Raw genomic sequence first — 144,179 nt, 5'->3', positions numbered from 1 at the left:
CCATGTGACTACCAAAATTGGTTTTTGCTTTTTTCTATTGGACACCTCTAGAGGTGGCAGGGGAGTGGGCAGTGGTCTCACAAAACCCCATGGGGGGGGGGGGGTGTCTTTTAAATGTTGTGCGAGGCTCTTTTGGGCCATGATATCTCTTTAAGATTAAAGGCACTGGTAAGGTCTAGTAAACCTAAACCCACCGTTTCTCCTCTATATAAATTCTCCCCAATCATGTCATTGAATGCTACCAGCACAGTTTCTGTATTTTAACCAGGGTGAAACCCTGATTGATGCTCATCCAGCAGATGTCTAGTTAACTGAACAGTTACCATCTTTTCTAAAGCTTTTGCTAAAAAAAGGGTCATTTGTTACCAAACTGTAATTACCCATCACCTTATTATCAGCCCCTATCTTTTTCAGGAGGGGACGAATTATAATCTTTTTTTGTAAATATCCCTATTCAGGGATTCATTTACAATTAAAACCAGCCTAGTTAATAACACAACTGGTATATTCCGAGCCAAAAAAGGGCAAGGGTCCATATAACATGTGGTGGGATTACAGTCCTTAAAGTTTTACACAATTCCAGCCTTCCCCTTCTTCAAATAATCCAATACCTTCCCTCCTAAACACCTGCTCTGCCTCCAGAGTAAAAGGTCCAACCAATTCCCCTTCATCAACTAACTTATCACATAATCCATCCACCTTCTGTCTCCAATGACAGCTTAAACCCTCTGGAATGATTGTAGTAGGGAGGGAATCTGTTCCCAACTTCTCCTGAGTAACCCAAAAAGTCTCCCTTGGGTTACTTCCCAAAGAATTTATCCAATCTTCATAGTATTTTAGCCAACCAGATAGTACCTCAGTATTTATTCAAGCAATTCCTCCAGTCCAGTGTATCATGCCACACCTGGGTTCTAACCCATTTACTTTCTTTCCTCCTCACCTCCTTCTGTAAATCTTTCAGTTCTGAAGTGAACCGTGGTAAAGAGTGAAGTGTCTCAGGGATCTTTACTTGGACTGGTTTTTTAAAATATTTTTATAAATGATCTGGAAAAGGGAACAATGAGTGAGGTGATCTGCAAACTCAATTTTAGCTTGTTCACTCTCCTTCAGTTCTAGCTTCAGCATTTCCAGCTGCTGATTAAGGTTTTTATTTTATTTATTTAAATTTCTAACATGCACATTTCAATTTCGTACATGGAGGTTTACAAGGTCATACACATAATCATAATTACTTACATACATAAAAACATATAAAAATTGTATAGCACATATTTCAAAACAAACAAAAAACAAGGATATCAAGTTGGACTTACATTAATTTGATATGTTGCATGAAAAGATGAGTTTTTAATGCTGTCATGAAAGTTTTGTATGTTGAGGCTGTGCGAATGGGCTCACGTAATGCAGTCCAAAGAGCGGGTCCTGCCACTGAGAAAGCTCTGTTTTGTTTATTTCGAGACGTGCCAGCTTTAGTGTTGGAACTTCCAGATCATTTTCTTCTGCTGATCTCAATTGGCAAGCAGATTGTATAATTGCAGAGTTGATGCAAGCAGACTAGTCCTCATTCAGAAGTTTATAGATGAGATTGAGAACTTTAAATTGTGATCTCCATGTCCTTGGCAAGCAATGCAGCTCCACGAGGGTTGATGTTATATGATCTTTAATTTTTGTTCCACGTAACAATCTTGCAGCAGCATTTTGTATAATTTGTAATGGCCATGTTGCATTTATTGGCAAGTTGAGATATAAAGAGTTACAATAGTCCAAGGCATTTAAAATTTATGCTTGCATAATGATTTGAAAATCACAAGGTTCGAGTAATAGTTTCATGTTTCTTAGTAAGTATAATTTGTAACAAGAAGGTTTGACAATTACTAGAGATGTGTATCGTGTGATCGATCGTCTTAACGATCAATTTCGGCTGGGGGGGGAGGGAATCGGATCGTCGCGGTTTTGTTTTTTAAAATATCGTGTAAATCATAAATCGGGGGAGGGCACATCCCTAAAACCCACCCCGACCCTTTAAAATAAATCCCCCACCCTCCCGAACCCCACCAAAATGTCTTAAATTACCTGGGGTCCAGTGGGGGGGTCTCGTTGTGATCTTCCACTCTCGGGCCACGAGTGCGTTGATAGAAAATGACAGGGCAAAGGTAGCACCGGCGCCATTTTTGTTCCTGTCCCCGACGTCACGAGCGTAGAAGATCGCTCCCGGATCCCCGCTGGACCCCCAGGGACTTTTGGCCAGCTTGGGGGGGCCTCCTGACCCCCCCAAGACTTGCCAAAAGTCCAGCGGGGGTCCGGGAACGACCTCCTGCACTCGAATCGTGTTGCCGTAATGAAAAATGGCACCAGCCATACGGCAATATGGCCATATGGCCGGCGCCATTTTGCAAAATGCCATATTGCCGTACGGCCGGCGCCATTTTTCATTACGGCAACACGATTCGAGTGCAGGAGGTCGTTCCCGGACCCCCACTGGACTTTTGGCAAGTCTTGTGGGGGTCAGGAGGCCCCCCCAAGCTGGCCAAAAGTCCCTGGGGGTCCAGCAGGGGTCCAGGAGCGATCTTCTATGCTCGTGATGTCAGACTCCCGTTCCTTCTGCCAGCTAGGCTTGTGCTCGTTGCTGGACGTGTATTCGTCCTCCTAAGGGAAGAACTGAGCCACTTTCCTTTCTTATTCTAGCATTTGATTCTCAAGGAAAAGAATAGCTTTAGGAGCAGCTTTGAATGTGACTTCAGCTTATTCGCTTCTTTGGCACCTCTTTTTCTGGAAAGGATCAACACGGTCTGCAAAATCTTAGTTTAAAATCCAAACAGAAGTCAAAATCCTTAAAAAAAAAAACAGAGACAGAGAGAGTCAAAAGTGTTAGGAATCACATCAGGGGCGGTTCAAGACGATCTGCTGCCTGAGGCTAGGAAAGGGAGTGCCCCCCCTCCCCCAGTGTGGCCTGGCACAGGTCAAATCAGTGAGAAAGCAAAAGAGGAGGGGATCCCCCTTGGGGTATAGCCCTTTTGGCTTTTTGAAATGCTAGGGAAAGGGAGGATGTGGGGTCAGGATTCCCAGAGGACAGAATACTAATGATATTTCTAGGAAGTTGGCAGTAACCCTACCACCTGCCTCCCAACCTTCCCCAGCATTTGGCCCCTAGGGAAGTTGGAGATAGCTGAATGAATGTGTGAATCTCAAGACTGGTGCAAGGGTATTAGGTGCCCTAAGTGAAGCTTTCAGCCTTATGCACAACTCCTGTCCCCAGCCCTCGGCCCTCTCCATACACAATTAAAATTATGCATTTATAATAACAAATTTTACATGAAACAGGACAAAGTACAATCTCTGAGGTAAAAACATCACTTATAAGATATAAATTATATTTACATGCACTGTTGTGGGGCCAACCAGAAAACCCTGCACAAAAAGACACTTGGAACCCATGTGGTATTGGGTCTATTGTGAAGTGCGTTAGTTGTGGGTTTGGCCCTCAGAAAACCATGAGTAAACTGAATTACAAGTTACAATATAGTAAACCTTCCATACCAAAACAGTTTCAACTGCCAGCACTCAAAACAGTAACAACCCTGCCTATGAAAAAGCAATACTGTATTTATTTATTTATTTATTTATTTATTTAAAATTTTTATATACCGACGTTCATCCGGGATATCACATCGGTTTACAGTGTAACTGAAACAGGCGCCTGGGATGGCGGTTTACATCGAACAGATATAACGAATTTAACATATGAACAAATGAGGAGGGGGAAAAGAGGAGGGAAATAATTAAACAAAACTTATGAGCAAAATTTACAAATATATATAGAGTATCACTATGTACAAAGTATTCATAAATACAGCAATACCATGGAAATACAATTGTGTAGAGTTATACGGGAGGAGGGGGGATGGGGAGGGGGGTGTAGGAGGGGAGGAGGGGTGGATGGGGTAAAAGGAGAAGAATACTGTAAATATTACACGAAGCCCTATATACCCATATATCAATATTGGGAAAATAGAACAAGCCAGGCTGTTATAGATGCCTACACAGAAATAGCCAGACCAGAATATTCATGTGTGTATTTTAACCGAATTGAATGGATGGAATGGGGTTTACAGCTTTGTTTACTCACTGCAGGTCTAGAGTATGCTCTATTTCATAGTTATTTAGGGAAAAAAATGTGACATTATTTTGGAGATATTTAGGCTTAATTCTGTGGAAGTGCATGCCGGAAGCTGGCTGGCGCATGGAAACCACTTCTGCTCCAGGGGAGCAGTAAGTAATGAAATAAAAAAATTTGGGGTAGGTAGGTAGAGGTTAGGGGCTGGTGTCAGTCTCACTCTGCCCTGCCCCTCCCTGCACAGACCCCACCCTCAGCCCATCCCTTTTTTAGGGCCCGGCACTTGTGTACATCCTGGGGTTTACATGCATTTTAAAATGCACGCAGTGCGTGCAAGGCTCAGTCACGCGCGTAAACCCCAATTTTTACATGCACGGCTCTTTGAAAATGTGGGCATTAGTATGTAGACAGCTATTCTTAACACTGTTTATCCAACTTAAAAAAAATAACAAAATCAGTGTTGTGGTTTACTAAGGGCTACACTAGTTTCTGTGCAAAAGTCAGGAATTAAAAACTATAAAGCAGGACTGTATGAGAGCAAATGAGGCAGAAAACTAAGATGACTGTTCTTTGGAACTACATTTCCCAGTTTTCCTAGAGCTAGAGTCTGTCAAAATCCCTGCAAGGAGGGACTAAGACAGGAGGAGAGGAACTCTTAGCAGAGGAAGAAGGTGGGAAAAGGAGAACAGCAGGAGAAAGTCACAGCATCACAGAGCAGCTCACCAACCATGGCCAGGGAGGAGATCTTTGAGAAGGAGGACCCAGAGCCTGACCTAGAAACAGCCTCAATCTGTCAAACTTTACATTTTCCTTAACAACAGCGGTTACAAAGTGAAAATACACAATAAGGAATCCTCCCGTTTTCATGCCCACATAGGAGTACCACAGGGATCCTCATTATCACCTCCTTATTCAATATTTACTTACGCCCATTGTGCCTACTTCTAACGGATCTAAATCTCAAACACTTTATCTACGCAGATGATGTGCAGATAGTAATTCCCATTAAAGAATCATTAGTCAAAACACTTGAATACTGGAATTCGTGCCAATCAAAAATCAATGACCTTCTCTCTAGCTTGAACCTCATACTAAACACCTCCAAAACAGAACTTATTCTCATTACTCCTGAAAACAACAATCAACATACCTTCATACCAAACATCCCCTTATCTTCTCAAGTCAGGAACCTAGGAGCCATTATTGACAACAATTTGAACCTAAAAGCTTATATAAACCGCACCACTAAAGACTGCTTTTACAAAATACAAGTATTAAAAAGAATTAAACCTCTCTTCCACTTCCAAGATTTTAGAACCATACTTCAAGCAATAATTTTTGCCAAATTAGATTATTGCAACGCCATACTTCTGGGCCTTCCATCTTCATACACGAAACCGCTACAGATGGTACAGAACACAGCGGCTAGAATCCTCACAAACTCCAAAAGAAGAGACCACATCTCACCCATCTCACCCATCTTAAAAAATCTTCATTGGCTCCCTATCCAGGCCAGAATCCTCTACAAATCTATTACAATCATATACAAATCAATCCATCATCTCACATCCCTGGATCTTCAATACCCGCTAAGCCTTCACACTTCTCAAAGACCAATCAGAGAAGTCCATCGAGGATCCCTCCAGGTTCCGAACACAAAATCAACCCGTCACACTACAGCAAGAGACCGGGCATTCTCGACAGCTGGACCTGCACTTGGAACTCAATCCAACATAGCTATGTTGAATACGTTGGAAATCGCGAGTGTTGATCTAAATAAAAATTTTAACCCCTCACCCTCCTTAATCCCCCCCCCAAGACTTTCCAAAGCTGGCCAAAAGTTCCGTGAGGGTCCGGGAGCGGACGCGTGGGGAATCATGTGACGTCCGCGTCACGTCGGAGTGACGCGGCGTCACGTGATTCCCCTCGGGTTCGCTCCCGGACCCCTCGTTGGGCCCAAAAGGCACTTTTGGCCAGCTTGGGGGGGCCTCCTGACCCCCCCAAGCTGGCCAAAAGTGCAGAGGTAAAAGTGTAGAGGTAAATTAAGTAGCCATCACTTGGGAGAACCATCACCAATGAACTCTCTAGAAATAGAATTGTGAGCTGAGATACAACAAGGTAATATATCTCAATTGCTTAAGTAGGCCATAACTTTTGATGAGCATAAAAAATAATCAGTATGACTATGTGAGCCATGTCAAAGCATAATCCCTACTAGAGGGATGCAAACCTCTCTGTACATCTCTAAAATTCTTAAATTTGAACAAGCTGCCAAGAACTGGAAACTACAACTGCAGAGGACCTATCTTTTAAGATATCCATGCATAGTCTTCCCCCAATCCCCTCCCCCCCAAAAAAAAAAATAGACCTGGGAGAATGTTGGGCTCAAAAGGAACTTTTGGCCAGCTTGGGGGGGCCTCCTGACCCCCCCAAGCTGGCCAAAAGTGCCTTTTGAGCCCAACGAGGGGTCCGGGAGCGAACCCGAGGGGAATCACGTGGCACCGCGTCACTCCAACGTGACGCCGACGTCACGTGCTCCTTGCAAAGGAGTTCAGGAATGGCGTCCTGACCCCGCTGGACCACCAGGGAGTTGTGGTAAGTCTTGGGGGGGGGGATTAAGGCGGGTGAGGGGTTTAAATTTTTATTTGCACATATGGACATAGACTCAACTTATGGAATTCTCCATATGTCCATATTGACCGCAAATGGGACCCCCTTTCGACTTATGGACTTATGAACTTAAACTTTTGGTCTGCACATCCCTACTGGTTAGTAAACAGTCAAATTAATTCACCAGCAGCTTCAAAAGCTGGAAGAATGGTGAAGAAGATTTCCAGAGAAAAAAATAGTCTGTCTCACCATGTGCAATGATTGTGTTGATTTCACTGTGGCAGCAAAGAGTATGTTGATTATAAACAAGTAACGTAGTATGAAGATGAGTGTTCTTACTGGTGTAAGTTCTTGAAATGCACAGTGAGTGTTATATGCCTACTTGCAGAGAGGCTTTTCGAGGGTCTGATCAACCAATTGGTTCGCCATTAAATGGGAATTACCTTGGAATCCTTGAACTTCTATCTGAAATCTCTGGTGATTCTCCTGGAAGAAATGCAGGGTCAATTCAATGAGTTTGAAAAGAGAGTTATTGAATGAGTTAGACACAACAATTTCAAAGCAGTGATTCACAATATCCACAAGTAAAACTGGGCATACAACGATGGTACCAGTTCAAAAACAAAGCTTGATCCTAGAGAGTGCTTTAAGGTTGAGGTTTTCCTGGTAATTGTTGACCATTTGTTTGCAGCACTGAATGGATGACTAAGTGTGTGTCAGGTGGTAAGTGACATGTTCAGTTTCCTGGGAAGACTGCAAGAGATGCCTCCAGCTGAGGTAGTGACAACTGCTGAGGGTCTCGTCAAGAAGAATCCAGAGGACTTGGAAAGTGAGCTTTCTGCTGAGCTGACACACTTTACCAAGCTTCTCAATGCCAGCTGTGCACAGAAGGCACAGAAGCTGCAGGATGGCCAAGCTGGAAACACTGGTGTGAAATCACCTGCATGACTGGCAGCTAATGCAGACATTCCCTAATGTTAAGATCATGCTGCATATCTATCTGTCAATGAGGGTGAGCAACTGTACTGAGGAACGAACATTCTCCAAGATGGGTATCATTAAGAGTGTGCTTCACTCAGTGATGGGTCAGGGAGGCCTGAATATGCTGTCATTGATGAGCACTAAATGTGAATTACTGCATGCAATCGACTTTGATGACATAACTGATGACTTTACTCGAATGAAGACTTGCAAGGCTTTGCTGCAGGTGCAGCCTGCAATCTAGCTCGTGACTTAGGTCAATTGTATAACAGTAGTTAACAACCTCAGATTTGAGTAGACCTATGCTCTTATTTTGACTACACTGATTTGATTTATTGATTTCAAGCTGTTTTTTCGTATCTGCCTGCAAATGTCATTCATAGTGTCACTGTGTGTAGTTTTAAAGGAATCACAGAATGCATTATTAAGCAGTTAGCAGGTTATACAATTGCTAGGGGTCCACTTTTTTGTCTATAGCATCCGGGCCTGCACTAGCCTTATTGTGGCCCTGGCCTATTGTTGCGTCCATAGGTCGCAGATGGCTGCTCACCTCCTTTTCCCCTGCACCAGCGATTCTTGGAAGGATGGCAATCTCTGCCTGCAAATGCCGCCTTCCCCAGTGTCCCCAGAATGGTGTGGGTGATTCTGTCCGCCATCTTGAATCAGGGATTACCTAGGGCATGCGCGTGCACACCAGGCCCTCTCTTAAACACGTCATGGCAGGAACTTCGAGGGCGTCCCCTCCGCATGACGTCACCCGCCAGTGTATTTAAGCTATTCGGACTTTGCTTCCTACGAGTTAGCAAGGACTTCCTTCCTGCTGAATTCCACTCCTCTTGGAGATGCTTCGCCACTCTGAACTCGTTCCTGCAATCCGGGTCTTTGAACGCTTTAGGTACCTGCTCCTCAGGGGCCTTATCGCATTCTGGCTATCCACTCCTCGGAGGGCCTTCCTGCCTGGTGAATCCATCTACTTATATTGGGACACAGCCTTGTTCAGCCTTGTGAGTACGATACTCATTTGCTACTATCTTGCTGACGGAACCTCCGGTGTACCCCGTGCCTCGGGCCACTACCATTCTCACCTCAGCATACCTGCTTCTACACTTCTGAGTGAGTACCCTCATCTATTCTGCTCTGCTGACCTCCTGCACTTCTCTGACCAACATCAGTGCTGATTCTCGGCGTACCCCGCGCTGCGGGCCACTACCGGATCTACCCATGAGAAGTGTTCATCTGGAGGAGGAGATCCCTGGCATACCCCGCTCTGCGGGCCACTACCGAGGATATCATCACTGAGCCATCTTACTACTCTGGACTATGTCTTTCATCCCACTCGGTGGGTACTTCACCTACGTTCCAGTCTAATAAAGTCTCATTACTAACTGTGTCCGTTTTAGCTGAGGTCACACCTATCGTGGTGAGTCCCCACAGGGCTCCTCCCTGTGGGTGGAGTCAGCTCCCACTATGATCCAGGGTCCTCAACCATACCAGAACATAACAGATTGCTAACTCCATGGACCTGACTCAGGTCTCAGCCCTGCAGGCCATCCCTGGCCTGGCCCAATCTATTACTGAACAACAGAGGACCTTAGAGACATTGGCTAATGCTATTAATGAGTTGAATTCCCGACTGAACATTTCTAAATCACCTGATAAATATACTTCATCGCAAGTGGCTTCTGTATGAACTGCAGTACCTTTACCAGCCCCCTCCCGCTTCTCAGGAGATTCCCTGTTGTGTAGGGGTTTTCTCAACCAGTGCTGTATGCACTTCTCGTTACAACCGACCTACTTTCCTAATGTAGTAGCCAAGACTACATATATCCTGTCTCTTTTAGATGGGAAAGCCCTAGCCTGGGCTTCACCTCTCTGGGAACGCAATGATCCAATCCACAGCGACTTGCCAGGTTTTCTTGCTCTCTTCAAATCAGTATTTGATGACCCAGCTTGCAAGACAGTCGCTGGATCTGCTCTTTTACACCTCCACAAGGAGCTAAGCCACTTCCGGTCTATGTTATTGAATTTAAGACCCTATCTTCAGAGCTTTACTGGGACTTGGGGTGCCTACGTTTGATTTTCCTAGAGGGCCTTAACTCCCGCATCAAGGATGAATTAGCAGCCCTTGAATTACCTGACCCTTTGAACCTTGCAGGGAGAATTGATCGCCGCCTGCATGAACATTCACAAGAGGTAAAGAGTTCCAGGAAACATCCATCAGGGAGTATGCGCTCCCTAGCAACACCAGCAACCCAGACCCTGCCTTCACCTATCACTGAAGAAGATGAACCCATTTAATTAGGCCGCAGCTACCTAACCACCATGGAGAGGCGCTACCATAAGAGATTAGGTCTCTGTATGTACTGCGGACAACCTGGCCATGCGGTTCAATCCTGTCCCATCTGTCCAGGAAACAAGCAGACCTAGGATCCACTGGAGGTCTCTTCCTAGGTCTTACTACTCCATCTCCTAGTCTTAATCATTTCCAAGACACTTGAATTCCAGATTCTAGCACTTGTAGAATCCGGAGCCAGTGATAATTTTATACTTAAAAGGCTGGCGGAATACCTACGGATTCCTATTGTTCCGACACCTACTCTGCTGCTTCTCTCCTCTACACACAGCGAGCCACTACCTGGAGAAGTTTCCTACACCATGCAACCAATTTGCCTGCACACTGGTTCTCTTCATACCGAGACCATCTCATTTTTGGTTCTTGACAAAGCCATTCATCCAGTAGTACTTGGCCTACCATGGCTGCAAGACCACACACCCCAGTTTGATTGGGGTACCATAGAACTATCACAATGGGGAGTGGCTTGTCTCAACAGGTGCTTGAAGAAAGTAACACCTATGTCCTGCATGACTACTACTATTTCCCTCCCAGGTTTGCCGCCACAATACTCGTCCTTTCAAGACGTGTTTTCAAAAAAAGCAGCTGATGTATTACCACCACACCGGTCCTTCGACTGTGCTATTAAATTAAAGCCTGACTCGGAACCCCCTAGAGGAAGTCACCTACGAGAGCCAGATTCTTTTTTGTCGGCAAGAAGGATGGATCCTTTTGCCCATGTATAGACTATAGAGGACTTAACCTCTGATTTCAGAGTTATTCAACAGACTACAGGGAGCCAAGATTTTCACAAAGCTGGACCTAAAAGGGGTATACAATCTGATCCGCATTCGTCAAGGTGGCGAGTGGAAGACAACCTTTAATACTTGCGATGGCCATTTTGAGTACTTGGTCATGCCCTTTGGTCTGTTCCAAAATATGATGAATGAGATCCTGCAAGATATGCTGTACCAATGCGTGGTTTTGTATTTAGACGACATACTAATTTTCTCCCAAGTTCTACAAAGCCACCAAGTCGATGTTGCCAGAGTCCCGCAGAGACTTCGGGACAACTGTCTATGCTAAGCTTGAAACGTGTGCCTTCCATCAGGAGTCTGTTCCATTTTTGGGCTACGTGGTATCCAGCAGGGGCTTTCAAATGGATCCACAAAAGATCAAAAGCATACAGTACTGGCCTCAACCCACTGGTCTCAAAGCTCTCTGCCGATTCCTTGGCTTCACCAATTATTATCGCATATTCATCCACTACTACTCGACCTTGACTGCACCACTTACTGCCATGACAAAGAAGGGAGCCAACCCTTCACAGTGGTCTCCAGAAGATCTTGCTGCCTTCCAAACCCTCAAGGAGGCTTTTCCCAAAAAACCTTTCCTTCGCCACCCAGACCCTCGACGACCATTTGTAGTCGAGGTTGATACCTCCGATGTTGGAGTAGGAGCCATGCTGAGTCAGAACAGTGACACCCATACACTGCACCCTTGCTCTTTTTTCTCCTGGCGTTTTTCTCCAGCCAAGAGAAATTATGGTATAGGAGATAAAGAGCTGTTGGCTATCAAGCTAGCATTCAAAGAGTGGCGCTCATGGCTCAAGTGGGCACAACATCAGATAACTGTATACACATACCACAAAAATTTGAAATATCTGCATCATGTGCAGCAACTGAATCATAGATAAGTCCGATGGTCTTTGTTTTTTAATCGGTTTGACTTTCTGCTTAAGTACCATCCTACTGACAAAAATACCTGTGCAGACGCCCTCTCATGCTCCTTCACTTCAAAGGATGTCCCGGATGCACCTGGCCATATTATCAGCTCCGATAAGGTGATTCTGGCTGCTACCCATTCCGTTCTAGCTGGGAAGATGGTGGTACCTTGGACCCTGAGAAAGAAACTTCTTAAGCGGGCTCATGATTCCCGATTAGCCAGTCACCCTGGGCAATCCCGTACACTATCCACCTTACAGAGGTATTATTGGTGGCCGTCAATGAAGGAGGATGTTTGAGCGTACGTTGAATCTTGCGCCACCTGCGCAAAACATAAGCCTCCAGCTGTTCACCCTTGGGGTCTTCTCCAGCCCTTGCCAGTTCCAGAGGAACCTTGGACACACATTGTTACGGATTTCGTTGTTGACCTGCCAGTGTCCAGCAGAAAAACACCATATGAGTCACAGTAGACTGCTTCTCGAAAATGGCGCACTGCGTGGCATTACCCGGGCTACCATCTGCCCCAGAATTGGTAAGGTTGTTTATACGGCATATATTTCACCTGCACGGCATACCAAAGCCTATCCTTTCGCATAGAGGTGTACAGTTCACGGCTAAATTCTGGAGAGTCCCTTGTAAGAAATTCGATATTTCTTTAGACCTGATGTCAGCATACCATCCACAATCAAATGGTCAAACTGAAAGAACGAACCGTACACTTAAACAGTTCCTACGCTCCTGTGTCAAAGCCAGACAAAGTGACTGGGCAGAGTTGCTCCCCGGGGCCAAGTTCACCCTGAATTCACACTCATCAGCCACTACTGAATTAACACCTTTCCAAATAGTGTATGGCCATCAGCCATTACCTCCGCTATCAATACCCTTGTCGGATTCATCTCCTGCAGCCTAGGCTTCAGCTGAAGAACTCCATCAGCTTTGGGAACAAACCAAAGGCCTTTTACAAAAGGCAGGACAACTGGCCAAGAAATGTAATGACACTCATCAGAGAGCAACACCCCAGTTCCAACCAGGAGACAAGGTATGGCTCAGTACCAAGTTCATCCATCTCAAGCTGCCATCTGTTCGATTCACTCCACGCTACATTGGGCCTTTTCCCATTCTTCGCCGTCTGGGACTGGTAACTAACAGCTTACAACTACCTACTTTCATGAAGATACACAATGCCATCCACGTATCTCTCTTGAAGCCACTCATCCTTTCCAAGTTTTCAAATAAGACTCCAGACACGCTACCTCTTACTGCCAAAGAGAACATCACGTACCAAGTGGATGACATTCTTGACGTACGTAAACTTGGAAAGAATGGGAGTACCTCATATCCTGGGAAGGGAAGGGCCGGAAGAAAATAGTTGGGAACCTGCTAATAACATCATTGACAAGGATTTAATTTGTAAATTTCATCTAACTCATCCAAGGAAGCCTAAACCTCCGGGGAGGGGCCCTAAGAAAGGAGGTACTGTTGTGCCTGTCAGTCGCAGATGGCTGCAACCTCTGATGCTCACCTCCTTTTTCCCTGCACCAGCGATTCTTGGAAGGATGGCAGTCTCAGACTGCAAACGCTGCCTTCCCTGGCGTCCCCAGGACGGCGTGGGTGATCCTGTCCGCCATCTTGAATCGGGGATTACATAGGACAAACGTGCGCGTGCCAGGCCCCCTCTTAAACACGTCATGGCAGGAATCTTGGGGGCGTCCCCTCTGCATGACATTACCCACCAGTGTATTTAAGCTATTCGGACTGGAGGAAGGAGAGGAGAAAAGACCTGCCTGAGTGGGGTGAGGTTTCCCGGCCCTACGATACCCTCCTCCGCCCATCTGACGTCATTTTGCCGCGACCTGCTTGCTACAAAGCCGCCGCTCTTGCGGCATTGAACTGAGGAAGGAGAGGAGAAAAGACCTGCCTGAGTGGGGTGAGGTTTCCCGGCCCTACGATACCCTCCTCCGCCCATCTGACGTCATTTTGCCGCGACCTGCTTGCTACAAAGCCGCCGCTCTTGCGGCATTGAACTGAGGAAGGAGAGGAGAAAAGACCTGCCTGAGTGGGGTGAGGTTTCCCGGCCCTACGATACCCTCCTCCGCCCATCTGACGTCATTTTGCCGCGACCTGCTTGCTACAAAGCCGCCGCTCTTGCGGCATTGAACTGAGGAAGGAGAGGAGAAAAGACCTGCCTGAGTGGGGTGAGGTTTCCCGGCCCTACGATACCCTCCTCCGCCCATCTGACGTCATTTTGCCGCGACCTGCTTGCTACAAAGCCGCCGCTCTTGTGGCATTGAACTGAGGAAGGAGAGGAGAAAAGACCTGCCTGAGTGGGGTGAGGTTTCCCGGCCCTACGATACCCTCCTCCGCCCATCTGACGTCATTTTGCCGCGACCTGCTTGCTACAAAGCCGCCGCTCTTGCGGCATTGAACTGAGGAAGGAGAGGAGAAAAGACCTGCCTGAGTGGGGTGAGGTTTCCCGGCCCTACGATACCCTCCTCCGCCCATCTGACGTCATTTTGCCGCGACCTGCTTGCTACAAAGCCGCCGCTCTTGCGGCATTGAACTGAGGAAGGAGAGGAGAAAAGACCTGCCTGAGTGGGGTGAGGTTTCCCGGCCCTACGATACCCTCCTCCGCCCATCTGACGTCATTTTGCCGCGACCTGCTTGCTACAAAGCCGCCGCTCTTGCGGCGCGTTGCGTCCGCCGGCGCGTCGTCTAAGCCGCGCGCCGTCGAAGGGGCGCGCGACTTATTTTGCGACTTGCTTTCGACGGCTGGAGATGCTGTAAGTACAATTATTTGTTCTATAAAATCTTGGGACTCTCCTATCCCTCCTGAGGATCGAGAATTCGTGGGAAGGAAATCGGTGTGGTAGGAACATTTATATTCTGTCTACCTTATTATGCCTCACACTAAACGTAAGGGCCGAGTGCGCATGGAACCCTCTGTACCTGCGCAAACCACCCATACGCAGCAAGTAATAGATGGTTTCTTCACACCTGTAGCAGTTTCAACACCGGGTGCTGAGCCCGCTGAAGGTATAGGTTTAGAGCAAAACCTTGCCTTCTTGGACATTCACACCTCTTTAAGCCCCGGAGCACCTCAAACTCCTTCACATCCGACCCCGGGACCCTTCCTAAATTCGGACCATGGGATTCAGCAAAAAGCTTGTATACCTATGGTCTCAGAGGAGGAATTGGAAGGTAGACCTATAGGGGCAAGTATAACAGCAGAAAGATGTGAAGTAACCTTGGCTACAGAAATCCAAAAGATTTCAGAGGTAAGCCAGGAAGGAGAGTTGCTGCCCAACCTCAATATTCAGAAAATAGTACAGCCTGAGGTTATCACATTGGATTCAATCTGGAAAGCCTTAATGACTCTAGATAACTCAATATCATCATTAACTAAATCTATAAATGTATCTCATAACAAAGTGAATGAAATTGAACCTGTGGTAAAATCACATGAAGTTAAGATTAATGAGATCTCTGCACAATTATCATCTATGAAAGAAGTACAAGTAAATCTGATTAAATCAGATGAACTGATGAGAAGAAATTATGAAAAACTTGAAAATAAGATGAGATATTTAAACCTGAGAATATTAAATTTCCCAGGTGTTAAATTGATCTCACCAAAAGAGCAATTTAAAAAGTATTTAAAGAATGTCTTATTAATAACACAAGATAAAATGCCAGAAATCTCAAAAATCTATTTTGTACCCAATTTGGGAGCTAAGAATGAACCCAGGATATTAGAGGTTAATTTAGAATCAGAGTTGACAGCATTCCTTGAAACATCCACTGAGGAACAAATTGAATTTAGAGGGACACTGTTAGTGACCTTTGTAAATGAAAGGGATAGAGACATGATTTTAAAAATATTTCTTCAGAATCGTGATAAGAAATTTTTAGGTCAAAAAATATGGATCTATCCCGATCTTACAAAGGACACTCAAACTAGAAGGAAAAAATTTGTAGAAATATTACCAGAAATTAAGACTTTAGGAATCCAAGCAGTTATTAAGTATCCATGTAAATGTACATTTATGTATAAGAACAATAAGTATGTTTATTATGAGCCAGTACATTTAAGAGCTTTTTTAGATAACTGTAAAAGGGAGGTAGGTGACACTCATCCAGAGTGATGCACATATAAAGAAAATCTGTAAATTTCCTTATTAAACTAGAAATTACTTCTTTTCTTTGTTTGCTCCAATGAAACTATAACGATCCTTAAATGATTCTTAACAATATTACAGAAGAATGGTTTGTACTGGAATGAAAGATTTCATGTTAGAAACTATTTTTGATGTTTGTAATGATTGAAAATGTATAAATAAAAAAAATAATTTAAGCTATTCGGACTTTTCTTTCTACGAGTTAGCAAGAATTTCCTTCCTGCTGAATTCCACTCCTCTTGGAGACACTTCGCTACTCTGAACTCGTTCCTGCACTCCAGATCTTTGAACACTTTAGGTACCCACTCCTCAGGGTCCTTCTCGCATTCTGGCTATCCGCTCCTTGGAGTGCCTTCCTGCCTGGAGAATCCATCTACTCATATTGGGACCCAGCCATGTGAGTACACTACTCGTTTGCTACTATCTTGCTGACGGAACCTCCGGTGTACCCCGTGCCTCGGGCCACTACCGTGCTTACCTCAGCATATCTGCTTCTACACTTCTGAGTGAGTACCCTCATCTGTTCTGCTCTGCTGACCTCCTGCACTTCTCTGACCAATATCAGTGCTGATTCTCGGCGTACCCCACGCTGCGGGCCACTGCAGGATCTACCCCTGAGAAGTGTTCATCTGGAGGAGGAGTTCCCTGGCGTACCCCACTCTGCGGGCCACTACCGGGGATATCATCACTGAGCCATCTTACTACTCTGGACTATGTCTTTCATCCCACTCGGTGGGTACTTCACCTACGTTCCAGTCTAATAAAGTTTCGTTACTAACTGTGTCCGTCTCAGCTGAGGCTATGCCTATTGTGCTGAGTCCCCACAGGGCTCCTCTCCGTGGAGTCAGCTCTCACTACGATCCAGGGTCCACAACCATACCAGAACATAACATTTATTATGAGTCAAAATTTTAAAAAGGGTAAAACTTTAAGGTGATAGAACTGAGTAGGGATGTGAATCGTATTTCTGATTATTGAAAATATTGTACGATATTTTCAAAATTGTCAGAAATCGGCGGCTCCCTGAAACCGATAGGAAAACCCCACGATATTGTTTGTGGGGTTCTCTTATTGTTTTGGGGGAGGGCGGGAAAAACGGCACACAAAAATAAACCCTAAACCTACCCCGACCCTTTAAAACTAATCCCTTAGCTTCCCCCACCCTCCCGGCCCCCCAAAAAACTTTTCACAGGTACCTGGTGGTCCAGTGGGGGTCCCGGGAGCGATCTCCCGCTCTCGGGCCGTCGGCTGCCACTAATCAAAATGGCGCCGATGGCCCTTTGCCCTTACCATGTGACAGGGTATCCGTGCCATTGGCCGGCCCCTGTCACATGGAGGGAGCACTGGATAGCCAGCGCCATCTTTAAAAATGGCGTGGGCCATCCAGTGCTCCTACCATGTGACAGGGGCCGGCCAATGGCACGGATACCCTGTCACATGGTAAGGGCAAAGGGCCATCGGCGCCATTTTTATTAGTGGTAGCCGACGGCCTGACAGTGGGAGATCGCTCCCGGGACCCCCACTGGACCACCAGGTACCTGTAAAAGGTTTTGGGGGGGTAGGGGAAGCTAAGGGATTAGTTTTAAAAGGTCGGGGTGGGTTTTTTGTTTATCTGCTCGGGCGCAGCCGATAAAAAAAAAACCCGATCGGGCCGGATGAAAAAAAAATCACGATGTGAATCGGAACCGGAATCGGAACCGATTCCGGTTCCGATTCACATCTCTAGAACTGAGCACATATAACAAAATGTTTGAATATGCAGTATTATGTTTATTTTGATAATTCTTTATGATGTTAGACACTCTTGCTATATAGTACTGTTTTTGATCCTTTTTCCACAGTGCTCTTGATGTAGCAGACTCTGTCCAAAAGAGTTAATTGTTTTATTTTTATTTTACATCTTTCTTCCTACATTTGGGTAAAATACAGCACAAATTGCTAAAGCATCTTATCTAAAATCATGCAGAGATCCAGTGGCAGAGCTAAGACAAGACTCCTTCTGTTACAGTTGTAATCCCCATTCTTATAATGTGAAGAAAAGCGCTCTGACCTTTCAAAACTGTCAGCTGTCTGTCTTCGCTACTCGGTAAGACAAGATTCGAGGCTGCATACTGCCTAATATGATTAGAATACCGTTTATAGCAGCATGGACAAAGTCATCCTGGGAGCTGTACAATCAAACCAAGCAGGCAAGTGCCTGACCTCATCAAAAGTGACAGCCTGACTAAGAGACAGCTACAGTATTATTTTCGTATTTAGGTCATTTGGGCTGGTTAATATTAATTACAGGAAATCAGTCTGAATTAAGGCTTTTAGAACCAGTGGTTGCTGTGCAAGAGTTTGTTTTACACACCTTAAAGCAGCAATGCAAACTAGCGCTGTGTATGTCTAGCAGTGTCATACAAATGATAAGCAGCAGTAATAGAAACAGATTGCTCAAAATATTCGCTTTTCTGCTTTCAGTTCTTTGTCAATATTCCTGTTTTTTATCCTTTTTGTCTAAGCAAATGTTGAGGGGCAATTTTTCACTAAATCACTTAGGTACAAGGCAGGCAGATGCTTTTGTACCTATGTACTATGTAGTTAATTCTCAAAGTGAAGTTACCTGGGTAACTTGTAACCTGCTATTTCTGCTAGCCACTGCATGATGAAAAATACAGGCTTATGTTTGAAAATTATATATATTTCCTTTCCTCTACCTTGACTCAACATACCAAGTTGCCCCTTATTCTTTGTGCATGGATGTAGTTACTTAGTGAAAATTGGTGGCCTGATTTATTTAAAATTTCTTATTAACCAGTTCCACATTTTTAACTCACTCAGCAGGAGGACAATTTGAAGGTCTGCAGATCTAGCCAAGTAAGTGGTTATCAGTTACCTCCTGCTGGAAAAATTGACCTCTTTTCATTGTAACGGTAACCTTAATTTGAGTGTGCATGTGCCCACATAATTTCATATGTGAGTGTGAGTACACATACGCTATAATTTTTAATCGTCCGCACAAGTGCATGCAAACTATTTAAAATAATACTAGCACATGTAAGTATGCTCCTAGTTTTAAGCGGTTATGCAAGGAAACAGGTGAATTTTAAAACCCTGGCGAGCCCAAACCAGAAGATAAACGAGTATGTCTGGCCGGCGCTCACAGAGTTAATTTTTAAAGCTATCCATGTACATGTGCATCTCCCAATATGTGCACAAGAGAGAAGGCCCAAAAAAGGAGTGGGGCGTGGTCTGGGCGGGGCAAGGGTGGAACATGGGCATTCCAGGAGTTTAACATGAAACGTGCACATAAGTATTTACGCTTACAAGCACGCGCCGTGATCCCTTGCCGCATAACTTTACTACTGCTATGGATGGCATGCACGTAATAAAACAAAAAACACTAGGCTAGTCAGCGGATTTTAAGGGTTGGGGATAACAGGGGGAAAGGAAGGCTAATAACTTAGGAGGGTTTGGAGGTTTTATCCCTTAACTGAGCGAACTGGGAATGAACTGGGGAAACTAGTAATGGCATTGGCGTGCATCCCTTATAAATTTCTCCCACTTAGGCAGTAGGGTCAGCATTTATGCACACGTGCACTTCCATATAAAACTGTGCATAAATGAACGTATGTTCAACCTATTCTATACCATGTGTGCATATACACACATCTGTTATAAAACCTCCTTTGGTGTGAGCCAGCATATGTGCGTACATGTGCGCCCGCACACAGTTCTCAAAGTTATTGTTATCTGCATGTTTTTCCATAAGACTTGTTGACTTATACACGTGCAAGTGAGCACATTTTCATCAACCTGCACTCCGCCCAGTTTACCCAGATCCCTCACCCAGCCAGTTATTGGCTATAATGATTTTTTTTTTTTTTTGCAGACTTACATCTGCTAAAGAGCAGAAGTAAATATGTGCAGGTAACAATCCTATGCATGCTGCATTTGTCGGATTTAAAATCAGGATTTATGTGTGTAAGCGTTGGCTCCACTCCAGAATTCCTTCGCCCCACCTCAGATCTGCCCCTTTTTTCATGCGTTCTTTTGCACTTGCCTGAGCTTGTACGTGTATAATTTGCCAGTTTTAAACTAAGAGTTGCTCATGCTCGGCCTATAAAACTTGCATCTATGGTTTTTTTTACAATGAGGAACTCACTTTTTTTTTTTTATATATTTCTTTATTAACTTTTTAACATTATTAACAGGAATACCGTATCCAATGACATATGGAGGGCATATAATGAGCAGATGATTATAAAACAGAAAACGTGAACCTACAGTAAACGCTCACTTACAAACAAAGGTGATATTCCCCTTCCCTCCCCCCTTCCCCCACTCTCTCTCCTCTGGACTGGCTCCCTATGTCCTGTATCCTTTGAGACACAATAAAAGGTCGCTTCATCATAGTCCTTTTGCGCTAGTACTTGGAGATCTGGAAGATGCCTCGTAGTGTAGGTCTAAACGTCTGTTAACAAAGTCCTTCTTGGAATCTGGGAGTGACTTTACATATCTGCACCAAATATCCGAGCATTTCTGTTGGGCTTGAATATTTTTGGTCTTAGCAGTCATGTGTTCAAATAAAAACAGCGTGAAGATACGTGCTTTCCAATGTTCAAGTGTCGGTCGATCCGGCGATATCCATTGAGTTGTGATCACTTGAAGCGATACCACCAAGACTTTTTCCAGGAATAACCTGTCTGAGACTGAAACAGGCGTCCGGATGGCGTCTGTATTGCGAAATAGACATAGGGTCGGGTCTCTAGGCAATTTTCTTGTTAATATCTGATCTAAGTCCGACAAAACTTCTTCCCAGTATTGACGTATCTGGGTGCAGTCCCACACACTGTGAAAGAATGTTCCCTTTTCCGTAGAACATTTCAAACAACGATCTGAATCACAGAGTTTAGCAGCATATACACACACACGGGGCATATACATACAGTGAAGCATTTTAAACCCCACTTCCTGTAATAAGACATTTTCCGAAACAGTAATACAACACTTAAGGATACGTGTGATCTCTGCAGAAGATAATTTAATACCTGCCTGCTTGACCCATTTGTTTTGTATAGTAAGCATTACACTGTTATTTGGCAAGCTCTTTAGCTCCACAGAGAACCTAGAACAAGAATTAGATTTAGAACCCTTAGGCTGCAGAACCCCCTTCAATCTGTGAAATTTCTGGCAATCCTGGGCATTGATCAGGATAGATTGAGCATAATGCCTTGCCTGCAGGTAGGCATAGAAATCAGTAACCGGTAATTGATACTGTGTTTGAAGGTCAGCAAAGCTTTTTATGACAGTGGTTCCATCCTCCAGGAACTGTGCCATACATCGTAAGCCCCCTTGGGCCCATCTGGTAAAAATTGGCGAGTCTAGGCCACCTGTAAAACCTGGGTTACCCCTTAGAGATAGGAAAGGTATAAGCATTCCCCTCATCTGTAATTTCCCCTTGCAAAGATAGGACCATGCCAATCTTCCCGAGTTCAATAGAAGGCTCTGTCGTAACTTATATGGGATATCGCCCTTTGGGATTTGCATCAGGTTTTCTGGTCTATAGGGGCGCATCCAGAGGAACTCACTTTAAAATTTACCCCTATGTTTTTACATTTTTTGGGTAGGTACTTGATCGAGCTCACAATAATCTTCAGCTGCATAAATAGGATTGAAAACCTGCTCACAAAGGGGTACATTTCGAAGAGTTGCTCATATAAAAAGGCCATCTATATGGGCCGAGTGCGAGCAACTCTTATTTTAAAACTAGCAAATTATAAGCCTTTATGCACGTGCAACAGGCTGAAGAAACAGAGGGGACTTAGAAATAGACTAGGCAAACTGGTGGACTAATAGATCAAACTGGTTATTTCCTTCAGGTGCACATATTTTAAAATGTGCTCACTTGTGCATGTAAAAGACACCAAGGCCAAAGGAAACATAGACAAATAACATTTCCTTGCATAACTGCTTAAAATTAGGTGCACACTTATGCTTGCTAGGCTTATTTTGTATGTGCATGCTAGCGTGCTCGATTTAAAATTCCAGTTTATGCTTATATAGGCACACGTGTGCTTGTTTTAAAGTTACCGTCATAATTATCAAGATAAATATCAGGGAAGGAAGCTAATACATCAATCTACATCAACTAGCCGAAAAGGTTCGGACCCTCGGAATAATAATGGACACAGAACTGAGTCTAAAACAGCACATATCACTAAAAGTAAAAGAAGGTTATGCAAAACTCATACATTAACCACTCCCCATCTGTCAGGGACTTAGGGGTGCAACTTGACAATCAATTTAACCTTAAATCCTTCGTCCACAACACCACTAAAGAATGTTTTTTCAAACTTCAAGTGCTCAAAAATCTGAAACCGCTTCTTCATTTCAGCAACTTCCGATTAGTAATTCAGTCTATAATTCTGTCAAAATTAGACTACTGCAACTCCCTTCTACTAGGTCTCCCTGCCATATCCACAAAACCGTTACAAATGGTGCAGAATGCTGCAGCGAGGTTACTCACCAACTCAAATAAAAGAACACACATCACACCAATTCTACACGGCCTTCACTGGCTTCCTATAAAATCCAGGATCACCTTCAAGACATTAATGATGATTCACAAGGACATTATGGGCATCGCCCACCTTCATCTAAACACGCAACTCTGCCCTCACACATCACAAAGACCCATCAGATACAATTACAAAGGATCATTATATGCTCCTCCAGTCAAATCCCTATTAAGAAAACGAGCACTCTCTACAGCAGGGCCCACCCTCTGGAACTCATTACCTCCGGAACTTCGCCTAGAAACATGCCATCAAACTTTTAAGAAACACCTAAAAACATGGCTCTTCCGGCAAGCCTTCCCGGAATCGAAGGAACACTCAGACACCGGTCAAAAGGCAAAATAGAACACTACAAATCTCTTGAACACCCCCAAACCCCACTGCGCCTAATCACGCCTTATACGGACAGTCCACAGGTTATGAAAGTCACCACTGTAGATGCTCTAGTTCATTAGCTCTCGTTATGCTCAGGTCTTACCATTCAACTTTGTACACTGTTACCTGCTACACTCAATTTATTTTACTATTTATTGTAGATATTTTTTTACGGCTTTTGAACATTGTTTGACATGTTATTGATATCTATTTAATAGTCACATTCTTATGTTCAGAAACTCTGTTTAATATTTACGTTCTTATGTTCTAAAAAACTCTGTTCAATGTAACGCCTTAACAGCGACTGTTTTGTTCAATGGAAACCGACCTGATTTGATATGTGTATCGAGAATGTCGGTTATAAAAATTCTAAATAAATAAATAAATAAATAAAATTCATGATTCTCAGAAAACTAAAGCCCTTACTAACACCTGCAAATTTTCGAACAGTGCTCTAGGCAGTAATATTCTATAGCACTAACTACTGTAATGCCCTCTTACTAGGATTCCCACATAAACATTAAGACCACTTCAAATTTTCACCTTACCCACCCTCCCTCCCCCCTCTCCCCAGCTTCCTCTCTCCTTCCACTCCTTGCCCCTAGCAAAGTCTCTAAATAAAGGAGTATAATTTCCCCCCTCCCAGTCCCTGCCATCAATGATCTAGTATTTTTCATCTATTTTATATGTATCTATTGTATATATATCCCTTTAGTTAATTCATATGCTTCGAATGTTCGAGTGTTCCTATTCATCTCCTCTCTTTCCCTCTCTTTCCTACTGCTGTCTTCGCTCCTCTTTCTCTCGCTGCTCCCCCTCCCCCCACCCAGTTTATTGTATTTTCACTCTTTTGTTAATCAGTTGCAATGTAAACCGGCATGATGTTCCGACGAATGTCGGTATATAAAATCAATAAATAAATAAATACAAATAAATAAAACATTGCTGCAAGAATATTGACTGGTAAAAGAAGGAGGGACCATATCACTGAAACTCTAGCAGAGTTACACTGGTTACCAATAGAACACAGAATACAATACTAAGAAAAGACCTGGTCTTATAATATGATAAGACCTGGTCTTGAGCATCGGTATATTAAAAGAATTTAAATAAATAAAATAAATAAATACAAAACCCTATGTACAATACATAAATTAATACACGACGAAAAGGCAGACTGGCTGAACACAGCATTACAGGTACATGTCCCACACAGAAACCTGAGATCAGCCAACAAAGCACTCCTAACCATTCCTTCAGTTAGGACAGCAAGACTAACCCAAGTTAGAGAAAGGGCATTATCCTTAGCAGGTCCTACACTGTGGACCACAATGCCACTAGAGATCAGATTACAAAGAGACCTCAAAACCTTTAAAAAGAGTTTAAAAACCTGGCTTTTTAAACAAGCTTTTTACAAAGAGAACGGAGATTAGAAAGTACGCAGGTTCAGGCAGAAGTTCACCAGCACACAGCACTGTTCTCAACATATGCGTTGTAGTAATTTACTAGTTTACCTAACGGCTAACTTAATAGAATTAAACAGAGCATGAGAATTATACCTGTAAATAAGTAACTTACATGTATATATGGTCAAGATTTACCTCACTCAGCAAATAAGATTTATTATGACATGATGTAACCGTACCTTATTGGCACTCATTAGAATGTACTACCATACACATTTACCAACTTTAATTTATGTGCCTATATGTCCAATCCAGTAATGTCCAATCCAGTAATTGCATATTCATCCATGCTCATTCTCCAGTTTTTTCTGTCCTTTATTTCCTGGCTACTCTAGCCTCCAAGTTCATTTTCCCTGTTATTTGTATCTGCGCTTCGGCCTTCTTGTTATATGGTTTTTTGCTAAGTTAACCCCTAAGTTTGATGTAAACCGGCCTGATATGAAGCTTGTCATGAAGTTCGGTATAGAAAAATGTTAAATAAATAAATAAATAAATAAATGTAAACCGTTGTGATGGTATATAACTTAACGACGGTATAGAAAAGATTTTAAATAAATAAATAAATAAAACTAGAAGCTTCCCAATTTCATTATAATAATCAAATAATGAGGAAAAATGTTGTAAATGTTTTTTTTTAATTTTAATTATATTTTTTAATATTCTTTTAAATTGGAGGAAAAGACCTCAAATTTGAGCCTGGTTATTACAGTCTTGACCAAAAATTGATATAAATTAGTGATCTAAAAACCTTTTCTTACGTGTTTAAAGTGAAATTTCTAATAGAAATTTTTTTTTATGAATAAACCTTTCTAAAATTATTCCTTTCACTGTGACTATATACTTGTTAAAAATAAACTGTGTTGCATTTTTGGCCTCATTCGGCCTCGCCTCCATCAGAAGACTCCGGGGAGCCTGGCTCCAAACTGTGCTCTTCTATATGTCCTTGGTTTCATGCCTCAGCCAGACCAACAGCCTCTGTGCCAACAGAGCAGGGGCAGATTGCAGGAAAATATCAGCCCGGGGGATTATTTTTCAAAACCAGACCACGTGGTATCTGTCTGACTCCCTTGTATGCTTTCCCTGCAGAATGTATTTCAACAGTCCCCTAAAGCACACCAAACTGATCCTTCAAGGGTCTATCATGTGACCTGGAACCTGGCAGATTAGAGCCAAAAAATCTGCAACATAAATTTCACATTTTTCTTAAATGACTAAGTAGTAGAACACACCCTAGACCAGGGGTGAGCAAACAGAGCTGTGGGCCCTCTTCAATCCATGCAATCAGTTGCCATCTGACTTGAAGTCTAGTTACATCCCTCATATATATCTTAGATTCATGGACTGGTATTAAAGTCTCTTGCCAACCAATTAGCTCTTGAACCAGTTGCCAATTAATGTAACAATCACATTGCCAGCCAGTGTCAGACACACACTCACAGACACAAACACCCATACACACTCTTTCAGACACCCACTTTGTGTCTTAGAGAGGGTGTGTGTGGGTTTCTCTCTCTCTCTCTCTCTCTCTCTCTCTGACAGCAGCCCACTCCCTTTCTCATTCCCACCTCTCATCCTTCTTGGCACCCTCACTCCAGGAGACTCACTAGTTCCACAGCTAGTTAACTCTTTCAGAAGGAAAGACCAACCTACAAAGCTTCTCCAACATTGTACAGGCATTTCCTCTTGTCTCATCCCATCCCTTTTTGTGACTATAGCTTGCCTCCACTTCTTCATGCCCCTGCTACCATTCCAGCATATTACCATTGACTGAGTGCTACAGAATCTGCTGCTTTTATGGTTCCTCAGGCTCAGCAGTGCCTACCTGTTCCAGCGGAGAGGTGTGGAGACCAGACATTTGACTCTTCCTCCAGGGCTTAAAAAGAAAAATGAAGCCCTGACAGAGACCGGAGAGATCCACATGACCTAAAGCAGTACAGCTCCAGAATCCTGCTTTTCCACATGGATCCAGTGCAGTCAGGGCTGGTGCAAGCGTATTAGGCATCATAGGTAAACCTTATAGCCTTTGTATCCCCAGCCCCTTCCTCCCCACACGCAATTAAAATGTATGCATTTATAATGGTCTTTACATTAAAAAGGAAATTCAAAGGGCAGTCTTATGAAGTATTATGAACATAAGAACATAAGAAATTGCCATGCTGGGTCAGACCAAGGGTCAATCAAGCCCAGCATCCTGTTTCCAACAGAGGCTAAACCAGGCCACAAGAACCTGGCAATTACCCAAACACTAAGAAGCTTCTCTTGCCTGCCTGCATCATGCCCAAACCCCAGTCCTATTAATCCTGACTAGCTTTTGCCTCAAGGCTTTGTCATCAAGTGTTAATCTGCTCTTTGCTCTAGCCATGTCTGCCTTGCAACCGTTCCTGGCCTTTCCTTGTCTGTCTTTGTGGCATCTGGGCCTTCTGATTCCTGTCTTTGTCTTGTGGCTCCTGGCCTTCAGCTCTGTCTAGCCTAACCCTGAGGCCTCCCTAGGTCTCTTCCTGATACTAGGCCTTCTCTGTCTCCTGACCTCTGGCCTAGCCCTGAGGACTCCCTAGCTCTCTTACTGACTCTAAGACTTTTTTTGTCTTGCCCTTTGAGGCCTTTCAACATTATTGGCTTTCAGGCTTTATGTTTCATGTTCTGTGGTATCTTTGTCCTGTTCTGTTTTGTCCTGTCTTAGTCTGTCCATGATCTTGCAGTCTGTTCCTGTGTTCCAGTTCACTCTTACCTCCATGCAGCACAAATTTGTTCCTGTGTTCCAGTTCACTCTTACCTCCAAGCAGCTCCAGTCTGTTCCTGTGTTCCAGTTCACTCTTACCTCCACACAGCTCTAGTATGTTCCTCTCCAGGAACTCCAGGCAATTCCAGTCTGTTCCTGAGTTCTACTCCAGCCTGCACTCTGTTCCTATGTTTCAGTCCAGCCTGCACTCCGTTCCTGAGCTCCAGCCTATTTTGCACAGCCTGCCTTGCTTCAGCCTCACAGGACATCCAAGTCTAACCCTAATCTCATCATGCCATCCTGCGCCACTCTGAAGGTGGTATCCAACCACCATGTTCCTGCAACAATGGTGCAAGAACAAACTGTTTTCTAAAATTGCTCATTTCAATATGACTTATATACTCTTGTATGCACCATATGCTAGAAAGTACTCAAAGGACACCAAAACATTCTCACCTACAATCATTTCTTCTTACAGTGTTTGTTTACATGTGATTGAGAAACCAACATGAATATATAGATTATTTCAATATGGCTTAGATACTCTTGCATATGCTGATACTCTGATAGTACTCAGATTGCAGGTGTACCTTTAGGAACACTAAATTGTTCTCATGAAAAAAGTTATTTTTAAAATAAAATCCTCGTATGCTTCTACATGGTTATCTTTAAATGCCAATATGGAGAAAACCACTGCATTCACTCAAGCTCAAATACTGAAAACATGACAGTTCAGAATTTGAAAAAACACACAGTAAAGCTGAAAACTAATAAACTTAGCTTGAGAATCACTTCATCTCCATGGCATTCTAATTCCTTGTGCACTCAAACTCCAGACTTAAAAGTCACTTGCATCAGTAATGCTCAAATGCCTTTATGCACGCTGACTCCAGACTCAGAGTACTTTAGATGAAAAAACACCAATGTTGCCAATGTTTCACATCAAAATAAATTGAAAGGAATAAGTAACTCTTGTAGGCATTTAAATTGCAACTAATCCCAGCCAAATCAGCTGAGACCAGTCTTTGTGATGTTATGATAGTGTTCCAGTTCCATGTGCTCACTGAAGCCCATATTTTTCAACAAAATAATGTTCCCCAATCTATTAATATTTAAACCTGTCAGCTCAACTGTTCCAATTTTAAACAGTTCTTTTTTCGATTAGTTGTCAAACGATGGCTACAAACAAAACATGGACATGGTATGTATGGTATGACCATGTAATAAAATATATGTTGGCCGTACATCGCATAATATTAAAACAAGATTAATGGAACACAAAAGCTGTATTAATACAGCAAAGATTCAAGCCCCAATGGTGGCCCAATGTTTGGAATATGCGCACAATTTTAAGGATTTGAAATGGGGCATTTTGGAATGTCTTATTGAGTCTCCATTCAAAGGCAATTTCTTGATATTGCTGAATCGCAGAGAACAATTTTGGATTTTCCATTTAAATACAGTTTCCCCTCAAGGGTTGAATTTGGAAGTTGAATGGTACTTGTTAATTTCAATATCTAACTCAGGTATATATACTGGAATTAGGTGTTTCAGTTTCCGGTTTAACCCTGGTGGTAAAAATGAAAGAAACGCTGTATGCAGGTAACACTGAACTGAAGAGTCATCTTTTGTTATGTGCATTTATTTTAGTAGTGAGATTAAGCCAAATTATAACAATGAATTAAACATGAATAGGCCCCCTGAAATGGCACTCGAAACATGGACATGTGACGGGGAATATTTGGACTTCAGTGATCATGCTTGCAAGTTAAGTTTTTAATTGCATATACAAACAAAATCCCCCAAAAATTGCTGACATTAATATGGCTGATGATTAAAGGTAAGGCAAAGCTAGCCTCTTTCTCTCTCTCTCTCTCTCTCTCACTCTCTCTCTCTCTCCTTAAACCTACTAAACATTGTCCCCCCAGTGGTTGTATGTAGGAAATACATCAATTCTGGCACTTATTAGTGCAAAAAAGTTATCACACTTTGTATAGGTATTATTGCAACAAACTGCCTATTACCATAAAACTCATCCCTTTTCCTATCGCATGCAATATTTAGTGCATTTTGATAAATCCAGGCTCTATAATGTAAAACATTTGTGGTATTCTCCTTAATCTATTACTGTAATCATCAAGTTGGATCACTTGATAATAACTTGTAATTAGATTGACCTCTTAACTGTCATATAATCTTATCTACATAATCACATTGGTTCTGTAAAATTATAGCACCCCCCCTTCTGCTGACTTAATAATTATGGAATGATCCTATGTAAGCTGTTTTAATGAAATGCACTCATCTTTGGAGATATTTATCTTAAATTTGTTGCACTGATTTTCCAAATCAGTCAAATCTTTCAATACAAGTTCTTTAAACATATGTAACAGTATATGTAAAGGACCAATGAAGAACAAATTGTAGATGGATGTTCCAAAAAATATGACTTAATTGATAATCACTGAAAATGAATTCAACATTGAAAAGCACAGGGATGGTAACGTTCAAACCAATGTGCGGGCACACATTTCCTCACATATGTCAGCCCATGCTCAGGGAAACAGCTATTTTATAACTTGCATGCCTACATACATGCATGTTATAAAATAGCCTGGCTGCGTGTATGTGTGTTCTGAAACTAACGTGGACGTGCGAATCCCACTTCTAACATGTAAGTCAGGGGATTTTAATAGGGGTGCACACCAACACCATTCTCTGTGTTACCAGTTTGTCCCAAGTTCATCCAGTTAAGAGATAGGTCCTCCAAACACCCCTAGTTTAATAGCCTTCATTCTCCCCACTTAGCCCCAACCCTTAAAGCCCCATATATCTTCCTGGTTTTCCCTATTTCATAACTTATACCTCCTCCATAGTAGAAGTCAATTTACATGACAGGGGTTCTGAGTGTGCACCCAGGTGCATAAGTATTTACATGCACATCTCTGTTTCAAGCCCTGAAATGTCCATGCCCCAGCCCTTTTTGAAAACTTTTGATATGTGCGTGCTACAGGAGATACGCGCATATCTCGTGGTTTTTCAAATCTGCTCACCAGATGCAAGTCCAACTTGTGTAAGCATCCCTTAATTGATGAGCACCTTTATGTGCATTGGTCAGCAAAAATGACAATCCCTTTAAAAGTAATCTTCAAGAGGCTGAAAACATGGACTAACTGATTTATGTTGGCTGATTCTTGTAATTCTGGACTTGAGTACTCAGTCATGTCCAAATCTGAGATGATTGCTGACCACTGTGGTTCTTTCAAATGTTCCTCCTTCCTTTGGCTGTTATGACTGCATCTAAAAACCAATTTTAAGAGATTTATCAAGTTCTTCCCCTTCTGATGACCCTTCAAGAGAGTTATTGAATGTGACTCTCCTCAATGTTTCAATAGCAGTGGTTTGATTTATACAAGGGTAAACACTACTTTTCTTCAAATCTAATTCATCTCTGGTAAATTTAGATAAAACTGACTCAGGTCTTTTTTAAATGTATCCATAGACCTCTGTAAATCAGCATATTGGCTGTCAAAAATTTCAAGTACTGTATTGGTTTTTAATGAAGCAATCTTATCATTTAATTTTTGTCTTAAGCAATTAACTCAATTCTCGAGTTGACTCAATGATCAATACCATTAAGTCAAGCAAACATTTGTTCAGAATAGCATTCCAATGCTGCCATCCCCACACTAAGTAATGCACACCCATGCAAAAAATCAGGAAAGGAAGCTAGTTCATCAATATACATCAACAAGAAGCTTCCCAGTTACATTAGTATATTCAAAAAGTAAAGACAAAGTTGTTTAAAAATTATTTTTAGTTTATATATATAATTGTCTTTTATACTGGAGGAAAAGAAGTCAGATGTGAGCCTGGTTAATACAATAGTGAGGTTATACGTTTGTTCACATGTGAGTTTTGAGAAGCCAAAATGAATCAATTATTTCATTATGGCTTGCATCCTCTTGCATATGGTGTGCTCTGTTAGTACACAGAATACATATGTATTTAAAACTATGTAAAGGTACTTTAAAGTGAACAAATCTTTTTATAACTTATTTAAGCCATTCTTGAAAACAACAAAATCGTTAGTTGTGGCTGACACCATCCAATGTTTCCTAAACTAAAAACACTCTGGTACAGTGCTCTTTATATAAACTGATTTGAGTGACATTCATGGCAATCAATAAAATAAACACTGCTCAGTTCTTAACCAATAAATTGAAGGGAAGGAGTAATGATGTTTTTTCATCTAAATTACTCTGCAGTCAGGGTGCATAAAGTCATTTCTGCACTACTGATACAAGTGACTTTTAAGTCTGGAGTTTGAGTGCACGAGGAATTAGAATGCCATGGAGATGAAGCAATTCTCAAGATAAGTTTTGGTTTTTTTTCAGCTATACATGTGCTTTATGTTTAATCTGAATTGTTCTTATTTTCAGTATTTGAGTTTGAGTGAACGCAGCAGCAGTGAAATTTTCTCAGTATTGGCATTTAAAGATAACATGTAAAGTAACATACAATGATTTTTTTTTTAAGTATCTTTTTTTCATGAGAACAACTTAGTGTTCTTCTGGTACACCTGCAATCTGAGTATTATCAGAGCATCAGTGTATGCAAGATTATGTAAGCCATATTGAAATAATTGATATATTCATGTTGGCTTCTCAATCTCATGTGAACAAATATATGACAACACTGTAAGAAATAATGATTGTAGATGAGAATGATTTGCTGTCCTTTTGCACTTGAAGTTTGAATACTTTCCATCATACGGTGCATACAAGAGTACATAAGTCACATTGAAATGAGTAATTGTAGAGAACAGTTTCATTGTTAAACTAGAAGAAAACATTTCTAGTAGAAATCTCACTTTAAATAAATAAAAAGGATATTTTTCAGACCAGTATTTAATATTGAGCCTTGTTCAAATCTGTAATAACCAGGCTCAAATCTGAGGTGTTTTCTACCAATTTAAAAGTATATTAAAATATTTAAACTACAAAGAATTTTAAAAAATGTTGTCCTCATTATTTGAATATTCTAATGAAATTGGGAAGCTTCTTGTTGATGAAGACTCATAGTTATCAGTCAGTTATTCTAATTATTCGGCCACCTGCTCTCCAATGCCAGCATTCTGAATGATGTCCTTCCTCTGAGGCCACTTTTCAGCTGCTTTTGCTATTTTCATATTTAGCATATACTTTTGGCCTAGCTGCCAGCCTGCCATCATTCCCCTTTTCACTGGCTTTCATCCATCACCTGAGTGTACAGCACAGCCCAAACTGTATCCCCTGCCTCATCCAGCTGCCACCAGTGTGCTATCAGGGAGAGATAGGTGTGGATAGCATGCTGGATGGTCCAAATACTACTCATAAAATGAATGCAACTTCCCTCTGCCTTGGATGGACATCTGTGTCTGCATCCAGGCATAGCAAAGAGTGCAGAGGGTAAAAATCAACCAACCTACTAAATGTTGTCCTGGAATGAACTTTGAAATTTAGGGCTAAAACGTGCAGTAGCCATTCCATGTTGTCAATCAAGTGCAGGGCCTGGTCATCCCAAGCAGTGTCACCACCTTTGATGCTGCTTTCCTCTTTCCCTGGGACAGTGACAGGGAACACCACTCCATATGCTCCAAGATGGCTTGCTGCAGATGTGAGGGTGGGGGCTGCTAGATTGTTGCTTCACTGGAGAAAGGGGCTAGAAGATCAGCTTGGGAAGCTTCCCCTTTGCTGTGGCTTTCCTGCTCCTGCAACTTTTTGAGGACTAGTACTGGTCTCCCCTGAATACCTGACACTAATGGGAGTTGATTTTGCAGATGGAGCATCCACATTTGAAAAAATGTCTCATTATGTTTCCTCTACTTGGGTCATTTGACAGTACAAAGTGATGGAGGGGCACACATAGTCTCTGGAGCCACTCCTATATCCAGACCTCTGCTTCTCTCCACCCACTCTCAACACAGATTTCCTCTGGACACCAGGGTGCTGGGGTCTATTCCATTGAGGAGGAGAATAAACCTCTGGAGCCTGTGCTCGTGGGATGGGGATCCTCACACAGTCTCTTAGTTTTTTCATACTCTCTAGGTCCACAGTACTCCCAGAGGTGAGTGCTAACCCACTGCCTCTCAAGCTCTCTTTGGTTGCAGTTTCCATTGTACTCATGCTTCGCATGTCCTTACTCTTGAAGAAAGATGCTGGACACTCTGGCTGGGTGTGCAACAAAAGATTTACTGCAACCAAAAATATTTTAAAGCCCAATTCACAAAAATAATTCCTCAGATAATCTTCATATAAAAACAAAGAATCCAAATTACCAATATTTTCTCAGTGATCTTAACTGATTCAGAGTCCCTTTGGATGGTACACTAGGGAAACGTGAGTGGTAAGAATTTGGGGTCCCAGTGGGGCTAAAATAAGAACATAAGAACATAAGAAATTTCCATGCTGGGTCAGACCAAGGGTCCATCAAGCCCAGCATCTTGTTTCCAACAGAGGCCAAGCCAGTCACAAGAACCTGGCAATTACCCAAACACTAAGAAGATCCCATGCTACTGATGCAATTAATAGCAGTGGCTAGTAAACTTGATTAATAGCCATTAATGGACTTCTCCTCCAAGAATTTATCCAAACCTTTTTTGAACCCAGCCTCACTAACTGCACTAACCACATCCTCTGGCAACAAATTCTAGAGCTTTATTGTGCGTTGAGTGAAAAAGAATTTTCTCTGATTACTCTTAAATGTACTACTTGCTAACTTCATAGAATGCCACCTAGTCCTTCTATTATTTGAAAGTGTAAATAACCGATTCACACCTACTCGTTCAAGGCCTCTCATGATCTTAAAGACCTCTATCATATCCCCCCTCAGCTGTCTCTTCTCTAAGCTGAACAGCCCTAACCTCTTCAGCCTTTCCTCATAGGGGAGCTGTTCCATCCCCCTTTATCATTTTGGTCGCCCTTCTCTGTACCTTCTCCATCACAACTATATCTTTTTTGAGATGCGGCGACCAGAATTGTACACAGTATTCAAGATGCAGTCACACCATGGAGTGATATAGAGACATTATGACATTTTCCGTTTTATTAACCATTCCCTTCCTAATAATTCCTAACATTCTGTTTGCTTTTTTGATTGCTGCAGCATACTGAGCCGACAATTTTAAAGTATTATCCACTATGATGCCTAGATCTTTTTCCTGGGTAGTAGCTCCAAATATGAAACCTAATATCGTGTAACTACAGCAAGGGTTATTTTTCCCTATATGCAACACCTTGCACTTGTACACATTAAATTTCATCTGCCATTTGGATGTCCAATCTTCCAGTCTTGCAAGGTCCTCCTGTAATGTATCAGAATCCACTTGTGATTTAACTACTCTGAATAATTTTGTATCATCCGCAAATTTGATAACCTCACTCGTCGTATTCCTTTCCAGATCATTTATATATATATTGAAAAGCACTGGTCTAAGTACAGATCCCTGAGGCACTCCACTGTTTGCCCTTTTCCACTGAGAAAATTGACCATTTAATCCTACTCTCTTGTTTCCTGTCTTTTAACCAGTTTGTAATCCATGAAAAGACATCGCCTCCTATCCCATGACTTTTTAGTTTTCTTAGAAGCCTCTCATGAGGGACTTTGTCAAATGCCTTCTGAAAATCCAAATACACTACATCTACCGGTTCACCTTTATCCACATGTTTATTAACCCCTTCAAAAAAATGAAGCAGATTTGTTAGGCAAGTCTTCCTTTGGGTAAATCCATGTTGACTGTGTTCCATTAAACCATGTCTTTCTATATGTTCTATGATTTTGATTTTGAGAATAGTTTTCACTATTTTTCCCGGCACTGAAGTCAGGCTCACTGGTCTATAGTTACCCGGATCACCTCTGGAGCCTTTTTTAAATATTGGGGTTACATTGGCCACTCTCCAGTATTCAGGTACAATGGATGATTTTAATGATAGGTTACAAATTTTAACTAATGGATCAGAAATTTCATTTTTTAGTTCCTTCAGTACCCTAGGAACCCTAGCAGCAAATCATCTGGTCCAGGTGATTTGCTGCTCTTTAGTTTATCAATCTGGCCTACTACATCTTCCAGGTTCACAGTGATTTCGTTCAGTTCATCTGACTCATCACCCCTGAAAACCATCTCCGGAACTGGTATCTCCCCAACATCCTCATTAGTAAACACGGAGGCAAAGAATTTATTTAGTCTTTCTGTAATAGCCTTATCTTCCCTAATAGCCCCTTTAACCCCTCGGTCATCTAATGGTCCAACCGACCCCCTCACAGGTTTTTGGTTTGGATATATTTTAAAAAGTTTTTATTATGACTTTTTGCCTCCTTTTTCTGATGGTGAAACTCCTTTGTTGGAATTCTGATGGAAAAGTCCGAAAAGGATGTTCAAAATACACAAAACATTATCTCTCCTTCTCAGCAGGCAGGAGCTGATGGCAAAACCTCCTCCCAAAACAAACTGGAACACAACTCAAAAGTATGTCTCTTCTTTCTCAATACACACGCAGGTCACTGCTGTCCCTCTTTTAAGTGGACAGGGGGAGTCACAGCATCTTCCTGATCTCCAAAGGCAGGGCAGCAGTAGTAGCGTCCTGAGGCAGGAGCAGATCTCAAAAACAAAAATCTCAGCAAATCATACAGCTCACTCAAAAAACTCTTCTTCCTAACTCTTCTCTACTTCAAACAAACATTGCCTTCCAGATCCATGAGTGCGCTGGCAATGGCAAAGTCCTCTCCATGGTACCAGGCAGGGTGCCCAGAAATGGGAAATGCCATCAAAAATCTCTTTTCTGCTCTCAGCACTCCAAAACACACCCACACAAAAAATTTAAAAAATCCCACTTCCTCTGGGAGGCCCAAAGGTGGGGAGAACTCAAAAAGCACTCTCAAACTGCAGATCAAAAGTAACATCCCTTCTCTTTTCTGCTTGCAGGGAAATGGTTAGATGGAGGGATCAGGTTGCTTTTAAAATTGTTAGATGGATCACAGCTCCTGAAATAAAAACAACACAAGATTAAACATACTTTACATGCATTAAAAGGATTAATATCTCGAATTTAGCAGAGCTATGTACTACAATAAAAGTGCCACATCAGGATGGGACCCTGGAGACAGGAGTGGTGCCACAAGACACAAGAAGATCAGTATGGCTAAAAGAATGTATAACAGTTAAGAGCTTACAAGAGAAATATGTTTCGATGATCCTTCGTCGAACATCATGCCCCCGTGCAGTGTTGTCCGCTTCAGCTGCCGGTTCCACAGGTGGATCTGGTGGCAAGTTTTCTGCTACCTCTGCATCCACATCAAATCGCAGACAAATGTTGTGTAGCATGCAGCAGGCAACAATTATGTTCACCACTTTTTCTGCATTGTACTGCAGGGCTCCCCCAGAGTGATCCAGACATTGGAAACATCCCTTCAGAATTCCAAAAGTCCTCTCAATCACCTTTCTGGTGCTGCCATGAGCCTCATTGTAGCGTTTTTCGGCCGCAGTGCGCGGAGACTGGAGTGGAGTTAGCAACCAGGGCTTACAGCCATAGCTGCCATCAGCTATAGGGGGAATAATCAGGAATGCATCAAAAACATCAAAAACAACTTCACAGTGCTTAACATCATAAACACTATCGTATACCTTACATCCTAGACCTGCACACATGACACATGACATAGAATCACAGGCCGTAGCCGTTGTCACTTACCAAGGAGCCAGCCTTCACCGTACTTCCCCTCAGGGAAATGGGTCCCCAGAGATGAATATGCCAGAATGTAAGCATCTTGGCAGCTCCCAGGAAACTCCGCTACAACATTTAGAATTCGAAGGTGTGCATCACAAACGACTTGAACATTCATTGAATGAAAGTGCTTGTAATTCCGGAACGAACTCTCTTCTTCCATCCTTGGGGTTAACGCAATATGGGGCGGATTTTCAGAGCCCTGCTCGCGTAAATCCGCCCAAAACCGGGCGGATTTACGCGAGCAGGGCCCTGCGCGCCGGTGAGCCTATTTTACATAGGCTCACCGGCGCGCGCAGAACCCCGGGACTCGCGTAAGTCCCGGGGTTTTTGGAGTGGGCGTGTCGGGAGGCGTGTCGGGGGCGGGGCCGGAGCGCGCGGTGTTGCGGGGGCGTGTCGGCAGCGTTTTGGGGGCGGGTACGGGGGCGTGGCTACGGCCCGGGGCGGTCCGGGGGCGTGGCCGCGCCCTCCGTACCCGCCCCCAGGTCGCGGCCCGGCGCGCAGGAGTCCCGCTCGCGCGCGGGGATTTACGCCTCCCTCCGGGACAGGTAGGATGGGGGTTTAGACAGGGCCGGGCGGGTGGGTTAGGTAGGGGAAGGGAGGGGAAGGTGAGGGGAGGGCAAAGGAAAGTTCCCTTCTAGGCCGCTCCGATTTCGGAGCGGCCTAGGAGGGAACGGGGGTAGGCTGCGCGGCTCGGCGCGCGCAGGCTATACGAAATCGATAGCCTTGCGCGCGCCGATCCAGGATTTTAGCCGATACGCGCGACTACGCGCGTATCTATTAAAATCCAGCGTACTTTTGTTTGCGCCTGGAGCGCAAACAAAAGTAGGCTATTCGCGCTCGTCTGAAAATCTACCCCTATGGGTGCAGTCTATACCACCCAACACATTCAGGATCCCATCAATACCCATGAACCCACTGCATATCTGTTGCAGCTCCACTGGATCCATAGGATACATGATGTACCTCCTCATCTGTTTCATAATGGCCTTCGATCTGTGCCAGATGGCGTGAAATGGAGACCTGTGTCATACCTGCAATGCCACTCACAAGGTTTTGAAAACTTCCAGTATCAAAAAAATTTAAGGCACCAAGAAGTTTCGTCAACCCTGGCACAGCATAGTGGCGATTGGCCAGTAGGTCAAGGTCACAGCGCAGATCTTCATAGAGGAACAGGATTGCCCGTGAGCTCAGCCAGTAGGTTCGGAATACATCTCGCTCAGACATGCCAAAGAGAGTTGTCCGTGGGCGAATGATACGTCCTGGTCTACCAATGACCTGGTCCTGTGCCTGTATGAAAAACACAAGAAAATCCAATTTATATAGGCACAAGGTCAGGACATATAAATTGTTTCACTTAGTACTTTAATGGATATGCTCCAGTGTGGATTCTCTGGTGGACGTAGTTTTAATAAAGTATGGATTCTCAGATGAGCTATGCGTTCTTATTAAAGCTTTTACTACATTCAGTACAAATATATAGAAGCGGAGCCTCAGGGATGCCTAGTTCTAGATACGGCGGCTTCCTTCTCTCCATAGAGGCGTCCATGTCTCTGCTGGACCTTCGGAGCCTCAAGACGCCTAGTTCTAGATGCCGGAGCTGGACCCACAGAGCCTCAGAGATGCCCAGAGTACCGTTGGATACTCACAAAAAAGAACACAAACATACCTGCTCCAGTTTTGCTGCTGGGTTCTCCTGTTGGCTGTTGTCTCTAATCGGTCGTCTACAATTCCCTCGCTGAGCATTTTTTATTCTGGTTCTCATCTGAATGAAAAAGATCACCAAAGCCAATATATACATGTCGTCCATGACACTGTCCGGTCCGATGCTGACTGTCACAGAGCACAACACCACACTAGTGCCAGGGTCAGGGTAGGCAGTAAATATAAAGGTTAAAGATGCGGTAAATATACAGGTTAAAGACGCGCTACTTTAGGCGCGTGTTACTGTATCGGGGGAATAGCTAATCCGATCATTAACATACCATATACATGCGGCAGGCGCTAATGGCAACGCATCTTTTTTGGCATGCGGTAAGGATGCGTAAAGCTGATATTGAATCGCGCATCCGGCTTACGAGCTTAAAACGTACATCTAATGCGGGTTAAAAGACGCACGAGTGCGGCCGCGCTTTACTGTACCGGCCTGTATGTTGGCATTCTACTTTCCTTGCCGACACATCCTGGCAATCTGTGAGATTATACGGGTCACAGGCAACCTCTGGTGGTTGTTATGGAGGCTCCCACATGGCTAGCAACAGACAGCTCCATAAAGTTGAATGGATCCATTCAATTTAATGGAGCTATTTATGTCTATGGAAGCTAAATTAATGAAACAAATGACATATGTTTCATTCAAGGGATGTGACCCATTTGTTTTTTGAGCCACAAATTAAATGAAAGGGGGTCTTTCATTTTGGATTTAAAATTCATCTTAAATGAATGCACATCCATATTGTAAAGCACTCTGAATTAGAGGGCTTTGTAAATGTTGAAATATTAAGAACCTACCTGGTCTACTTTTTCCCATGATTATCTGAACAACCTATCTCAGGAGTAATTTTCAAGACTGGCATAGTACAACTAACAGTATGTTCAACTTACTGCTGAACTAATTTTCATGAGACTTCTCTCTTCCCCTAACCCCAAGTAGGTCTGAAGATCAGTTTTTGAGAATGTTAATTTGTAGTGTCGAAGATGCTGTTTTAGCCAAATTTTGTCAGAACTATTTAAATGTTGCACAGTGGAAACATACCTTTGTGACAGTTTGTTATGGCTCAGATTTAGCTTCTTTACGGAATCTGTAGTTTACGTTACACTGAATTCCTCAGTTCACTTCTGGCTTTGAGATATGTTATACTACCATGAAACAAAGGAACAGAGTCATCTCACTGTATTCTCATATTCATGAAATGCTGGGGCTTAACAAGGGATCAGATAAACAAAGTATTTTTTCCCATAGACACAAAATGGAAAAAAACACTTTAGTATGTCTGGCCCAATGGTGAGAAAACTGGTTTAAAATGCTGAGTGTCTCTCCTGAGAGCAATATTGGCAGATAGATACTCACAGAGACCCACCAGAGCTTCAAGTACAACAGGTCCACAGCAACCTCAACCAACTCTGTCTCAACTGTGCCAAATAACAGTTATATTGTGCCAAGACATTTTTCTGGCATAATATAAGGGCCTGAAAGCATGACATTGGTTTCCTGTTCCCTGAGGCATGGTACCCCAGTAAATAAAATCTAGCTGCTTCTCAATAAACATTCATATAAAAAAAGATATACTAAAAGGCCCGCATACATTTTTTCCAATATAGTATATTTAAAAATTCTAATTATGTTCTTTCTAATAAGCCTTGCATATAATAACTCGGGGGAAAAATGAACATTGCTTAAAAGAAACATATTTTAAACTAATGAGTAAAGCAGAAACTCTTTCCATATTCATTAGTTCTTTATTCATGTTCTAATCACCCTTGACTGAAAATATAGATCAGATGAGCTGTTTGGCTAACTCCTTATCAGTCACTTTGCTTTTTACAATTAAAAAATGAATTTTAAATGAAATTGCAAATTTTCTGAACAGTTTTTCAACTCCTCTGTGGTTCTAGGATTAGTTGATGGTAAAGGGGCAGAGGTAGAAGGGGAATAGTGCATGAATAGGAGGTGTAAGATGAAATTTTATTCCACATGACTACATTTTAATTTTCTTCTGTTAGAATATAAAGCTCCTTAGACCTGAGATCAGTGTATTGAGATCCATTATGCCAGCAATTCAGCAATAAAGAGTAGCATTAACTAATAGTGAAGATTAACTGATTTTTTTTTTTTGTTTTATCCCCAGCATCAGGGAAGCCAGATGTTAGGTGCAGCTGTGCATGCTGGGTCAGGAAAAACTGAAGATTAGGATCCTTTTTACTAAAATCATTGAGCAATATAAACTACAAAAACTGTATATGCTGCAGAGTTTTATGCTACGTCTTGAGAGGATTGCCACAAATAAGACAGATTTTGTAAAAAAAAACTTCACTGTTTTCAAGGTGGAAAACAACCTTAGCATCAACAGCCTGTGCTTCCTGTCTGGCCAGTGCACATGGAAAACTAGTTAGCTCTCCCCCTTTGCAGTTAAGTGTCCTTGTCTTGTAATGTAGGTTAAATATGAACCTCAACATTGGATGATGTAGTAGTTAGAGGCTCACACAGTTATAACTTGTGAGCCCCACAGTTGCCACAGAGGCATTCAAACACTGCACGGAGCGGCAGTAGCCACAGAGGCATTCACGGAGCGGGATGCCAGTGGCCAGTAGTTGGTGTTCCACCTTCACAGAGCGGAAGGATGGAGGGCTGCTATCTCCAAGAAAAACAAAAAACAAAAAAACAAACAAAAAAAAATAAAAACAGGGGTGGGTAAGAGTATGGGGTAAGGGTGTGGCCTACTTGTTACAGCAGTTGCTACCCCAAATTGAGCTGGACGTTCAATTGGATGCAGATACGGCGCTGCTCTCTAGATTGGTGGTGGGGTGGAGGGGAATTAGGGCTGGAGGGTACTGGAAGCCAATAGTAACGGGTGGGAGAGAAAAAAAAAGGGGAAAAATGGATAAAGTGCGTAGCTTGCTGGGCAGACTGGATGGGCCATTTGGTCGTCTTCTGCCGTCATTTCTATGTATTTCTATATGTTTTTTAGGATCCTTCTGGGTTCTTGTGACCCAGACTTGCCACTGTCGGAGACAGAATGCTGGACTTTATGGATATGTGTTCTGATCCAGCATGGCATTTCTTATGTTTTTATCAATGCACTATTGGTATAATTATTTGTCTCAATTAAAAAAGGGATCCTTTTATTAGCATATAACACATTGTAGTAGTTTCATATAACAATCCAATGGTAAAACAATTCTCAAAAATGTATATTGAAATAGTATCAGGTTTCCATTTGGAAATCCAAGCCTTCAGAAGGGACTACCACAGATTTTTTAATAATATCATTGTAAATGAACACTGTTATTTTTTACCATATGTGGCCATAATTTTGAAAACACCATCTGTTTCTAAAACAAATCTTTCTTAATGTGGTCCTGTGATAATGAGAACCTGGTTTCTCATGTTAATTATGTGTGAAAGACCTGTGATGAAAAAGTGGACTATGAAGAGCAACATGTGGCTTTTCAATCTTAGGCTATATAATGCTGGATCTATAGCTCTCCCTTCTTTTCATTGTAGGCAGCGTCATTCAGTGTGTATTAGTCTACCCAAGGATGAAAATGCTGTTGCTTGCCTGCCACCAGAACCAGCCTTTATAGAGAGACAGACTTTGTTGTAGCAGGTAGCAGAGGCAGCAGAAATCCTTTAATCTTGAGTCAATCTCGGTATGTATTGCATGAATAGGTGTTAAGTTAGATGGGAGAAAAGGATAAAATTACAAACCCTTCTTAAATCTTGGATTCAACAATGGCTGCCAAGATCTAGATAGGTAACTAGATAAAATATTGTGACATATTCAAAGTCTAACTGGCTTTGAATATACCCATGCCACTGAATATACCTGGATAACGTTTGAATTAGCTGGATAAGCTTATCTAGCTATCTTTAAACCTGCTTAATGGCAAGTCTAACTTATCTGGCTGTTGCGACCATTGCTGCCCGATGTCTCCACTCCGCCCACCTTACCTCTTTAGCGACTTCCTCTTTGGTCGATGGAAGTTTGGCTGCCGCGGCGTCATCTTGCTGACCTCTTCTGGTGTTCCCAGACCGGCTAGACGCTGCCTTCCGCCATGATTCTCCTAAGGCCTAAGGGCGCGCGCATGGTGTGGCCTCAACTCAAGTATCAGTTGTGGCGCGAACCTAAGGGGCGTCCCCCTGAGATGACGTCATCTTCACCAGGTATTTAAGGTCTCTTGTTTTGCTAGCTAATCGAGTTAGCAAAGGGTTTCCAACCTAGCTGCCTCCAAGTATCGCTGTGGATGGGATTCGCTCTCCACTTACCTTGCTACTCTGCCTCCTCAGACTTTACCAGGGGTACCCGCTCCTTGGGGGCCTCGCTTTCTCTCTTGCTTTTCAGGTCGCAATCTGGAACCGGTACTCGCTCCTCGAGGGCCCACATTCCTGGACCTGCTACCGAATAACTTCTACCAGGAAGTCACCGCTGCCTACAACACCAGTGAGTTACCATCTCTCTCTCAGAGCTTTCCCTGGAACCAGGTACTCGCTCCTCGAGGGCCTACTTCATTCCAGCTCCGGGGCTGTTCCAAGAGACTTTTGTGTGAGTGTTACCATCAAGGTTCTGTTCCTGAACTCAGCATACTCTGCCTACTCACTATCTCAGTTTTTCTACAGCTCAGCCATCCTGGGATCGCTGTTCCAGTGCCTGAGGGACTGCAGCCCAGCCGGGCTCTTCCAGCTCACTACTGCCACCTCTGGTGGATCTTTAAAACAGTTTAATAAAATAACTAGTGTGTGTCTGTCTCCCAACTCTGAGCCTGACTGGTGGTCCCTCTCGGGATCTTCCCCCTGTGAGCGTGGTCATCTGCCACCGGCCTAACGATCCACCCACAACTATCACAAATAATAATACTAGCTGACTTAACATAGGTACATGGTAATATAGAAATGATGGCACAAAAGGACCAAATGGTCTATCCAGTCTGCCCAGCAAGTTTCTTATGGTAATAAACAGCTGTGCCATGCACATTACCCCCGTGTTTCTTTTAAGGGTAGCAACTGCTGCTCCGCACAGTTATCCCCAAGTCACATGATAACCAAATAAAAAAATTAAAGCTAGAAATATTTTTACTGGGTAATGAGACTTCTTGAAAATTCAGACAATGCTGCTTGATGTGCTTTGCTTATGGACTTGGCCATAGAAGCTGTCCTCTGCATGTTCCCTTATGTCTTTGTATCAGTACCCAAAACAGTAAAAGTCAGGGCCCATGTTAGTTGTTATCTGAATCAAATTCCTCTTCCTACTCCCCAAGCTATCAAAGTGGAGAGCGATGTTTCAGTTGCATTAAAAACATCAAGGCTTATAGGTTAAGGGTGGTAATCCCATCTGTTCCCTAGACCGTAAAAGTTGGAGCCTTCGGTTGTTATCTAAATCCAGTTGCCTTTTTCCCCTGCATGTTTTAGTTGCTAGAGATGTGATTCGTGTGATCGATCGTCTTAACGATCGATTTCGGCTGGGGGGGGGAGGGAATTGAATCGTCGCGGTTTTGTTTTTGTAAATATCGTGTAAATCGTAAATCGGGGAGGGCGGGAAAACCGGCACACTAAAACATCCCTAAAACCCACCCCGACCCTTTAAAATAAATCCTCCACCCTCCCGAACTCCCCCCAAATGTCTTAAATTACCTGGGGTCCAGTGGGGGGGTCCCGTTGTGATCTTCCACTCTCGGGCTACGGCGCCATTTTGGTTCCTATCCCCCGACGTCACGAGCGTAGGAGATCGCTCCCGGACCCCCGCTGGACCCCCAGGGACTTTTGGCCAGCTTGGGGGGGCCTCCTGACCCCCACAAGACTTGCCAAAAGTCCAGCGGGGGTCCGGGAACGACCTCCTGCACTCGAATCGTGTTGCCGTACCGCCGGCGCCTTAGCCTTTCTTCATAATAATTCTCTTTGTAATTGTATATATACCTCAAAATAGCCACCTACCCTATATATGTTTTTAAGCAACCTTTAATCTACATTTATGCATCCTATAGATAGATCCTTCTCTATTTTTGTTGGTTTCTCTCGATTGTATAACTCTATGTTCCATGTTATCTGTAAAGCAGGTTGCTGCATTACTTTCTCTGTAAACTGATAAGATGTTCCAAACGATTGTCGGTATATAAAAAATCTTAAATAAATAAATAAGTACTGAACAGTAGGATAACACAGTAAGACATGCTAAACAAAATCAGAAATTTAATATAATGGGAATATAACGGGAAGGCCATACCAAGCGTGGGAAATCTAATATACCAAAAACTAGAAAACCACAATAACCGCTGTATTAAGATCATGGAATTCAGGGAGCGGATCCAGGAAACTAGTTAGCCTGACTTCAGTGCCAGGAAAAATAGTGGAAAGTGTTCTAAATATCAAAATCACAGAACATATAGAAAGACTTGGTTTAATGGAACAAAGTCATGGCTTTACCCAAGGCAAGTCTTGCCTCATAAATCTGCTTTACTTTTTTGAAGGAATTAATAAACATGTAGATAAAGGTGAATCGGTAGATGTAGTGTATTTGGATTTTCAGAAGGCATTTGAAAAAGTTCCTCATGAGAGGCTTCTTGTTATGCTCAGGCTTGTGGACCCTTGGGCCGACGGAAGGATAGTATACCTTGGAGGAAGATCTGTAGGTTCTCCCGTCGGGTGGCGAGGCAGGAACAGAAGAGGTGACCAACTGACCCTTGGCACTGGAGACAGATGCAACTGTGAAGGCAGATGAAGAGTCGTGACGTCAAGGAACGGAGGTGTGTCTTCGCCACTGGATGTCCGCGGTCCCCCAGGAGGAACCCATAGGGACCCAGACCACTGGGACTTAGGTGGACCTTTGAGAGGTCAAGGAACAGATGTACTGTGCAAGGGCTGTCTGGAGCTTCACCCCTGGAAGCCCGCGGTCCCCCCGGGAGGAGCCCGTAGGGACCCCGAGCCGCTGGGAATTAGGTGGGCCCTTGAAGACGATGGTCAGGAAGAGGTCCAAGGTCAAGTGCCAGAGGGTCATCGCTTACCAGTCCGAGGTCACACACCGAGGGATCACCACTTGCCAGTCCGAAGCCACACACCAGAGAATCACCGCTTGCCAGTCCGAAGTCAATACCAGGAATCACAGCTAGCCAATCCGAAGTCAATACCAGGAAACACCGCTAGCCGATCCAAAATCCGGAACCAGGAATACCAAGACGAAACTGGAACAAGGAGTCAAGACGCTGGAACTCACTGAAGCAAGCAGACTCAAACAACTCTCACAGGAGACGTTGCCAAGTTGAGGAATGGTCAGAGGAAGTCTCCTTTTATACTTCCTCTGGCCCAGTGGATAGGAATCAGCTGCAGGCAATTAAAGGGACGAGGTCCCTTTAAATCTAGTGAAAAGGCGCAGCCTTGCACCTAAGGATGGCAGCGGCCATCTTGGATCCGGGCCACGGAGGAGAGCAGCAGCATCCACGAGGGAGGAGCAGGGATGGCTCCGATCCTGGCGGCCAGCCTGAAGGCCCGCGCCCCCGCTCGGGGGTGCTGAGCTCGGCACGGAGCAGTTGGCCCCAACGCTGCCGCTGGCCTGGTTGGCAGAAGAGGTAGGGGGCTGAGCCCACGGACGGCCACGGGCGTGGAACACAACAATACCCCCCTCTTTAGGGCGCCTTCCCGGAGGCCTGGGTTTAGCCGGATGATCTTGGTGGAACTGCTCTAGCAATCCCCGATCCAGGATGTTGGCCAATGGTTCCCAGGTGCTCTCCTCAGGACCGAACCCCTCCCACGCTAGGAGATACTCCCATTTCTTTCTGTGCTTTTGTATGTCCAAGACCTCGCGGACTTGAAAAGTGAGGTAATCCTCGGAGGCAATAGGTTGGGGAGTCGGAGGCGTGCTGGAGGGCCAAGACAACACCAAGGGCTTTAAGAGGGACACATGAAACGTGTTGTGTATCTTGATACGTGTTGTGTATCTTGATACGTGTTGTGTATCTTGATACGACACGGCTCCGACTTGACGGATGATAGGGAAAGGTCCAATAAAACGCGGGGCCAGTCGTGTTGATGGCATCTTCAGACGGATGAACTGAGTACTTAGCCATACCTTTTGGCCTGGCCAGAACTGAGGGTAGGGCCTTCTTCCCTGATCTGTGTATTTTTTAGCGGCTTGACTGGCTTGGAACAATGCGCGTCGTGTGGAGATCCACAAGCGGTGTAACTCATCTGCCGAAAGTTGAGCTACCGGGGAAGTAACTGTGATGGGAACTGGCAATGGTGGGCGTGGCTGCTTCCCATATACAATCTGAAACGGTGAGGATCCGGTAGCAGAGGAGAGGTGGGAGTTGAGCACGAACTCCGCCCAGGGTAGCAGGCTGGACCAATCATCCTGTTTTTCGTTGACGTAGAGTCGGAGGAATTGTTTTAACGTTTGGTTCGTCCTCTCCGCCAGGCCATTACACTGGGGATGGTACGCTGACGTATAGTCCAAGGTAACGTCAAACTTTTGATAGAGAGCCCTCCAAAACCTGGCAGTAAATTGAGGCCCTCTATCTGACAGGATGCTTCTAGGAAGGCCATGCAGCCGAAAGATATGCTGCACGAACAGCTGGGCCAGCTGGGGAGCAGACAGCAACCCCGAGAGTGGCACGAAATGCGCCATTTTACTAAACCGGTCAACGACCACCCATATGACCGTGTTGCCACTAGATAGTGGCAGGTCGACCACAAAGTCGGTTGCCACGTGAGTCCAAGGTTCTACGGGCACTGGTAAGGGCTGGAGTAAACCCGGGGTTGAGCCGGGGATCCTCTTGTGGCGAGCACATGACTGGCAGGACTCCACGTATGCTCGGACATCCTTGTTAACTTTAGGCCACCAACAGTATCGGCGTAGGGTTTGTAAGGTCCGGAATTGTCCGGGGTGGCCAGAGCAGTGGGAGTCATGGGCCCAGGCTAGGACTTGTTTCCGCAAGTGCGGTAGAACCAGGGTTTTCCCGGGAGGGATGGTAGTGGTAGCAGACAGAAGGATACGGGATGGTTCAATGATGAACCGTGGTTCCTCAGTACCTTCTGTAGACTCAAAGACACGTGATAGAGCGTCAGCCTTGACATTCTTCCCGGCGGGCCTGTAACGAAGGACAAAGTTGAATCTAGTGAAGAATAGGGCCCAACGTGCCGGGGATTGAGTCGCTGGGCTTGCTGCAGGTACTCTAAATTTTTGTGGTCTGTGTAGAACGTAAACTGGTGTTGCACCCCTTCTAGCCACGGTCACCACTCTTCTAAGGCTACCTTTATAGCCAAGAGCTCCTTGTCTCCTATGGTGTAGTTCCGTTCTACCGGGGAGAACTGGCGTGAGAGGAAGGCACACGGGCGTGGCTTATGATTTTTAGAGGTCTGGCTCAGAACAGCACCTACGCCTTCTGAGGATGCGTCCACTTTGATGACAAACGGCCGCTGAGGGTCCAGATGCCGAAGGCACGGCTGTAACAGGAACGCCTCCTTGAGGTGATGAAAGGCAGCCTCTGCCACAGGAGGCCTATTTTTGGGGTCCGCGCCTTTCCGGGTCAGGGCTGTCATCAGGGCAACGATGGTCGCATAATGCAGGATAAAAGATTGATAGTAGTTTGTGAAACCCAGAAACCTTTGGAGTGCCTTTAGTCCTGATGGCTGCGGCCATTCCTGAATGGCTTTCAACTTCTGGGGGTCCATACGAAAACCTTCTCTGGACACTATGTATCCCAGGAAGGGAAGGGACTCCTGCTCAAAAAGGAACTTTTCAAGCTTCGCATACAATTTGTGCTCTCTGAGGCGCTGTAACACTTGGATGATGTGCTGGTGGTGAGCGGTTAGAGTATCTGAAAATATCAGTATATCGTCCAAGTATACGACCACGCACCGATACAAGAGGTCACGGAGAATCTCATTCATGGTGTTCTGGAACACCGTGGGTGCATTGCAGAGCCCAAACGGCATTACCAAATACTCATAGTGGCCGTCTCGGGTATTGAAGGCCATCTTCCACTCATCACCCTCCTTGATATGGATCAAATTGTAAGCTCCTCGGAGATCCAGCTTGGAGAAGATCTGTGCTCCTTGCAACCGGTCGAAGAGTTCAAAGATGAGGGGCAGCGATAACGGTCCTTGACTGTAATAGCATTCAGGCCCCTGTAGTCACTGCAAGGGTGCAGACTACCGTCCTTCTTGGCGACGAAAAAGAACTCAGCCCTTGCTGGGGACTTTGATTTCTGGATAAATCCTCTCTCCAGGTTTTTGTCGATATACTCTTTCATGGCCTGCGTCTCGGCTGGGGAAATGGCATAGGTGCGCCCTCGAGGAGGCTCCGTCCCTAGGAGAAGATTGATGGCACAATTGAAGGAATGATGCGGTGGCAGAATTTCGGCTTTTTGTTTCGAGAAAACATCCGTGTATGCGGCATATGGGGCTGGAAGACCTGGAAGGCTGGTGGAGGCTGTGGGGCAGGATACTGGAACCACAGAGTGGAGGCAATTGCCATGGCAATTCGGCCCCCAATGAGCCAGCTGCAAAGTCTTCCAATCGAACTGGGGCTCGTGCTCCTGGAGCCAGGGGAGACCTAGGACGATCGGATGGATGGAGTACTCCAGGATGTAGAATGACATTGGTTCTTGATGCAGGGCCCCAGCCCTCAGCTGGACAGGAATCGTGGTGTGTGTCACCTGTTCAGGAAGAGGCTTCCCTTGGATTGAAGAGATGACAATGGGAACAGGGAGACGAACTTGTGGGATCTTTAAATGTTCCACCAGGCCTTTCATTATAAAATTGCCGCCAGCGCTGGAGTCCACTAGAGCTAGCGTGTGGAACTCCCCATCCATCACGGTTAGCGCCACCGGCAACGTCAGTGGAGGTGCGGGTGCAGTACAGCCCAGGAAGAGACCTCCTTCCGGTCCTAGGCCCGAGAGTTTTCTGGTCGTGCTGGGCAGGCCGCTATTCGATGGCCTGCTATGCCGCAATAAAAGCAAAGTCCTTCCCTGGTGCGCCGCCGACGCTCTTGAGGAGACACTCTCCCACGACCCAATTCCATGGGCTCTTCGGCGGGAGCCTGGAGGGCTTCTGTTGCACTCTTGGGTGGAGGTGAGGGCTTTCTTGCTGTCTTAACTACTGGAGGGTGAAACCTCATCTGACGATCCACTCGATTGGCCAATTCTATCATGCCATTGAGGTCGTCTGGGAGTTCTCTCACCACTAGCTCATTCTGGAGGCACGCGGCTAGCCCTTCCAAGAAGATTCTGTGCAGGCAATCTTCCCTCCAATTCAGCTCTGCGGCCAGGGTGCGGAATTCCATTGCGTACTCTGCCACGGTCCGACTACCCTGTCGCAATCAGAGCAGTTCTGAGACCGCAGTGGGTTTACGGACGGGTTCATCAAACATCTGCCGGAAGGCAGAGAGAAACTGAGTCAAGTTTTCGAAGACAGGGTCCCTTCTCTCCCACAGATGAGAGGCCCAGATCAGAGGTTTCCCATCGAGCAGAGACATAATGTAACTGGTTTTGACCAGGTCGCTGGGAAACTGCGCTGGCAGCAAGGAAAAATGGACCTGGCATTGGCTGATGAATCCTCAATACAACTTTGCATCTCCGCCGTATCGAGAGGGCACCGGGAGTTGAGTGGGAGCTACTTGCCCCAGGTCACCCCTGGAGGCCTGAACGGTGTGAGGCTGAGTAGCGCGGCCTCCTTGAGCCCCCAACGGAGACAGCAGTGTAGGGTTCATGGGCCCTAATGCCTCGAGGCATTGGGTCAGGCCCTATACCGCAGAAACCAAGGCATCGAGGGTCTGTTGTTGATCCTTCAAGTGCTGGGCCATTCCGGGAATGGCCTGGTGGGCAGATACCTCCGCTGAGTCCATGGACATGGCAATCTGTTATGCTCAGGCTTGTGGACCCTTGGGCCGACGGAAGGATAGTATACCTTGGAGGAAGATCCGTAGGTTCTCCCGTCGGGTGGCGAGGCAGGAACAGAAGAGGTGACCAACTGACCCTCAGCACTGGAGACAGATGCGACTGTGAAGGCAGATAAAGAGTCGTGACATCAAAGAACGGAGGTGTGTCTTCGCCACTGGAAGTCCCCGGTCCCCCCAGAAGGAGCTCGTAGGGACCTGGACTGCTGGGACTTAGGTGGACCTTTGAGAAGTAAAGGAACAGACATACGGTGCAAGGGATGTCTGGAGCTTCAGCCCTGGAAGCCCGTGATCCCCCCAGGAGGAGCCCGTAGGGACCCAGGCTTCTGGGACTTAGGTGGGCCCTTGAAGACGATGGTCAGGAAGAGGTCCAAGGTCAAGTGCCAGAGGGTCGTCGCTTACCAGTCCGAGGTCACACACCGAGGGATCACCACTTGCCAGTCCGAAGCCACACACCAGAGAATCACCGCTTGCCAGTCCGAAGTCAATACCAGGAATCACCGCTAGCCAATCCGAAGTCAATACCAGGAAACACCGCTAGCCGATCCAAAGTCCAGAACCAGGAATACCAAAACAAAACTGGAACAAGGAGTCAAGATGCTGGAACTCACCGAAGCAAGCAGACTCAAACAACTCACAGGAGATGTTGCCAAGTTGAGGAATGGTCAGAGGAAGTCTCCTTTTATACTTCCTCTGGCCCAGTGGATAGGAATCAGCTGCAGGCAATTAAAGGGACGAGGTCCCTTTAAATCTAGTGAAGAGGCGCGGCCTCGCGCCTAAGGATGGTGGCGGCCATCTTGGATCCGGGCCGCGGAGGAGAGCAGCATTGGCCGCGAGGGAGGAGCAGGGACAGCTCCAATCCCGGCGGCCAGCCCCGATGCTGCCGCTGGCCTGGTCGGCAGAAGAGGTAGGGGGCCGCGCCCGCGGACGGCCGTGGGCGTGGAACACAATACTTCTAGGAAAAGTAAAAAGTCATGGGATAGGTAGCGATGTCCTTTCGTGGATTACAACCTGGTTAAATGACAGGAAACAGAGAGCAGGATTAAATAGACAATTTTCTCAGTGGAGGGGAATAGGCAGTGCAGTGCCTCAGGAATCTGTACTGGGACCCATACTTTTCAATATATTTATAAATGATCTGGAAAGGAATACGATGAGTGAGGTAATCAAATTTGCAGATGATACAAAATTATTCAAAGTATTTAAATCACAAGCAGATTGTGATAAATTGCAGGAAGGCCTTGTGAGACTCGAAAATTGGGCATCCAAATGACAAATGAAATTTAATGTGGATAAGTGCAAGGTGATGCATATAGGAAAAATAACCCATGCTATAGTTACACAATGTTAGGTTCCATATTTGGAGCTATCATCCAAGAAAGAGATCTAGGCATCATAGTGGATAACACATTGAAATCATCAGTTCAGTGTGCTGCAGCCATCAAAAAAGCAAACAGAATGTTGGGAATTATTAGTATGGGAATGGTGAATAAAATGGAAAACGTCATAATGCCTCTGTATCGCTCCATGGTGAGCCCGCACCTTGAATACTGTGTACATTTCTGGTCAACTCATCTCAAAAAAGATATAGTTGCGATGGAGAAGTACAGAGAAGGGCGACCAAAATGATAAAGGGGATGGAACAGCTCCCCTATGAGGAAAGAATAAAGAGGTTAGGACTGTTCTGCTTGGAAAGAAACAGCTGAGGGATGATATGATAAAGGTGTTTAAAATCATGAGAGGTCTAGAATGGGTAAATGTGAATCGTTGATTTACTTTTTCGGATAATAGAAGGACTAAGGGGCACTCCATGAAGTTAGCATGTGGCACATTTAAAACTAATCAGAGAAAGTTCTTTTTCACTCAACGCACAATTAAACTCTGGAATTTGTTGCCAGGGGATGTGGTTAGTGCAGTTAGTGTAGCTGGGTTTAAAAAAAGGATTGGATAAGTTCTTAGAGGAGAAATGCATTACCTGCTATTAATTAAGTTGACTTAGAAAATAGTCACTGCTTTTACTAGCAAAAGTGACATGGGATAAATTTACCAGGTTCTTGTGGCCTGGATTGGCCACTGTTGGAGACGGGATGCTGGAATTGACCCTTGGTCTTACCCAGAATGGCATGTTCTTATGTTCCATTTCCCATTATACATTGCCTTCTATCAGTCAGCCAGTTTGTAATCCATGACACAACTTTGGCATTCACTCCCAAGCTTCTAATTTTATTCACAAGTCTCCTATGCACAAGCATATCAAAAGATTTGCTGAAATTCAAGTTGATTACATTGAGCATTCTTCCTTGATCCAATTCTCATCACCCATTCAAAAAATTTTATCAGATTTGTCTAACAGGACTTTCTCCTGGTGAATCCAGCAACCTACTCGATTATAGATAGTTCACTATCCTTTTCTTCAGCAGCATCTCCATTAATTTTCCCACCACCAAGGTGAGGCTAATTGGCCTGTAGTTTCCAGCTTCCTCTCTGCTACCAATCTTGTGAAGCAGGACCACAAGCACTCTTCTCCAATCCTGCGGCACCGCTCCCATTTCTAGGGATCTATTTAATATGTCCTTCAGCGGATCTGCCAGCACATCTCTGAACTCCCTCAGTTCCCTGGCCTTGTCCTCTTTCAGATTGCCTAGTTTATTCCATTCATTCTGTTCTGTAAATGGAGTTTCATCTACCCCATCTCCATCTTCAATCTTGTCAACCAGCCATAGCCCTTCTCCAGTGTTTTCTTTAGTGAACACTGAACTGAAGTATTTGATTAATATTTACACTATTTTCATCTTTCTCCACACATTGCTTTTCATAACCTTTCAATTTCACTGTACCACTTCTGGCCTCCTTCATTCTCTGATATATCTGACAAATGTTTTGCCACCTTGATTTACCTCTTTGGCAATCTTTTCTTCAGCTTGACCTGCTTTTAATCAAGTTGACTTAGAAAATAGCCGTGCTATTACTAGCATCAGTAGCATGGGATAGACTTAGTTTTTGGGTACTTGCCAGGTACTTATAGCCTGGATTGAACATTGTTGGAATCAGGTTGCTGGGCTTGATGGACACTTGGTCTGACCCAGTATGGCATGTAATTATGTTCTTATGACCTTTTGTTTTTCTGATTTCTTTCTTCATCTCCCTCAGTTTTACCAGGTATTCTTCCAAGTATTTCTCTTTTTGGTATCCTTTATATTTCTTGAAAGCTGTTCTTGTAGCTTGTATTTTTTCAGCAACCTCCTTTGTGAACTAAATCTGTTTCTTTTTCCTCTTGCTTTTGTTTACTTTTCTAACATAGGTTTCTTGCCTTTGTAATAGCTCCTTTTAATTTGGACTACTATTGTTTCACCTCACCCATTATCTCCCAATCTTCTAGTTCTTCTTCCTTGAAAATCCCCATTTTGGCAAAGTCAGTATTTTTGAAATTCAAAATTTGGATCTTCATGTGACTTCTCAGTATCTTATTTGCGATATCAGACCATACCATCTGATGACCACTAATGCTCAAGTAGGCATCTACCTGGGCAGGAAAGACATTTTTGCCATTTGTGAGCACTAGATCAAGTATCACATCTTCCCTTGTGGGCTCCATTATCATTTGTTTGAGCAGAGCCCCTTCAAAAGCTTCCACTATCTCTCTACTTCTTGCAGATTCTGCAGAAGGGATACTCCAATCCACATCTGTCTGATTAAAAGCCCCAGTGAGCAACACATTTCCCTTCTTTCCCTCCTTTTGGATGCCTTCAACCAGATCTCTGTCCTGTTTGAGTTAGAGGCCTGTAGACCATATTGATGTAAATGGAAGCAACATCTTTTTTTTAGGACAGCCATAATACTTTTCCCTACCCCACATCCCTTGCATTTTAGTTGCTTGGATGTTGTTTTTGACAAAGAGTTACTCCACCTCCATTTCTATCCTCTGTCCTTACTTATCAAGTTATAGCCAGGGATCCCAATTATGAGACTCAGTGAACCAGGACTCTCTAACAGCAACTATGTCTACGTCCACGTCCACCATTAAGGCCTGCAGGTCTGGGATTTTATTGCCCAGACTATGAGCATTTGTGGTCATAGCTTTCCAATTTTTCCTCCTTGGTTTGCTGCTCTTCCTAGTCGCCTTTTCCGATATTTTGAGCTGATTGATTTTTATTATTTTCTTCCCCCAATTCCTGTATCATTTGGGGATGACATGGCAATTTAATGGTTCACCTCCTGCCTTCCCCCTCCTCTAGTTTAAATGCCTGATAATGTATGCTCTGAATTTTTTGCTTAGCATTTTCTTTCTAGCTAAAGGACATCCTTACAGTATAAGGGATCAGTGAACACCAGGAGTTCTTTATTCAGCACAGAACATCATAAAAAGCCCGACTCAGGCCGAGTTTCACTCTTTGAGCTGTTTCAGGGACTAACAGAACAAAACAAATCTCATATAAAAACATATAAATACAAATAAAAACATATACACCATACATACATAATAAAATCATGTGAAATGAAGAGCATAATAAATAAAGAGTAGGGATGTGCAGAGGGACGCCATACGTTGCATTCTGGATTCATATTCGTCGGGGGGCAGATACGTTGCATTCGGCAAGAGGGCCCCCTTATACATTTATACGTTAATTCCTATTCGTTTCCCCGCTAAAAGATTAACTACAACCCCTCACCCTCCTGACCCCCCAAGACTTACCAAAACTCCCTGGTGATCCAGCGGGGGGTCCGGGAGCCATCTCCTGTACTCACACCCTCGGCTGCTGTATTCAAAATGGTGCCAATAGCCTTTGACCTACTATGTCACAGGGACTACCGGTGCCATTGGTCAGCTCGTCACATGGCCATCGGCGCCATCTTGTGCTCCTACCATGTGACAGGATGTGACCCCCAAGATTTGTCAAAAGTCCCTGGTGGTCAAGCGGGGGTCCTGGAGCCATCTCCTGCACGCGAGCCGTCGGCTGCCAGTATTTAAAATGGTGCCGATAGCCTTTGCCCTTACTATGTCACAGAGGCTATCAGCACCATTTTGAATTCTGGCAGCCGATGGCCCAAGTGCAGGAGATCGCTCCTGGACCCCTGCTGGACCACAGGGACTTTTGGCAAGTCTTGTGGGGGTCGGCCCCTCTCACACGGTAGGAGCATGTGACATGTGACATGGTAGGAGCATGGTCGGCCCCTGTCACATGGTAGGAGCACAAGATGGTGCCGGCTGTCCATTGCTCCTACCATGTGACAGGGGCCAACCAATGGCACCGGTAACCCCTGTGACATAGTAAGGTCAAAGTCTATCGATGCCATTTTGAATACCGGCAGCCGACGGCGTGAGTGCAGTAGACGGCTCCCGGACCCCTGCTGGACCACCAGGGAGTTTTGGCATGCCTTGGGGGGGGGGGGGGTCAGGAGGGTGGGGGGTTGTAGTTAATTAAATTTTAGCCGGGAAACGAATAAGAATGGAATGCATGAATGGATCGGGGCCCCCCCTTGCCGAATGCAACTTATCTGCCCCCCCACGAATACGAATACCGAATGTAATGTATGTGGTCCCTCTGCACATCCCTATCAAAGGGGCTCCTAACCCCTACTGTACTACTTAAACCTCACCTCGAATTACTAGGTGGGTCCCATATCTATATAAATAAAAATGTTAAATAGTTTGGACAAAATTGCTAATCTCAGAAACCACTGAACCGATTGCTTTCAAATTTTTACACAACCTTCATTTCGCATATAGGAAGGTTCTTTTGTACTTACATTACAGATATGTCACACCTGTGATAGGTAAAATAGGTTTAAAAAGTTTTTCCAGAAAACAGCGACATCTGCTGGACGTAAGCGCCATCTGTTACACCTTACACTAACACACGCTACACTAATCATTTTGCCAGTCCAGGTCCTCGTTTCACTTCCATTTCAACACATTCGCGCACTTTTTCGCCGGAAGATAACTATTTCCTTTACAGATAAAATACACCCACCACCCTCCTCACGCCCCCCACACACATGCCAAATTGATTTACTTCCCACAGCCTCCCAACACACACAAAACCACCCTCCTCACACCCCCCACACACATGCCAAATTTATTTACTTCCCAGGCCCTCACAACACACACAAAACCTGACAGAAGTCCGGGAGGTTCCAGCGGGGGACCAGGACCGGTCCGGGACACATCTCCTGCACTACGGCCGTCAGCTACCAGCAATCAACATGGCGCCGATGGCCCTTTCCCTTACTATACCACTCGGGGACACTAATGGCGGCAGTAGCTCATGTGACATAGTAAGGGCGAGGGCCCCTCGGCACCATTTTCAGGACTGGCAGCCGGCGGACCTTTGCCCTTACTATTTCAGAGGACCTACCGCTGCCATTGCCCCACCCCACTGACATAGCAAGGGCAAAGGGCCGTTGGGACCCGTTCCAGTGCTCGCAGCCGACGGACCAACGCCAATACATCGTTCCCGGACCACTCCTGAATGCCCGCTCCACCGACTGACATTTTTATCAGGTCTCGGGGGATCTGGAGGTTGGGGGGTGGCAATGAATTTATTTCGAACATCTTGGGGAGGGGTCACGAGGGGGGGCAGGTTTCATTCATTCAGCAACTCTGGGGGGGGGGGGCTACTGTTTTTCGCATGGCTGGGGGAGGGGGGGCAGGAGAGTGTGGGGTGGTTAGTTTAAGAGAACTTTTCTCATAGGGTTGTTTTTTGGGGGAAGGGGGAGGTTCACACACAAATACATACACTAAACTTGCATGATCTCGGGAACGCACCAAAATAGCCCTCCCCAGACCACAAAACAAATTTGGAAGTGCAAATTTGGTTAGGCACTCCCCTATTTGGCTACATAACATGCACAGACGCCCAGGGACAGACCACATGTAGCACCAACAATTTTAATCTCCCAGGTCTTGGGAGGGGGCAGGAAGGTGGGGGGTTATTATTTGATTTAAAGGGTTGGGATTGAGGGGCAGTTGGGGTGGGGGGGGGGTTTCCCACAGACAAAGGTTTTCTGATCTGAAGGGTAGGCAGTAGGCGGGGGGAGGAGACATTGAGTGGAGGGAGAATGAGGGGGGAGGTGAGTGGCAGGGGAGGGAGAATGAGGGGAGAGGTGAGTGTGAGGGGAGAGAGTTGGAGTGGGGACAGGGGAGGGAAGGGGGGGTGAGTGACCAAGGGGGAGGAGGATGAGTGACTGAGGTAAATGAGCAAGGGGAAGGGAGAGGAAGGGTAAAGAACTTGACTCTGCCACTGCAACGCGTGGCCGGGTACCGCTAGTAGAGGTATAAATACCTAAGGCTAAGGGCCTTATAGCTAGGTGCTCTCTCTCTCAATACCTATGCAAAATGCACTTTGCAATAAACAGCTATTATCATAAAACACAACCCTTTTCCGATCGCATGCGATATTTACTGCAATAATGTAGGCCTAAGTGAGCTTTTAAAAATTGCTACAATATATGCCATTGAATTGTCCATAGGCTATAAGGGATAGATTTTAAAAGAAGCGCACACGGCATAAATGTACGTGCGCTACCTGGCATGCACACATGTATGCACGATTTGATAAAATGTGTGCGCAGGCGTTAGCATATTATAAAATCTGGGGTCAACGCGTGCAAGGGGATACACAATTGTGCTCGCTGAGCCGCACTGCCTTCCTCCGTTCCCTTCCCCCTAACCTAACCTTCCCACCCCTTCCCCTAACCTTCCCCCCCAGCCCTACTCTAAACCCCCCCCCCCCCCCCGACTCTTGTCTTACCTTTTGTGCCTGCCGGCACCCTGCCGGCACACAATCCTCTGACAGAGTGGCAATGGCTGCTGTGTCAGAGGCCTCTGGCCCTGCCCCGCCCTGCCCCGCCCTGTCCCGCACCTTTTGTAAAGCCCTGGGACTTTCACGCGTCCCAGGTCTTTATTCGCGTTGCTGGGCCTTTTTAAAATAGGCCCGGCCCACGCAGGACTGGTTACCCGCGTAAATCCTCTGGATTTACATGCGTAACCTTTTTAAAATCCGGCCCTAAATGTCTAAGTGCCCTTTACACGCATAAATGGCTTTTTAAATTTGCTATGATAGTATGTTACATTTACGCGTGTAACTCTTTTGAAAATTACCTCCTATGGATGTTGAATTATTTATTTTACTTATTTATTTAAAAATATTTCTATACCGTCTTTCACAAACACAGTTTGACCAAAACGGTTTACAAAATACCAACATAATAAAAGAATCAAAAGAAAAATAAAATAAAAAGTAAACATAAAATAATTAAAACAAACACTGTAAAATTAATAAAATAAGATAAAGATATAGACAAGAAAAAAAATACAAAATATATTTATAAACCCTAACTCTAGAGTCTAAAGGTAACTATACTATTTTACCACAAAAAGATAAAGTCAGAAATTTAAAATAAAATAAAATACCAAAAATATTTTGCATAGTTAATATATGCACCTTGAGTTGTTAAGCTAACAAGCAGATGGTATGACTCTTAGAAGTTTACAGGTGGTATTGTTTTTTCCTTAAATACCTTCTTCCGGTTATAGGATAACACCATTGGCTTTCCTCAGTCTTCTGTTTGCAGAAAGGGCATGTGGTCTGTGATCAATGTCCAACCTCTTCCTCTGCTGTATTAGAGATTTCTTTAAAAAAAATGAACCACTATGTCACTAATGTTTTTGCCCTGAGTAAATACAAATCTGGGAATTCAGTATCGGTAAACACATAACGGTATGAGCTGAATCATAAAATCAGATGAATAGTACCAGAATTGTTGTAACATTTTTATACAGGCTTCTGTTTATTGTGAGAAAGGAGCACAAGGCGCTTCCTTCCTCCACCTAGTCCTCTCAGACAAATACTGGCATATCTTTTGCAGCATTTGTGCAATTTCTCTTTAAAAGTAGTAAGAAACAGCTCAGGGGATGACCTTTTTCTGAACTTTCCCCTGACATATTTCCCTGATTCTGATGGAACAGAATTAGAAAGCATGAAAAAAAAAAGAGTGTGGCACACACTGGGTACCATCATTTTCCATGGAAGGAAAATTAAAATTATGTTGTTTTTTTGTCCAATAGGAAATAATGGGAGCTGTGCAAGGCTAAAAGGAGACTGGCCAGACTTACTCCTACTTTTCTAAGCTGGAATAAATATGTTCAGGAATGAGGTCTGGAGCTATGCTTCTAGGTGGGTGAATTTACTGAGGCTGGAGCTGGAGGAGGACAAGAACCTCGCTAGAGAGAGTTCAAATTGTGCTTCACAATAAACATATTTGACAAAAAAAAAAAAAAAGAAGAAGAAGAATATAACACTGAATATTGTCTGTTTGGGCTTTTTTGGACGAAAGGCTATCTGAATAATTTTTTTGAAATTTTTTCCAAATTAGCGCAAATGGCAACCAAATATCTCTTTTTATGACAATAGGTACTGAGGGAAAACCCAATATTCAACTACTATTCATCAAGTGGAGACCAAAACCCCGGGGGATAAATGAATCCCTATACTACATCTTTCCATGTAGGATAAAGCAGAAAAAAAGTTGAGCCTTTTATTCTATTGTTTGAAAATCTATTGATCTCTTTTCAAAATAATACTTTTGCAATGTTAGTACAGGAACTGTACTTTTTTTTTTTTTTTGCATTTGGCTATCTGTATAAGAAATGGAATTTATTTCTTTGTTCGACAGCTGTGAAACCTTCCTCTCTTTCACTTCCTAAGAGGCAGCAAAATATGCTGCTGTGACTCTTCAGGGAGTGAATGAGTTCTTTTCTGTACCAGTTCTGATTATCCTCAGTGCCATTATACATTTAAGGCCCATTTGGAAAAGGAAATAATTAGGAGGCAGAGCTGCCCCAGGGTGTCAGCAGGTTTTAGAGAGATTTGAGGCTTCAGCATTCTCTGAGTCCAGCTTGCTATTCATGTAAATAATGGAATGAATGTGGCTTACAAAACCTACCTTACATTTCTGCACTGTAGTCAGGGGAGAGAAAAGGAAAAAAAATGAGTGTCTGAAATCCGAGGCGCAAACAGATCCTTCCTTCTTTAATTATGGGTTGTGTTCAGTGGGGTATAATGAACTCTTCTTGGGTGATGAGCCTGTGCTTCATTGCTTGCTCTGCTTAACATCCCATGAAAGTAGTCATTTTTTAATAGGAGAGGGAATGATTTTCAATTAAGCCACTCTGCTTATTTCCAGGAATGTTACTGAGGAAATAAATACCATTTGGTCACCTGCTATATGTTGTTTAAATCTTAAACTGTTACATATTTCGATTACATCAGTTGCTGATGAGAAAATAGAGCATAGGAAAATAAATTGTTGTTTACTGCACATTTCTCTTAGAAAACCTTTATTACTATAGGTTACATCAGCCTAATGCAGAACATCTATAAACCTTGTGGAGTTGAAGTGCTGTACTCTTGGTTTAGTTTGTATGCTGCAACAGTGGGCTATTATACATTTCTACATTGCATTGTTATCTAGGGATGTGCATTTGTTTGAAACAAATGGGTAAAATGTAAAGAATGAGACCATTTTTCTTTTGTTTGTGTACCCCTGAATTGACTGTAGGGTTCCCATGAATATAACAAAAACTGTTGTTGCATTTGTTTTTTTACCGTTTAAATCTATGACCCATGTAAAAATGCTGCAGTAACACTAGTAACTATAGCAATGCCTGTGAGATAGTAGTCTGAATGTAGCCAAGGCAGGAGAAACAGGCAGGTAGACAGGATGGAGGACTAATCAATTTGAAACATTTGTTAACTAGTCTTTAATTGGCATCTGGTTCAACTGACACTGACGTCCTCCTACTGAAAGGTCTGAGCATGTGCAGACAAATTCTCTTTTTTCTACTGGATTTCAAAGGGAAAGGTTCTCACTTTGGAAGCTCCATTAGAGTACAGGAAATAGTTGAAAAAAATGAGAAAAGAATTTTGGCATTAGCAAATGGCTTTTTTATTACCTTCACTGATGAAGTCATAGTGCTTTTACTGTGAGAGAGACACAGCGGCATTCTGTCTGTCCACTGGGGCAAGATAGTAGAAACAGAGAAGTAGTAAACAGCACTATCTCTGACTCTGCACAGTGCACAACTTATAATGCAGACTGTAGAGAGAGAACAGAAGAACAGCCTTGTCAGTTTCTTCTCTGAGAGTATTGGAGCAGATTTTCAAAGGGTTACATGCGTAAGATACGCGCGTAACCCCCGAAAAGCTGCCCCTGAGATCGCAGGCCGGTCATCCGCCAGTGCGCATAAGTTACGCCTACCGGGAAGCAGGCGTAACTTCTTCAACAAAGGTAAGGGGGGTTCTAGGTAGGGCTGAGGGGCAGGTTAGGGAGGGGAAGGGAGGGGAAGGTGCGGGAGTGCGGAAGGAAAGTTCCCTCCAAGGCCGCTCCAATTTCGGAGCGGCCTTGGAGGGAACGGAGGCAGGCTGCGCGGCTCGGCACGCGCAACTTGCACGATTGTGCACCCCCTTGCACGCACTGACCCTATAACTGACCCTATAACATGCGGCTGCGCGCGCATGTTATAAAATCAGGCGTAGATTTGTTCGCACCGGGTTGCGCAAACAAATCTGCGCCCACGTGCAGGTTTTAAAATCTGCCCCATTTTGTGTGTGAAAAGGAGTTGGTCAGCTGTGCACACAAATACACTGTGCATGTTTGTTGGAGAGAGAAACATTTTTGCACACACGGTGAAGGATAATTCTCTAGCCAGGCAGCAGAGACTGTTTGTGCTACTGACAAGCTGCTAACTCAGCTTGTCAGTGCTTGCTAAGCACTGAAGTAAACTCAGTCTGTCAACTTGATTGTGCGCATGACAGACACTCAATCAGTGTTAAATTGGTATTGGTGAGTGATATAGTACATCAGTGAATTATATTGTGTCATCAAAAACCCAGTAGCACTTCCAATTCTATTATATTACTGTTCGCAAAGGGGAGAGGAGGAAAGACAGCAGGTAGAATACTAGGTGTTCCAAGTAGTAGTGAGAAAAATGGAACCCTGCTTCTAAACTTAAAAGAGACTTTTTTAGCCGCAGAGAGTCAGAAATGGAAGCTGGTTTAAGTTAGAAGAAATTACAATTGGGAAAGCATGTGCCACCACCACATGTTCCTCTCCTTTGTTTGGAACAGGATAAAAATGGGAGATACATCCGAGGCTGGCATTAGCAGGGCAGGGCAAGGTCAGAAACAGCAAAAGTATAAGCCATAAAACCAGCAGCATGCTTCTCCATGATTACTGATTCTGAGGTAAAGGAAGCAGTATTTTCAAAAAAATTTAGATGAAGAATCATGTCCTGGATTCCTTGAATCAGAGGATATTTAATAGCTAGTGGTTGAAGAGAATTTCAACCCTCTAATCAGTAGCATCTTATCCTCCACTGAGGACATGGAGGAGGCAGATGATATTGATAGGGATAAGATTATACTACAAGAAAGGCCAAGGGGAAGACTAATCCAACCTGAACTTCCAGCCACTTCCCCAAATGATGCTGTGTGAAAATTATCGGCTGAATTTTAAATCGGCCACATGCGTAAAATTGCCACTTACCCTCATGGCCGGGCCCTGCATGTGCCGCGCGCATTTTCAAAAGGGCTGGCCACGTGTGTAACTGGTGATACGTGCACAAGTGTCAAGCCCTGAGACAGGGGCAGGCCGGGAGCGTGCTATGGGCGGGGCAGGACGGAGGCTGGCTGGGACAGCATCAATTAGCCGCTGTCCCAGGGAAGCGCATGTCGTCAGCTGGCCAGCGTTCATAAATTGCTTCTGCTAATGAGGTGCAGTAAGTAATAAAATAAAAAAATTGAGGCAAGATAAGTTAGGTTCAGGGGGTGGGGAGGAGAGGGGAAGGGGAAGGAAGGTTAGACAGGGGGTTAGGAAGGGAACTGGGAAAGGCCCAATTGCGTCGCCTCACGGACTTTGCAAAAATTGACACCACCCCCCCCCCCCCCCCCCGCGCGCGCCACACACACACACATGCATTCACAGATTATAAAATCAGTGCGCGCATGTGCATATGGCCACCCAATTTTATAACATGAGCATGCCAGCGCATGCATGTTATAAAATTTGCGTGTCCATGTGCATGTGCCGTGAACCGTGTGCACATGGACACGTGCACACATCTTTTAAAATCTAACCCCATATCAGGCTTCCTCCAGGGATGTCCTCTATTTTTCTATGTCTAGAGTTTTGTACCTATTGGTAGGTGCCTTTTGGCCCTCATATGCTGTCTTGGAATTTTTTGCCACTTTGGGGGTATGCTTTGTGCTTCTCTTGGTGCTATGTGGTCTTCATGCTACTGTTTCTGCTTCTTTGACACTCTGTCAGTGATTTGTAGTTGTTTCTGCCACTTTCGGTGATTTATTCCCCTCTCATGCTGCCAAGGGTGGTTCTTCCCCTGTTTTTGATGTCTTTTCCCCTGCTTTAGAGGTTTTGGGGCATTCTGGCCACTCTTGCTACTGCTTTTCTTCTCTGATGGTACCATGGAGAAATCCTGCCCCCTGCTGGTACTATTTTGCCCCATTGTGATTCAAGAGCTATTCATGCCATTTTTTGTGTCACATTGACACAGTCTTAGTTCATTGGAGTGCCTTTTAACCTTCTGATGTGTACCCACAAGTTTCTTTAGAGATGACTTCAAAATCCCAATTTGGAAGCCCAAAATAGACGTTGTTGCTTCCGCCATTGATTTTAATGGGAAACAAATGAACAAATTATTGTTTTTTTCATCTGAAACAAATCAAATGAATCATTGTGGCCTATGAAATGAATAAACAAACCAAAATGAAATTCTTGCTTCTGCACATTCCTTATGTCATTATACTTTTTGTAAAAACTAATCAGTTTGGCATAGAGGAAGAGAAAGATTATTTTTAGAAGCGGAAATGGGAAGATAGGTAGCATCAACTATGTTTTTAGCCAGATCCAAACACAATGGGAAATTTCAAGCCAAGAAGTATAGTACTCCAAATGGGCCATATTTGCAGCTTAGAAGCTGTCATACAACATTTACTAGAATCTCTAAAGGTTGTCTATTTATTAGCAACAAAAAAAAAGGCGTCAATTAGAGGTCCACCAAAGATACTACAATATCAAAAACTTTGAACCATCCAGTGTCACACACAGCTCCCACAGAGGTTTCAAAAACCAGGAAAACATTGTTTACAGAGGGCTCTGGTAGAACAAGACATGTGAAAAACATTACAGCATCCTGTGCATCAACCCCCAATCCCACAGAGATATGAGACATCCAGGATTCAAAAACTCAGGAACAATTGGATAACAGTGAGCTCAGGCAGATTAAGGCCTCTGATGAAAAGACAACCACTCCCCCCACTGTTACCCCTACATAATGCTTTTTCTGTATTGGAGAAAGAAGTAACCTCAACAATAGATTTTAAAGTGATTCCTAAACATGAGGTCACCCAATGCACCCAGAAGCCCTTCAACAGAATCATATGTCATAAAAGAAAGCTGCTTTTGCTGGGAGACTCAATCATCAGAGGAACCAATTTGGAAGCATTTTTGATGGTGACACAACAGATAAATTCCTTTTAGGATCCTCAGCAAGTGGAAATGCAAACCAAATAGTTCAGGTCATCGAAGAAGAAAGTAGGAACTTTGATATCAGTGTTATCATCCATCTGAGGACCAGTGACCTCAGTAGAAATGGAATCCATGACATACAGAAAGATTTCCAAAATCTAGGAAGGATGATACAAAATACTACAAAAACTATTGCCTTTTCTTGTGTTGTGTGTGCCGGCCACAGCAGGCCTGCGGCTTGGCCCTCTTACCCTCCTTTGTCTGTTCCAACATCTGGCTCTACTTCCCTTGAGGCCATGGGCCGCCGCCTTCGACCTCAGGCCAGCCCCGATGCTCCTGACTCTGCAACAGACATCCGTGCTCTGCAGCAGGCCTCCCCGCATGGACTGCGGGGAGATGCCGCCATCCTGCGCCATGCCCCTCCCTAGGCACACACATGCGCGCATCCCCTCTTCCTTTAAAGGGGCCGTGGCAGGAAACTAATCCGCGGTCCCGGATGATGACATTACTGGATCCCAGTATTTAAGGCCGTGCCCAGCCACAGTTAGTTGCCTTTGCAACAGGTCTCCATGCTGGTCATGTACTTTGTTGCCTCCTCTGGTGATTCCTTCGAGTTCCTGGTTCCTGTCTCGTCTGTTTCTGATCCTGGTCCTGATACGCTTCCTTGTTCCTGTGTCCTGCTTTACTCTACTTGTTCTACGGATTTACTCCTGGACTCGAACTCCGCTTTGCCTGACCACGCTTCTGATCATCTCCTGGATCTGACCTCTGCTTTGCCTGACAACGCTACTGATCATCTCCTGGACCAAACTCTGCTTTGCCTGATCACGCTACTGATTATCTCCTGGACCTGACCATTCTACCTTGCCTGCCACCTGCCCTGACTCCAGCCTGTTCAACGACATCTCTGCTATACTTATTCTGGACTTGGCCTCTCAGGCTTTGGCCTGTTTTTACTCGGGTGCCCCCTGTCTGCCTCTCGTTCCATTTGGTGCCTGGGACTCTGGGACTCTGCCTCATCCAAATCAGACCTTCTACTCTTACCACTGCTGATCCCTGGCTGACCTCCTTCTCGTTCATAAGAAGACCTCGGACGGAGGCCCACCTAACCCCAGCCGACCCTGGTACCCAAGGGCTCAAAATGCGGGGAGCAAAGGCTGGTATTAGTGAAGTTCAAGCTGGCCTCTGTCAGTCAGCCAGCTCTGCCTACCGATGGTGGGGACCCGTAGGGCTTGCCCTATGGGTAGCATCAACCTCACTTTGGCTCAAGGGCCAACCTCCTGTGCAACAGGTTGCAAAGGCTATGGACTCGGCGGAGCCATGTGCCCTCCAGGCCATCCCTGGCCTGGCCTCTAAAGAGCAAGAACAGCAGCGGTTTCTTGAGGCATTGGTCTCCTCCCTCAAGCATCTTCCAGTACCAGCTGCAGCCAACCAACAGCCGTCTCCCTCCTCTTCCAGGGCTCTGCTGGCCCTACCAGCTCCACCTCGTTTCAACGGTGAATCAAAGCTCTGCAGAGGGTTTATCAACCAATGCAACATGCAATTTTTTCTGCATCCGTCCATCTTCCAAGATGAACTCACGAAGGTAACTTCATTTTGTCTCGATTGGAGGGTAAGGCATTGGCATGGGCTTCACTCCTGTGGTAGTGGTCGGACTCACTCCTACAAGAACTATCTTGCTTTGTGACCATCTTCCATCAGACCTTTGATGATCCTGGATGGCAGGCTATGGCAAGAAACCAATCTTCTTCATTTGCGGCAAGATCAACGGACCCTGTTTTATTATATCATAGAATTCTGGACTCTGTCTACAGAGCTTTCCTGGCAAGAAAATTGCCTCCGATCCATCTACCTGGATGGACTATCTCTTCAGCTCAAAGTTGAACTGCAGCCCATGAGCTCTTGTCCTCCCTTGAGGACCTCATTGACTTGACAGGCTACATCGACTATCGCTTCCAAGAGCACCATTGGGAGGTTTGAATGCCCAGGTGGTCCACCCTGGAGTGCTCCCACTCAACACCTACCACGAGTCCTGCCTCTGGCAGGACCTCCTCTCTTGTTATAGTGGAAGAGCCCATGCAGTTGGGCCTTGGGCATTTGCCCCAGAAGAGCGCCTCTAGCGGAGGCAGTCGGGCCTATGTCTATATTGTGGAGCTTCAGGCCACCATTTCCAAACTTGTCCAGTCCATCTGGGAAACTTCTGGGCCTAACTTCAGTAGGGGTCCTGAACTTGGGCGCTACTTCTCCGGCCCCTCAGTTGTCTCTTCCAGTTACGTTAACCTGGGACTCCCGGTCCTTCCCATTCCTTGCTCTGATTGATTCTGGAGCAGGGGAAAATATTATTCTCAAGGACTTAGTTCAGCTCCTGGGTATTGCTTCCCACTCCCTGGAAACCTCTTTGTGATTCACATATATTTATAGTGATCCATTGCCCGGCCAGATTTCTTTGATAACCGAGCCAGTTCACCTTCTTACTGGCACTCTCCATGTTGAAGAGGTGGAATTCCTCATCTTAGAAAAATCAATTCACCCAGTGGTCCTGGGACTACCCTGTCTCCAGCGTTATTCCTCCCAGTTTGATTGGGGATCCCTCCAGCTCATTGAATGGAGCCCAACCTGTCACCAGACCTGCTCTAAAAAGGTGGTTCCACCTCTTACAGTTTCTCTAGCCACCACTTCTTCCAGCATTCTAGCTCCATACGCAGACTTTGAGGATCTCTTCTCAAAACAGAAGGCTGATATCCTTCCGCCTCTCCGTAGGTTCGATTGTCCAATCAAACTTTTGCCTGGTACCACACCTCCTTGAGGCTGGACTTACCCATTGTCACAACCCGAGACCCATGCCATTACGGAGTATATCCAAGAGAACCTGGCCAAAGGTTTTATTCAACCTTCAACTTCTTCTGCCGGAGCGGAATTTTTCTTCGTCACGAAGCAGGATGGATCCTTAAGGCCATGTATTGACTTCGCTGTTTAAATGCCATAACTCGTAAAGACAAGTGCCTCTGATCTCCAAATTGATCATCTCCAAGGGGCTTCCATCTTTACTAAATTAGACTTAAGGGGATCCTACAACCTGGTGCGCATACGCCCTGAAGATATCTGGAAAACGGCCTTTAATACCAGGGATGGGCTTTACGAATACCTGGTAATGCCCTTCGGCCTTTGTTATGCCCCTGCTGTATTTCAGCAAATGATCAATGAGATCTTCAGAGACCTCCTGTATGTCAAAGTTGTTTCATACCTAGATGATATTCTTGTCTTTTCTAAGGACCTAGCCTCTCACTGTGCAGATGTTCGTACGGTTCTCCAACTTCTTCGTGAGAACCATCTTTCTGCCAAGTTGGACCGCACGCCGGCACTTGGCCAGCGCGTGCAACCTACACCTACCCGGACGCAGGTGCAACTTATGAATTAAAGGTTTGGGGGGGTTAGGTAGGGCTGGGGGGAGGGTTAGGTAGGGGAAGGGAGGGGAAGTCGGAGCGGCCTCGGAGGGAACAGGGAAAGCCATCAGGGCTCCCCTAGGGCTTGGCGTGCACAAGTGTGCACCCCCTTGCACACGCCGAGCCCGGATTTTATAACATCCTGGTCCCCCCGAATTTAAAAGGCCCGAACCACGGGAAATAAGAAATTTCCTGCAGTGGGCCGAAAACGAAGCCTGAACCAAAAGTTCGGGCTTCACACATCTCTAGTGGCAGCCTTTGACACTGTTGACCACAGACTGCTTTTGAAGCACCTAAAAGATATCAGGATTGCTATTACTGTTTTAAAGTAGTTTACATTATTTCTTGAGGGATGAACACAACAGATTGTGTTTCTTGGAGCTAAACTGGATATTTTTAATCATAGGACAGGTACTCCCCAGGGCTCGGATCTCTTAGCCTGTTTGTTTAATATATACATTGCTCCTATCTATCGCATTTTTGCTAGCCTGGATGTGGGATATCGCATTTTTGCCGATGAACATCCAATTTTTCATTCCTTTAAGGAATCATTGGACAGGGTTTCATGCTTAAAAGCTCTACGGACATGGCAAAATATCAATAAATTCATGCTAAAGATGAATAAAACAGGGATTCTATACCTCCCCAGATACCCTTCAAACTAAGCACCCTGCTCAATAAAAATTGACAGAACTATTAAAGCTCTTGTCTTCCAGGCCCGTAATTTAGGGGATATCATGTACTCTAGGCTGTCCATGAAACCACATATCAATAAGGTTGTTAAAGGCATATAATATAAATTACATTTATTATGCAGATTATGTCCCTACCTTGACAAAGTGACCTAAAGACAATTGTACATTCTCTTGTCTTGTTATCATTAGATTATTGTAATGTCCTATATCTTGGCTTTCCTCATATTACCATATACTGTCTCCAATGTATCCAAAATTCAGCAGCTCACTAGTCTCCGGTATTCCAGTCCGTCAACACATTACTTCTATTTGGTCATACTCCATTGGTTGCCGATAAATTAGTGCATCAAATTTAAGGCCTTTATGCTGGTTTTTAAAGGATTTAACAGTCTCACCCCACCATATTTTAATGCTGCTTTAAAATGTTATTGCCCTTCTAGGCCACTGAGATCAGCCTCATTGAACTTTCTTGACAGTCCTTCATTTCACGTTGTTCTATGTATGTACATAGCCTTGACCAACTCTCCCAATTCGCTGTCAACTCCTAACAACGCCCACTACGCCAAACTTGCCATCTGCGCACACTCAACTTCATTCAACTTTTCTTCACATCAAACTACCACTCACACAAACACTGAGACGAAGCTCACAAACCTTGAGATTACTTCCTCTATAGAAATTGAGACTATACTAAAAAAAATCAAACCAGCACTGCACCCTGCAGACATAATGCCCACAAAAACTCTACTCACGATCCCCACAACCATAGCAAAACCCATTGCTAATATCCTCAACAAATCGATCTCACCTGGCATAGTACCCACTCAGCTCAAACATGCCATAATAAAATCCACCCTTAAAAAAACAAACCTTGACACTGCTGACCCAGCGAATTATCGTCCAGTATCGAACCTCCCGTTTCTTGCCAAAATAATGGAGAGAATCATCAACAAACAACTCACAGAATATCTCGAGCATCAATTACTCTTCCCGTCACAATATGGTTTTAGAAAGTACCACAGCACGGAAACTCTTCTCCTCTCACTATCAGAATCTCTTCTAAAAGCACTTGACACCGGACACGCCTACATTCTCGCACTTCTAGATATATCTGCTGCATTTGACACTGTCAATCATAACACCCTCATCACCTGCCTCTCAGAAATTGGTATCACTGGGACAGCACTCTGCTGGTTTCAATCATATCTGAGCAATAGGACCTATAGTGTAAAAACCGGACGATGTGAATCTAAGCCTAGAAACCTCGCTCAAGGAGTATCCCAAGGATCCTCCCTTTCTTCAACTCTTTTTAACATTTATCTGATACCTCTCTGTCATCTACTGTCAAATCTAGGTTTGCAGCACTTCATATACACAGATGATGTGCAGATCCTCATTCCAATTAACAGTGAAATAGAAAAACTCCTCACTGAAAACTTTTTAGCCATCAACACCAACAAAACTGAGCTATTCATCATTTCACCTCCAATCAACCCCACAAGAAAAACGACGCACCAATCCCAATTGTGTCCTCCCACAACACAACAAGTCAGCAGCCTTGGTATCATCATAGACAACCACTTTAATTTAAAAAAATTCATCACTGCTACCGTAAAAAATGGATTCTTCAAACTCCATACCCTAAAACGTATCAAACCTCTATTACACATATTTCATTTCCGCACAGTACTATAAGCTACAATCCTGTCAAAAATTGACTACTGCAACGCCTTACTGTTAGGATTACCAAAAAACACATTACAACCATTACAAATGCTACAAAACGCCGCTGCACGCATACTCACCAACACACACCGCCACGATCACATCACCCCCTACTCTTCAGTCGCTACACTGGCTTCCCATTGCTTCCAGGATTATATACAAATCCATTACTCTAATGCACAAGGCCATTCATAACCAAAACATGCATTGGTTTCCTGAATACCTATATTTCAATAAGGCAAACAGACCTACAAGAACATTTCACAAGGCCAAACTGCGGATACCTTCTCCTAAACTTACCAAACATGTATCCACAAACGAACGCTCATTCGTAATAGCAGGAACCACAATATGGAACAGTATGCCTACCGACCTGCGCCAGGAACCCTGCCATAGAAAGTTTAAGCAAAACTTTAAAACCTGGCTGTTCAAAAAAGCTTACCCATGACAGACAGGGACTCTTCCGGCCGCAGCCACACCTTCCTTTTCCAGCACTTATTCCGTAGAATAACTTCACTAATGTATCTTCAATATATGTACATCTAAGTTAATTCCCCAAACAAATGTGTAAGTAATACTGATTTTATTTATGTCAAGGATAACTTTTATGGTCATAGTTGTTAAGTTGATGGTTAATCTTGTTTCATGTACTGTTCAGTTTAATATTTTATTGTAAAGCTTGTTGCTGAATTTCTGTTTACTGTAAACCGAGGTGATGTGCTGCACGTGCTGCGGTATATAAAAACCGTTAAATAAATAAATAAATAAATAAATAAATAAATAAATAAATAGTGTAATCTATTGCCACATGAAGTCAAAGAATAAAGCTCTATATTAAAATTCAGGAAGGAGGTCAAGAGTTTCTTTTTTGCACAAGCTTTTAATTAATGAGTAACGGATGCAATATGAGTTAAGTGCATAGAGGTTTTATTTAATCTAAAGCAGAATCACAAGGATACTTGTATTTGTTTTATGTTTTGCTTTAAGGTTTTATACTCTTATTTTAACTTGTTTTATGAGCCAGTGTCTATGCTTTATGTCCTTATGCTTTTATATTTTTAATAATTATCTATGTATTTATGTAAACCACTTAGAAATTATAAGTGGGCTGCAAATTTTTAAATAAACAAATAAAATCAGAAGCATTAATCTGTATAAGTACACTAGGCTTTTTACCCCTCCATAAAAATTGAGAGCTCATCCTGCAGTACAATGGATAGCATTAAAAAATATAAAATAACATGGGAAATAATACCATCTTGACCAAGGCTACTCTTCCTTGTAGAGCTAAGGGGAACTGCATCCAGCTCTCCATCTTTTGACTAAAAGATTTTAACAGGGACACTATATTCAGAGCATATGGACAGGTAGAGTCCCAGGGAAACCATATTCCAAGATATTTTAGCCTGTCCATAGCACATTTCAATGGAAAAGAGGGCCAAATTATCCGCAGACCTCCAGATATATCTGTCCTCTGTCTTGTCTAGATTTAATTTAAAACCCAAGAAAGACCCATAAGTTTGAAGAATTTCCAGGGCAAAAGGTAACGATTGTCTAGTATTGGATAATAATAGCAAGATATCATCAGCAAGCAACAAGCTTTTAAGAGAGACAGTACCTATAGGAACTCCCACAACATATGGGTTTGTTTCATGAGCAATTACTAAAGGTTTCATAGTCAATATAAACAAAAGCGGTCATAAAGGATAATTTTGCGGTGTCCCATGCTGAAGAGAAAATGAATCCGATAAGCTATCATTCACCAGCATGCTAGCCATTGGGTTAGTACATGAAAATAATCCAATATACTCCCCACAAATCCCATCTTCTCTAACAAAGAAAAATTAAACGACCAGGAAATCCTGTCACATGCTTTTTCTGCATCCAATCCTACTGCCAAGGGTTCCTTAATCAGTACAGTTTAAATACATACTTCTAAAGCAGCCAATAATTTATGGACATTAACCCCCAAATGACACCCTACCAAAAACTACACCTGAGATGTAGATATCACCTTCAGTATAAATACTGTTTATTTCAACCTATTAGCCAAAAGTTTAGCATAAATCTTAACATCATGATTTTGAAGAGAAGAAGATTATTAAGATGGAGGATTTAATAAATCTCTTCCTGGCTTGATGATGAGTGTAATAACTGCATCCTGCAAGACCTGAGATATAAATCCTTGTTTTACCATCTCTGAATAAAATTTACATAAAGGACTAGCAACTCCAGATGATAAAAGGTAGAGATTAATCCATCAGGCCCTGGAGCCTCAATGTGGGCAGTGGAAAGGCTACGTCTATAACCTCCTCCCCCTCCCCCCTCCCCCAGGAGTGGATCTCCAAAGACTCACGCAGCTCAATATTTGATAATGAGACTTTTATTAGTTTGGACAAATTAATGGCCGCAGCCCATATGCATTACATTAACAAGTAATAGACAATAATAAATAAATACAACAAGCAACATTATCAATAATAAACAAACCTGAAACTTTGTTAACTTAGCTAAAGTTGAACTCTTAGTGACTAGTGCTTCCCCGCTAACCAGTGCTAATCCCATAATTCGCTGAGGCACATGCACACCCCTCAGCCGTGGAAGCCGAGGAGCTGCCACTGACTCCTTGGCTGTGGAAGCCATGGCATCATTACTGGTGACCCAACCATAGAAGTCAGGGTCATTTGGTCCAATCGCCTCAGTACTCATAGTGTCCCTCACCCCTCTTGGCTGTTGAAGCGTCAAGGGTCTGTATTGGGCCGCTGGCCCAGTTGGAGCCGCCTGCTCTAGTGGTCCGAGGGCCGCCGGCCCCCGAGCAATGACCTACATAACCTAAAGGCAGGGGTGTTGCTTTGCTGGTCACCACGCCAAGGTTCCCTGGTAGCAAATCCGCTTACCGGGAAACCCCCCAACTTCTCAACTTTTTGCCCGAAAAACTAAGCAAAAACTCAAAACGTGGCTATTCTCACAGGCTTACTCCTAATAGCTACACCTTGGCCTCCTACTCTACGCATGCACACATCCTCTTAGCCTATCCTCCCTCAATCCCCCCTTAGCTAACTCCCTCCTTTGAATCCCTCCCTCCCCCCTCTTATTCCCACCTTTCGGTACCCCCTCTTGCAGTCCCAATGCATCTTGCTGTGTTACTTATATTGTATATATTATATAACATTGTTTTGCCGTTATATATCTTATATATCTCTTATACTACCTTGTATTTCTCCTATGTTACGCTATTCACTCAAGTCTAAATTCATATATTCTTTCATGTTTATTGTCAAACACCTTCGGCACCATACTCCTGTTCAATGTACACCGACGTGATATCCTCGATGAACGTCTGTATATAAAAACCATTAAATAAATAAACAAATAAATAAATAAATACATAAATAAATAAATTGGCTGCGGCCATTAGAGGCAAGATAGCCTCAAGACCATCTTGGAGATCACTGTTAAAGATATCCCATCCTATATTGGAGAGATGCACACCATCTGGTCTAAATAAACCTGGGCTTTCATCCAACAAATCATGCTTCAATGATAAACCATAAATTGTAGGCCTGATCTTTGAAATCCACTTATTAATTTTCTGGGGAACCTTTTCCATTGCATGGTGTGATCGCTCACCTCTCCTGATCCTACGAGGGGGTGATATAGGACCAGATGATTACCAACTGTGGGAAAATGTTATATAAAGTGACCAAATCTTTTTGTATTTTTTGTGTGAGAGCAACACTCCTAGCGTTACCCCCCCCCCCCCCCCCCCCCCCCCAGATGTAAGATTATAGCAGATGGCAGGGTTGTTTTTTATTAGTTCAAGGACAGTCGGAATCAACTGGGCTCATCTCATTCCCGGGATCCCTTTCCAAAGCAACGAAAGTTGATTAGCCGCCATACCAAGTTGTTCACCTGAAGGTTGCTCGAGGGCCCTCCTATGTGCCCAGCGCACGTAAGAGTGCTCTATAATCCATGCAATGTGCGGCCCCCAATCTGTCGGCAAATAAAGGCAGATATTATGAGTCATGTTATATGTAATTGCCAAAATAATTATTCAGTCTGACATAACAGCTAAATCTTCCTGATTGCCATCTGCCTATTGCCATTATCTTCTTATCTTGTAATCCTAAGCTTGTCGCCGTGGTTGCCGCCCCTATACGGAAAGAGTGAGATGGAGTAAACAGCTACTACAATACCCGCTGCATGCAGTGCATTGTGAAGGACCCGACTAAACTGATATCATGTAAGAGAGCTACCATCCTTGTGTACAAGCAATTGCCCTCCACTCGGCAGGCGGTGATGTAGGTAGAAAGTGGTGGACCCCACAGGGCAAGTGATCTCCCCTGACCATTCTCAGAGGATGATGTTGGAACCAACGCCCCATTGGTCGGTCTTAGACCTGCGGATGTGTAGGGTAAGTTTTTTACATTCAAGCACCATATCCTCCCACCGTAAACATGTGGAGGAAAGCCTCTTTGCAGAGTGCACTGTCAGCTCGCTAATGCGGAGGGCCACATAAAATGACAAGGAGAACGCAAACTTAAATAACGTAGACTCAAAGTTATCAGAGCAGATGACGTCCAGGGACTGAAATATTTCTCTCAGGATATCCAAAGTTATGGGCCTCCTGGCATCTTGTGCTTTACCAGCCTCCCTATGCCAACCTAATATAGCCCTCTTTATTGGGAATAGTGATGTGCAGCTGGGGAACTCTAGTGTTCTGGAAAAGAAAGACAGGCCAGCTAGACGGATTGCCACTGCGGCTCTGGATTTTCCCTGGTTCTTGCAGTGTAGTATGTATCTCGATAGGGAGTACATTGAGATTGGCCACTCTGCAATTTATTGAGTTTCAGTTATCAGGAAGCTCTGAAAGTCTAGCAAGGCCTGTTTGTAACTCCATCATGTGTTTTCTGATAGGGATCCCAAAATTAAGTCCCAAAACTCAGGGGGCCAGACCTTCTTGGGTATGGGGGTTGGTAGATGATCTGTCATCGGGGCAAGGCATCGGAAGGTTGTAAGCTGTAACCGAGAGAGGGAGTCAGCAATGTTATTATGTACACCAGGAATGTGCACACAGTGCAGCAAGTTATATTAAATTGTAAGCAAATTAGCACTAATTGCCTTATGAGCGCATTAGACTCAAATGTGTGGGCAGAAAGCGCATTAATAACTTGAACGACAGCCATGTTGTCTGATCTGAAAACAATATGGGACCTGACGAGTGACTTTTTTTGGATACCATGCCCAGAGGGGAAATCACCATGTTTGGAAATGGGGGGTAGGTGAAAGGGCCCACTACCCGCCCTAAACCCAATTCCAAGTGAATTTTCTTTGCAGCCTCCTCCTCGTGTAAGGATAGGGAATGAGAGTTGCGTGGTGGGGGTTGAGGGGGGCTAGGAGAGATGTATTGACATGAAAATTAAAGCCGTAAGTGAAGCCATTAGAAATTTCCACAGCTTTGTTGGGGAAAGGATAGCATTGAAGCCAGGGGTGCATGGCACTAACGCTGATCAGTGTTGGGGCCAGCAAACTCATTTGAGCGGCCGCTGGGAGTCTGTTGTATCAGTCTGTGATCTCTTGCATTCCGACATTGTGACGTGGGGTGGGATCCCAAGCCACAGGTGGCACAGAGGTGCTTAAATTTGCAGCTTGCCCATGTACAGTGGCCAGCGTTGAACTGTCTGCACAAGTCACGCCTCACACTGCCTTGAAAGGAACTCTTATCTTGGATATTGCCCGGGGACAACAGGGACCTATCCTGCCAAGTGGACTTATGGAGTGTCATTTCATCTAACCATAGGTCCAGTAATCTATGCTTCCAGGAAATTACGCGATCCTGCACCATTCCTAAATCTGATGTCATAGTTTAGCCAAGCCCAACTGCCCCATTTTTGGGCTTTCATTATGGTATCGATGTACCAAATGAGAAAGGGGGACTGCTCAGACTCGCTTTCTACAATGACGCTCATAAAGATGTGGAATGCCTTGATCCAATTGTGAATATTCTTGAGAATTTTGGGTCGCTTGTCTTTCCCTTCGCTCGATCCCCATTTTTCTGTTTCACCGTCCAAATCCGTAATAAGTAGGGAAAAGATGTCAGTGAAATCATGATTCCATATTTTATTCTAGACTTCAGGGGGACGCTGTGTGCCAGAGAAGTAACACTGCATAAAACCTCCTCAGCAACGGGCGGCGCAGCGACTTGCGATACAGCCACAGTAGCCAGAATGCTATTAATGGCGGGCAATCGCAAGGGGGCGAGCATATTCATGCTTGGGTCAAGTATCTGAGTAAGCAGGTTCACATTAGGGGCAAGTGTGGCCGAACTTGGGTCATGTAGCACAGGTAGCGTGTTTGCAATGGGGGCAGCTATGTCAACAGGGGCTAGTGAGTCACTTGCAGGGTCAGCGTCCCAAACAGTTGCAGCTGAACCTCTGTGCTCAGATGACCTTTTCCTTTTGAAAGATTTAGTCGTAGTATGAATGGCCCTAGCCAGAGCCATCTCGTCGTCACTGCAGTTCATTGATGCTGAACCAGTGTCATAGTCAATTGTGGGCTTACCTCCTCCTGAGTTCTGATGTCTCGTCCCACTTGTCACTATCGCCAGAGGTACTGACTCTTCAATGTTGACTCTAGGGATTCCTCTGCGAGGTGTTGCCGACTGTGCAGGCTGCCTGGAGTTAAGTTGTTCCAAGGAGTTATTTTGTTCCTAGGATGTTCTGGATGACACCTTCCTGGAGGATCCTGGCTTCTTAGTAACCTTCTTAGATGAACCAGGGTTTTTATAACGGGATGTTGAGGGGGTTAACTGTCGACATGCGCTGCCTGACCCACTCCGTCCCATGGGTCGCTGCTTGTTCTCGTATTTCGGCTAATAGCTGTTCCATGTCGGTGTGGTCCATTGGTATCGCAGAGCCATCCTGTCTGCTTCTAGGCTTGGTGGCCCTCTGTCGTCTGTGCTGCGCTTCAGCAGATCTCCGCGGGGTTCTGCTCCTACTTTGAACCCTGGGATTTAAGTTTGAGATTATTGCCTCATTTGACATCCTCTCCTGTGGCAGGGTTTTTCTGATGTAAGACTTGATGAACTCTTTTTTCTGGGTCCCCGATCCTGTCTGATAGGGGCCATGATTTGGGAAGCTGAGAAGGCAATAAAGAATTAGCAGCAAGTGAACAAGGTATAAGTATAGACACATTGTAGTGATAGCCCATTATTTATTTATTTATGTCGATTTTTTTTTTTTTTTTTTTTAATTTGTGCCCCTACTAACATGGACACCACCATGTGCCTTTAACAACATGGCCACGGCCATGTGCTTTAACCAACATGGCTGTCACCATGTGCCTTTACCAACATGGCTGCTGAGAAGGCAATAAGAAATTAGCAGCAAACAAGGGATAATTATAAACAATTTGTAGTATACCTTTATTTATTTATTAAATATACCCCTACAACATGTGCCCCTACTAACATGGCCTATGTGCCTGTATACCATAATAAATATACTAGTGCTACAGCCAACATGGAGCCCATGGCCTAACATGGCCACCAAAAAAACAAGTGTATGAACCGTATCTTCGATGTGCTGTCTTCAAACAAAATTTTAGAAAATCTTATATTATACTTTAAAATTGAAACCGCATCAGCAAGCCAGACAACGGCAGTGAACCCACTTGCCGTCCGGACTACTCGTCATTTGCGGCGTGGTGATCAACGGCCGGTGTTTCACGATAAAAATTGCTTCCTCAGGAGTAATTTATGAAAACATTGTCATGGCATATGCTACAGAAACAAAAGGACAAAACCAATTTTTAGAGCTGATAAATTCAAAATGAATACTTAGCTTTGCGTGAGTTCAGCACCACAAACCTTTCTGATGGACACAATGTCTCTGGTATTTTTTCAGCAACTCGGGACAATGTTTTCATAAATTACTCCTGAGGAAGCGATTTTTATCGCGAAACACCGGCCATTGTCGGGTGTTTGACATTTCGGGGCATATGATGCACTTTATTCATATACGGGACTCAGAAGGCATTTTCAGTAATATCTAGCTGATATATACATAAAAACAGCTCATTGGATGGGATTTTAAAAGACGTGCACCAATGCCATTACCAGTTTTCCCAGTTCATTCCCAGTTCACCCAGGTAAGGGATAGGACTTCCAAACCTCGCAAGTTTAATAGCCTCCTTTCTCCCCTGTTAGACCAGACCTTTAAAACCCTACTGATCTGCCTAGAATTTTTTGTTTTACAATCTACATGTCATCCATAGCAGATGTAAAGTTATGCAGCAGGGGATCCCGGCATGGGTCAGAGCATGCCAGTATTTACATGCAAATTTCAAGTTTGAATCCAGGAACTCCCATGCCCTGCCCAGACCATGCCCATGCCCTGCCCCTTTTTTGAACTATTCATTTATGCACGCTGCGGCAAGTACGCGTATATCCAGACAGCTTTTAAAATCTGCTCAGTGTGCCCTAGCCCAACTTATGTGCATATCTTCTGGTTCTGCAGCATGCCGGGATTTTAAAATTCACCTTAAATTAACCATTGATAATGCCAAAAAGACAGTTTTCCACTCTCATGCAAGTCTTTCTCCTCTAATTCTAATTCTTAATGTGCTAATTTTGATTTGTCCTTTTGTGAGAATGTCTCCCTTCTTTGCCAGGACAAGGCACATCAGGTAATTTCTCATTGTCCTCTATCAATGTCTGTAGGCCCATCAACTGATCCTTTCCTAGAGAGACAGACCTGTGTGGAAAGTATTTCTTCCTGCCACTGCCCCTGAAGTTGTTGACATTCTTGCAAAAATGAATGACGTATGTCCCATTAATTCATATTCTTCCATTCCCATGGAGGTTATGCAATCTGACCGTTGTGGATTTAATGCTTCACTGTCAGAAGGTCATCTGTTTTGTCCACTTAAAATTGCTGCAGTGCACACTGTCTTAAAAAAACAACAACCTGGGTTCTTGATTATCTCTAATTACCGGCCTATATCTTTATTACCTTTTTTTGGCCAAGGTCATAGAGAAAATTGCACTTAGGCAGTTACACTTTGTTTTGTAGATGACAACTTTTTCAGTTGAAGTTCAAAGCCCCTCATAGGAAAGAGACTTTGCAATTCTAGTTTTGACATCATTCTGTGTGACTTTGACTCTGGCACTATATTCTAATTCTTTTAGATGTGTCTTTTGTCTTTGACATGCTGAATCTTGCAATTTTGATTGATTGCCTCATATCTTTAGGAATCTCTTTGATGGTGCTGGTGTGATTCACACCCTTTTTATCTGACCAGTTTCAGAGAGTGACAATGGGGAGCAGATACTCTGCTCCTTCTGCCTTGCTTAATGGTGTTCCCCAGGGATCAGCTCATTTCACGGCTTTGTTTAATATTAACCTGTGGTCGGTTTGTAAAGTCTTGTCTAATCTAGCAGAGATCTATAAACTTTGGGCCTGATATTCAGCACTGGCTGGATAAGTAACTTAGGAGGTCATTTTCGTAGCATATAGCAGACTATTACAGTAATCAACATGTGGAAAAATGATAGCTCGTTTAATAGTGTGGAAGTCAGAATTATAGAGCAGGTGACGTAATCCAGAAAGTAAACATAGTTTAAAAAGCCCAGTTTTAATGAGTGCTTTAATTTGCGGTTTAAATGATAATGTAGGGTCAAGAAAGACACCAAGACTTTTAATAGGTTTGTTGAGAGAAAAAGAGAGATTATCAAATGAAATAGTGTCATTCTGAGGTTCGGAATGGGGTCGATGTAGTAGCAAGAACTCTGTTTTGTTTGTATTAAGAGACAGTTTATTCTGGTGTAACCACTGTTTTATAGTTGTTAAGCATAATTGAAGATGATCTACTGTATTTTGCCAAGAAGTTTGAACTTTAATGATAAACAGTATATCGTCGGCATAGATTTTAAACCCATCCATAACACTAGCCAATAACTTGGTAATGGGAGCGAGATATACATTAAAAAGCATTGCGGATAACACTGAACCTTGCAGAACTCCAGATTTTAAAGAGTGAGCTGCAGTTAGTTGATGATTAAATTTAAAGGATTGCGAACGACCCTCCAAATAATCAGCAAACCATGAAAGAACAGAGCTCGCGATACCACAGTCACGAAGTCGAAACAGCAAAATGTTGTGGTCAACCGTATCAAACACCGACGAAATATCCAAAGAGACCAAAAGGTATTTCTGACCACTATCAAGACCGCGTTTGATCGTATCAATGAGAGAAATAAGAAGAAGTTCAGTATTTATAGAACAACAGAATCCAAACTGATGAGGATTGAGAATTTCATAGAGAAGCTACTCACTCTTCATGCTATAATTAAAATGCCTCTCTATATTGCTGCACCTCTCTATCAGGTCCTTCAGGACTGGAATGTTGATGTCCTTGGGCACTAATCCAAGAGCATCCCATATTGCCAGGCACAGCAGCTGTTATGTTGTGAAGAAAGTCAAGAGTGGACCCTTGGGCCGGCTGATATGGACGACGTCCACAGATGGAAATGAGCCGGGAGGCGGAGCTTAGCTGGAGCAGATGGATGACGTTTTCACCCTGGAAACCTGAGACCCCCCCAGGAGGAGCCCGTAGGGGTCCGAGTCGCTGGGACTTAGGAGAATCGTGAAGAAATCCGAGAGTCGTGGCTGGCTGAAGACAAGGAGAATCGTGAAGAAGTCCGAGGGTCGTGGCTGGCTGAAGACAAGGAGAATCGTGAAGAAGTCCAAGGGTCATGGCTGGCTGAAGACAAGGAGAATCGTGAAGAAGTCCGAGGGTCATGGCTGGCTGAAGACAAGGAGAATCGTGAAGAAGTCCGAGGGTCGTGGCTGGCTGAAGACAAGGAGAATCGTGAAGTCGGAGCTGGAGTCAAAGGCACAGCAGGAACAAGCTGGAGCCAGAGCTGGAAGCAAGGCACGGCTGGAACAAGCAGGAACCAGAGCTGGAAGCAAGGCACGGCTGGAACAAGCAGGAACCAGAGCTGGAAGCAAGGCACGGCTGGAACAAGCAGGAATCCGAGCTGGAAGCAAGGCACGGCTGGAACAAACAGGAACAAGGCAACTAACCACTCAAGGAGCGACCACGTTGCAAAGGCAAGGTAAGGCAGTCAGACGCTGGTTTAAATAGCCAGCCAGCGTCTGACGTCAGGAACGGGGCGTTTCAGCACTTCCGGGTGCTGGACCTTTAAGAGCCTCCTCCTCGCGCGCGCGCGTGCCCAGGCAGTGGGAGGAGTCAGGCTCGGCCTTCGGCGGCGTCTCCACGTGGAGGGAGACGCTGCCATGCGGCCCTACAGGCCTCAGGCGCGGCGGATCGCGGCAGCCCAGGGGGAGTCGGCAGAAAGGTAAGGACCCGGTTGCTAGCCTGGCGACCGGGACCGCAACAGTAGGTGTGCAAAGCAAAGGATTCTCTGATTGCCCCTATCTTTCACTGGCCTTATCATATTTGCACCACTGTAAAAAAATAGAACACCCACAAGAACACTTCTGCCACTCCAGTTTAGCTGTTTGCCCTTCAGCCTCTTTCTTATTGCTGTTAGAATATTGCATGGCACAATTTGTTCCTAACAATCAGGTTTAACTTACACACCTAGTTTATTATGTTAAATTGTTACTGTACTATGATGGCACACGAGTAATTTGTAATCTATACCACCCAAATTTCTCTTTATTGTGCCCTTCTGTAAACCGTTGTGATGGTATGTAACTTAACGACAGTATAGAAAAAATGTTTAAATAAATAAATAAATGGGTAATCAGCACAATCCACCTGCATCCAGCAGGTCAGTGCCCACTATAGCTGCTTCCTGCCCTGCTCTCACCAGTGTCCCATCAGGGAGAGGTAGGCTTGCCGGTCCAAACATTGATGATGAAATGCACACTACTTCCCTTTGTCTTAGCCAGCTGTGCCTGCATGCAAGTACTGCTCTGATTGTACAGGATGGGGACAACTTGCCGATGGAATGTAGTCCTGGAGGGTACTTTGTAATTGGAGACTAAGAGCTGCAGCAGATTCTCTACTATCTACAGAGACTGATCAACCAGGGCAATCATTTCCCCAATGCACCTCATCACTACTTTGGATGCTGCCTGCCTCTTGCCCCAAGACGGTGAAGAACACCTCCTCATCTACTCTATGGTGGCTTGCCACTGCTGACAGATTGCTGGGGGCTGCTGGTTTGCCACTTGACCAGAGGATGTGACCGTGAGGTAAGATAGGGAAAAGAATCTTCCTCTTTTCTATCATTTTGCTGCTGCTGCTCCAGCTGCTGCTTCTGCATTGAGTGGCAAAGGGTGACCTCAGGCTAGTACTGCCACTCTTCCCTGATGCTGATGGTAGCAGGTGGTATTTCTGTTAGTAGTGCTACATACATACATAAGTTTCTATCCTGTTATATAAATGCAGTTTAACTGTTTTGCTCTCACTCTGTACCTTTGACTTAACTGCCCTATAACTTTGTGATTTTTCTTACAATGTTTAAAATGTAACTTCTTATTCCTATGCTAACACTACGTTTATCTATTTGTTTCACTGTAAACCGATGTGATGTGCAAACAAACGTCGGTATGAAAAAGCTATGAATAAATAAAATAAATAAATATTGGCATTTGTAAAGTGACCCAGTACCTTCCTTCAACTGATGGTCCTACCATAGTGAATGCAATGAGCAAAACACAAGTCTTCCCTCACTTTAAAGTGACTCTACCCCCACAGATGTTTTTCATGATCTCTACTTCTCCCTCTCTGGATCCCTGGAAAGTGTTGCTGCTGGCAATGGGCTTGAGAGTAGACTGGGAGATAAACGGCCAAGGGCATCAGTCATGCTTTCTAACTGCAGTGTCTGCTCTTTTTAGGTGGGAGAAGGGCTCTCTCAACCCCATCAGTATCATCTACCTCCTCACTTGAGGCTAAGACACTGCTGACTAAAGGCCCCAAATTCTCTTTGGCTACTAGCTCTTCAATATCCTGTGAGTTCAGGGAATCCAAGACATGATTCTTTCTCTGATTATACTACCTCCCTTACCTGAAAAGCAGTAATCATAGAAGAGAGAAATGCTGGTATTGGATGCTGCTCTTTTGCTGCCCCAGCCTCCAGTGGTTCTACCACATTTTGCAAATGCACAAATAGGGGGGGTCCTTAAAAATAGAATGTAATTGTAAAACACTCCGGTGCTTATGAATCACCGATATTACTGCAGCAGTCTTATGGGTATATCTCAAGATGCATACTAATCTATCAGCTATTGTAGTCCGCTTGTATTGTAGAAGTAATTCCTGGTTTGCAAATATGCCTCTTTTATTGCTGATTGAGCAAAAATCTGTCAAACATATCCCAAGTTTACAACTTATATTCTGCTATATTTGAGAATAGCATTGTATCCGCAAAAATTGGCTGACTGTTGTACCACCATGCACTTTAGATGCATGCCGTGGTTATTAGAGATGGAATAATGATGCTTTTATCTTGCTTCTTTTGTGGGGATTGACAGTTTCATTTATCTGGCTGATGTTGTGCAATTACATGCTATCATCTATATCTTACGGATCAGGATTATGGGGGTTACAATGTTCAAATTTAGTATGTGGTAATAAATTGTACTATATTTAATTTCTTTCTTTCTTGTTTACCAATGCCTTCCATTACCTGTAAATTTCTCTTCCCCTTCATAGGTATGAGGATAATGATGCCTAATACCACATTAACAACACTGTGGATCCCTAAAGGCAAGGGAGAGGGGAATGAAGTAAGAGCTTGGGGGTAACTTGCTGGTGTGGCGGATTCTACCCTTAACAAATAAGCTTTCATACTGTGATGCAACTCCATCATTGCTCGCTGCTTCAGCGGTAGGGGCAAAAGAGGAACTGGATTCAGTCAACAACCAACAAGGACACTGAACTGTACAGTCTGAGAAAACAAATAAGCATGGGGGTAACTTGCTTGTTGCGGCAGTTACTAACCTTAACCGAAAAGCCTAATACTATACTTCTGATGCAACTCCAACATTGCTCTCTGCTTCAATGACAGGAGGGAAGGAAATTGGACTCAAACAGTAACCAACAAGAGCCCTGACCTTGGCGGACTGAGTAACTGTGAGCTTGCTGGGCAGACTGGATGGGCCACAGGGTCCTTTTCTGCCATCACTTCTAGTTTTCTATGTTTCTATATTAACCTGAATATAATATGGCCTCCTTTTGTTGTTTCGTTTCATTTATTTAAAACAAAAAACAAACAAACAAACAAAAAATGCCATGATGACCTGCAGGAAAAGCTTCACTCTACCTTTGGATTTTAAATAGGAAAAGATAGCTAGTGGTTTTAAATATAGGAAATCTATATACATTCTTATTGTATGTAGATTTCCTATTTGTTCAAACACACAATCTTTTCCCATTAGAAATATTTTGCATATTTAGAACACAGCCATCATACTAGGCATTACCAGTACAGAGACCTTCCTTGCCTTATACATAATTATATGGCATGATGTTAGTAATTTTTTTGTATGTTTTTGGATGCAAATGAAACTTATCTTAAATATGTAGAATCAAACTATGTGCATGTTCCAATTCAAATTTGAATTGGAATTCCCTTTAATCTTCATGCCAATGATTAATGAAGTTTTCCTATTTGTGCCATAAGTGAAAAGGATATTTATTTGATTTATATTCCGCTTTTCGCACTTTTTTTTTCAGCACTTCAAAGTGGATTACATTCAGGTACTGTAGGTATTTCCCTATCCCCGGAGGGCTTAGAATCATCATTCCCTATCCCTGGAGGGCTTACAATCATCACTGCTCCTACTGGGGTGAATTTTCATAACATTGTCAGCACAAAAATTAGCATATACACATGTTAGTGGCACCTACTTGCGTATACGGTATTTTATAAAAGTCCACAATATGCACGTATTTTCACTTTCATGCACACATGGAAAAAAAGAGGCGGTCTAAGGATGTTCCTGGGCAGGGCCAACATTTACGTACATAAGCTTCTATTTTAAAAGACACACATGTGGATTTGACAATTTATGCAAATTTATACCTGCTAATTATGAGGTGTAAATGATACTAAAAGTGTTTATTGTGTAGTACTGGCTTGGTGGGGGGGTCTGGGTGAACTGGAGGGGAGTTCAGGATGTAGAATCAGGAAGGTTTTGATGACGTGGTGGACTGGGTGAACTGTTGGACTATATAATTAAAACTGGTAAATTCCTTGTCACGCACATGTTTTAAAATACACTGACTTGCGCGTATCAATCCCAACTTACAAGAGTAACTTGCCTGCCTGGTGTGAAGGTGGTGGACTTCACACATCTCCTAGATAAGATTATAGAGAGTTCTGGGGAGGAACTGGCTTTCGTGGTACATGTGGGCTGCAATGACATAGGAAAACGTGGGAGGGAAGTTCTGGAAGACAAATCTTGGATTTTAGGTAGAAAACTGAAATCCAGAACCACCAGGGTGGCTCTCTCTGAAATGCTCCCTGTTCCACGTGCAGGTCCCCAAAGGCAGACAGAGCTGGATGAGACGATGGTGCAGGGAAGAGGGATTCAGTTTTGTAAGTAACTGTACAACCTTTTGGGGAAGGGGGAGACTTTTCAGAAAGGATGGGTTCCACCTTAATCAGAGTGGAACCAGGCTGCTGGCATTTTCTAAAAAGGAGATAGAGCAGCTTTTAATCTAGAACAATAGGGAAAGCCAACAGTCACTCAGCAGTGCATTGTTTGGAGGAATGTATCCTTGAAGAATACTAATAAAACAGGAGAGTTAGGGCATCTCAACAGAGAGGAACCAATAAAAGCAAAAATAGTCCATGTGCCTATAAGTACAGAATCACCTAAGCTAAACTCCAAATTATCCCTATCAACTGAAAAGCAGGTTGTTAATACAAACAAAAAACACACGTTGAAATGTGTGTATTCCAATGCCAGAAGACTAAGAAGTAAGATGGGAGAATTAGAGTGTATAGCAGTGAATGATGAGACAAAATTGGCATCTCAGAGACCTGGTGGAAAGAGAATAACCAATGGGACAGTGCAATATCAGGGTACAAATTATATTGCAATGATAGGGAGGATCAACTTGGAGGGGGTGTGCACTTTATGTCCGGAAGGATATAGAATCTAACAGGATAAAGATCATACATGAGACTAAATGCTCAGTAGAATCTATATGAATAGAAATCCCATGTGTGTTGGGTAAGAGTATAGTGATAGTATACTACCGTCCAAATGGTCAAAATGATTAGACAGATGATGAAATGCTAAGAGAAATCAGATAAGCTAACCAATTTGGCAATGCAGTAATAATGGAAGATTTCAATTACCCCAATATTGACTGGGTAAATGTAACATCAGGACATGCTAGAGACATAAAGTTCTTGGATGGAATAAACAACTACTCCATGGAGCAATTGGTTTAGGAATCAACAAGAAAGGGAGCTATTTTAAATTTAATTTTTAGAGGAATACAGAATTTTGTGAGAGAGGTAACTGAGGTGGGGCCTCTTGGAAATAGTGATCATAACATGATCAAATTTGAACTAATGACTAGAAGGGGTATAATATATAAATCTACAGCTCTAAAACTAAATTTTCAATAGGGAAACTTTCATAAAACGAGGAAAATTGTTAGAAAAAAAAAAGAAAGGTGCAGCTGAAAAGGTTAAAAATGTACAACAGGTGAGGGCATTGTTTAAAAATATAATCTTAGAAGTGAGTCCAGATGTATGCCATGCATTACCAGCATGATTAAGCTTGAGGTGAAAGAGGGTATTTTAGCCAAAAAAAAAATCCTTCAAAAATTGGAAGAAGGAGGAACAAAATGGCGCTGTGAAGGAAGGACGCGTTGGAAGGAGCTCCCGATCGTCGCTGATTTTTTCAGTCTATTTCCTCTTATTTTCGATATGCCACACACTAAAAAGAAGGGGAAGCTTAGGGAAGGAACCTCGACAGCCCAGAAGCCAGCCCCAGTACAGACGATGATGCGTGAATTCTACACAGCTACTGGGACGAGTCCAGGAGAGTCGGCTGCAGTGTGCGAGGCAGAGCAAGCTTCGCTACCACTCGATGAACTATCTCTTAGCCCTGGAGCACCGGATACTCCCTCCCCCCGCCCACGTCGGAGCGTTTGGGCCTGCTGAATCCCCGGAGCTGAAGTTGCTACAGGAGAAGCAAGCATGCGAGGGAAGCCTAGCTGCTGGAGCGATGGGGCAAACCCAGGGCATGAATAATTTATCTGCCCTTTGAGAAGCTAATATCAGGATGTTAAGCTGTGTAGGCAGTTCGCTGCCAGCTACCACCGCCCAAGGAAGGAGCCTGATGGATTTATCTGAGTTGGGGATATCAGTGCAGAAGCCACCGGTAAATATTTCACAAGTAACATTGTTAACAAAGCCTGATATAGTGATTCTTGACGTTTTATGGAATGCTGTTTCAGTGTTGGAAAAAGCAATAGTTTCTTTAACATCTAATATAACAGGTTTTCAAGATCAACTTAGTTTGATAAACCCGGTGGTTTTGGCAAACTCGTCCAAAATTCAAGATACGGATTCTCAAATTAACCAGATAAGAGGTATGCAGACTGATTTGATTCAAGGGGACTCTAAGACAGAGAAGAGACTAGAAAGATTGAAAAACAATCTCAGATATAATAATCTGAGAATGATGAACTTTCCTAAGTGCAAGTTAATATCACCTAAGGGACAGCTTGTTAAGTATTTCAGAGAAATATTAATGTTTCCAAGTTGTGAGTTGCCCACGATAATGAATGCTTATTTTCTACCTGAGCGTGTGCAAAGAGGTAATGGAGCGGCTGGGAATAGTGGAGATCGAGATGGGCATTCTATGTCGCCATCGCCGCTTGAGGACCTGACTGGATTCTTAGAGACTTCACAGGAAGAACAAGTAGAGGGAAGAGGTGTATTGTTAGTTACATTTCTGGTTTCAGCAGAAAAAGATAAAGTTCTCAAAAGATTCTTCTGTAACAGAAACAAGCTCTACTTAGGTGAAAAAGTATGGATTTTTCCAGACATTATAAGATCAATGCAATTACACGGGAAAAAGTTTCTCTCTCTCTGTTCAAGGGCTCGCACATTAAGAGCTCAAATATTGATTACATTTCCATGCAAATATGTATTAACAATTGAAAATAACAGATATATTTTTATGGAGCCTGATCAGCTGAAAGTATTTCTGAATTCAAGAAATGAATCTAGGCTAGGGTCAGTCAGTGAAATAGGTTTATAATTATAACCCGGTTACTTCCTTCATTTCACAAATTGGTTAAATTGCAGAATAGAATATTGGATAGTATTGCTCCTTTTCTGTTTCTTCCCCCCATATTTCATGGTGCACAGGATAGGAGTTTAAGAATAAGAGTTTTGCTTATGGATAAATAAGTTGTTAAATTAGGAAAATTTCCTTTTTTTTTCTTTAATCATATTTTTCTTTGTCTTTCTTTCTGATGATGATTAATGCATACTCCTCCTGAAAATAAGGCGTGTGAATAATGCTTTATGTAATTGTTTAAAAAATTGAATAAAGAAATAATTTAAAAAAAATTGGAAGAAGGATCTATCTGAAGATAATAGGAAAAAGCATAAGCACTGTCAAGTGTAAAACATTGATAAGGCAGGTTAAGAGAGAATTTGAAATGAAGTTGGCCGTAGAGCAAAAACTCATAATAAAAACTTTTTAAAATATATTCAAAGCAAGAAACCTGTGAGGGAGTCGGTTGGACCATTAGATGACCGTGGGGTTAAATGTGCTCTTAGGAAAGATAAGGCCATTGCAGAAAGACTAAATACATTCTTTACTTCTCTGTTTACTACTGGGGATATTGGGGAGATACTGGTTCTGGAGATGGTTTTCAAGGGTGATTAGTCAGATGAACTGAATCAAATCACTATAAACCTTGAAGATATGGTAGGCCAGATTGAAAAGCTAAAGAGTAGCAAATCACCTGGACCAGATGGTATGCACCCCAGGATTCTGAAGGAACTCAAAAATGAAATTTCATATCTTTTAGTTAAAATTTATAACCTAACATTAAAATCATCCATTGTACCTGAAAACTGGAGGGTGGCCAATGTAATCCCATATTTACAAATGGTTCCAGGGGCGATCCTGGAAACTATAGACCAGTGAGCCTGACTTCATTGCCAGGAAAAATAGTGGAAACTATTCTGAAGATCAAAATCACAGAGCATATAGAAAGACATGGTTTAATGGAACACAGCATGGATTTCCCCAAGGCATGTATTGACTCAGATCTGCTTCATTTTTTTGACAGAGTTAATAAACATGTGGATAAAAGTGAACCGGTAGATTAATGTATTTGGATTTTCAGAAGGTGTTTAACATGTCCCTCATGAGAGGCTTCTAAGAAAACTAAAATGTCATGGGATAGGAGGCGATGTCCTTTCATGGATTACAAACTGGTTAAAAGATAGGAAACAGAATAGGATTAAATGGTTAATTTTCTCAGTGGAAAAAATGTAAACAGTGGACTGCCTCAGGGATCCTTACTCAGACTGGTGTTTTTCAATATATTGATAAATGATCTGGAAAGGAATACGATGAGTAAGATAATCAAATTTGCAGATGATAGAAAATTATTCAGAGTAGTTAAATCACAAGCAGATTGTGATAAACTGCAGAAGGACCTTGAGAGACTGGAAGATTGGGCATCCAAATGCAGATGAAATTTAATGTGGACAAGAGCAAGGTGATGCATATAGGGAAAAATAACCCATGCTGTAGTTACACAATGTTAGTTTCCATATTAGGAACCAGGAAAAAGGTTTGGGCATCATAGTTGATAATACATTGAAATTGTTGGCTCAGTGAGCTGCAACAGTCAAAAAAGCAAACAGAATGTTAGGAATTATTTGGAAGGGAGTGGTAAATAATGTCATAATGCTTCTGTATCATTCCATAGTGAGACCGCACCTTGAGTACTCTGGTCACCAAATCTCAAAAAAGATATAATTGCACTGGAGAAGGTACAGAAAAGGGTGACTAAAATGATAAAGGGGGTGGAACAGCTCCCCTATGAGGAAAGGCTAAAGAGGTTAGGGCTGTTCAGCTTGGAGAAGAGAAGGCTGAGGGGGGATATGAGAGAGGTCTTTAAAATCATGAGCGCACTCTAGAATGGGTAAATGTGAATCAGTTATTTACTTTTTCGGATAATAGAAGGACTAAGGGGCACTCCATGAAGTTAGCAAGTAGCAAATTTAAAACTTATCAGAGAAAATTCTTTTTCACTCAACGCACAATTATACTCTGGAATTTTTTGCCAGAGGATGTGGTTAATGCAATTAATGTAACAGGGTTTAAAAAAAGAATTTGGATAAGTTCATGGAGGAGAAGTCCATTAACTGCTATTAATCAACTTGACTTAAGGAACAGCCACTGTTATAATTGGTATCAGTAGCATGGGATCTATTTAATGTTTGGGTAATTGCCAGGTACAGCCTGGGTTGGCCACTGTTGGAAAAAAGATGCTGGATATGGTGGATCCTTGGTCTGACCCAGTATGACAATTTATTATGTTCTTATGTTCTTAAGTTCTACTTTATTTTCACACATAAAATATATATGCATATGTTTTAAAAATAGGCAGGAAAAGTGCATGTGTTCAATGTAATGTACATTTGTTCAATAAATTGCATGTATTCGCACATAAGCCTATATTCGCGCAATTGTTGAGGTGTAGAGAGATACCTATTTTATAAAATCAGCACATATAATACACATGGATTATAAAATACTAGCATAGATCTGTTCACATCCATCCTTGTTATATGTAACTTTCGCCTCTTGTTAAATGGTTGATTATGTTCTATCCCTTGTTACATGTAAACCGATCTGATATGAATTTCTTTCATGAAGGTCGGTATATAAAAATGTTAAATAAATAAATAAATAAATAAATAAATAAATAGACACGTGTATATGCCACTGCACGTTTTTTGAAAGTTGTCATCATTGACTATAATGGATCTACACAATCTTGACAATACTCTGACCTGGAGATATTCCAACCTGAAACAGGAGTAAATATATATTTTTCCAAGATCTATGAGAGAAGAATACATCCAAAGTATGCCAGTTTTATGGCAGAACAGAGGCATTAATGCGACATGTCAAATGCCTTTTTTTGGAGACTGACTGAATATCTTTTTGACCAACAGGATTATTTCCCAAGAGCCCTTTTTATGACAGTTGCTATTAAAGAAAATGCTAATATCACCCACCAGAACTTAAAAACCTAGGGGGTAAATTTAGACCATAATGACATTTTCTCTGTTAATCTCTATCCCTCTGACATTCACTGCCTTTAGATTCGTTTGCAGTGTTTCAGATTGTTATTTATTGCAACTAGCCTGATCCTTTGGAAAGGATAAACTGAACTATAAAATTCTGAACTGTCATATTTTGTCTTACATTTTTCCTTACATGTTTATCCTAAAAATATTACCTCCTTTAAAGGTTGGAATAATTGAAAAAAAAATACCCATGAAACAAACTTTAATAAGACTTTTTTTTTTATTGTGCTTTTAAGGAGGACAAGAAAGTAAATGGCAAATATGAAAATGATATAGAGGATCCTCAGAAGCTGTGTATCGTATGAGATATTATTCTTCATGACCTTGACAAACTCCTTTGACTTAGAACTGAGAAAAGAAGTGGGCTGATATGCAAAACTTTCCACATTGCCACAGGCTGTCTGTTTAGCTATAGCTACTAAACAGTATTGAGTGAATTTTAAAAACATTTATGCGTGTAAAATTTGCATATGCATGTATAAGTAGCTTGTACTCGCAGACACGCATTTTTATAAACATCAAAAGTGCATCCATATTTTCGATCACACACTTTTTAACTGTTAAATCCTTGGGTATGTTCTTCTTAATGGAAACATGACTATCTAAAACTAACCTCCCATTAGTAAACCTGGTTTGCCCTCCTGGGAATTTCTACCTGATATAGATACAGCTCTCTGGACTGATCACTTTCCTATAATATTTGATTAATGCTTACCAGAAGTCCATCCACCATACAAAGCTGAATACCCAGTTAGACAGGTTCATGGTCTTGTAGATCCTGATTTATTGAGATCTGAATGGAGGTTAGCTAAGGATGGGTTGGATTATTGCACAGTAGATAGTCTTGCAAACCCCTTCAATTCTACTTTGTTGGGAATTAGAAAGTGCCTCATGTAAAGTTATGAAATGTTCCATTATTAAACCAAGTGCCTTGGTTTAATAATGTCCTCTTTTTTAGTAAAAGAGAATTGAGGAAAACAGAACAGAGGAAAACAGAACAGAAATCAAGGAAATCAAGGAAATCCCCTACTGCTGTTTTGTGTGAAACATATATTAAAAATGGATAAAATATAAGGCCCTTTATGAAGTCACAGGAAAAGATATTACACATCACGGCTTTAAGCATCTCTTAATTGCCTACATGAATTATTTGATACCATTAAGGCATTAATAGTTGGCCCACCGGAGGAATATTCTGAGTTAAAATTTATCCCACAGGCCTTTGTCCAGAAGATTAGCTTATTATTATTATCACATGCACAGAACCAGCCCTCAGCTATGGGTGATTTTTTTGACTGGTTCTGCTGAGCAGTTAGGACCTCTCAACATTTATTGGATAATATCTCGCGTTTCAAAGGGTGGGAAAGTCTGAGATATTTGACTTTGCTCCAGATTTTTTTTTTTTTTTGGCCCTTATACTCTTACCCATTTTCAGTTTTATTTCTTGATGACCTGTTGTCCCTTATTAATACTTTGTTGTATGAAGATAGGAAACAATCTCTCCTAAAGAAAGCAGTCATAAGGCCAGTACTTAAAAGAGGTAACTTGAACGCTGACTCACCCTCTAGCTACCACCCAATTTCTCATTTATCCTCTTTAGGAAAACTTATAGAGAAAACAGTTTGTCATCAGTTTGCCAATTTTCTTCATGATCAGAACGTCTTGCACCCATTTCAGTGCAGTTTTAGACAAAAGCATAGCAGTGAGACTTTATTTTACACCAGAGTTCATTTTCCTTCATTCAAACTAGACGGTGGTAGACCTGTAATTGCAATTTTTCTTGATGTGTCAGCTGCCTTTGATGCTGTAGCTCGCACTAGCATTGCTTGAATACTTAAAGAATTTTGGAGTGGGTGGCCTTGTTTTCTCCTGGCTTCAATCATTTTTAGGAGAACAGCAGGTTTGCACCTCTGATTCTACCTCTGATTGGTTTGTTGTGCCAGCCGGGGTACCTCGGGGATCAGAACTGTCTGCTGCTCTCTTTAATTTTTATTTGAGGCCTTTATCTTCCCTTTTGCACCAACACTCAGTTATGTTTAAGATTCATGCCAATGATATTCAGCTTTATTTTCCAGTGACCTGAACATATTATCTATAGCACTGCACAATGTTTCTGAAAACTCTTCTGCTTGTTGAGACTTGGAAGCATCACAATCGTTTGAGAGCTCGTGATTTTGTGTCTAAGCAAAGTATTGGCTCTCTCAGTAGTAATGGGGGATGTCTACTCAGTTTAAGAAGCCTGTTTGGAATCTTGGCATTACATTTGATTCCAGGCTCTTTTTTAAACCTCAGATCCAACAGACTCTTAGAGCTGGTTATTATAAACTAAGCATACTACAGCATTTGATACACATTTTAGATCATGAGGCTTTTCATGCTCTTGTTGAAGCCTTTCTGCTTATGGGTGCTGATTATTGTAACTTGTTCTACATTGGATTACCTTCCACCTCTGCTAAAGCTCTACACGTTTTGCTAAAATCAGCCACTCGCCTCATTATGGGGGGGGCCCTGATGAGATCGTGAGTCCCCACTGCTGTATGATTGACATTGGCTAAATGTAAAACAATAAGTTCATCTTACATTTTTTATTTTTCAAATAATGAAGCAGGAGAGGGGCCCTCTTATTCTGCTGATGTGTTAACTTTTTATAGGTCCTCTCGAAGGTTACATTCATCAAACAAATCAATGATCATGACTAGAGGTCCTACCTGTTAAGGCTGCTTATCTGTCTGAGACATGGAATTGTGCTTTTTGTGCTAGGAGGTCCTTGTATGGAACTCCCTGCTGGAGTCCATGCAGCGGACTGAAGATTAGGTAATTTTTTGCAAACTGAAGGCTCTCCTGTTTCAAACTGTTTATGCTCATTTAATTTAGAAGGTCAGTGACGCTGCTGATAAAACAATCTGTAATTTATATTGTTTATTGTTTACTATTTTAATTGTGTTTTTTGTTTTTGTATATTTATATATTTCGTTATAGGTTTTAAACATGCTTTGCAGTACTCCTAGCACAGGTCTCTGTTATAGGCAGAGTCTAAATACTTTCAGCAGACTGAACCAACGATTTCAATGTGTTATCCACTATGATGCTGTTAGGAGCACGTCTGCCACGCCGCTGATGGGCCGAGGGTCTGGGCGCCCTCGGGTACATATCGTAGGCGCAGGGAGCACGGCCGTCTCTAAAGCGGGTGGTGTGAGCCCTTGGGCCACGGCGAGAGCTAGGGAGGAGCCCCAGCCACACCGTGGGAGGTGAGCCGGTGCTGGCATGGAGAGCCAGGTGTGTACCGAAGCAGGAATTCAGGAACGGAGTCTGACCCTCAGCCGGACCTGCACGCCCATGACAACCAGCAACGCAATGTTGGTTGATGAACGGTCCTCCGACTGTTCCAAGCCCTTTCGGACCTGCCGCTGGGTAACGGCAAAGGGCGGCAGGCCGGACAGAGAACGAGGGCAGACAGAGTCCATAGTACACGAAGAACATCTTAGGCGTAGGCCAGTGCAGAGACAAGGACTGGTGCAGAGACATCAGAGACAAGGACTGGTGCAGAGACATCAGAGCCAGGAACGAGGTAAGATGCATACAGGAGACTCAAGGGTGAGGTACGAGACTGACAACATGGAGCGCCCTACACAGCCCACCCGCAGGGCTGGTCGCGGACCACTACAGAGGTTGCCTTCAATAATAAGGTAAGGCTTTCTCACAGATATAGGAACGAGGTGCATGGCTTGCATCACGAAGCGCCCTACACAGCCCGCCCAAGGGGCTGGTCACGGACCACGACATGGCTTGCCGCAAGGCACCAGGACATCTTGAAGATACAGGAACGAAGTGCTAGCATTCAGGAACAGGGTAAGGCTTTCTCACAGACTCAGGAACGAGGTGCATGGCTTGCATCACGAAGCGCCCTACTCAGCCCACCCACAGGGCTGGTCACGGACCACAACATGGCTTGCCGCAAGGCACCAGGACATCTTGAAGGTACAGGAACGAGGTGCTAGCATTCAGGAACAGGGTAAGGCAAGTAGCTGCAGTACAAGCAGTCTATAGCAGGGTTTGCTGCACACCGGCAGCCTGAAGCAAGGTTCGCTGCACACCGGCAGCCTGATGCAGGATCATCTAGGAAGGAACTGGATCAAGCATAGGATCAGGAACAGACATCAGGTAACACATCAAGGCACAGACTGGAACAGACATCAAGGCAATACAGGACAAGGAGCCATCAAAGCAAGGCAGACCACGAAGGACCTGGATCAGGAGAGGTTACAGGCAACTGTAGAACCCAATCCGAAGGCAAGTTGCAAGTGAAATGAGAGTCCTTTTATACTGCAGGTAGTAGGCAACTCCCTGGGAGGAGTTTGCCAGGACCGCCCCTTGCTGGCCCTATAACTGGGGTAGAGAGCTGCGGGCTGGCCCCTAGGGAGAAGGGTGTTGCCAAACAGGAAGTCCAAACACAGCCATGCAAGCCACAGGCAGGCCTCAGGAACAGTTAGGCCTCCCAGGCCCTGGAGCAAGTCCTAGATGGTGCACAGGCGAGGCCCTGGCTTCGGAGCGGCCTCCGGAGGAAAGGTAAGATACCTCCTGTAGTGCAGCAACAGGGGGGATCGTAACAGATGCCTAGATCTCTTTCTTGGGTGGTAGCACCTAATATGGAACCTAACATTGTGTAACTATAGCATGGGTTATTTTTCCCTATATCATCACCTTGTACTTGTCCACATTAAATTTCATCTGCCATTTTGATGCCCAATTTTCCAGCCTCATAAGGTCTTCCTGCAATTTATCACAATCTGCTTGTGATTTAACTACTCTGAACAATTTTGTAATATCTGCAAATTTGATTACCTCACTCATCGTATTTTTTTCCAGATCATTTATAAATATATTGAAAAGTAAGGGTCCCAATACAGATCCCTGAGGCACTCCATTGCCCACTCCCTTCCACTGAGAAAATTGTCCATTTAATCCTACTCTCTGTTTCCTGTCTTTTAGCCAGTTTGAAATCCACAAAAGGACATCGCCACCTATCCCATGATTTTTACTTTTCCTAGAAGCCTCTCATGAGGAACTTTGTCAAATGCCTTCTGAAAATCCAAGTACACTACATCTACCAGTTCACCTTTATCCACATGTTTATTAACTCCTTCAAAAAAGTGAAGCAGATTTGTGAGACAAGACTTGCCCTGGGTAAAGCCATGCTGACTTTGTTCCATTAAACCATGTCTTTCTATATGTTCTGTGATTTTGATGTTTAGAACACTTTCCACTATTTTTCCTGGCACTGAAGTCAGGCTAACCAGTCTGTAGTTTCCCGGATCGCCCCTGGAGCCCTTTTTAAATATGGGGGTTACATTAGCTATCCACCAGTCTTCAGGTACAATGGATGATTTTAATGATAGGTTACAAATTTTTACTAATAGGTCTGAAATTTCATTTTTTAGTTCCTTCAGAACTCTGGGGTGTATACCATCTGGTCTAGGTGATTTACTACTCTTCAGTTTGTCAATCAGGTCTACCACATCTTCTAGGTTCACTGTGATTTGGTTCAGTCCATCTGAATCATTACCCATGAAAACCTTCTCCAGTATGGGTACTTCCCCAACATCCTCTTCAGTAAACACCGAAGAAAAGAAATAATTTAATCTTTTCACGATGGCCTTATCTTCTCTACGTGCCCCTTTAACCCCTCGATCATCTAACAGTCCAACTGACTCCCTCACAGGCTTTCTGCTTCGGATATATTTTAAAAAGTTTTTACTGTGAGTTTTTGCCTCTACGGCCAACTTCTTTTCAAATTCTCTCTTAGCCTGTCTTATCAATGTCTTACATTTAACTTGCCAACGTTTATGCATTATCCTATTTTCTTCTGTTGGATCCTTCTTCCAATTTTTGAATGAAGATATTTTGGCTAAAATAGCTTCTTTCACCTCCCCTTTTAACCATGCTGGTAATCATTTTGCCTTCTTTCCACTTTTCTTAATGTGTGTAATACATCTGGATTGTGCTTCTAGGATGGTATTTTTTAACAATGATCACGCCTCTTGCACACTTTTTACTTTTTTAGCTGCTCATTTCAGATTTTTCTAACTATTTTTTTCATTTTATCAAAGTTTCCTTTTTGAAAGTTTAGCACGAAAGCCATGGATTTGCTTACTGTCCCCATTCCAGTTATTAATTCATATTTGATCATATTATGATCACTATTGCCAAGCAGCCCCACCACCGTTACCTCTCTCACCAAATCCTGTGCTCCACTGAGAATTAGATCTAAAATTGCTCCCTCTATCGTCAGTTCCTGAACCAATTGCTCCATAAAAATGTAATTTATTCCATCTAAGAACTTTATCTCTCTAACGTGTCCCGATGATACATTTACCCAGTCAATATTGGGGTAATTGAAATCTAAATATACAAATTTTTCAAGAATAATGTCCAACAAATCATAGAAATCACGGAAAATACGTTGTGACAAAGATTTGGTTAATAAAGTGTAAATGTATTAAACTGTAATATTCACTTTAATGTGGCATATTTATCAGTTTAAGGACTTTCATAACATCCACGAAAAATATAAGACGGAAAGTCTCAAAATGCATGCCATTTGTGTGTCTTCCTTAATGGACTTTAAATTGACTAACGGACCAATGATTAAATATGATCCATAAGGGTGCATAAGACAAGTATTAACTTGCAGCATCTTGGATGTTATGAAGGTAATTGAAGTCTCCCATTATTACCGCACTACCAATTTGGTTAGCTTCCCTAATTTCTTTTAGCATTTCACTGTCACTCTCACCATCTTGATCAGGTGGATGGTAGTATACTCCTATCACTATAGTCTTCCCCGACACACAAGGGATTTCTACCCATAAAGATTCAATTGTGCATTTAGTCTCGTGCAGGATGTTTATCCTGTTGGACTCTATGCCATCCCGGACATAAAGCGCCACACCACCTCCTGGGTGCTCCTCTCTGTCATTGCGATATAATTTGTACTATTTGTACTATTTGTCCTCCTTCCATTGCCTTTGTCTCGGGTTCTGAAAGCACATAGACTCTTCCACGGGGAGGAGATTTCCCTGGTAGGAGATCAATAGCATAATCATAGTCATGATGGGGGGGGGGGGCAGTCTCTAAGCCTGTAGTTTACTAAAAACATCCATGAAATTTGTGTATTAATTAGGTAGTCCGGATAAGGTAGATTCCATACAGAAGAGATTACCAAAAGGGGGTTTAATAGAAGCCAAACAGTTTTTATGACACTCTGAACTCCAGCTGGCTAGTTGTAAAGTCTCCCAGGCTATTCTAGGTTGGTGCATTCTTAACCACGGCAGACCCAATATAACCTGATTGACTTAAGAGGGTAGCACATAAAGACAGATAGTCTCCTGATGCAAGACTCCAGTAGTCATAGTAATGGGTTCCATTATGCATGAAATTCTGTCATTAAGAGGTTGTCCGAAGACTGAAGAAATGACTAGGGGCACCTTTAGTTGTTTGGTGGGGATTTGGAAAATTTGGACTAGTTTTTCTTCAATGAAGTTCCCAGCAGTCCCAATATCCAAGAAGGCCTGTAAATTAATGGATATCTGGGCAATGGAAAGAGTCACAGGAATTAATATTTGTTGAGAGGAGGGTGCTGGACCCACCTGCCCTAGATCCGGGAGTTTCCTGATTTCAGAGGGCAGGTTTTGGCTCAGGACCAGCACAGTAGAGACATAAGTTCTGTTGTCGTTACTGCTGACACTCCTCCACCGAGATATTTGCATAGGTCCTTCAGATGGACCAGAAGACTCCTAAATTTTGGGGGGAATGAATGGTCGTTGAAAGGAGGGTGCTAAACTCACCATTTGCTCTTGAAAACAGAGGTCCAGATGGATTGCTAGTCTTATTAAGTCTTCCAGGAATCTGGCAGATCTTGGCCAGCTAGTTCATCCTTCAATTTATCCGAAAGGCCGTGGCAAAAAATAGCGGTAAGACTTTCCTCACCCCATCTCAATTCTGCGGCAAGGGTACAAAATTGGATGGCATACTCCCCCACAGTCCTTGAGCTTTGACAAATTTGAAGCATTTCAGATGCTGCCAAAGCAGAGCATCCAGGTTCATCAAAAACCAAGCGAAATTCTTTCAGGAATTGGTCTAAATTGTTTAGCAGCCGATCATCATACTCCCAAAGTGGAGATGTCCATGCCAAAGCTGAACCTTCCAGGAGAGAAAGGATGAAAGTAACTTTGGTCTTGTCAGTGGGAAATAATGGAGCTTGCAAGGAAAAATGCATCTTGCACTGGTTAATGAACCCACGACATAGCTTTGGATCTCCGTTAAAGCGGGGAAGAAGAGGGAGCCGCAGAACGCTGCTAGGGGCTGGAGGGGTTGCAGGGGATGGAGATGGTGCTACTGCTAAGGCATCCATCCGAGCCGAAAATCTTTCCAGGACTACCGTAACTTGATCCAGGACCCCCTGTTGTTGCTGGACTCAGGTTGCTAGTCCTGGGATGGGCTGCAGAGCTGTTAGGTCTACCAGATCCATGGCCTCAGCTAATTGTTAGAATTTGTGGACCCAATAGTAGTGCAACAGTGTTACCTGAGTCGGCTCGGGAAAGAAGGTAGACAGGGAGATCCTGGCGACAGTCCGATGCCCCCACAGGAGGAGACATGGGTGTAGCTCCTTAGGGTGGGCAAAGCCAGAAGGCAGGCAGCAGACTAGGTAATCCAAGGCCAATCCAGGTATAAGGCAGGCGTCAGGCAAGACTAATCCAAGACGGTCCGGGTATAAGGCAGACAGCAGACAAGGGTAATCCAAACACAATCCAAGTAGTAGGCAGGAAGCAGATAAGGGCAATCCAAACACAATCCAGGTAGTAGACAGGCAGCAGACAAGAGTAATCCAGACAGTCCCAAACAGCGGCAAGACAAGAACTCCAAACACAGCATCAGCACAAACAAGTCTGTAGCTGAGGCAAGGGACTTGTGCTGGACTATCAGATTAAATACTGTAGTTTTCTCACACAAGGCGCAGGGGCTACTGGGAGGAACGCCGGTGAAAGGGGAGGAGTAATGCTGCGTTGGCTTGAACACTGCATCGATGGCCCCGATCGCAGTGGATGGCCGACAGCAGCGCGGGAGCACAGGTTCATTTCCTAACAGCATATATGTGTGCACATGCTTCCATATATTTGCATATATGGATGCACTTACGCATATTTTCAAATTAATCTTATAGTTTTGATGTCGTTCTTCAAAGGACATTTTTCAAAAAGAAATTGTCACTCCCCGGGTAAGCAGTTGTATGATTAGCAAAATATCCACTGGTCCATTAGTCAACACTGTACACTATCAGGGGCGTCACAGCAACTTGTTGCACTAGCCAGTAACTTCCATATTAACTAATGCAGTGCGATGAGGGATTACCTTTTAGAAAAGTAATCTAAGCACTTTCCAGCTTTCTCCTTTTTTTCACCATCTTTTTGACTAGAACTAGACATCTGCCTGTGGGTTTCAAAGGGCTTTTCCTGTTCTGTGCCTCTGGTAAAAATAGAAAATAGGATTCAGTGTGACTGGCAATTTAATCTGTTGATGCTTTTCTCTTTTCAGGAAGAGTTAATCATTTTAGCACTAAAGTAATCTATTTTGGTTTCTTTCATGTTTTAAAGAAATTTAGCACTCAGGCAACGTGCCAGATTAGTAGCATTTAACATTTGTCCTCTGTTAAGGCAGAAAACAGATGCATCATAAGACATAGCAGTGAATACTTTCCCACACTGCCCTGTTAATTGCACTTCAACCTTGCTCTGGAGGACAAATGCTAATTCACTCTTAATATTTTATATATCTGCTGAAACTGCCAACAATGGTGCTAGTATCAATTTATGGGCCGAATTCACTAAGGCTTTTCTCCTATTCTATTTCTATGGGAAAAATGCTTAGTGAATCAGGCACATATATTGGTTTAAGTAGACACCTGTCTATTAGGAAATAGACTTAGACCATCAACTCATTTCGTATAATCAAATGCATTTTAGATAGTAATGACTTTCAATCACTATTTGAACCAGTGACCTAGGATGGAAAGGTTCTGTAACCTTGATCTAATCCCGTGAACCATCCAGAAGTCCTAGTATCCATGTAATATCAAATAATTAGAAATCAGCAATAAATTGGTTTCTGGATCATCTGCTTCTTAAACTGAACCTGACTACTCTGTCAGCAAGTAATTACTAAATTGTAAATGATTATTTTTCAAAAGTAATATAACCCTGTTGAGAATCATGTACCGTATCACCCGTCTTTATAATGCTGGATAATGGTGCATCATGATGTTACTGCAGAAATAAGTATTAAGAGCAATAATTGTAGTCTCAATTTTAGAATGTTTGGAAAGATTCCTTTTGAGTTTCTGATTCCCTTTAGGGTTGATATTTACAGCTGATAGTGCTGCGTGGCCACTTATATGTGAAAGTGTGTAGGTTTAAGCGTATCTGAGCTGAGGTTGGGGAAAGGAGGATAATCTCTAATGAAGTGTTCCTCTTATTGAGACTGCAAGGAGTTTCTGCAGGGATTTTTTTTTTGCTGTAGAAAAATGAGATTTCAAAGAACATGGAATACTGTAAGGATAGGTGAGGTTGTGATAAAGACAATGACTCAGCTCAGTTTAGATTTTTTCCATTCCACTTAAAGATTCAAGCTGCGCAAGTGATTTTGCAAAGTTCAGATTTCACAGACTTCCTCCTTAAGAGGTCAATTTTAAGACTTGCACTATACACACGTCCATGTGTGCACAGTTCCCGGTGCGTGCACATGGACACGCTGATTTTATAACATGCACGTGCTCTGTGCGCACATGTTATAAAATGTGATGGGCACACGCACATGCGTGCCAGATTTTAAAATCCACGTGCACATGTGCGAGCGGCCCGTGACTCGCGCTTGCGGGGGTGGGGGGGATTTTACAGTGCAACGTAAGATGACGCAAGTAGGGCTTCCCCAGTTCCCTATAACCCTATCTAACCTTCCTACCTTTTCCCTTCTCCTCCCAGCCCATACCCCCAACCTAACTATTAAATATTTTTTATTTTTTACCTTGCTGCTCGGAGCGCGGAGGAGAGGGCATAGTAAGGCCTAAGAACAGTCCTCCAGCAGGACCGTCTGTTTCCCGGATGAAGTGGGCATGTTGGGACATCGTGACCAGCCTGTCCACAATACATACTCAGACCATGCCTCTTCCGAAGTCTTCTCTCTTTAGAAGTCAAATGACTGTGACCAAGTTGCATCGGTTCATCTCCACTGGCAACAGGAATTACTGGAACCATCCGAGGTGCAGGTTTAGCACTAGCCTCCTTCTGACCTGGACCTCTATTAGGCTGGAGTTCTTTCACCTTATCACAAAGCCGGTGGCTGATTCTAGTAGCCAAAGCTAATAGTTCATCCAGCGAGTCAGATGTTTCACGAGCAGCCAGCTTGTCTTTCAAGCGAGTATCCAGGCCTCTGAAGAAGAGGGTTTTCAGGCATTTTATTGATAATTGCATTTTATTGAATGTTAATTGCATATTTTGTAAACCGTTATGATGGCTCTACCGAATAACGGTATATAAAACTCTACAAATAAATAAATAATAAATTTGGGGTCCCAGCAGACTTCTGTAGCAAGAGTCTTGAAGTCTATCGCAAAATCAGCCAGTGGTCGGTTGCCTTGCATCAGGTCCACCAGAGCAGAACCGGCAACGGTCACTCGGGCAGGATCGCCAAAAACGGATTTAAATAAGTCCAAACATCCATCAATATCCTGCAAAATAGGATCCTTGCATTCCCACAGTGTTAAGGCCCAAGACAAGGCCCTTCCATTAAGATAAGATAGAATGTAAATAGTCTTGGCGAAAGCTGTGGGGAATTGAGAAGACTGTAATGCAAAATGCATGCAGCACTAGTTTAGAAAGCCCCTGGTTCTCTGAATCTCTCCCGAGAAATGAACTGGAGCATCCAGCGGTACAGTAGCCTTTAAAGTTACTTCAGGTAACTGACCTTCATTACTGGCAGTAGCACCTTGGGTCTTCTGTGCGTGCAGCTGATTAAACGCTGAAGTGAGTTTCTCCAATGCATCTTGCTGTTCAGAAATGCGCAGGGCCAGGCCTGGAATGGCCTGCAGGGCATTGAGCTTTGCCGGATCCATGGAGTTAGCAATCTGTTATTATAGCCATCCAGTGCTCCTACCATGTGACAGGGGCCGGCCAATGGCACGGATACCCTGTCACATGGTAAGGGCAAAGGGCCATCGGCGCCATCTTTATGAGTGGCAGCCGATGGCCCGAGAACGGGAGATCACTCCCGGGACCACCACTGGACCACCAGGTAATTTTAAAATGTTTTGGGGGGATCGGGAGGGTGGGGGAAGCTAAGGGGTCATTTTTAAAGGGTCGGTGGGTTGTTTTTTTTTATCGGGCCATCGGCACCATTTTTGAGTGACAACCAAAATGGCGCCGATGGCCTGAGAGCGGGAGATCGGTCCCTGTACCCCCACTGGACCAGCAGTTACTCGTAAAAAGTTTTCAGGGGGTTCGGGAGGGTGGGGGAAGGTAAGGGATTAGTTTTATAGGGTCGGGGTGGGTTTAGGGGTTGTTTTGGTGTGCCGGTTTTCCCGCCCTCCCCCCAAATAACTCCCGTTAGTGGACACAACGGGAGTAACGATTTTTCACGATAAATCAGGAAAATTTCTATTGTATCATGCACTCTAACGATTTTTGACGATTTAAAAAATATCGGACAATTTTTTAAGTTGTCAAAAAACGATTCACATCCCTAGTAGCTATTTCCAGCATCAAAACTATGCAAAAGCATGTGTCATGCTTTCGCACAGTGCAGTATTACCCTCATTTTAATTAATCCCACCCAAAGCCCTCCCCAATCCTACCCCTTCAAAAAATTTGCATTTGCACCATGCAGTAACATGATTATTGTTGCGCTTGGAGGTGGACCCTTGTTCTGGAGCAGTGTGGAACAGCTCCCTGGTAGGGACCAGGAAGCACCTGCCCCCAGGGGGTGGAGCACAGGAGGAGACAGAGGCTAGGATGAGCTTCACCACTGGAAGTCCGCGGTCTCCCTGGGTGGAGCCCGTAGGGACCCAGGCCGCTAGGACTTAGGTGGGCTTCGCAGGGTCTCCTGGAGAGGTAGTAGAGAGGCGTGCCCACGAGCAGCAAGGGAGTGCTGTTGGTCACTAGGCTGTAGGCCTGGAGGTTCTGGGAAGGCCAGTTCCGTGGATCAGACCAAGGAGTGTCAGCCAAGGCAGATACCAGGAGTCAGTCCGAGAGTAGTCAACGAAGCAGGGGTCAGGTTCCAGAAGTCAGACAAGGTCACAAGGCAGGCAGAGGTCAAGATCTAGATAGCGAGCAGAAAGGTCAATGGAGCAGGCAGAGGTCAGTACCAGAGAGACAGTCCGAAGGAACTACCTGGGGAGACAGAACAGACAGATGCTGGAACAGGACGACGCTGGATAGGCTGGAACAGAAGGACGCTGAAACAGTAGAATGTTGGAACAAGGCTGGAACAAGACTGGAACAAGACTGGAACAAGACTGTGAACGCGGAGGCAAACTAGTACACATATAGTGCCGACCCGATTGCCAAGGCAAAGAAGTGCAGGCAGGAACTTCCTTATGTAGCACGTTCAATCAGGACATGCCATGGAGCTAGGAACTGCCCCTGGCCTAAAAGAGGCCAGGCGGTCTGCGCTCACATGCGTAGGGGCGTGGCCAATGTCACCAAAGACGCCAAACTCCAGCGTGAGGCTTGGTGCGCAGTGGAAGGCCCGGCGACTGCCGCCGTGGGACGCCAAGGCCTGGAGGAACTCACACCTGCTACTGGGGAGGCCAACCCATGACCTGCAGAGGAGTTAGCGAGGTGAGCACGCCCGTGCACGGGCCAGGCGTGGACGGGGTGTGCAACAGTACTCCCCCTTCTAGGCCTCCCTCTATGCGGTCGTGCCTTTTCTGGATGGGTCCTGTGGAATGTACTGAGGAGTTCTTTATCAAGAATGTTATGGGACGGTTCTCATGAGTTTTCCTCGGCCCCATACCCCTCCCAGGATAAGAGGTATTCCCATTTGCCTCGTCGCCAATGAACTTCGAGGACCTCTCTTACCTGGAGTGATGAATCTGGTTTGGTAGAGATCCACAGAGGTGAAGGGTCTCTGCGAGAGAGCCAGGAGAGGACCAATGGCTTCAAAAGAGAGACATGGAATGTGTTGTGGATGCCCATGACACGAGGTAGTTGAAGTTGATAAGACACTGCTCCCAATCATCAGAGAATTGGAAATGGGCCAATGAACTTGGGAGCCAGGTGATGAGATGGGAGTCTCAACCTTATGTGTCGGGTGCTTAACCACACTTTCTGACCAGGACGGAAGAGTGGAGTGGGACATCTGTGGGCATCAGAAGTGTGCTTGGAGTGCTCGGTGGCCTGAGTAAGGTGTTCTTTGACATGATTCTATACCTGGAAGATGGTGTGGGCCATGAATTGCATGGCTGGAGAAGGAACGGTGAAAGGAACTGGAAGTGGCAGCTGAGGTTGTTGCCCGAATACCATGGAGAACGGTGATACATCGGTGGCAGCAGTGACATGGATATTATGCGACAACTCAGCCCAGGGTAACAGATCGGACCAGTTGTCCTGCTGGTCATTTACGTAGGAAAGAAGAAATGTTTTCAAGGTCCGGTTGGTCCTTTCAGCTTGACCGTTGGCCTGTGGGTGATAGGCCGACGTGAAATCCAAGGCAATGTTGAACATTTTGCAAAGAGAGTGCCAGTATCTGGCAGCAGACTGTGGTCCTCGGTCGGATATGATTTCCTTTGGGAGTCCATAGAGACGGAAGATATGTTTTAGAAATAACTTAGCTAATTCTGGGGCCGATGGAAGGTCCGGCAGGGGAATAAAGTGACCTAAAAAACGGTCGATGATGACTCAGATTACGTTATTGTTCTGGGACGGAGGCAGGTCTGTGATGAAGTCCATTGAGATGCCGGACCATGGCTCGGTAGGTGCTGGAAGCAGTTGGAGTAGGCCCCAAGGCCGTCCGGTAGGTGGCTTCTGTTGGGCACAGATGGGACATGAATCTACATAGCTACGAGAGTCTTGTACCATGTTGGGCCACCAGTAATATCTCCGCAGCATCTCTAGGATCCTGGTACGATCCGGATGTCCTGCCAACATGGAATTATGAGCCCATTTCAGAACTCGTTCACATAACCTACGTGGAACAACAGTTTTCCCAACTGGAACGGTAGTGGTCACAGCAAAGGATATGCAGGTAGGATCTATGATATGTCTGGGAACATCAGGAACATCCTCTGGTTCAAAGGATCTTGATAGTGCATCAACACAGAGGTTCTTGGAAGCCGGGTGATAACATAGTTTGAAATTGAACCATTCAAAGAAGAGCACCCATCGGGCTTGTCTGGGGTTCAAGAGTTGAGCTTCTTTAAGGTGTGCAAGATTCTTATGGTCGGTAAAAATGGAAAATGTATGTTGTGCCCCTTCCAACTAGGGGCACCACTCTTGTAGCGCCAGCTTGATGGCTAGAAGTTCTTGGTCACCAATGGTGTAGTGCTGCTCTGTAGGAGAGAATTTGTGTGCATAGAATGAAAAAGGTATCAATTTACCCTTTGGAGAAAACTGACTTAAGATGGTCCCCGCTCCAATTGCAGAGGTGTCGACTTCCACGACAAATGGACGAATTGGGTCTGGGTGCTGAAGACAAGAAGAACAGAATGCTTCTCTTAATGTCTGAAAGGCGGCTTGGGCTTTGGGAGTCCACACACAAATGTTAGCCCCTTTCTTGGTCATGGCGGTAAGCGGAGCAGCTAGAGTAGAATAATTGGCAATGAAGCTCCTATAATAGTTAGTAAAGCCAAAGAAACATTGTAGGGTCCGTAGGCCTATTGGCTGGGGCAAGTCCCGGATCCCCTGTACTTTATCTGGATCCATGGAGAATCCTCGATCAGATATGATGTACCCTAAGAAGGGTAAATGATTTCGCTCAAAGAGGCACTTTTTTAACTTAGCATAAATATGATTTTCTCTTAGACATTGGAGGTCGATTCTGACATGATCTTGGTGGAATTCAAGGTCTTTAGAAAAGATCAGGATGTCATCAAGGTATACGACTACTAATGAGTACAAGAGGTCTCAGAGGATTTTGTTCATAAGGCGTTGAAAGACCGCTGGGGCATTGCATAACCCAAAGGGCATCACGGTACATTCATATTGAACATCCCTCATGTTGAATGTGGTCCTCCAGGTATCTTCAGGTTGGATGTCTACCAGATTGTACGCAGCCCTCAGATCCAACTTGGTAAAGATCCACACCCCTTGAAGGCGGTCAAACAGCTCACTGATAAGGGGCAATGGGTACCGGTCTTGTTGGGTTATGGCGTTGAGCCCTCTGTAGTCAATACAAGGGCATAAACTGCCGTCCTTTTTCTTGACAAAGAAAAAGCCCGCTCCGGCGGGGGAATCGGAGGGTCGGATGAACCCTTTTTCTAAGTTCTCTTCAATATACTCAGACATGGCCAGGGTTTCTGGACAAGACAATGGATAAGATCTGCCCTTGGGAGGCGTTGTGCCTGGCAGAAGTTCTATAGGGCAATTCAGCTTGCGTAGCAGAGGTAGTGTGTCAGCCTTCTGCTTCAAGAAGATGTCTTCACACTCAGCATACTGGGTAGGCAAACCAGAAAGGGTGGTAGACTTCAAGACAGAGACGGCTTGAGATACTTGACGTTGACATGTCTTCTGGCATTTGGAACCCCACTGCACCAATTGCAGGGGATGCCAATCGAACTAGGGTTCGTGGGACTGGAGCCAGGGTAGCCCCAGGATGACTGGATGTATAGAGCATTTTAACACATAGGACGTCTCCTCCTCATGGAGAGTGCCCACGGTAAGACAAGCGGGCACTGTTTGATGGGTGATGAGCCGTCTTCTGCATAAATGGCAGGTGGATCTTGAGATTTGGAAGAATCTTGCAGAGTGTTATTGAAGATATCAGCAGCAATGGATTGAGCTGCTGTGAACGTCACTGAAGGTTTCAGTGGAAGTGGTAATGTTAGGATACGTCCAAGACCCACTTCTAAAGATGACTCTCCAGTAGAAGTTGCTGGATGAGAGATGAAGTAGAATTCAGCAGTAGCAAGTAGCTGCTATGGACATCACTGAGGCTTCAGCGGAAGTGGCGATGTTGGGGTACTTCCAAAATCCACTTCTAGAGATGGTGGCAATACCAACGGAAACAGACTGGCTGGTTGCCAGAGATATCTTCTTCGGATCTAATATGTGCTGTGGCTCATCAGACACATCCTCCGAATGGATGGAATGTGACAGATACCTCTAAATTTATAATCCGTGAATGCGGATAGATGTTGAACGCCTTTGAGCAAGAGTGAACGTAGAAGGCACTATGAATATCAGCAGCCAATCAGCAGCAGTGACATGGATGTCACTGAGATCTTCAGGAGAAGTGGCGATGTAAAGGAACGTCCAAAGCCCACTTCAAGTTGTAATGCAATAATGGATCTTCTACTTTGACGAAGGGACTCCTCGGGTCTTCCACTAGACATCTGAGAATAAGGTTGACTCCTGCCCCTGGGTCCTCCAGGGCAGGAGTCTGAACCGTGTCTGATTCGTAGATCACGGAGACTGGAAGAGAGGGCGGAGACTGGAAGAGAGGCCCAAGAACAGTCCTCCCGCGGGACTTAGGCCCGTCCATTTCCCGGATGAATGGGACATGTAGAGACATCATGTCTGTGCTGACCACAGTACATGCACAGGCCACGTTTATTCCGAATTCTTCTCTCCTTGGAGGTCAAGTGTCCATGACCAAGTTGCATCGGTTCATCATTATCAGCAGCAGAAGTTACTGGAACCATCCGAGGTGCAGTGGTAGTACTAGCCTGTTTCAACCCAAGAAACACCTTGTCTCGGAGCCGGTGATCAATCCGAGTGGCCAAGGCTATTAATTCGTCCAGCGAGTCAGGTGTCTGGCGAGCGGCCAGCTCGTCCTTTAAGCGGGTATCCAGGCCTCTGCAGAAGAGAGTCTTGAGACAATTGGGATCCCAGTGAAGTTCCACTGCAAGAGTCTTGAATTCTATGGCGAATTCAGCCAGTGCTCTGTTGCCTTGCTTCAAGTCCACCAAAGCAAAACCAGCAACAGAAATAAGAGCAGGGTCATCAAAGACAGATTTAAACAAGTCCATAAATCCTTCTATGTCCTGCAAAATAGGGTCCTTGTGTTCCCATAAGGTAGATGCCCACGACAGAGCTCTCCCATCCAAGTATGACAGGATGTAGGTGGTCTTCGATAAAGCCGTGGAAAATAAAGTTGGCTGTAAGGTGAAGTGCATGCAGCACTGGTGTAGAAAGCCCCGGGTCTTCTGGAATTTTCTGGAAAAGCGGATAGGAGCCGCCAGTGGTACAGCAGTCTTTAAAGTTACCTCCTGTAAGTGACCTTCTTGGTTAGAAGCTGTGCCTTGTATCTTCTGTGTGTGTAGCTGATGAAATGCTGCAATAAGTTTCTCCAAAGTTTCTTGCTGCTCTGACTTGCGTTGAGCCAGGCCTGGTATAGCCTGCAAGGCAGAGAGATGTGCCGGATCCATGGAGTTAACAACATCCAAATTTTAAGCCAGATCCACTGGAGTGAACAACATCCCAAGTATAAGCTGGATCCACTGGAGTTAGCAACCTGTTATTGATCTGTTGCAAGGAGTAGTAATCTGTTATATTTCTGCAAGTGATATAATGCCTGATGGGAGGAGCAATCAGATAGGAGTAGCAAACAGTAATATTGGCTCCTAAGAAGGAAGAGTCAGCAATCTTGTTATAGGAGTTAGCAGTCTGCTAGGGAGTAGCAATCTGTTAGCATTAGATATAGTTATGGGTGGATCCCTGGGCCGGTGGCAGATGGCCACACCCCCGGGAGGATATCCCGAGAGGCACCACCGGCTAGGCTTGAGTATGGAGACAGACACACATAGTTCTTTTATTAAACAGATTTTTGAAACCACCAGAGGTGGCAGTAGTGAGCTGATATGCCCGGCAGGGCTGTAATCCCTCAGGTACTGGAACAGCGATCCAGGATGGCTGAGCTGTTGAGAAACTGTAGAAAGTGAGTAGGCAGAGTAGACAGAATTAATGAACAGAACTAGATGACAAAACTCACATAAGGTCTCAAGGAAGCTCAGGAGCTGGAAAGGTTTAGGCCCTCGAGGAGCGAGTACCTGGTTCCAGGGAAAGCTCTGATAGAGCGATGGTAACTCACAATTGTTTGTAGTAGCGATAGCTTCCAGGCAGTAGAGAATTTTCAGAGTGTCCAGGAACATGGGCCCTTGAGGAGCGAGTACCGGTTCCTATCTGTAATCTGAAAGTAAAGAAAAGAGCGAGGCCCCCGAGGAGCAGGTACTTCTGGTAAGTCCGAGGAGGCAGAGTAGCTTGGAGAGTGGTAGCCGAAGCAATCCCCAATCCTTGCTAACTCACAGGCCAATTCAGTAAACGCGGATGAACGGCCGCTCTCCCGGCGCGCGCACCAGCCACTCGTCAGTGTGCGTGATACAGTATGCAAATGAGGTGGTGCGGTAGAAACAGGCAAAAGGAGGCGCTAGGGACACTAGCGCATCCATAGTGCCTCCTTTTAGCCCGGAGCGGCGGCTGTCAGCGGGTTTGACAGCCGACGCTTAATTTTGCCGGCGTCGGTACTCGAGACCGCTGACAGCCACGGGCTTTGAAACCGGACGCCGGCAAAATGTTTTTCACCCTTCGGGACCTCCGACTTAATATCGCCATGATATTAAGTCGGAGGTCGGCAGAAACTAGCACCTACCTTCGGGTAGGCTCTAATTTCTTAAAGTAAAATGTGTGGCTTGGCTGCACATTTTACTTTCTGTATCGCAGGAATACCTAATAGGGCCATCAACATGCATTGCATGTTGAGGGCGCTATTAGGTGCCGTGGGTTGGACGCGCGTTTTCCTCCCCTTACTGAATAAGGGGTAAGGGAAAATGCGTGTCCAATAGCATGTTAACAGTGTGCTCCATTGGAGCTCATTGTACTGTATCGGCCTGTCAATTAGATAGTGAAATAGAGACCTTTAAATATTGGAAGCGGATGACATCATCTCAGGGGGACGCTCCTGAGGATCGCGCCCTTGCTGGTACTTCAATCAAAGCACGCATGCGCGCCCTAGGTTTTCAGGCAACATGGCGGATCTGCAACGTCGAGCCAGTCCGGGGACACCGGAGGGAGACAGCATAGTCACACCGCAGCAGCCAGCCGTCCATCAGACCCGAAGGGAGTCGCCAAAGAGGTAAAGAGGGTGGAGTGAGGGCGTCAAGCAGCGACGGTCACAACAGTGATTGCACCGGGCTAGTCAAAAATGCCAAAACGTCATCCGCGAAAGCAGCGTATTTAAAAGTGGCATTTTGGTATCACACCTCCTTGATCGTACGCATAGCTTGGATAACTAAGAGCAAGGATTCAAGCTGCAATAAGAACAACAATGGGGAAAGCGGGCACCATTGTCAAGTACCCCGCTTGACGGAAAAGGAAGCTGAATGTGAGTTATTACCAACTATGATAGCTTTAGGGTTCGTATATAGAAGCTGAACCACCCGCAAGAAAAAATCGTTAAATCCCATCCAACCCAAAATATCAAAAAGATAATCCCACTCCACCTGGTTGAACGCTTTTTCTGCGTTGAAACTGACCACCAAATAAGGTTCATTAGCTTGTTGACATAAGGCCATAGCGCCCAAAACTTTCCTAATATTGGTCACGGCATATCTATGCCGGACAAATCCTACCTGACCCGATTGGATCAGCATAGGCAACACCTCTGCTAAGCGATCTGCCATGATCTTAACCAGGAGTTTTTGATCGACATTGAGCAATGAAATTGGGTGGTAGGACTCCAGGTGTAAAAGGGTCCTTCCCAGGTTTAGGAATCAACATTATGTGCACCGTATTCATATGAGTGGGATAAGATCCCTGAGCCACCAAAGCATTAAATGTACTAGTCAACGGGTTTATAATAGAGTCTATCAAAGTTTTATAAAATTCGGCCTTATAGCCATCTGGGCCCAATGCCTTATATCGCTTAGCGGTCTTAATAGTCAACCAAATCTCCTCTTCCATAATAGGGCTGTTTAGCCAGAGACTTTGTTCATCAGTTAAGTGTGGGAGGTTCAGAGATTTGCAAAAGCGTTCACTAGATACCGGGTCCTTGAACTCAGAAGAATAGAGTTTGTCATAATACTCCTGAAACGAACGAAGGATGGATGGAGAATCGTTTTGTATCGTGCCTTGTGAGGAATGCAGAGCAGCTATGTGCCGAGACGTTTTATGAGATTTAATTAAGTTTGCCATCATTTTACCTGGCTTGTTGCCATATTAGAATTGGAAATAGGTTAACCCTTTCTTTGCCATTTGATGTAGTAAGGTATTAATATTGATTTGGAGGGTAAAGTATTTCTCCCTATGAGCACTAGAGGGAACCTGCTGGAGCAGATACCAAGCCTGACACAGCTGTGCCCTAAGGGTTAATAGTTGTTTATCCAGACATTTCCGTCTATGTGCTAGATAAGAAATAATATCTCCCCTTAATACCGTCTTTGCAGTAAACCAAAATAAAACTGGGTCAACCAGGTGAGCTTCATTAAATTGGAGATATTCTGCCTATTTGGAACGCAAATACTCTTGAAAAGCCATATCATCTGCCAAAAAATATGGGTATCGCCAGAGTCTTCCAAAAGACTGGTCCAAAGACCAAGCCAGTTCCAACCATATGGGAGCATGATCAGACACTATCACATCTTCAATATCAGTAACCGTGATCTTAGAAAAAAGTCAATCACTAACCAAGAGATAGTCAATCCGAGATTGAGATGGATGGGCCCTGGAAAGGTGGGTGAACACCTTATCCGTCAGATGCAATATCCGCCAAGGGTCGACTAAATGAAGGGATTGTTCCAAGAAGCGAATGCCCTTACCTGGAACCATATCCTGGGCAAGAATGCTTGTCCTATCCAAATGAGGATCTTTAACAGAATTGAAGTTGCCTCCCAAAATCATATCATAGTCCAGAAAGGGTATGAGATGACCATAGAGGCTTTGAAAAAAATCAAAATGCAGATTATTCAGCACATAGAGGTTATATACTGCTACCGGCTGATGATAAATATCAGCCACTAAGATTATATAACGACCCTGGGAATCCTTAATTTCTGTATGAATCTGTATCGTAATATTTTTGTGAATTAAAATTGCGACACCGGCTGACCTGGTTGTTGCCGAAGCATAATACATATCTCCCACCCACTGGCGACGCAGCTTTTGATGCTCTGCATCACTAAGATGTGTTTTTTTAATAAAGACTATATCCACTGATTTCTTTTTCAAGACAGATAATATTTTTGCCCTTTTTACTGGAAAATCAATGCCACAGACACGGCATGGCTTAGTAGGCATTAATTAAGGCACAGGAAGCACAGAATAAAACATAGCAAATACATCATGGTCATCTTTATGTGAAGGCCTTCCCAGCCAAGACCTTCACATGAAACATGTCTGAACAACCTTAGGCATCCAAAGGAACCCCAGAATTATCACCCCTCGTACAGACCATGAGCAATAAAACCACTCAGTTCCCTGACCACCCCCCACCCCTCCCTCCTTTCTCCCTCTAACCCCAGCCCAACATTCTTTGAGGGTGTACCCCACCAAAACCTCCTTAAGGGAGTCCTGGAGATCACCATCTGAGCTAACCGCCCCCCCCCCCCTCCCCATATCCAGCCCCATCTACATGTTCCATACACTCGCAACAATAACATAATTGTCATTAAACATTGAAAGAAACAGCCAGGGCCTGTCACAACACGGCCACACAAAATGACACAACCAAAAATGGTCTACAAAAGGCCTATAGCCTTTTACAGTGTGTGTTTGTCGAAGGAAGGCTTTACCAAACAGTCCCAAAGGCCTACAATTACTAAAAGCTCCAAATAAACCCTCCCGCGCAGGAAGCCGTATGCAGCCACTGAGCTTCTCTGAGCTGTCAAAACGGCAAATGGGCCATATTGCGGGCATCTTCCTTGTATTGGAGGAACCACTGAAAACAATAACCAAGGTCCCTCAAATGTGGGCTCGGGTTCGGGAGCAACAAAACCAGTCCCTATGCCAAAGTGAAAACTGCCCTCGGAGACCTAAACAAGAAACTCACAGCACCAGATCAGCCCCTGGCCTTTCACTGTTGATCATGAGATTCCTTCAGATACAGCAGGAGCTTTTCCCCGTTCTTGAACATACTTCTGCACCTCTGTCGGATCCGCGAACCATTTAATGCCAGAGGACATAACTACTCATAATCTGGCTGGGTAAACAATCACTGCTTTGTCTCCCACGGCGTGCAGTTTGGTGCACAGAGGCACCATAGCTCGTCACTATTGAGCCGCTGCAGCGGAGAAATCTTGAAATACCAAAATGTTTTGATTGTCATGGTGCAGCGATTTCCCCTGACGCAACGCACTCAGAATTCCTTACTTATGAGCGTAGTTAAGGACCTTGGCGATCACCACTCTCAGACGTGCGTCTGCACTATGCTTGGGGCCCAGCCAGTGGGCTCGTTCAACCTGGAAGACGCAAGAGTGGGAGCCAGGTCAAGCGCACGCGGGATCCAATACTCTAGGAATTTCCCCAAATCTCGGTCCGCAATCGATTCTGGCAGACCCACGAATCATAGATTGGATCTGCGGGTGCGATTTTCAAGGTCCTCTAGCCGTTTGGTCTGTCATACGACCAAGGTCTTGAGTGCTGCCATTTCCTGTTGCAAAGTAAGGTGGCCATTTGGAGGTCCGATATCTGTTGTTCTGCTTCAACAAAGCGGTTTTCAAAAGAGTGAATGGAGGAGGTCAGTTCAGTAAGTTTTGTAGATATCAGGAGCAAATCTGGCCTGAGTATCTCCTGAATCGCCGCTTTGATGTCCGCCAACCCTGCTGATGCGGCTTGCTCCGGGGGTCTGTCTTCCTCATCGGCATGAGCATCTGTAGGCCGCAGTTTAACCCTGTCTGTTTCCTTCTCTTTTTTTTGCTGTCGCGAGGTCATTTTTCCTCAAGCGAGTGACACAGCATTTAAGAAGGTGTTCCCAAATTTATTTATACTTAGCTGCCCTGGTGCCGCTGTGGATGGGGCTAGATGTCAAACGGGGGTGCCAAGAGGGGAATCCTGTGTCCTTTCCCCTCACAGCATCACGTGATCTCTCCTAGCACTCACTATTTATAAATATTGCACAGGGTTTTTCAATACCCCTAAAAATAATTAAATAACAACAAAACCCCAAAACTCTTCAAAACAAATTTTGAGCAACCTCGCCCTCCTTAAAACAAACAGAAGAAACAAATCTGTTGGCTACCCACATCAATATGGATTCAGGAAGTCTTCAAATACTGAGATGCTCTTAATCTCCCTTACTGATACAATCAGAAGAGATTTTGATAAGGGTTGGAGTTTTATCTTGATTATGTTAGATATTACAGCAGCCTTTGCTACCATAGGCCATTCAATTATTTTACTTTGCTTAAAAGACAAGTCCCTAGCTGGTACCTCTCTTATGTCCATTGCAGAAAACAGCAAGTGTGACTAAATAGCAAATTTTCAAACTGGTATCATATACTTTCAGGAGTCCCACAGGGGTCAGATCTATCTGCCCTATTATTTAACATCTGTCTAGCACCTACAACATATGTCAGCTGTTAGCTGGCCTCTGTGCGGGCTTCTGTGTTATCTAGATGACATCCAGTTTTACTTACCCATTTGAAATTCTTGGAATGAAAACTCTGAAAAGATTTCTTTATCTATGTCTAAAATTAATTATTCAGCATAAACTTGCTTTAAATCTAGAAAAAACTGAAATGGTGTTAATGCAACATCTTGAAGCTATTTCTAAGCTAACCTCTTTACTGATTAAAGATGAGAATATAAAAATAGTCTCACCGGTTAGAAGTCTAGTTATTATCATTGATTCAAATCTATCCTTTATTCCTCAAGTCAAAGTTGTTATCAGATCAGGTTTTTACAAACTATGGCTGGATTCATCATTCTTCGCAGAATGATGAATCCCGTGAAAAAGGGGGCGGGGGGGGAAGGGGGGCAGGCCTGCGAAAGGCCACAGCTGTTCACACCGCGGCGGTGCAATCCGGCTGCAGCATTTCACATGAATAGTGACACCGTAAAAGGTGTTGTTATTCGCCACGCTACTGCCGACAATAATGTTCCTCACATTATCGCCAGCAGCAGTGCCGTGGCCGACTCCTCCCCTTCCCCACCCCGACTTCTCCCCTCCCCACCCCAACTCCTCCCGTCCAGCTAATTTACATCCTATCGCATGCGAAAAGACCCTTTTCGCGTGCGATAGGGGTTTATCGAGTGCATTAGGGCCTTATCGCAGGTGATAAGGACCTAACGCACACGACAAACCTTTAGTAAATAACCCCCTATGATTGTTGCAGCCCCTAAAGCCATTATTACATCCTGACAACTTTTGTTCGGTGGTTCAACTGAGATAATGCTCCTTATAGACTACTGCAATTTTCTGTACTTAGGATTATCTACTACTGCACGAAAGTTGATACAGTTGCTGCAAAATGCTGCTGCTTGGCTAATATCAGGACTTTTCATTCGTGAACATGTCACACTTGTTTTATCAAATATAAAATTGCACTATTAATCTAGAATTTGCTGGCCCTACAACATGTTCCTTGGATCACAGATATGTTGAAAACGTATCGCCCTACTAGAACACTGCATTCTACACAGATGGCTTATTTAGAGGTTCCCTCTCTTCGTCAGGTTCATCTGTCCGAGATTATCATAATGACCCAACAAGCAAAAGCCAGGCTCTCAATTAGGGATTGGCTAATGCAAGTCTGGCATGTGCCCCGAATCAGTTTGAACAGCTTTTGAATTTTATTGGCTGGGAGCCAAGACAACATCTGAATGGTGTTGAGCTCGATGCTGAGGAACGTAAACACCTTAGTCGGTGATTCCACCTTGTCCACTGCCAGTGAATCACCAAATTCTCTGGCCATAGTTTGAAAGACATTGAAGAGATCGCAGCACGCATCTGAATCACAAGGGACGAATAGAAAACCGTCCAAGTAGTGAATGATGCCTGTCAAAACCGTGCGCCGGGACAACTCCTAATGTAAGAAGGTGCTAAAAACCTTGATGTGCACGCACAAAACCAAACACCTCATGGGCATGCAACTATCAAAGTAATAGGCACTCTTGAAGTAGAACCCCAGCAAAGGGAAGTCGTCCAGATGCATCAGTAGGAGCCAGAAGGCCAACTCTATGCCAAACTTAGCCATGACAGCCTCCTCCCAACAATCCCTGAGGAGGTCGATCGTGCTGTCGAAAGAGGTGTATTGCACTGTACAGGCCTTCTGCAGAATGAAATCATTCACTCCCTGACCAGCTGGGTAGGAAAGGTTATGTATTAGCCTGAATTTAACTGGCTCTTTCTTGAGCACCACCACTAAAAGTGATAACTCCATCCTGTCGATGGGATGGAGGGGAAAGGGGCCCACTACCCTGCCAAGACTAATCTTCACCAACAGCTTCTCTCTCACAACATTGGCAAACCTGGTTGCAGAGGGCAAATTTGTGTGGCTGGACCGGTTCAGAGGACCCTTATAAGGGATTCTGAAGCCATCCTTAAAACACTTGTGCAGATGGATTCTGAAGCCATCCTTAAAACACTTGTGCAGAGTGACTACTGTGCACCTATTGGGATAAAGGCTATGACCTGTCACCAGCTGTTTCCATCTAACTGGAGTTGGGGCTCTTGCATTTGGATCACTTGCCCTTACCACCAGTAGCTTTCTTTGTGCATTTGGTGGTGGGGTGACTGGCGGCACAGGAGGAGCAAATATGTTTGTACTTACAATCCTGCATCGTAGAACCCCCTTTGTTATATTGCCAATAGGCTTCAGCAATGGGGTTAGACACTTGTTCCTGACCTTGGGAACACCCCCCCCCCCCTGGAAATGAAAGAAATAATTGTTTACTTAAGCCTCCAAGCTCCACACTGTCATGTGAGTTAGCCATAACTCGACGTCATGCGTGTCCCAGGACATGGATGGTGTGTCAACCATCCTTTCTCTGAACTGCTTGTCATAGTTTAACCAAGCAAATCCCTTGTATATGGAGTGAGCATTGACAATGGTGTCTAGGTAGAATCACATTGCCAAGTGCTGTGAGGGGTTAGCTTGGCCAACTATTGATGCCAACCATGTAAAGGACCGCACCCAATTATTAATATTCCTCAAGACCCGCTTGAGACCCATAGGAGCTTCTTGCTGCTTATGCCCCTTGCACGACCCTTCATCCCATCTGCAGCCTTCCATCAGGCTAAATGTGTCCACATATTGATGATGGCGTATGCGGCACCGAAGTGAACATGGGACACCCTGCCACAGCTGCTTTATAATGTTCAGGGCATGTAGACCAGTGCTAGCAGTGATGGCATTCTGCAATCCCTCTGCCATTGACGACCCACAGGAACCAGAGGAGGATACTAATGAGGAACTCCTGCTGCCTGAGAAGTCAGTGCATCATGAGTGCCTCTTACTTTTCCTTTTGTGCCTCCTCCCCACCCTGTTGCCCTCTGCCGGGGGTTGTTCACTGGCTACCCCCTCTGCCACTAGCAGTTGATTAGAGGTCTCCCCAGCCCCAAGCACTGAAGTGACCAAGTTGGACTCACCTTCAGCAATAGTTCCCCACGCTGCTGCCCCCACCCCCCGGGATGGCATCCGGGCTTCAAAACGACCAATGAGCCATCCCAGGCCATCCTGACCCAACCCCCAGGCCTGCGCTGTCTCTGGAACACTCCCCTTCCCCCTCCTGCCCTTCTCCCCATGGCTTTGCGGCATTCACCTCTCATGCCCACGCCAGCGGTGGTGGGGGGGGGGGGGGGGGGTGACATCGGCAATGTCATCAAGTGGCATCAATGCCATTCCCACCACTGCCAATGTGCTGCAGGTAAGGGCCACATTCTCCCTTCCCCACTCCAGGCACAGCGCCAGGTTATGGTGCCACGCCTAAGTACTTTCTTGGTAACCAATCCTGATTTCTGGAACCAATTACCTTATGAGACAAGATCATTATAATGAACAAAAAGCAGAAAAAAGCCATATTGTTTGAACAAGCTTACCAATAACGTCTTGAGAAATATTGTAGAGATATTACAGAGATTTTTTATCCATTTTGTTATGCAATTTTATTCATTATTTTATGTATTTTATGGTTTATAATTTTATTCATAATTTTATGTATTTTATTATCTGTGTTTTATTGATATCTGCCTAAGGAATTTGTACATAGGCAGCCTATACATAAAAGAACCATAACCATAACTCTTTCAAACATGTTATTGCTGTAAGCTTGTTCTATCATCAAAATCACTTTTTATTAGACAGATATACTGAGGAATACTGAAGTCTTGACAAAGTCACTGAAGTTTTCCAGCAGATAGGTTAATGAAGCACCTGACTCATCTAGAAAATACCTGCTATTACATAGTAAATATATTAGAGAAGCACATCACCCAACTACATCCTCATTACTTTATTCTATAATAAATATAGTAGGTATGCTTTCCATCAGAATAAAATGTGTTAAATGTATAATATATACCAGATCTTCACAAATTCTTCCATTGTATTTTATTGTTAGAACCCTCCTATTATTTGTACAAGACTGTGCCTAATTTTGCATTGCTGTCATCACAGAAGCTTAGTTAAACTTGAATGTCTATCATATTCATTTGATTATCAATATCTCTCTCCGCTTGTGATGAGAAATGAAAATATAAATATATTCCTAAAATCTCGTGCTCTCACCTACAAAAAAGTTCTAATGAACTATCTTTTTTTTTTTTAATTTACTTAATTTAATGAAATAAATTGAGAACAAAGAGGTAAGTTTCATATTACTGGTGCATGCCTCCGCGGCCTTGCTCCCTTCTTGTAGTATAATCATTAACTTGCCTCCTTCCTCCTTTTGTCCATTTTATTTGTGTTGAAAATAATTTTTATGAAATGTTGGTTTTTTTTTTAAATTAAACTTTTTTTCTAAAATACAATTGTAATCTCCACCTTATATAACAGGTGGAGATTACAATTGTATTTTAGAAAAAAAGTTTAATTAAAAAAAAAAAAATTTCATAAAAATTATTTTCAACACAAATAAAATGGACAAAAGGAGGAAGGAGGCAAGTTAATGATTATACTACAAGAAGGGAGCAAGGCCGCGGAGGCATGCACCAGTAATATGAAACTTACCTCTTTGTTCTCAATTTATTTCATTAAATTAAGTAAATAATAAAAAAAAAAGATAGTTCATTAGAACTTTTTTGTAGGTGAGAGCACGAGATTTTAGGAATATATATCATATTCATTTGACATGTCTGTCAAATAGAAGAAAAGTGTCAGCAAAAAAATGTTTTAAAAAATCCTTTAAAATGTTTTGTGTCTAGGTTTTAGGTTTCTACAATACAAATAACATATTTTATTATGTTAAGTATAGTAAATGCAAAGCTTACATATCCTAGCTGCAGCTGCTATAGAAAATGGTTCTCAAGTGACTGATATGTTTTGAGAGGCACATATTTCCTTCATTGAGAGTTCTACAGGAAATCTATATACAGATGACTGTTGTCAGACAAATCTCTTTAATAAAGTATTGGAAATAATGTTCATCAGCACAAGTCTGGCGCACAGCAGAATATTGCTATCTATATTGCTATTGAATATTATATAATTTATTGTAAATAAGGGAACTAGCTCTCTTCATTTGTTTTAAATTATTATACAATGGAATTTTTGACACACATCATTTTTATTAAAATCTGGAACTACATTTAATTGTTTTTAGTTTTGGACGAAATAGGGATCTATTCATCCAGACTTTGGTTCTGTGCCTGCAGATACTCATTTGATGAAGGGAGTAAGCAAACATGTGTCCTACTTTTAAACTGTGCTGATGGTGGGTGTTATCTCAGCATTATAAGGTAACTGGGTTTATGTAAAGTTCTAGGATGATTCCCAGAACTAAATCTTTTCAGTCTGATGTCACTTTTTTTTTTTATCCTTCATCCCTTTTTTGATATGCAGTCACTCATCTCTTCATTGTGCATATTTGGAATAAGGTGGAGTTAGCATAATGAGCATGCTCTAGTCATAAGGTCTGCAGCATGTATGATAGATTTGAAGGCAAAAATGGATACCAACATTTCAGCCAAAAACACGGATGTTGTCCTTCTCTTCTGGCTTATGCAGCTGTATAAAACGCAACAGGAAAAGGGTACTTTGCCTTAGAGAACTGTAGTCTTTATTTTTTAAAAATGCAGACCTCTTTACAAGTTATAGAGATGTTAGAAAGGTATACAAAAAGGTACATGTAATTACAAAGTTTTAAGTCTTCGTTCTTTACAGTACAGTACAGTCTTTATGGAAGATTCAGTTTTTTACAGACATACCTATAATATCTAATAAATTATTCAGATGGGTGTTATATATTAGCCCATATTTCACACATACTATTTCAATTCTCAGTTTCACTCTGACATCATTACCATCACAGATCCACACCTTGCTCAAGCAAACTGTGGTCCATCTATTTGGAATTGACTAGATGGAAACTAGGGAAATTATAAATGTAACTCAGTTCAGAAACCTATGCAAATCATAGTTGCTTAATCAGGATTTAACATTAATTATTCTAAGTTTTATTATGTCACAGCTGTGTTGCTTTATTTTCTTTTGGTTCCATAATATTTTTATTGAATAATTTTTTTTCATTTTTATTGTATTTAGATAATTGTATTTGATATCTGTTTATTGTAATATAAAATGTTTGTATATAGCCTGGACTCAGGAGATTTGATAATGTAATGTAATACATATTAAAGAAAAGTATCTCTTACAGTAGGAAATAACATCTGACATAGAAATAGCAGGAGATATATAAGGCTTAACACTCAGAGAAGGAAGTCAGTTTTCTGGGCCCTCACCCCATTTGGATTTGAGCATTCTGTGCAGAAGATCTGATCTCAGTTGAGCAACTTGGTGGTAAGCAACACTTAAAATACAGATATAAGAGGAATTGTAAACAATCATCATCAGAAGACCAAAGTATTGGTGTACGATGAGATCTCTGTTTCACAATGTCATCAAAGAAGACAAAAACCCCAAACTAAACAACAAATTAACCGTTCTAATAATTCAAATTTCTTGCTTCAAAACAGTACCCTCAAAAATGTTTTAAACAATTTTCCTATGTAAAAAGACTTGATTTACAGACAGGTCCTGCTTCCGAGCCCCCCTTTCATGACCAATATCATTAACTTAGTTGGCTTGGAAGATGCAGATGATGACGGTTTTTTTCCTTTGTAAGGTCCTTCTGGTTGTATTAATCTCTACTAAAGTCGACTGTATTTTTCATGTTTGTTTTGTAGAGTTTATGGCTGTATTGTGACTGTTGTTCAATAAAAATTATTACACAAATAGTAGAATATGAAAACCTGAAAAAGGCAGGAGTGCCACCAAGAGTTGCATCCTGAAGCCTTTCCAAAATCATCATAAGCTTTTATCACATCCACAAGATGGCAATCATTTCTTGACATTTTTTATGCTCATGAAATATAGTGTCTTCAAGTGCTGGCTGTACTCACAAATGTTTTAAAAAGTCATCAAAAATCAATATTTAATTTAAAGAATTCTTACATAATATTAACATTCATATCTCCCTTAGGATTTCAACATTTAATCACAAGCCAATTCAAGAGAGTTTTAAACATCTGCATTCAATAAAATCCATTCCATCAATCATGTCTTAGCTGCTTCTGCTTGCTCAAAACTTAAATAGCTTTTAGAAATTGTGATCTCACTCAGCCTTCTCTCAGGTCATCCAGCTAATAGCCACAGGAGCAACTTGTAGGTAAGCAACAAGTAAAATACTGACACAGGAGGAAACACACAAAAAAAAAAAATTCATCCTCATATGACCAAGGTATTAGTGCATAATAAGACCTCCCATTTCTCTCATAGAGTCATTGACAATACTCAAATGTCTGATCTGGACAACTATATATATGTAACATTGTCAATCACAGTGAGGGAATCCACAGGGAGGTAAAAGACTGAAAATACAAGTATAGGGATGCAAAAGTATAAACTGGCCATAATCTGGTAGAATGCTCAAGACACTATATTGGGAATTCCTCTTCTAGAACAACTTAATCCTTGAACTCACTGTTGAATATTATCTCACTAACATCATCTTCCAAGAAGTTAAGTCCCAATCCGGAAAGATTTTTTTGTGGTTTAAAAATGTAGCTTTAATCAAACTCCTCTCATCAAATTAAAACCAGTTATAAACTGAACCAGTTAGGCCTCCATCCTAAGGACAGAGATTGGCTGGGGATGTTCCAGAGAACAGCTTCTATAATGGTGAGGGGGACAGCACCAAAAACCCTACGAGATGAAACCGAAGGACCTAAATATAGATACCCTGGAGGAGAGGAGAAACAGAGAGCATGGGAATGAACCTGAAATACCTGAAAGTTATTAATATTGCATAAGAAAAGAAGTCGTAAAGCTAGGGGTCATGAGGTGACGGGCCAAACATCAGGACATATTTTTTCAAAGAAAGGGTAATGGATGCCTACAATACTCTCCTGGAGAAGGTGATACAGACAAAAATGTTAAGATGATTTCAAAAAGCATGGGGTAAACAGAGAGAAATGTAATGGAGCATAGGGGCAACTTTCACAGAGTGGCAGTTCAGCCAAAACACAACAACAGTGGTATGACTGCAGTATTGATGTAATTTTCAAGCAGCAGCAGTTATAACCCAAAACAGCAGTGGTATGCTTGCATCTGGGGTCCAAAACAGCATTGGGGTAGGCCATCATTAAATAAAATTTTGATTATGTTTAGAACAACTAAAGGCTTTTTTTTTATTTCAGGAAGCATTCAATTTCTCTTAAGACCTTGCTAAGTCAATTTTAATTGATGTTAATTTTAAGAATTTACCGGTATATTGCTTGTATGTAATACTGTATGTTACATCGCCATTTGCATTGTTTTATGTTTTAGGACGCGCTTAGCACAGATTGCTATAAGCAGATTCAGGGATGGTTCTATAATGAGGCAGGGTGAGGGAGCCGCTTCAGGCGGCAGAATTTTGAGGCGGCAAAAAACTGCTCCCCAAAAATTCCCCTGCAGTTCCTCCCTCAGTGGCTTACATGAGCCGGTTTCCAGAGCGCAAATCAAGACATTTAAAAATCGAGAGGTTAGCTTCCCACGTCACCACGGCTGCGCGCAGGCACAGTGGAGGGCTGGAGCGTGAGGGCTAAAAGCGATGAAGGAATGACCGTTCTACTTCCTTGCTGAAGGCATGATGCCACTTCCTCTCTGTGCTTATGTTGCCCGAGTGCTGTCCTCACAGGATGAAAAGCTAAGCAAGCTATTCTCATTTTTAAAAAAATTGGTGGGCAAGTCAGCTTAGGTTCCAAAGTTTCTGCTGCAGCTCAGCAGAGCCCTAAGGGAAGAGAAGAGCAGTAGAGCACAGATTGTTCATGCCTGTTCTCTGGGAGAGAGGCGGGGCCTTTGGGGTGCGACTGGACAGGAGAGCACAGGCAGCATCTGGCAGCATTGCAGGCAGGCAGCACATAGGGACTGGGGTTGGGGCAGGGCAAGGCAGCAACCTGAAAGAAGCGGAACAGGAGACATGGTAAAAGCAAGGCAGTGAGCCGGTGATAAACTCCCACTCGAGCCAGTTGAATTTAGCCAAATGGCAATCCAGCCCCCTCCCCCCGTTCCTGGAGAGGAGAGAGAGAGAGAGAAAGATACTGGTCTGGAGGGGTAGAGTGACAATGACTGAGAGAGAAGAAAGAGAAACTGGTCTGGGGGAAGTGGGTAACAGAGTGACTGGAGAGAAAAAGGAGAGATTGGTCTGGGGGAGAGTATGATAGTGTCCAGTCTGGGGGGAGAGGGTGAAAGTGAGAGACTGGTCTGGGGGAAAGAGGTGACAGTGACTGAGAGAGACTGATCTAGGGGGAAGGAGGTGACAATGATTGGTGAGAGTGAGAGAGAGACTGGAATGGGGGAGGAATGATAGTGACTGGTGAGAAAGAGACTGGTTTGGGGGGAGGGGTTGACAGTGAAATAGCAAGAGAGAGAAGCTGATCTAGGAGAGAGGAGCTAACAGTGACTGTGAGAGTGAGAGCGAGAGACTGGTCTGGGAGGAGGGGTTACAGTAACTGAGAGCAAGAAAGAGAGAGAAAGACTGATCTAGAGGGAGGAGTGATAGCAACTGGTGAGAGAGAGGCTAGTTTGAGGGGTGTGTGTGACAGTGACTGGTGAGTAGAGATATGCTTCGGATTTTACTATTGTGTTGGGCTTCGTTTCCGGGCCCCCCCCCCCCCCCCCCCCACAGGAATTTCGTTTTTTCCCGCAGTTCGGGGTCCCCAATTTTCAGGTTAGCGCGCGCTAACTCCCGATACTGTGCACTAATGTGTCAGAGTTAGAGCGCACTAATGGGAGTTAGCGCGCACTAACCCAAAAAATGAAATTTTTTCCGAATTTTCAGAAAAAATGCATTCATTTTTCGATTCTCCCGAACCATACCAAATTAAGCAATTTCTTTGAAATTACCTAATTTGGGAAAAACGGATGCACATCCCTACTGGTGAGTGAGCACTCACTAAGCAGTTGTCTTGGACACCACCAGCATCACCTATTCTGCTGTGGCCTGAAGAGAAGCCCGGCAAGATTGCAGCAGATCCATTCCCATTGCGGCCTGAAGATATGTGGAGGCCCTAAGAGTGAGAGAGTGTGTGTGCGTGAGTGTGTGTGTTTGTGTGTGTATGCATGTGAGAGAGCAAGAGCCTGTATGTATGGATGCATGCAACAGAAGGGTCCATGTGCGTATGAAAGAATGAACATGTATACATACATATTTGCTTGTGAGAGCCTGTGTCACACATATGATATGAGTATATGTATGAGGGAGTGAGAAGAGCCTGTGTATGTGAGAGAGAGGGAGTATGTGTGAGTATGGGCATATGTATGAGTGTGTGAGAGAATAAACATATATAAGTATTTGTCAGAGAGGGGATAAAGATTGTGCATCTCTCACTCCTCCTCATTCCACAACAATCTGAGGGTGACTGGAAATGAAAACATCCCTGGTATGGAGAGATTTTTGTAATCCTTATTAGTTTTAATTATTGGCTGTTTGATGTTTTTCAGTTTTTAAATATTTTATTGGTGTTTTGGAAAATTGATAACATTTTTAAATTATTGGATGTACTAATCATCAGATGTTTTGAAATATTTATTATTTTTATTGGCCTGGTTTTACTGTTATGATTCACGATTTATATTTCTTGATTATATTATTTGATGTTTTATGAGGAATGGTAATGTGCACTAGAAACAGAGTCTGGCTTCTTGCAATTTCCAGTTCAGTTTTGTCTGCACATTTCTATTTATATTTTATGGTCTATTCTGTATTTGCTGCCATAACTGTGGTAATATTTTGTATAATCTGCAAGGTATTAAATATCATCTGAATAAAATGTTATATTCATTTTCTAAATGTGTTGATGAAGTGATGTCAAACAATTTAAAAAATAGTTGTGCTGGGTAGCTAGAACTGGCAAGGGTTTTATTGCATATAGGGCCGGTAGAAGTATTTCTACCGGCCCTATATGCAATATATGCATATAGGGCCGGTTACAGTTAATGTAACCGGCCCTATATATGCAGTTACAGTTAATGTCAGGCCAAGGTATGCAAAATCTAGGGGTGTGCTCTATTTCTTGGTTAGACAAAATTTGAAATTTTTGTTGGAGGTATCTTGGCTCACTTCTGCTGGCGATGTGTGATCCAGGTATACACGAATGACAGAAAATGAAAAAAATATATATCTTTATTCTGTAGATGCAGCATTTCTATATTTAGAGAATGTTTGAATGTCAAGCCTATCTAGGAACTGTTGTAGAAGAACTTGTTTGGCTACCTTTAGAACAGTCTTTGCCTATGGCTGCAGCCATTTTTAGCCATCATCTTTCCGGCAATTGAACAGGTTTTGGGAGCTTTTCACATGCTGTAGGATGCCCCACCAGAAGTGCTGCTGGTATGTTTCTGAGTATATCCAGATCTTTCTAGGATAGTAGTCTTAACTTCTACATAGGTGGCTCAGTGTGCTATAGCGGTCAAAAAAGCAAAACAGAATGTTAGAAATTATTAGGAAGGAAATGGCAAATAAAATGGTGGATGTCATAATGCCTCTGTATTGCTCCATGATGAGACCACACCTTGAATACTGTGTGCAATTCTGGTCGCCACATCTCAAAAATGCTATAGTTGCACTGGAGAAAGTACAGAGTAGAGCAACCAAAATAATAAAGGTCATGGAATGTCTCTCCTATGAGGAAAGGCTAAAGTGCATAGGGCTGTTCAGCTTGGAGAAGAGATGGCTGGGGTCTACAAAATCATGAAAGGACTTCAATGGTTAAGTGTGAATTGGTTACTTACTCTTTTGGACAACAGAAGGACCATGAAGTTAGCAAGTAGCACATTTTTAAAAAATTGGAGAAAATTCTTTTTCACTCAATGCACAATTAAGCTCTGGAATTCATTGCCAGAGGATGTGGTTAAGACAGTTAATGTAGCTGGGTTTTAAAAAGGTTAGGATAAGTTCTTGGAGGATAAGTCCATAAACTGCTATTAATCAATAGGGAATAGCCACTGAATGTTGCCAGCATTATTAACTTGGGATCTATTTAATGTTTGGGTACTTGCCAGGTACTTGTGACTTGGATTAGTCACTATTGCTCTGACCTAGTATGGCATATCTTATGTTCTTATGTTCCATCCAGGTTGGTCACTTGAAAGATTGCATGGATTTTTCCCATGAGTAAATTTGCCAGGTACATGTTCCAGTTGATTTCTGGCCAACCTGACAGGCAGGCAGTTTTTTCAAAGTTTTTCAGAAAGATCTCTGGGTATTCCCCTGTCATCATCTTAAATAGGGTATGAGGTAAAGGATTCACTTGGTTTGTAGCAGCTTGCATGGCTTGAGCAATTTGCATCATCATTGCCTGTTGCTGGATAAACTGTTCATGTAAACTTTGCACAACTTTCTCCAGCTGATGCTGACCCCCTGCGGAGACATGTACCACCCACCCATGTTCTTTGTTTCTCCACTTACACAAGCAGAAAGCTTGGTTAGTCTCCGGGAAAGGAGAGTTACAGAAACAGAAAAAAACTCTTTCTGATCTGTCCAATCCTTACTAACTGGTTATTGCCCTAGCTCAGTGGTCCCCAAACCTGTCCTGGAAGGCCACCAGCCAGTCGGGTTTTTGGGATATCCACAATGAATATGCATGAGAGAAAATTTGCATGTTATGGAGGCAGTGCATGCAAATTTTCTCTCATGCATATTCATTGAGGATATCCCAAAAACCCGACTGGCTGGTGGCCCTCCAGGACAGGTTTGGGGACCACTGCCCTAGCTTCTTCAGGCAGGACTAACCTTGGCCTGATATAACAAAGTCCCAAGCTATCCCTGTCACTGTGGGTTCCTGTCTATGCTTTCCACTTAGAACAGGGATCCCACTTTTTACACTATCTGTGGTCGCTCGAGACAGGAGAACAAAAAGAAGATCAAACTCTGGCTGGATCCACACAAACAAACTATTTACAAGCCCAGCATAGAGACCACTTTCCGCATCAGTCTTACAACAATCAAACATATGCAGTCCTTACTTAGACTGGCTTCCTGCCTTCTCCCTGGCATCACACCAGCCTTCTGGGCCCTATCTTCTCATCCAAGGCTGCAGGAATACCTGGCACAGAATACCTTGCTGGGTTGGCTTTTAAGGTGGACCAGTCCAGATAGCTATGACCAGCCCTTTAAGGTGTTTTGAGGGATTTTCTTACATACTCCATCATATAAGGGAACACAGTTTCCCTTACAATAGTATGTGATTTATTTTCTGATGAATTAGGTGAATTATTTCTCATACTGAACATGTCTAGTTTATAGTTAGACCAAAGTGTTATTTGATAGCACACCACAGGAGCCCATCTTCCTCAGCGAGGCCTCAAGGGAAGCTTTTCCTCTTATAATGTGCATGGAATACTTTGGAATATTTTCTGCTGGATTTTTTAAATTGAATTAGGAAGTTAGAATATTTGGAGGATCTCTCTCTATACAAGACTAAGAAATAAGAAGCTTACAATAGAAATTGTTGCTGTACAAAATTTAATTGCAAGAGAAGAGATGAGCTGAAGAATCAAATCTGGATTAGCTGGAACAATGACTAATTTGAATATTGTCATATTAACAATAAATGGCATAAAGAACCCTGCCAAAAATCAAAATAATATTATATTTATTGAAAGGAGAAAAATGTCATACAGCTTACCTACAAAAGACTCAACACTCAACTTTAGAATATGAAAAGTCTCAAAGATAGTATATAGTTAAAGTATGTTATTCATCTCATGCTTTCAGATATGTTCATCTGTTTATTAAATAGCATGGTTATCTGCATGAGTACCGACCTGCATTCCTGAACAGAGCAGTGACAGAAGGAGGTGAACATGGCATCTTAGCCCAGAAAGCACTATGCCAATCACTATGGCTGTGTTTTAGAAGGAGTCAGGGTGCTTGCAGGAGTGAGATGGATAAAGGATGACCCTCCCACCACAGTTATAGAATGGGAATGACTGTTAGGGATACAGGATAAGTGACAGAGGTCTTGTGTGAGACAGATGAGGCACAGTAACCAGCAACCTAGCCTTGCTGCCTTGTGTGAAAGGGTGTTACAAGAATGTGAGGCCATGACAGCAAATGCATGGGTTGAGTAATGGATGATGTGATTTAGGGAAAAGTGTATGACTAGTATCCGTTCACAGAAAAGATAACTGTTAACTATGAGGTAAGGATACAGAACAAATGTTGTGTAGATAGGACAAGTGGGAACACAATTTCATATTTGAACAAATGCTGGCCTTCCATGCCAGCAGTTCATCATGCATTATTTGTGGTTTATTTTCTGACTGTAACAAACATAGGAGTGAGTACTGGGGTTTTCACCATTGATTTTGGGGTGAATAAATGCTTCACACTGAACATGAGGTGTTTTGGAGAGTTAAGCATGCCCAGGCAATTTTAACTTATTTTTCTTAGAATACACAGATGTGGTTTCCTTACCTTTTTCTATAGATGACCATCAATACCAGAGTGACTTTGTATGTATGAAAAGGGATAATGAGGCTCATGAATAGGCAAATGAAGCAATTAATGCATTAGACAATTCAGAGCATGGCAGGCTTTAAATGCCTCATTATGTATCCATTTTTATCCTATTCATCCATATTTGACATCACACATATCCACTCCTTAGACTTTGAATAGAAAATATTTTTATTCACTGACCTACCTTCAGCCTCCTTGGCAGCTCTGGAATGGATAAGTCGACAGTTGTGGGCACTATCCAGAAAGAACTTTACCCCATCATTTTGTACTTATGTAAAATCTCTGTTTAGCAAGGCTATCTATGTGCTATGTATTATGTATTCCCTGTTAAATGTAACTTTGTTCTTCCTGTTCAACCTATTGTTTTTTGGTTACTGTTCATGGTTCAGTTCCCCAGTTTGATGTAAACCGATCTGATATGGTCTCTACCATGAAGGTCAGTATAGAAAAGTGTTAAATAAATAAATAAATGTATTATTGAGGAACCACAGACAGTCTGGTTTTCAGGATATTTACAATGAATATTCTTCAGATGTACTCTTCAGGGTCTAGCAAGAAGGCTAATTTGCCTAGCTTGAGTACACAAAACCATACTCATTTGTGGTTCTTGAGAACCAGCAATTAGAACCTTTATATTAATTGAAATATGGATGCAATAATGAAAGATATTAATAAAGTGAAAGATATTAAAAAATATGAAGATAAAAAGAAATATTTGAAATAATAAATAGGAGTTCAAATCTGAAAATCAGTTTATAAACATGGTATCCTTGCACAGCCCTGCCTTGAGCTTAGCTCTCCTAGTATAGCTGTCCCAAGGCTCTGTCCTGCTGGAGCAGATCTGTAACAGGGTCCCCCTTTTGGGAGGGAGAAACAGAACTATGTTTACAGCTCCAGTTTGTATCCCACAGCTAGAAAAATTTCACTGAAAACAGCCATGCCAAAGAGTATGCATATACTCCAAAACAACAAAAAAGCACTAGGCAATATAGGAATATGGTTAGGGCACCAAAATTTCTGAAGGCATCCAAAAACTGGATGAGGAACATCTTTGTTGCAAATCAAGGTGGTTTGTATGTCCCATAAGGAAGGAGCGTATTACCTACACAGGTGATATGGTTGAAACATTCACAGTGATTTGTAGGGATGTGAATCGCTTTTGAACGATTAAAATTATCGTCAGATAATTTTAAAATCGTCCAAAATCGTTAGAGTGCACGATACAATACAAATGCCCCCGATTTATCGTCAGGGGCATTTGTATTGTATCGTTAAATAGGGCGCGAGAAAACCGGCACACCAAAAAAACCCTAAAACCCACCCCGAACCTTTAAAACAAATCCCCCACCCTCCCGAACCCCCCCAAAATGTTTTAAATTACCTGGGGTCCAGTGGGGGGGTCCCGACGCGATCTCCCTCTCTCTCTGGCCACGGCTGCATTGAGAAATGGTGCCGGTGGCCCTTTGCCCTTATCATGTGACAGGGCAAAGGTAGCGCCGGCGCCATTTTGGTTCCTGGCTCCCAACATCACGCATGCAGGAAATCGCCCCCGGACCCCCGTTGGACCCCCAGGGACTTTTGGCCAGCTTGGGGGGGGCCTCCTGACCCCCACAAGACTTGCCAAAAGTCCAGCGGGGGTCCGGGAGTGACCTCCTGCACGCGGGCCGTATTGCCAATCTTCAAAATGGCGCCGGCGCTACCTTTGCCCTCACTATGTCATAGGGGCATACGGAGTTCAGTCATAGATGACAATCAGGCAGTAATCAGTGGCAGATGGAGTTCAGACATAGTTGAGAGTCAAGCAAGCTGAAGTCAGAACCAGACATCCATCCAAGGGAAGACAGGAAGGATAAGTAGGCGCCATCTTTAAAAATGGCACGGGCCATCCACTGCTCCTACCATGTGACAGGGGCCGGCCAATGGCACGGATACCCTGTCACATGGTAAGGGCAAAGGGCCATCGGCGCCATTTTGATTAGTGGCAGCCGACGGCCCGGGAGCGGGAGATCACCAGGTACCTGTAAAATGCTTTTTTGGGGGGGTTGGGAGTGTGGGGGAAGCAAAGGGATTAATTTTAAAGGGTCGGGGTGGGTTTAGGGTTATTTTTGTGTGCCGTTTTTCCCACCCTCCCCCAAAACGATAAGAGAACCCCCACGAACAATATCGTGGGGTTTTCCTACCGTTTCGGGGGAGCCCCCGATTTCAGACGATTTTGAAAATATTGACAATATTTTCAATCATCCGAAGCCCGATTCACATCCCTATTGGTTACATTTTGATGGTGTTAAACTAAAAGGGGTTCATTTAAGAATTTATATTCAAGAAGATTGATATTTTATGGTGGTTATAGGGATGTGGTTTGTGTGAGTTTGTATGAATCGGGATGAATGAATGTATGGGGGGCTTTATAGAAATATTTATATATGAACAATATGAATTGAGTACATATTTATACAGTTGAAGAAATTATAATAAAATGACAATTAATAAGAATAAATCTGAATATTAGTTTATTTGGTGAGCACAAATAGGGACCTTGTATTTTGAGGGATATTTTGTTATTTGCAGACAGGGTTAGTCAGTATTATAAAAAGAGCATGAGATAGTAGAGATGTAAATCGGAACCGGAATTGGTTCTGATTCCGGTGCCGATTCACATCGTGGGTTTTTTTTCGTCTGGCCCGATCGTGGTTTTGTTTATCGGCTGCGCCCGAGCCAATAAACAAAAAACCCACCCTGACCCTTTAAATCTAATCCCTTAGCTTCCCCCACCCTCTCTACCCCCCAAAAAACTTTTTACAGGTACCTGGTGGTCCAGTGGGGGTCCCTGGAGCGATCTCCTGCTCTCGGGCCGTCGGCTGCCACTAATCAAAATGGCGCCGATGGCCTTACCATGTGACAGGGTATCTGTGCCATTGGCTGGCCCCTGTCACATGGTAGGAGCACTGGATGTCCTGCACTATTTTTAAAGATGGCGCAGGCCTTCCAGTGCTCCCTCCATGTGACAGGGGCCGGCCATTGGCACGGATACCCTGTCACATGGTAAGGGCAAAGGGCCATCGGCGCCATTTTGATTAGTGGCAGCCGACGGCCCGGGAGTGAGAGATCACTCCCGGGACCCCCACTGGACCACCAGGTACCTGTAAAAAGATTTTGGGTGGGTCGGGAGGGTGGGGGGAAGCTAAGGGATTTGTTTTAAAGGGTCGGGGTGGCTTTAGGGGTTATTTTTGTGTGCCGTTTTTCCCGCCCTCCCTCAAAATGATAAGAGAAGCCCCACGAACAATTTCATGGGGTTTCCTATCGTTTTGGGGGAGCCCCCGATTTCTGACGATTTTGAAAATATCATACGAAATTTTCAATCATCCGAAGCTCGACTCACATCCCTATGAGTTAGCAGCCAGACCAGAGATAAGGCAGACGAAGTAGGCCCGTAGACAGAATGGAGGTTTCAGTGGGGAGGACACTGATGTCTACCCACTGAAAGGTCTGAACTTGTTTGTGCAAATAAACCATTTATTCTGTTAAATTTAGCAGAGAAAGCTTGTCTTATCAGAAGCTCTCTTAAAGTCAAAGAAAAGCTTTAGAAAAGGAGAGAGAAAATTGTTGGCATTGGCAAAGGGCTTTTTCTGATTTTCACTGCTTATCACAGGACTGTCATTCAATGTGGCAGAGAGACAGAGGCACTGCTTTCTGTCCATTCACTGGAACAGAGTAGTAGACTATAGATAAAAGCAGTGAACACTGAGGAGTAGATTTTCAAAGGGTTACGTGCATAAGATATGCATGTAACCACCAAAAACCTACCCTGCGCACGCTGAGCCTATTTTGCATAGGCTCGGCGGCACGCACAAGCCCCGGGGCTTGTGTATGTTCCGGGGCTTTCAAAAATGGGAGGTCCGGGGTGGGGTTGGGGCCAGGCAGTGGTCCGGGGGCGGTCTGGGGGTAGGTTCGGGGGCATGGTGGCACTCCTGGGGTGTTCCTGAGTCCTCCGACACAGCGGCTGTGCTGGAGGTTTGCGCGCCGGCAGCTGGCTGGCGCGGGCAGGCGTAACTTTTGAAACAAAGGTAGGGGGCGATTTAGTTAGGGCTGGGAGTGGGTTAGATAGGGAAAGGGAGGGGAAGGTGGGGAGGCCAAAAAAAAAGTTCCCCCCTTGTGCGCCCTGACCCTGGATTTTAAAACATGTGTGCGGCAGCGTGCGCATGTTATAAAATCGGGTGTATATTTGTGAGTGATGGGTAGCACACAGAAATGTACCCCACGCACGTGATATTTAAAATCGCCCCCTGATTTTTTATGTCTGTCTGACTGTGCAGAATGCACTGTACTGCTAAGCTGCAGACAGATTGCAGTGAAGAGAAGCATCATCTTAACCTGCCTTCTGAGTTTATTCTTTTTCTGATCATTTTTTATTCTGTTTGTGCAAAAGGAGTCAGTCATCAATGTACACATATACAGTGGTCTCTGTGTTTGAAAAACAGACTGAGCTTGTGCCACTAGCAAGCTTCAAACTCTGCTTGGCAAGTTAGTAGTGCTTGTTAGTCACTGAACAAACTCAATCCATCAACTTGATTGATACTGCACCACTCACCATGGTACTGGTGAGTGGTGCAGTATCAATAAAGTATATTGTGACATAAAAATTCCCAGTAGTCATGACACTTGTATTATGCTACTGTGAAGAAAGGAAAGAAGAGGAATGGCATGGGCAGAGGATTTCTAGCCTAGACTATGAGAAGTATAAGCAATGCTAGTATTAATAAGAAAAAAGGGATGTTGTGTTCGGCAGTTTGTGGGGCAAGGCTGCTGACTGCCACACTTACCTCCAGCCCCATAGACATTGGAGTAAATGCCAACACCATGGAAGGCCTCTTGGAGAACACATGGCTGGCTACCGTGCTCATCCTGCCTCTGCCTCCAGCAACTCCAGCCTCCACACACTACACCATCTCTAGACACGCATGCATGACATTGTGGTACATTTAAAAGGACCATGGTGGGAAAGCCTCCGCAGCCCCTGCTCATGACATCATTGTTGCCCTATAAAAGGGCAGCAAGATGCCTCGGCAATAGGATGACTACCTTCAGTAGAGTAAATTGCCCCAGCATGTTCCTGGTCTTCATTCCTGTGTTCCTGGTCTTCATTCCTGCGTTCCTGGTCTTCATCTTGGCAGTCCCTGATCATTACTCCTGAGTTATTCATCTTCATCCTGTGGTCATTCTTCAGTTCTTTCTCTTCATCCTGTGGTCACTCTTCAGCTGTTCAGTGACTTCTCCTGCCCGCTTGTGCTGGTCCTTACCTCCTTGCCTACTTATCCTTCCTGTCTTCCCTTGGATGGATGTCTGGTTCTGACTTCAGCTTGCTTGACTCTCAACTATGTCTGAACTCCATCTGCCACTGATTACTGCCTGATTGTCATCTATGACTGAACTCCATTTGCCATTGACTACCACCTGACCTTAGACCAAACCTGAATGCCGCCTGCCCTGACTGCTGTCTGTCTTTGACTGTACTGCTGCTTTGCCTGCCCTGGACCCTGGCCAGTGACTCAACCATGCCAACAGATCTCCTCCTTGTCAAAAAGACCTGTGCCTAAGTCCTGCCGGCCCTGGCATCCGAGGGCTCAACCTAAGGAGTACGACAGTTGGTATAGATGAAGCTCTAGTTGAGCCTCTGCCACAGCCAGCTCAGCCAGCCAACAGTGGACATCTGTAGGGCTCCTCCCTACAGGCTATACCAACTCCACCTTGGTCCAAGGGTCTGTGCCTGCAACAAGGGAGTCCTAGCCCTAAACTTAAAAAAGACTTTTTTAGCCACAGAAAGCCAAGAGTGGAAGCTGGCTCAAGCCATAAGAACATAAGATTTTTATTTATTTATCTATTTATTTATTTATTTATTTAATAATTTTAGATACCATAGTTCAAGAAATCACAATGGTTTACATAATTTGTAAGCATAAAATAAAGAGCAAATAATACAATACAATATATAAAAGATGAAAAAATGAAAATAAAACAAAGCAAAAGTCTAAAATTGAAACTGACAATAAAAGTACTAATATAAGTTAATCTAAATAAAATCTAGAATGACACAGCTGGAAAGTCATTGATTCTGAATTAATTGAAAGAAAGATTAAATCAAAGGAATAAAAGTTATGTTGCATCCTGATAGGCCTTCAAAAGTAACCGTTTTTACCTCCTTTCTAAAAATGTTTAAATCGGGTTGGAGACGTAACTGTGGGTATGGAATTCCAAATTTTGGGGCCTGCCAAAGATAGTGCAGGTTCTCTTGCTTGACATAGGTGAACTGATTGTACATTAGGAATGGACAGAAAACCTTTATTGGCTGAGCGAAGATTGCATTGTAGAGTGTGAAGTCGGATTGCTACATTGAGCTAGTCAGTTTGTTTTCATATAACTTTGTGTAGGATGCATAAAAGTTTATATTCTATTCAATACTTAACTGGTAACCAATGCAGAGATATAAGGATTGGAGTAATATGGTCATGCTTTTTGGTGCCTGTCAGGATTCTAGCTGCATTGTTTTGTAGGATTTGTAATGGATGAATGGTGAAGGTAAGTAAACCAAGTAAGAGTAAGTTATAGTAATCAACATTAGCAAAGATGAGAAGGTGCAAAACCATTCTGAAATTGGATTGGCTTAGGTGTGGTTTAAGGTTTGAATTTTGTGATAGCCTTCTTTTATTTTACCTAAAATGTGTATTTTGAAGTTAAGTTCAGAATCAATGATTACACCAAGGTCACGAGCGTGAGGAACAGGATTTAATGTAGTAAATTAAATTGATCCTCTAGTTTTAAAGGAAGTAATTTGTCAAGCGTTGGTCCTCTGTCTAGTAAAATAACTGCTGTCTTATCGACATTTAATATGAATTTCATGTGGGTTAATAACTGTTTAATAATCATTGCTGTGATTTTGTAGGTGAATTCAATACTTTTTTTGAACTAAAATGAGAATTTGTAAATCATCTGCGTAGATTTAATAAGTGAGTCTGAGACCAGAATGAAGATGACAAAGGGGAAGCATGTATAAGTTGAATAACGTGGCTGAGAGTGCTGAACCTTGTGGTAATCTGGTATGAAGGGATAATTTGTCTAAAATGCAGTTTTTAATTTTTACTTGAAAGTGCCGGATTGAAAGAAAAGATATGAACCATTGTAGAGTGGTATTTGAAAGTCCAATATCAGCTAACCTGTTGAGTAAAATGGTGTGATTGACTATGTCAAATGCTGCAGATAAGTCAAGTAAGATTAGAATGTAATTCTGTCCGTTGTCAAATGCTGTGATTTCAAACACTGTATCTTTGGAATTTTGATTCCTATGTGCTGTTTGTAGTTTCTCACACTCTAGGCCACGAGGGTTTTAATGTGTTTATACTGTTTGCTATTCCTCATAATCCACATTTTAGGGGTTTTGATGTCTCTGTTCTGTTTGCAACATTTTGCACACTTTCTTTTACAGGAGTGTAGATGCCTCTGTGCAGTTTACTATACCCCACATGCTACACCTTGGGGAATTATGTTGCCACACAATCTGTATCACTCTGTAAGCTGCTTTCTTATATAGTGTGTAAGAGACATTTCTGAATGCACTGTGAGAGTTATTGGGTGTGGTATTGTATTCTACAATTGTAGTACACTACAAAAACATAGCCAGCTACTAGACAGTGTGTGCCACTGCCAAACATTCTAACTCTACTAGCTAATCAGTGCTACTTTTCTTGATGCATTGCTCTTCAACCATTTGTGATTTTAATCATTAGTACTCTTGCACCTGCTGCTGCTGCTCTAATCTACTCTTGCTACATTTAGGTAGTTCTTCTTTGTTCCGGCTGTCTTTGAGGCTCTTTCCAAACTCCTTTCCCTTATAATTCTTGCTGACTCCTCATCTTTCCCTGGCAATCTGATGCATTGGACACTTGCTGCACCACTCATGGACCCTTGGGCTCTTCATGCAATTCTTAATGCTTCTTTGCATCTCTTGGCGCCTTGGGATTTTGATGCCATTCTTCCTCCCACCTCAGCCATCACTGTATATCTTGGTCCCTGGATGCCACTCTTCTTGCTGCATTATTCTGCATCTATAATTTGTTTTTTTAAATACCAGCACCACTGTTGCTGCTGTTCTATGCCACTCTTGCTACCTTTGGCTGGTTCTTCCTCTGCTCCTGCTGTCTTTGATGGTTCTACCCAAATTCCTTTCTCTTACAGCACTTGTCTTGGTCTTAACTTGGCAAACCAATTATTTACACAGACCTTACTGCGTTATCTTTAAAGGTTTCATGCCGTCTGGCATGAACCATTAACGTTCTTCGTTAATGGTTCTTACTGACTAGCAGGAGTAGCAGATGTGCAGCACCCAAAATCAGGACTGCTCTCCTTCATTGTTACTGCTTTTCAAGTAATGGAGGTAGTATTTTCAAAAACTGATTCAGAAGAAGAATTATGTTTTAGATTTCTTGAATCATAGGATATTGAACAGCTAGTAGTTGAAGAGTCTTTTGGGGCCTTTAGTCAGTAGCTATGGAGGAGGAGGAGGAGGTGAAGGAGGCATATGATATGGACAGCAATCAGATTAAACATAGCAAAGGGAAGACCAACTCAAAGCCTGTACAGCCTGTCCCTTCCCTTATGATGCCGCAGGGAAATGATAAGAAATGATAAGAGGCTACCTCCAGCGATGTCCTCTGGCTTCTTTTTGCTAAGAACTTTATACCAATTATGTTGATGCCCATTTTTTGGCTGCTTTGAGAACCAGTTCAGTTTCTTTTTACTCTACTGTTTATTTTTCTAAAATATAGAATTGTTGCCATTGTAATAACTCCTTTTAATTTGACCCATTATTATTCCAACTCACCCATTTTCTCCCAGTCTTCTAGTTTTTCCTCCAGGTATGTCCCCATTTTAACAAAGTCCATATTTTTGAAATTCAAAACTTGGATCTTCATGTGACTTCTCTGAATACTATTTGTGATATCAAACTATACCATCTGATGATCATTAGTGCTCAGGTAAGCTCCTACTTGGATATTAGAGACATTATCTCCATTAGTGAGCATTAGTCTGAGTATCACATCCCTCCCTCATGGGTTCCATTATCATTTGTTTGAGCAAAGCCCCTTGAAGGGCATCCACTCTCTCTCTACTTCTTGTAGATTCTGCAAAAGGAATTATACAATGCACATCTGGCAGATTAAAATCTCCAATGAGCAACACTTCTCTCTTCTTTCTCATCTTTTGGATGTGTTCGACCAGATCTCTGTCCAGTTCTTCTGATTGAATTAGAGGTCTATGGACCACACTAGTAAAAATGGAAGCACCAATTTCTTTTTTTAGGATGGTCCATAATGCTTCTTCCCTACCCTACATCCCATGCAATTCAATTGCTTGGATATTGTTTTTCACATAAAGAGCTTCTCCTCCTCATTTTCTGTCCTCTCTGTCCTTCTTTAATAAGTTATAGCCTGAGATGGCTATATCTCAATCATAAGAATCAGTGAACTATATCTCTATAACAGTAACAATGTCCAAGCCTGCATCTACCATTAGGGCCTGCAGGTCTGGAATTTTATTACCCAGACTAAGAGCATTTATGGTTATAGCTTTCCATTTTTTTCTCCCATAGTTTTCTGTTCTTCCTAGTCACCTATTCTGCTTATTTGAACTGATTGATTTTTTTTATTTTCTCCTCCCACTTCTGATTTGCTTGGGGGTGACATGCCAATTTCATTGGCTACCTCCTGGACCACCAGGGACTTTTGGCAAGTCTTGGGGGAGTCAAGAGGGTGGGGGTTTTAGTTAGTTTTTTTTTAATTCGCTCCTTAAGACGCACAAAAAATTCGGTAATGATATGTTGCATTCGTGGGTGTTTGCCATGCGTTTTGCGGACCCACGAATGCAACGAAATGGGACCTATGCATTGTGGATTGCGCATACATTAAAAACAAATGCACATCCCTAGACATTAGTAGCATGGGATCTATTTAAGGTTTGGGCACTTGTCAGGTACTTGTATCCTGGATTGGCCACTGTTTGAGAAAGGATGCTGGGCTTGATCTACCCTCAGTCTGACCCAGTATGGCAACTTCTTTGTTCTTATATAATATGTAAATATATTCAGGCCTCTCTCACTGCAGTTGATGCGAGGGAAAATTTCTATTGTATCGCGCACTCTAATGATTTTTGACGATTTAAAAAATATCGGACGATTTTTTTAAATCGGCAAAAAACGATTCACATCCTTACATCTTAGTAAGATAACAGCTGTCTGAGGTAGGTATTCAATAGCCTAATAGCATGGAGGTTGAACATACATAGAAACATAGAAATGATGGCAGAAGAAGACCAAACGGCCCATCCAGTCTGCCCAGCAAGCTTTTGCACTTTTTTTTTTCTCTCACATACTTATCTGTTTCTCTTGGCTCTTAGTAACCTTTTTTTATTCTATTTCCCTTCCACCCCCGCCATTAATGTAGCGAGCAGTATTGGAACTGCATCTAAGTGAAATAGCTTAATTTAGTTAGGGGTATTAACCACCGCAATAAGCAAGCTATACCCATGCTTATCTGTTTATTTAGACTGTGTAATTCAGTCCTTGTTGATTGTTGCCTGTCATTCCCCCCTGCCGTTGAAGCAGAGAGAAATGCTGGCTATGCATTGAAAGTGAAGTATCATTCTTGCTCCCCTGCCGTTGAAGCAGAGGGCTATGCTGGATATGCGTGAAGTGTCAAACTTCCTCCCCTGCCATTGAAGCAGAGAGTTATGCTGGCTTTGCATTGAAAGTGAAATATCAGACTTGAACATTCCAAAATATTTTGCATGAATTTGGTAACCTCTAATTTAAAATAAAGTTCACATGCACCATTAAGTCCTTTCCACATATATTAGTTTTGGATTTTACTATTTTAAATATTAATATATTTATGAGCTAGTTCAAAGAATAATGCGATGTTATGACTTCTAGTTTTGCATATATGATTAAAACTGTTCATGAAATTCACATGAAATAATTTTGCCACATGTTAATAATGATTAGATTTTGTAAGATTTTGCACATGTTGTAATGGTGGTTGGTTTTCTTTTAGTTGTTCTTTGACTGCTGGCGTACTATTGTAAATGATTGGATCAAACAACATCAGTGATTTGAATAGTGGAGGTAAAGTAGCATTATCAATGTCAAATATTTTTAAGGTATATTGGAATCTGTTTTTACTGTGAAAAGTATGCTTTTAATATAAAAATAACTTTTTGCTTAGATAATTGTTTGTTGTCACCAATTAATTATATTTTTTAAAACAACATTTTTTTAAAAAAACATAAAAAAAACATTTTTTAATTTTTACTTATATTTGCGATTTTTTAATTCTCACTTATATTTGCTGTTTTGATTTTTAGATCTTTACAATGTTTAAAAAGGATGTTTATTCATTTGTATAAAATTATTTTTAATATTTATGAGATCTTAATAATATTATTTGTGAGATATTTATTTATTGTTGATTGTTTACTCTATTTGTAGCCCCTGAGGCAGCGGCTGCAAAGCTGTGAAACTTGGCCTGAGTTGGGCAAATTTTATTTGAAACGTCTCTGCACCAATAAAGCGTGGAAAAAGACCAAGGCATCTATTCTTTTTGTGTTCACCTGACAGTATCATAGATCGCCTAACTCTTTGTTTTCTTGGATAGTTTTAAGTACTCCTTTGTAAAAACCTAATACAGATATAGCAGTTCATCCTAAAAAGAAAAAAATCCTAAAAGCAGCTTCTTAATTGAACTGCATGCAAGTATTATTCAGTGATTCCAATGCCATGTGCAACACTTCTGAGGGAAGACAGCATTCCATGACAGGTATGTATAAAGGTGACAGCAGAAGAGAATTTTATTAGTGTCAGATTATAATAATGAGTGCATTATAATTTAGTATGCAGATTTTTTTTTCAATTATAGTAGATACTGCATGGGCACCTGTCATTAGATCCATGTGTTCTGAGCTTCTACTATTAAACTACCATTCCAAAATGCAATCATTCATTGAAAGCAAAGAGCGCCATTTAAAAGGTATCTAGTAAATATATGCTGCATTCTTAACTTTGTGTTTAAAATGCATGTAATGCACAGCTCATAAAAGTTCAATTAATGTTGCTGCCCAGAATCTCACTGACAGATAAAGGCTACAGAATAACAGTAGCAATCTAATTTGTAAATCAGTACCATAGAATACTGGATTGCAGAAACTTCTAAACTTTAGAACTCTTTTTGGACGAATCCCTTCTCCTTTGTGGCATGTGATGTACTGATGCAATTCCAGCACACACAATACAATTAAATTGTCCTCTGGATTTGAAATATTAAAGGTGATTTCATTTTACTTGTCAACCATCTTATGGAAATTCATTTAGTGAAGACTAAAACCTGGTCTTTTCTTTGCTTTAAAGTGAAATTTAGTACTGCTTAAGGAGTTACTATGCCTTTGAGAACTGATATTTCTTCTACATTGGACTTTAACACATTCAGCTCCTCACTGGCAATATTGTTTTAATGTTCCCTCTTCTCATTTTTGATTGTTGATGGCAAAAGTATCAAGTATGAGCTTATTTTGAATCCTGCCAAGTTTTCTTTTATAGCAACAGTGCATTCTA

The sequence above is a fragment of the Rhinatrema bivittatum genome, chromosome 1, assembly GCF_901001135.1.
Source record: "Rhinatrema bivittatum chromosome 1, aRhiBiv1.1, whole genome shotgun sequence".
NCBI classification, from domain to species: Eukaryota; Metazoa; Chordata; class Amphibia; order Gymnophiona; family Rhinatrematidae; genus Rhinatrema; species Rhinatrema bivittatum.
This window is presented reverse-complemented; position numbering follows the sequence as displayed.